We start from the raw sequence: 144,179 nt of genomic DNA on the forward strand, positions 1-144,179 counted from the left end.
CTTTTATTAAGTAAATTAGTTATACTTATCAAAAAGTGTTCAGCCCCAAAATATAGGGGGTTAAAATGGAAGGCTCAGTTAAACCGTAACTCTATTGATGACAATATGCTATTCAGATATTTGGAATTTTCTTCATTTCATGTGAGGTTTGGAATTTTAGAATGATTGAAACCATGAATGCAAATTCCATTGTACTACCACTTTAGTATCACTCCCTACATTAATTTAATTGTTTCTATATTTCTCCTAAAATACTGTTTAGCCTAATTTTTATCAAAAATGATACAATTTTTTTAATAATTTGAGTGAGGAGACATAACTACTTTCTTTGTTACATTGACTTTTGTGCATTTGAAAGTTTTAATTACAGTGATAGAAATGTGTCAAGATATGAATTTCCCCATATAGGGCCTGATTCATCAAGGCAAACAAAACGAACTTGCATTTTTTAAAGACGCATATAAATCGGCACTTGCATGTCTGTATTCAACAAGGAGTTTATGCAAAGAAACATCTGTTGATGAATATGGGTTTAGGACTGCTCTCCCAAGACACTGCAGGACACATCCAGGGCTGCCAAGAGGAATTCAGGGCCCCGGTACAATAAATTCATGGGGCCCCCATCATAGTTGAGTAAGGTAAAAAAAATTGCGCCGTGTGCAAAAAATTTCAGAGGTGTGGTCATGCATTCGGGGGTGTGGCAAAATGCACCATTGGGGCGTGGCTAACACATCAAAATCACTAGGCTCTCAATTCACCCGAGCGTCACATATGTCCAAGGACTCCTGACATAGCACTGCGAGGCGAATGCCAACGCGCGTTTTGCTCACTCGCTTTACCAGGCCTGGCTAAAGCGAGTGAGCGAAACGCGCGTTCGTGGCTTATACATTTGGTGTTGGCAATATTTATGAGATATTTTATCCATTCATATAGTATTTCAGAGCTTGGTATATAGCGACCAAACTGTCACTGCCAGAGATTATGTCCCATTAAACGGAGGTTATTCTATTGTGGAATATGAAGGATCAATTAATTTGAAATATATCCCTATAATATTCATTCCATAACAATAAGGTTATAATACTTTATATATATACTTACCTAACTCCGTTAGTGATAATATATCATCTATTCAAGACCTCTCCCTTCTAGGACCTAGGAAATTCAACGGTCCTTCATATTTATAGATGTACAGACAGCCAACAAATATCTTGTCATTTATTATAGAATATATTGTAGATTTATTGGCTGTCTCATCACACTGCGAGGCTTGGCGGTGTTTTCTGCCATTTTAAATTTATATTTTTGTTTATCCCCTATTTTTTGTTTTTATTTCGCAACTGGTGTCACAGGTACTATATTGGGACTCATTACTATTTTAATAAAATTAATAAAATGCAAGTTTTAAATATTCTATGATCATTGAGTGCTCCTACGTTACATGATTTTCCCCTCTGCTCTTGTTAATCTATGAACTAATAATACATGTGTAGGGTGCACCAACTCAGTTAGTAGATAATCATATTAAATGTGTGAAGACAGACTGAGTGTTTGATCTCCTAGTGCGTTGGGAATTCAATTCTTTCGGATGTTTCTCTAGTTGCGGCTTGTCTGGATCCTGAAATGCTGGGGGCCCTATTTGGAAAAAAAGAGCTACATTTAGATAATTCCAAACAACCCTGGCGTTAAATCAATACCATCCACGATTAATAATTAGGCCTTCCTCCAGCTCCAATATTACAATAATGTGCCCCTTCATCATCGCCATGCCTTATGATCACACTGCCCCCTCCATGCTGCTTTTGCCCCCTTCATCTGGCTCCCCTTCATCACACTATACTATGCTGCTCCCCCCCTTTTTCAATCCCACTGTGCCATGCCTCCCCCCCTTTTTAACCCTACTGTGCCATGCTTTCCACCATTTTTTAACCCCAGTGTGCCATGCTGACCCCTGTTTATTAACCCCACTGTTCCATGCTGCCCCGTTTTTTAACCCCTCTGTGGCCCCCCTCATTTTTTAACCCCTCTGTCATGCTGCCTCCCCGTCTTTAACCCCTCTATGCCCCCCTCATTTTTTAACCCCTCTGTCATGCTGCCCCCCCTTTTTTTAACCCCTCTGACATGCTGCTTCCCCGTTTTTTAACTCCTCTATGCCCCCCTCATTTTTTTAACCCCTCTGTGCCCCCTCCTTTTCCTCCCTTCACTTACCTTTTCTCCTTTCTTGGTCTTCTCTGCTGCTCTGTGCTCCATTGCTCCAGACTGACTGAATGCTGGGCATGACATGATGACATCACACCCGGCATTCAGACAGTCTGAATAGAGCACAGAGCAGCAGAGAGGAGGGATTCCGGCTCCGCGATCAGATGAGAATGTTTTTCCTTGTTTTAAACTAGCCTGCTCCCCCCACCAACGACCGAGCATCCCCCCCCACCACAAAAATAAAAAAAAAAGGAAAGGAAAAAAAACACGTTTTGAAAAAAAAAAAAAAATCAGCATCGCAAGGGCCCGGGCCGGGCCCCCTGATATGCCGATCCCCCTGACATGCCGGGCCCGGGTAATTAGTACCCGCTCCCCCCCCTCTCGGCGGCCCTGGACACATCTAATACATATGTGGAATGTAAAGTCCCTAAACATCGATAGAGAAAAAAATATGTTCAATTGATGTCACATAATAACAATACAGTCAATAATCAGTAATCACCAAACATTTTTTAAAAATATATTTATTAGGATGTTATGAATGTCTACTGTGCGTAAAGAGCATTTTTACAGTTGCTCCTGATTGAAAACACATTTTCTAGCCTGCATATGCGACTGTCATCCCTAGTAATTGGCACTCACACCTGCCCTGTAGCTGGTGCAAGTAATACAACAGAAAAACATGTATCTTTGAGATGCCCAAAACTTGAATTGAACGCTGCTGCATGCGCTTGGGCTTGGCACACCCTTACTGTACACATGCTACGTGCATACACCCAGTCTCCTTCCCATTCTACTCCTGAAATTGTAAGCTGTAGTAAGGGTCCTTTACACACAAAGATGAATTGGATGTTGCTGTGTTCTCTGACATATTGTTTGTTTCTGGGCATGCGCAAAGCTATTTTGCCAAAATACAGCATGTATCGGCATTTACGTTCCTCAATGTGGCCCAGAAAGCGCACCCGGAAGTTGCATAAGGTGTTCCTTTGAAAAGTATAAGTGTGAATTGGGTTTCTTCTTAGTACTTGAAAATAATAAGTACTTTTGTGGGGAGACAAAATATTCTTTGCTGCTCTAAACAGCATAAATCCTCTTAAGAGTTCCTTCTCCATCCCTTGTAGCTCACTTAAATTATCTTGTCTGCAAAAAAAAATATTGTTCTTTCATAAGGTTTCATAACTTAATTAATTCATCAATATAACCTGCAGCCAGCATGGAACCCTGAAATCCACCCAGCCCCCCCATCACAAGAGACATCATCATTTCAATGTGTTAAAATCCATGGGTGTTACACAAAACTAAGTATATTTGAACAACAACAGGATCAGGCATCAATTGCACTGCTGGAACCACATTTTGTACTTTAGAAAATGACCCTTCTGTGTTGGAATCTCCGGCTCTCAAGCATGTTTATCATAGCTGACCAGCAGAGATCCCGACTCACAGCTAATTTTATGTATGAGAAACATGATAAATTGAGCAAATTAAGTGCTCAGAAAAACCCTTTCAAATATAAGCCTATTTAAGGATTTGGAGGAAATTAGTGATTTCTTTCCAGGGTAATCTATGCTTAATTGCTATAAACAATGTATATTACATACATAATATGAGCTGATCAGTGATCTAGAAGCTGCACTGGCTTACTTCAACACTGCTATTAAACTTTCTAGTATAGAAGGTGGTATTTTTTTTAAAGACCTGTAGGGTGAAAAGCCAAAAGTAAATTTAAAAAGTTGCCACCGAGACTATATACCTGTCGTGAACATAGAGAACTTACAGTTATCTATAAGGTTTGACCCATCACATAATTGTAGGGAATAAGGCCTAAATCATAACTGCAGTGTAAATAGGTTATATCAAATGAATCCATTGATAAGTTGAACTACTGCAGTGTAAAATGTGAAGACAGAATGTCTGTTGTATTTGTATTTGAAGGCTCTGCACATTCCATTGTGAGAAGATAGGAGTGCCACCTGTGACAGCTTTGAAGAGCCACTGCTGTGAGATGTATCCTGGCCTGGGATGGAGTTTTGACACCTGAATAGACTTTTAGGAACCGCTGAACATGGTGTCTGGCTCAAAGAACACATGTGCTGACTTGGCTATATGTGATATAGACAAAAATAATTCAGTTTAAAATATGCCACTTAAAATCAATAAAAGTAGTAATCAACCACATATTCCTCAATAGCATGATGAAGGGCAGCTCATATGTCAAATTAAGAATTCTGCCCCACAGAGAAGTTAAGGAAATGAGTGTAAGCTCTACAAATACATTGTATTTAGGCGTGTTTGGTATCAAAAGATGGACAAATTCATAATGGATTTATTAATAATAAAATTGAAGCTGTGTGACGCTCCACAGAAAAGCTAGGTCACATAGTAGAATTAGGTAGTAAATCAGGCAACATGCAAAAGGTGATTGAAAAGTATCACAGACCACAACCCCCAAGAGGTGGGAAGGTGTAAAGGTGTCTTTAAAAAAACTGAGACCAGTTACAACAAATGTTCAGTCTTTTGGGGAAATCAATGCACATTGATAACCTGTCCACCTTCCTAGCCAATTTCCCATAGCACAGATTATGCAACTCAAGTAAGTGATACTCTGAACGTAACCCCTTTTATTTTTAACTGCTTTGCTTGTGTATGTTATGTCAATTTATTACTTTTATTAATATATTTTTTTTACATCTGAATGCCCTGTACTTTTGTATATTAAATCTATAATTTAATATGTGGCGTCCTTGATACTCTAACAAATCCATTAGCCTATTAAGAAGAATATAGCTCGACCAAGGTAAACCTTTGAATGCCGGTGTGTGATTTGCTGATACATTTGATTAACAAACTTAGTGTGTGCTTGTATTTACATTTATGTAACAGTCTGGAGGTGTGAAGAGTTAACTCTTTGTTTGCTGTTGGGGGTCTTGTTAGCCTGTGGTAGCTAAAAGCATTGTGTGCCAGTGGGGGACACGATATTGGGGTCCTATTGCCCGTCTTCAATATGCGGTGGCAAATCTGAAGTGTATAGGGGTGTGAGAGCGCTGTGTGGGGGCAATTTAGTAGGTATATAACCTGTGTGATAGGCAGAGAGACTGTGGGCTGGCATCGTGTGTGACCTTATACAGCAAACACCCCAAAATCACAGAAGCTGGGACCATGTTCGTGACAATACCATTAAATCACCTGCTTTATTTTATTCCCCTTACACAGCCTCCATGATTTTGTAAATCTTTGTATGTCCTTACATGATTTTAAATTATATCAGTTGTTTCTCATAGTTTGCACTTTAATCACAACATTTGAGTTTCCTTATATGTGTCCTGAGTTTTCAAATCACCCTTACATACTGACAACTCAATAAATATCTGAATATGTTCTTTTCTATTATGTGCAGTGCTATGCTACAGGATGTGCATTATAGTGCAAACACATAAGAGAAGCTCCTTCCTGAGCTAGCATTCCATCATGATGTAATTTTATGAAATAGCTAATTAGTACTCATTGGAGCGCTACTGAGTTAGTACAATGGGTGACTGATTGAATAAATGTTTCCCAAGCTCCTGAGATCAGTTCAATCGGAAAGCTCAGCTGGGCGGATATCTTATTAATAACAATTGGGGAACCAAGACCAGCTCACTATTATTGTTTGGACAAAAAAAAACCTTTCTAGAAAATGCCAGTCCAGGCCTTTGTGATATCAGTACTAGGCCAGGACCAGATTTTGAAGCAGCCTAAAGCAGTGACATGCCTATGCCCATATGTGTCTGAGAAGCAATCAGTGCGCAAAATATTGAAGTGTCATTCACCTATGCTGAGCTGCAGGTACTCACCACAGCTGTGAATAATCTGTCCCAGCCTATAGATCGCTACATTAGTAACGAAGATAAATTTGAGGGAGTACATGGCTGTCCGCAGAAGTACCACAGGCTTACCTGGGTACACCTCCAGTGGAGGTAGAGGGACCTGCGGAGGAGACAACTCGAGCTCCAAGCAGGTTTGATGGCAGAGATTCATAATTGTTTTTCTTTTACAAACACTATTAGGTCTGGAAAATTACAATAAAAAAAATGACTGGTAATAGCCTTCATTTAACAAAGTACAAGACCTGCTATGTAATAGTGAAGTTTCTAATTGTCTATGTGATTAATATAAACCACCCAGATCAAGTCCATCTCTAAGTGGTGTAGAGGTAAGTTTATTTAGCAACTCAAGTGTCTATGTTTGGTATACACAATGCAACCTAATGTTAGGAACCCCTCCAGCCGGCACAACACAACCCGGAGTCTACTCTGCCAATCAGGTGTTCACTGGAGCACCTGATGGTGGGGAAAGACTGGGCTGCAGACTGACAGAGGGTCGTGAAGTGTGTACCGGCTGGGGAGAACCCAGGCAAGCGGAGTGAGGTCCACGCAGAGGTCAAGGGCCGGCAGCAGGTAGCAAGTCCAGTTAACAGGCAGGGGTCAAGGGTCACAGGCAAACAGGAGAAACGGTAAACAGGCCAAAGGACAGGGTCACGGGATACACAAGCGAAGTTCAAATCCAGGCCAAGGGTCATACACGAGAGGTCAGCAGAATACAATACACAGGAACAGGAACAAGCATGTCAGCAGACTGTGAGACAGAAGCTATAACCGGCAATGAGGTAGCAGACCTCATTGCCTTAAATACTGGCCCCAACCAATCAGAGCCTAGCTCTGCAAGAATACAGCCCATTGTATTAATTAGCCCACAGGCTATCTAGATGCGCACGTGCCCAACAGTTCCGCTTGCTGGGACGCGGCGCTCTCATATTCAGCGTCCCGACCGATGCCTAGGCAACGGCCGGGCCGAGCCCCTGGAAGTGACGTCCCGGTTGTCATAGCGACGGCCGGGACGGAGGTAAGGGAGTCGCGGCGGCTGGGCACCGCCGCGGCTCGTAACACCTAACAATATATTTTTGCCTCTATGTAAGTGTAAGCCTGTTAATCTAATTTTTCCCAATTTTTTACAGCTCATCCAGTTTTCAGTCCCCCTCACCCACTTTTCAGCCCCCTTAAGCACTTTCCATTCCCACAAACCCAGTTGCCAATCCCCCATAACTACTGTATTTACTGAAAAAAAGTAAAAAAGTATCAAACAAAATGTAAAAAAATGTTGATCTCTTGTTTTTGCTCTTGATATTGTTTTACTTTTTCATGTTTGTTTAAATATAAAAAAAAAACACATTGGTGTGCTTTTTAAAAAAATTTTTTAAATAAAATTGTGTATTAATATACATTTATACAATAATGAAGGGACATTTTGAACATAAACTATTATCTAATACACATTTGGGGGGTTTGTGAGTTGGTAGCAGGGGTTAAGAAAATATGACATCATCCTCTATTACTGTAATGAATGAGGTAATGATTTGCTATCCACACACAGGATCATGGGCTCAAAGTTATTATGTCATTATCATCATATTGGATACAATCACAATATTGCCATGAATCATTACATTTTTACAAAGTTTAAAAAAAAAAGGTGGACCCCCAAAACAGCTTAACCAAATGTAGTGCTGCCAGCCTAGACAGGAACTAGAAAAAAATGGGGAGCCAAACAGCATGGGCTCATCCCGATTCCACTATTACCAGCACTAGGGTTTGTCTGCCTTGGCTGGTGGCACTGTAGCAGGGAATCTCGCTGCATGGGGTCCTCCTGCCATAATTCAACCAAACCCAGAGTAGTCAGCACTGGGCTGCATTCCCTAGTGAGATGTGGCCCATCACCGCCCGTCCCTCCTCAGGGATACCCACCACTGTGCTGAAAACACTATGGCCCTTCCTGGGTGGTGTGTGTCAGGTAATATTAATAGTAGAATGCATGAAAGTATTTTATCCCTTGTGTACTACAGGTCCCAGGGTGGCCAGGCTACTATTAAGTATCTGGACATGCTGGAGCAGGTAGTATTACAAGCACAAACATACTCCATGGCGGCAAGCCCATGCCACAACCTGTAGCTTTCAAAGAGACATGTAAATAAGACAGAGATACAAGTGTAAATATCATTTTTAATTCCATAAATACACACATATTGACCATGTTTATTGGTCAACTACATCAAGGGTCTTTCATCTGTAATACATTGCGGGATTCAAATAAAACCATAACATTTATAACAAGCAGGCATTTCATATGCCTAATGTACTCAAATAAACGTGTGTCGTGTAGTCGGTAATGGGACACTTCTGCAGTCAGACGCAGTGGTATGTCACGCCAGTTTTTGCATTATGCAAATGGTTTTTCTACCAAATTCATCTAGCAGCGTACCTTGAGATCCATACCTTGATGTATTCGGAAGTGCGTCTTTGTGCATATAATACTGAATACGGGTTCAGCTCAGAATGTGTGCCTTGATATACTAGGCCCATAATCACATTGATGGATGAGCTTTATCATTCTATATTCTGATTAAAAAAGACAAATACTTCTGTAGACATCAAAACAATTAACTTTTGCATGTCTAAATTGTGTATGTAACATCCAAAATAAAGTAATTGACATTAGGATATATTTTTATTTTATGGTTGACTATAATATTGCAGTATATAGTCTTAAGTGCCATTGTGGATTAGTTTGCATCTGAAAAAGTAAATGGACAGCAAAAAAAGGATTAAAGTACATGTATTATATGCAATCATTTAAGACAGGCACATGCACTAATACATCGGTTTCTCAACATTTTAGAACTGTACAGTACTCAACAATGTAGCATTATTAATGAAAGTCAGACTCACCAAAAAGGAAATAACAGAAGTAACCTGATGATTAAAAATATTTGATCACTTTAATAAAAATTATTCCACTTTGAATTATTGAAATGGTGGACTTGAAATACTTTCTTTCATTCTGGAACTTATATTCATTTGCATTTGATTTGTATCCTGTATCTAACATGACTTTCTCTTCATATGACTCTGTAATTTATCCTGTTGTTATTATATGCTATAATTACACATGGCACACCCAGCGTCGGACTGGCCCAGCAGGCTACCGAAATCACCGATAGGCCCGGCTACCTTACGGCCTTACCCCTTTTTACCCGTGAGCGGAGCTTACCTGGGGGCCCGTTGTCCTCACGACAGTCCTCTACGGCGTCCCCGCTGCTCAATTGCGATTGCAGCCATTCATCTATCAATTGCGATCGCAGCTGCGATCATGTGACCCGCCCCCTCCCCCTGTCAGCTGATGTTCCCGCACCGCTGAAGAAGGTAGAAGGAGCAGAAAGCCTGCCCTGCAGCAATCAACATATCGGTAAGTATATTCTTTAACCATTTGTTTATACTATATATATATATATATATATATATATATATATATATATATATATATAGTTAGTGTGTGTGTGTGTGTGTGTGAATTGGGGACACTTGCATGGCATAACATTTGGGGTACTACTGGGTGTCATAACATTGGGGCACTATGTGGCATAACATTTGGGGCACTACTGGGTGGCATAACATTGGGGGCACTATGTGGCATAACATTTGGGGCACTACTGGGTGGCATAACATTGGGGGCACTATGTTGCATAACATTTGGGGCACTACTGGGTGGCATAACATTGGGGCACTATGTGGCATAACATTGGGTGCACTACTATGTGGCATAGGGGGGCTGCCTATCTATACTAAACTATAGGGGGATGACTATACTAAACTATAGTGAGGGGGGCTACCTATGCTAAACTATAGTGAGGGGGGGCTGCACAGAGAACACTATAGGGAGGGGGTGATGGGACCTTTAATGCTGAGGTGGTTTGGGTTTATAATTGAATGTGGGGCTGAGTGTGGGAAGGAGGGCTATCTATTAAATGTGAATATTAATTATTTAATGCTAGGAATGTTCGTGGGAAATGGATGTATTAAACGTAAATGCTATTAATTTATTGCTAGGGCTGTTTGGAGAGAGGGTAATAAGTTTATTTATTACATGGGAATACTATTAATTTAATGTTGGGGTTGGTTGGAGGGAAAAGATCTATTTATCAAATGTGAGCACTATTACTTTAATGTTGAGGCTGGAAAGAGGCCTAATTATTAAATGTGGGTGTTGTTGATTTAATGTCAGGGATGGTTGGCGTTTCTAAATGTACCCATTATTTTTCCAAATAGGGTGCTCAACATTCCAGGATCCAGACAAGCCGCAACTAAAGAAACCAGCAGCCACAGGTGGTAAAAGTGACAACAACAGGTAGGACAGTCTGTCAAATGTTCTGAGTCTAGTGCAGGCTTGGCTAACCTGTGGTACTCCAGGTGTTGTGAAGCTACAAGTCCCAGCATACCCTTACAGCAATAAGCTGCTATATATTGGCAAAGCATGCTAGGGCTTGTAGTTTCACAACACCTGGAGTACCACAGGTTAGCCAAGCCTGGTCTAGTGGGACAATCCTGATTTTTGGTGACTGTTCTGTCCAATCTAAGGGGCTGGTCAAGACTGTGTATTCTTTATACACACACTGTATGCTTTATATACTACACTAAGTTGCTAGCTGTCCTTTGTGGACTGACCACCCCCCCTCTAGTGTCAAGTCCCGCCTTTATGATGGCTGACCACACCCCCTCTGGTGGGCCCCTAGTGTTACAGTCCCCCGGTGGGCCCTTCATGCCCCAGTCCGACACTGGGCACACATGGTAAAGAATTTATGATAATTACAATGTTATGTAATACACAGTAAGTGCTTTTCATATTATGCTACAATGTTTTCTGCCAATAATTCAGTGTAATGTTCATTTGAACTCACTAGATTATTGCATTTTTATTTAAACTGACTAAATAGGTCAGTTAGCTCTGTTAGCTACTACATGGGTAGTGTTTTCATAATAATTAGCATTTCTCTGCATCAACAATCACAGTTAATGTATAATTTTAACACATAAGCAAAATATCTTCTTTACTAATCTATGGCTATTTAGCAGTTACATTTATGTGGTCTATTATTAATGAGATGATCAAAACAGTTTGATAAAGTTGTGGATTAGACAGAATTTGACTGGTTTGAGGGTCTCAAATCAATAATACAAAGCTCAGGAAGACTGTTCATAGTTGAATATCTGGCAAAAAAATTGTACTTAGAATTTGCTGGTCAACAATTGAGCAAAAGCACATTATAAACAGTTCTTTTTCACTCAAAAAATATGTTTTTAAAATTACTTCTTTCTGTTAAGAACATAAATACAAGGTACATTTACTGGCTTAAGATAGGTAAAATCAGTAACTCAGCTCTACTGATTAGCAATTAAATTCCAAATATACATTACAATGCATAGTTTATCAAGCAACGTGGTAAGTGCCAATCAATTATGATTTACTGCTTAAATGTAATCTACATACAGTGCTTACAAGTATGTAATGCATATTATTAAATATAGCATTCCCTAGTTTCAATAGTGCTAGATTATATATGGAAAAACAAATAAAAACTGAAAGAATGCTATGATATTGCAAAGCTACTTTGTCAGCACTTGAAGTAAAATGGTAAGTTTCCACATGGCCAAGTATGATGAATGAGCTATCTATCACAATGTTGTCACTGTCAGTCATTTTACATATATCTTCAGTGCAAAAAGTGTATCCATTTAATATTAAACTGTCAAACAAACAAACCAAGGAATGTTTCCCACCTATTTTAGGGCTTGTTCAAGAGAGCAGTTAATAAGTATTTAGCAACAATTTGTTTATGACATGAGCAGACACCTCTGAATATCATTTGATCCTTGATCATACAGTATTCCAGACAGGACAAAACATGACCAAAGTTCTGTGAATAATGTGAACACTGGTCTTTATCCCTGCATGTCTCTGCTGTTCAGACAAACAGTGGGAGAAGCCATGGGCCAGCCCCGAATCCCCCTGTATCATGCATGCTCGATATTATGGGATACATGACATTTATTTAAGGATACCTGATAATTAACACAGTGTATTAAGACATGTAATATGTCTTAATATTAACATAAAATGTTTTTAGAAAAACTTGAATGCACAGAATATTATGCAACTAAACTCCAATGAATAACTAACCGCAAATGTAAATAATAAAATGGTCTATTTTGATGTACAGCTACAAGTCTTGCTTATTAGATTTGTAGACACATCTCTGTAAAATCCACTGACATTTATGATATTATGTATATGCTGAATTTATCAATTTTATTAAGAAATTATGTGTCATTATGTGTCATGTATTGGGCCTGAGTTAGAGACAGACGCAATTTACACTGAAATTGTAAGGGTTATTTGCATTCCGTAATTTACACAGTGTTCCAAGTGGCAAGGATCTGTTGTTTTAATCCTGGACATAGGTCCAGGATTCAAACAACACACCTCTTTATCCATATGGGCTCGCATGCTAATGTATATTAAAACTGTAGAAATAAACAAGGAAGTATCAGGAATGATGGTCTTTGAATGGCAGATACTGATTGTGTGTTCCAATAGCAGGAACATTTTTAGTGAAAATAGGTATAGCAAACCTTTAGGTACAGAGAATGAGTCTGAAGACTGAAGTAATAGTAAATCCAGAGAATAGCCAGGGTCCAGAGCCAGAGAGGGTAGTTACGCAAGAGTCAAGAATCAAGATTCAGAGATAGTCAAAGTGCTGGTGTCACAGTCTAGTGTTTTGCAAGATAGAAAGACCCCAGTGGCTAGAGTCCACTGACACCCGTACTAAGGCTAGGTACACACTGGAGGTTTTTCAGCCAATTATAGGGCAATCAGCCGACATATGACCGTTCTGTCAGATATCATATTAATGTGTATACTTATGAATGACAGTGGTTCCGGATAGGGATGTGCACCGGCGACTTTTGAGGTCTCGTGTTTTGTGTTTTGGATCCGGATTTTCGTTATTTTTGAGGTTCGGATTTGTCTCGCAAAACACTTGACGAAAGGTCTCGGTTCGGATTTAAGGTATTGGATTCGGATTTTTTTTGAAAAAAACATAAAAAGTTTAAAAATCAAGTTTTTGGGCTTATTTTCACTCCTAGGCTATTATTAACCTCAATAACATTCAATAACAAGCATTTCCACTAATTTACAGTGTATTCTGAACACCTCACAATATAGTTATTAGTCCAAAACGTTGCAACAAGGTATCTTTCTGGACTGCGTAGAGGAGTGGGTCACCACAATATATTATAAACCCTGAACTTTTATGATTCGCACCAATAATTGTACCTGGACTGCGTAGAGGAGTGGGTCACCACAATATATATTAAAAACCCTGAACTTTTATGATTCGCACCAATAATTGTACCTGGACTGCGTAGAGGAGTGGGTCACCACAATATCTTAAAAACCCTGAACTTTTATGATTCGCACCAATAATTGTACCTGGACTGCGTAGAGGAGTGGGTCACCACAATATATTAAAAACCCTGAACTTTTATGATTCGCACCAATAATTGTACCTGGACTGCGTAGAGGAGTGGGTCACCACAATATCTTAAAAACCCTGAACTTTTATGATTCGCACCAATAAATGTACCTGGACTGCGTAGAGGAGTGGGTCACCACAATATATATAATAAGAAAACCATCAACTTGTATGATTCGCACCAATAAATGTACCTGGACTGCGTAGAGGAGTGGGTCACCACAATATATATTAAAAACACTGAACTTTTATGAATCACACCAATAAATGTACCTGGACTGCGTAGAGGAGTGGGTCACCACAATATATTAAAAACCCTGAACTTGTATGATTCGCACCAATAATTGTACCTGGACTGCGTAGAGGAGTGGGTCACCACAATATCTTAAAAACCCTGAACTTTTATGATTCGCACCAATAATTGTACCTGGACTGCGTAGAGGAGTGGGTCACCACAATATCTTAAAAACCCTGAACTTTTATGATTCGCACCAATAATTGTACCTGGACTGCGTAGAGGAGTGGGTCACCACAATATCTTAAAAACCCTGAACTTTTATGATTCGCACCAATAATTGTACCTGGACTGCGTAGAGGAGTGGGTCACCACAATATCTTAAAAACCCTGAACTTTTATGATTCGCACCAATAATTGTACCTGGACTGCGTAGAGGAGTGGGTCACCACAATATCTTAAAAACCCTGAACTTTTATGATTCGCACCAATAATTGTACCTGGACTGCGTAGAGGAGTGGGTCACCACAATATCTTAAAAACCCTGAACTTTTATGATTCGCACCAATAATTGTACCTGGACTGCGTAGAGGAGTGGGTCACCACAATATCTTAAAAACCCTGAACTTTTATGATTCGCACCAATAATTGTACCTGGACTGCGTAGAGGAGTGGGCACTGGGCACCACAATAAAATATATAAAAAACCTTCAACAGATCTGCATTACACTACACATACGGCTGCTCCTCCATCCTCTCCATCATATACATGTTGGAGTTTTAGCGTGTGACAACCTCTTGTTTTTGATAATGTCAGTGCATTTTGAATATTTTTCAATTTGCCCCACACCACTGAATGTACTTTATCTATGATACGCAATACGCATCTATCTATCTTGACTGCGTAGTGTGGTGGCCCCGGTACACAATTTGGTACCGAGGCCACAATATAATTAAAAAACCCTCCACGTGTCTGAATTCTACCAAACAAGTATCTGGACTGCATAGTGGGGTGGCCCCGGTACCCAATTTGATACCGGGGCCACAATACCTCCTCCAAACATGGTACAGACAATTCGTCATTGAGAGACCCCAGACAGACAGGGTTGAAGTGTTATTGTTTGACTTTGTAAACCCAAAAAAATGTCCCTGTTGCACATAGTCGTGCAATGAAGACTGACTTTTTCATTTAAAGGCACGATCTTTAAAGTGTAGTGTTTGTAAGTCTAAGTCATATTATACTTTTGGTAAAATTGGTTTATTTTGTTCCTCTTTATGGTAATTAATTAGTAATAGAATTAAAGTAGGAAATAGAATTAAAGTATGAAATAGAATTAAAGTAGGAAATAGAGTGGTATAGAGTTGTAGTGTGGTATAGATAGAGTGGTCCACACAATATAATAATAAAACCCTCAACTGGTCTGAATTCCACCAAACAAGTATCTGGACTGCGTAGTGGGGTGGCCCCGGTACACAATTTGGTACCGAGGCCACAATATAATTAAAAAATTGGGCATCAACTGTCACCGTTGTTTAATATCTGATACACCTAAATATGGACTGCACAGTGGAGTGGCCCCGGTAGTAAATTTGGTGCCGGGGCCACAATACCTCCTCCAACTTCCAAGTGTAGTGTTTATAAAGACACACAGCGTCGAAGTGTTATTATTAGTTGACTTTCTTAACCCTAAAATTGTCCCTGTTGCAAATATTCGTGCAATGGACAGTTACTTTTCTATTGAAAGACTCAAGCTTTCAAGTGTAGTGTTTATAAAATATAAACAACAATACAGTAGTTTTAGAGCACGTCAATACCTCTTGTTTTAAATTATGACACGGCATTTTACTTTTGGTTTAATTTCTTGAATTTTTTTACATTTGGTTTTACTTTTTGAACATGGCAAACGACTGTTGCTTGGTCATATAATGCAAAAAAAAAAGTTCCAAGATGGAATTGTCCTTGGGCCCTCACACCCACCCTTATGTTGTTGAAATAGGACATGCACACTTTAACAAACCAATCATTTCAGCGACAGGGCCTACCAAACAACTTTGGCTGAAATGATTGGTTTGTTTGGGCCCCCACACCAAAAAAGCTATTCATCTCTCCCTGTACAGACTAAACAGGCTCTACTGAGGCAAGATGTCGTCCTCATCCTCAACCTCTGATTCCTCTCCCCCTACAGTGTGTACTTCCTCCTCATCACACATTATCAATTCGTCCCCGCTGGACTCCACAACCACAGGTCCCTCTGTAGTATCTGGAGGGCAGTGCTGTACTTCATTGAGGAATTGATTATTCATTTTTATAAACATCATTTTTTCAACGTTGTGAGGAAGCAACCTCCTTCGCCGCTCACTGACCAGGTTCCCCGCTGCACTAAAAACTCTTTCCGAGTACACACTGGAGGGGGGACAACTCAGGTAAAATAGAGCCAGTTTGTACAGGGGCTTCCAAACTGCCTTTTTTTCCTGCCAGTAACAATATGGACTGTCTGACATGTCTACTTGGATGGTGTCAGCAAAGTAATCATCCACAATTTTTTCTATTGTGACAGCATCCAATGCAGCGAGAGTAGACATGTCTGCAATGGTTGGCAGGTCCTTCAGTCCGGACCAGATGTTATCAGCATCCCCGCCAGTGCCTCTTTTGGGAAAACTGAGCTTTTTCCTCGCAGCCATAGATGTGGAAGAAAATGAGGGTGGAGCTATTGGCATGTCACGGTCCTCTTCAGAGGACAATCTCCTGACCAGCAGGTCTTTGCACCGCTGTAGACTTGTGTCCGCCGGAAACAGAGACACAACATACGCTTTAAACCGAGGATCGAGCACGGTGGCCAGAATGTATTCCTCTGACTTTAAAAGAGTGACCACCCTCGGATCCTGGCAAAGCGTACGAAGGGCTACATCCACAAGAGCTACATGCTTGGTATAATCGCAATGGCTTACCAGCTCCTCCCTCACTTTCTCCAGCTGCTTCTGCAACAGCCTGATCAGGGGAATGACCTGACTCAAGCTGGCAGTGTCGGAACTGACTTCTCGTGTGGCAAGTTCAAATGGCTGCAGAACCTTGCACAACACGGAAATCAGTCTCCACTGCGCTTGACTGAGGCGCATCCCCACTCCTTTGCCTATGTCGTAGGTGGCTGTGTAGGCCTGAATGGCCTTTTGCTGCTCCTCCATCCTCTGCAGCATATAGAGGGTGGAGTTCCAGCGCGTCACAACCTCTTGTTTGAGGTGATGGCAGGGCAGGTTCATGCTTTTTTGATGTGCCTCTAGTCTGCGGTAGGCACTGGCTGAATGCCGAAAGTGTCCAGCAATTTTGCGCGCCACCGCAAGCATCTCCTGCACACCCCTGTCACTCTTGAGGTAATGCTGCACCACCAAATTAATGGTGTGGGCAAAACATGGGACGTGCTGGAAATTGCCCATATTTAATGCCCGCACAATGTTACTGGCATTGTCTGACACCACAAATCCCCATGAGAGTCTAAGTGGGGTAAGCCACTGGGAGATAATTTCCCTCATTTTCTCTAATATGTTGTCAGCGTTGTGCCTCTTATTAAAGCCTGTAATGCACAATGTTGCCTGCCTTTGCATGAGCAGCCATTTTGTAGATGCTGCTACTGATGCAGCTGTTGCTGTTGCTGCGGAAGGGGATGCATCTACCCAGTGGGCTGTCACAGTCATATAGTCCTTCGTTTGCCCAGAACCACTTGTCCACATGTCCGTGGTTAAGTGGACAGTGGGTACAACCGCATTTTTAAGAGCACTGAGGACACTTGATCGTACTTCTCTGTACATTTTTGGTATCGCCTGCCTAGTGAAGTGGAATCTCGAGGGGATTTGGTACCGGGGACACAATACCTCCATCAACCCTCTAAATCCCACTCCACTGATGGCGGACACCGGGCGCACGTCTAACACCAACATTGCAGTTACAGCCGCAGTTATACGCTTTGCAATAGGGTGACTACTATCGTATTTGGTGGTCATGGCAAACGACTGTTGGACGGTCAATTGTTTTGTGAAAGACTTAGCGGTCTTACGACTTCCCCTCTGGGAAGATGACCGACTAACAGCAGCAACAGCAGCAGTGGCAGTAGTAGGCGTACCGCTGCAGGATTCCTCGGATGAATCCCGTATTGAGGAGGACTCAGTCTGGCTGCTGACTTGGGCTGCAGGACTGAATCTGATGGAGATTGTGGAGGAAGTTGACGAGGAGGGTGTTGCTGGTGTGTATCCAACTGGACCACGGGATTTAGGTGTCCCTGTACCGATGAGGGTCCTAGCCCCAGTTCCTGAACTAACCACTGAACTATGAAGGTTATTCAGGTGACGTATAAGGGAGGATGTTCCTAGGTGGGCAAGATCCTTACCCCTGCTTATTTGAGCTTTACATAAGCTACATATTGCCATACATTGGTTGTCTGGATTTGGATAAAAATAACTCCAGACCGAAGAGGTGCATTTTTTGGTCTTCTGACCAGGCATGACGATGGGCTTTTTCATCCCATGGACATCAGCTGTTTCCCCCCCTGGTGCCTCATTTACAATAACCACATCACCATCCTCATCATCAAGTTCCTCCACAGCGCCAGCTACATCATCAATAGCCTCCTCCCGAGCCACCTCTTCCCGTACAGTGATGGGAAGGTCAGGCTTGACAACCACCAACACCCTTGGACTCGCCTTGGGGATTTGTGATAATTTCTCTTCAGAAGGCAGAGTTGTTTGCTGTTTTGTTGCTGACAGCATAACTCTCTTCAATTTTTTGTAGGGGGGGGGAGGAGGAGGAGGGCTAAGATCCGTGGGTGAAGCTGAACCACTAGTCATGAACACGGGCCAGGGCCTAAGCCGTTCCTTGCCACTCCGTGTCGTAAATGGCATATTGGCAACTTTACGTTTCTCCTCAGATGATTTTAAGTTTCTCTTTTTGCTACTTTTTCTTAACTTGGGCTTTTTGGATTTTACATGCCCGGTACTACGAGATTGGGCATCGGGCTTGGAAGACGACGTTGATGGCATTTCATCGTCTATGTCATGACTAGTGGCAGCAGCTTCAGCATTAGGAGGAAGTGGGTCTTGATCTTTCCCTACTTTATCCTCCAAATTTTTGGTCTCCATTATATGTAGCACAAGATACTGCAGAATGTGTGAACTTGGTAATATTGCAGTACCAATGGACTTATACTGCTGGATTGGTTTTGCAAATTTGGTTATAATTATTATATATTTTTTTTTACTTTGTTTTTATTTTTAAAAAACTTGGGAATAGTGGGGAAATAACTATGCCCTTAGAAGCACAGAGCACAGGACACAGCACCACTGGACTGAACAGGACACGGCACAGGACCCAGCAGCACTACGGAACTCAGCAGGACAGAGCACAGGACACAGCACCACTGGACTGATACTGCAGAATGTGTGAACTTGGTAATATTGCAGTACCAATGGACTTATAAATTATAATGCTGGATTGGTTTTGCAAATTTGGTTATAATTATTATATATATTTTTTTTTTAAATTTTTTATTTTTTTTTACTTTTTTTTTATTTTTAAAAAACTTGGGAATAGTGGGGAAATAACTATGCCCTTAGAAGCACAGAGCACAGGACACAGCACCACTGGACTGAACAGGACACGGCACAGGACCCAGCAGTACTACGGAACTCAGCAGGACAGAGCACAGGACACAGCACCACTGGACTGATACTGCAGAATGTGTGAACTTGGTAATATTGCAGTACCAATGGACTTATAATGCTGGATTGGTTTTGCAAATTTGGTTATAATTATTATATATTTTTTTTTTTTTTAAATTTTTTATTTTTTTTTACTTTTTTTTTATTTTTTAAAAACTTGGGAAAAATGGGGAAATAACTATGCCCTTAGAAGCACAGAGCACAGGACACAGCACCACTGGACTGAACAGGACACGGCACAGGACCCAGCAGCACTACGGAACTCAGCAGGACAGAGCACAGGACACAGCACCACTGGACTGATACTGCAGAATGTGTAAACTTTGTAATATTGCAGTACCACTGGACTTTTACTGCTGAATGTGTGAACTTGGTAATATTGCAGTACCAATGGGCTTATACTGCAGGATTGGTTGTGCAAATTTTGTGGTAATTAAAAAATATTAAAGTAGTTTTTGGTATTTTTTTAAAAAACTTTTTTTTATTTTTTTAAACACAGGGGAATATTGGGGAAATAACTATGCCCTTAGAAGCACAGAGCACAGGACACAGCACCACTGGACTGAACAGGACACAGCACAGGACCCAGCAGCACCACTGACCTCAGAAGGACAGAGCACAGCACACAGCACCACTGGACTGATACTGTAGAACACAGCACAGCACAGCACAGCACAGAACTAAACAGCACAGCACGAGATCTACCAGGACAGAGGACCACCTAACACACCCTCCCTCTACCCTGATCAATGCCCGAGTGAAGATGGCGGCGACTAGCGGGGAATTTATAGGATCCGAGTATCGCGAGATCCGACAACGGGATTATGAGTCAGAGCCTCAGTTTCACTTTTGAATTTGGCGCCAATACCCGGATCTGTCTCGGATCCGACTCGGATCCGCAACGTTCGGGTGGGCTCGGATTTCATAAATCCGAGTGCGCTCATCCCTAGTTCCGGATGCCAATCTTCATTTCATTTGTTTGGTCGTACTGTTTAATAATCTCGTTCCAATCACCTTCCAATCATGTATTGTGTATAATTTAATGAACGTTTCCACGACCAACTGCCGATAGTTCCTCAAACTGCGACTCTTTCGGGACATGTGTATGTAAATTTATGATGTCTTCATCTCTCCCACTTGGTGTGGTGTTTGCACGTCAGTCAAATGGCAATTATGTGCTTTAAACGGAAAATTGCTGCAGTACTCCATATATCGTATCAGTGTGTATGAAAGCAAAATCTTATGACAATATGGCTCTCAAAAGTCGCTGGACGGACGGTTGGTCTTCCAAAAATCTTTTAAAATGTGTCTAGTGTGTATGTATGAATCAACTGACCAATCAGACATTCAGTCGAAGATGCAATCGTTGCCAAATTCAGTAGTCATGCACTGCAAAAAATATAAGCAATAAACAAACAACAGACCTAGTTCTGTAAGAGGTCTAAAAATTTAATCAGATCCATAGCCAGGTTGTCTGCAGCACAGGAATCATTGTAGTAGTTGCTGTGTAGCAGTTCAAATGTAGGTAGGCATATAAAATGGGATTAGGATTGCAGAATATGATTAGGTAAAAAGGTAACAACTAGGCAGTGGTCAACAACAAGCCAGGTTTTGGTATATAGGTAATGGATAAGCAGTAGTTAAAATTTAATGAGAGGATCTTGTACACATGTATCAATAAGCAGTGGTGGAAATTCAAAGCCAGGGTCTGGTACACTGGCAGCAATAAGCAGTAGTTAAAGTTCAAAGCGAAGGTCTGGTACACAGGCAGTAGACAAAAGAAGGTCAGAGCTCTCTAGTCAAGGTCTGGTACACAACAGCAAATGCATTTGAGTTATATTTATTAGAAAGTATTTTGTATAAAGTAATCCTCACCATATAAGCGAGGCTATGCTGCTGGACCATAATAGGAGCTGCTAGTGCCATAGTCTGTGACAGCTGGTTCACAGAGACAAGCTCCATAAAATGATAATATGCTGTTGTTAGCATGTGGCTTATATAGTCCTGTGGTAGCAAGGCAATGTCCTTATGTAAGTCTGCATAGATGAAGTGATAATGAAAAGGGTGCACTAAGGTTGATAACTGAGCAGAGCCATTTCATGGATGTAATTTATGACCCATGCATTCTAACAAGGAGGCTTTTGGGGCATATGAGACTCGCACCACAGTGTAAATCAATAACTTTACTAAAACAGGACCTGGCAGGGGATCTTCATTAAAAATCAGAGAAAGAAAGACCAGACCAGATTTTGATTTCACTTTAAGCTTGCACTCTACACTATATGTCTTCCTGTTATCTGTCTTAGGAAGAAAAAAGACCGAAAAAATAGCTTTGTGTTGTCCAGTCACTATGTTTGAGGTGATAAATAGTGTGCGGAGTTCAATCATATTTGACAACCAACAGCCATGAAGTGCAACTTTGGGTACAAAAAGTATGAATCTCTTCTGGGAACTGGAAAAAATACCTCTCCAAACCACTACAAAAAGGACAAAACAACTATGATAAGTTACAGGATTCAAACAAAAATCATCTGTCTGATTAGCTGTTATTAATAAAACATATGCAATGGGGAATTATATGGTAAAATGCTTTTATGAAGTTGATGAGGGATTTAATTGTGTGGAATAAAAAATTAGGGGATTTGTGGGAATTTATATTTATGCAATGTCAAAAATCATTTACATTTTACAACATGAATGGGTTAGATAAAATCTGTATATATAATGTCAAATGATATGGCAGTTAATCAAAGCATTATAAACATCTCTCGCTTTCATTACACTGCTGTTTAACCTAAGCTATACTAGATGTAACCATGTACACTAAATCAATCTGTATTTAAAGTTTGGGTAGGAGTTTCTAAGTTAGATGAGGAAAAAAAACATTTTTCAAAGTTGTATGGTGGTCAATCACAGATGTTAGACAAGGCAAATACAAGGCACAAAATAATCAGCACAACATTACTTTAATTTTGCTGGTTACACCTGTTGCTGCAGTCTCGTCTGTTTCATATGTTTTCTTACACACTCTACAAGACTCTCTTTCCTAATGTACTTATTACCAATAACAGAAGTAATTAATATTTTCAGATTGGGTTGTAAAACGAAATGTAAAATTAAAAGGCTGCTCTGCCTGCTCACACTCCTGAAGTGGTACAGTGATAATATGATTATTAAAACTATAAGCTATAGATATCAATCTGTAGCTAAAATGTTCATAAAACAAAAGAGCAGCAGACAGTTTTCAAATAAAATTCCCACAGGCTCCAAATAAGCCCAGTGTGCAGGTTAAAGCCAAAGTTCAAGTTAAAAGAGCAGCAACAAAGTTTTCTAAACAATACCAAATTTCTGAGAGTAAATGCATATAATAATACATCTAAACCATACATGCCATCTCTCCCGGAATGTCCGGGAGTCTCCAGAATTCCGGGTAGGTCTCCCGGAATCCCAGGAGAGCTGGCAATTCTCCCACATCTGCCGATTAGAACCGGCATGTATGGACGGAGGGGGCGTGGCTTCACTAATCACATTATTTTGACCCCGCCCCAGTAACGTAATACCTGTTTTGAGTCTTTTTACCAAAAGACCACTGTAAAACGACCCAAAACAAGATTTATGTCACTGAAGCTGGGGCCATAATTATGCGGTTCATGAAGTCCCACACCCTCTGTCCATACACCCCTCCTGCCCCTCAGGAACTTTTGGACGTGGCCAATGTAAAGTTGGTAAGTATGATCTAAACCAAGAAAGAATTGTCCTTAGCACAGATCACTGTGCTTCAGATGCCATCACAGCTGACACTGAAAATAAGGGTTGTCACTGTGTTCATCACATGCTAACTAGCATGGCTGAGTGTTCAGTCCTCCTTTTAAGCATGCCTCCCAACATGCAAGTCCCTGTCAGTGGAGCGGACATTCCCTGAGAGGGCTGCCAAGCACTGTAAACCAAACAATTCTCACTATCTCATTAAGCCTCACTAGGAGTGCCTTCTTATCCCCCTCTTGGCCCCTGTCCCTTGTTCCCTCTGCCTTCACTCTGTCCTTGCATCTAGGTTACCTAATAACAGTGGGCTTTGGTATGTTTAAATGCCTATGAATAAGTTTTGATAGCACAGGCTGTATTGTGACTACTGTACATTAGAATATCAATAGTGCATACAGGAAGAAGGAGCTATTAAAACCTGATTAAATGCTGCCTTCTGATTTACTATTTAACTAGAAAAAAGTTAATTTCCAATACATTTTCCTCTACATATTGTTTTGCAGGCAGCACAAAAAAAGTGAACTTTTAGGGATCGTATAGCTCTTCTCTTTTTTGGTTGAATATTCCGGAAGCACTGGATCATGCCTTACTAACCATAAAAATAACCACTCCATAGCTACACTCTAGAAGTATGACACAGTTATCAGAGAACAGATTCACAAATTCATTACTCGATTAGTGCTGAAATCTAAACACAATGTGCAACTGTTGCTATCAGTCTTTGAGTTAAAAAAAAAGTCTATTAAAAACAATACAAACAAGGCTGGCAGTAAAGTGAGTTAAAATGTACTCTGTGAAAAAAACTGCAGTTGTGTTTCATCCAATCTCAGTGTAAGAATTTGCAAAGATTTGTCAGATTACATGATTATACAGTTGTCTCTAGGGTGGTAAGATATTCAACACACAGCGTTTGAATGCTTTTGGTAGGCATCCACCACTACAGTCTTAGATAAGAAATAAGTTAGTAAAGCTGGGTACACACTACACTGTTTTCGTCCAATAATCGGCTCAAACAGCCGACATACGACCGCTCGTTCGAAAGTCGGGTCAGTGTGTGTAGTAACACGATGGTTGAAAGTCTGCCCAAATGGACGATTGTCGCCTCATTTGGTTGGTCGTACCGTTTAATATTTTCGTTCCAATCTCGTTTCCGCTGTGTAGTGTGTATAAACTTCCGACCGATCCACGACAATCCTCCAATACTTCCTCGACCTGGGGGGCGTGTGTATGTAAATTTGTGATGCCTGTACCAGTCCCATGTGGTGCGGAATCCGCACATCACAGGCTTGTGTTTTGTATAGATGTGTATTGCACCTGTCTGGCTGCAGACCGTTACACGCTTATAAAGCATGTGGGTTATTACCCTTTGCATCTATGTTAGCAATCATTTCTCTTAACGTTGATAAAGTTTAAAAACTATGAAAGTTATAAAATCATACTAACATTTATTAAATACTATTTATAAAATACTCAGAATAAACCACACAGTGTTAACGCAACAGTTTTATTGCAGGTAAAAAAAATAACAATATAAAATTTGGCTGGTACAATATGAAACGTGAAAAAAAAATTAATATAACAGTGAAAGGGTGCTACTGGTTTGTGGCACAACAGTTGCAAACAGCATATACATGTCATCAAAAGTATTATCAAGGTTTTTGATTTTTTTCTTAATGTTGGCAATATTTCCTTTCATTTGTTTAAAATAATCGTTGAGCTTGGCAACATTTTTTTCTTCTTCCGAACTTTCATCGGATATGACAATGGTATCTATGAAGTAAGAAAATAAAAATGTTTTACCATTTAGTTTATATATCTCTAATAAAGTTAATACAAGTTTTATTCCAACACCTGAAATGTGCTCACCTTGCACACTGCTCGAGATCAGTTTGTGTTGTGGTCCCTCTGGCACATTTATTGTTTTTTGTTTTATAACAGGTGTTATTACATCAGTGGTATCTACATTGCAATATTTTACTTAAGCTGCAATTGAACCTCACCAACACAAAATGACCTCAGAAACTACCTCATCTCACTACTTTCCCGACTCCAACTTCAAAACAGAGCAAACAACACTTACTAGTTAAACAATAAAGACTAAGGGGTAAATTTACTAAACTGTGGGTTTGAAAAAGTAGAGATGATGCCTATAACAACCAGATTCTAGTTTTCATTTCTTAGTACATTTACAGAATATAAATTGCTAACGGAAAAAATAGAGAGTAAGGAAAAAAAGAGGCAAAACTGATCCTATCGCACCAGTGGATCAGAACATATCCCCATAGCTATTCATATCGTGATATGTCTCATGTATCCATTAAGGATAGAGGGGGTGCACCTATTACTAATAGTATACATAAACAAAAATAAAAGAATGTATAAGGTGCGCAATGCTCTCTCATGCTGTATATATATATATATATATATATATATATATATATATATATATATATATATATATATCTCATGAAAGGAGTGTAGAAACTAATCATAACACTTAACTTTTATTGGTTGATTGCAAAAAGCGAAATATAAAACAATTGACCATTAATCATAAAAACAAATGTGTTTAAAATCTGTTGATGGTATTGTAAGCCTTATATCCAATAATGCTATCTAAGGCTCCATCTAACTTTGGATCTATTGGAGCAGAAATACAAATTCAAATACAGTAGCATAATATTGGTCTTTAGAATTGTATATTTAAATTACAGTTATTACACTCATATACAGCATGAGAGAGCATTGTATACATTCTTTTGTTTTTGTTTACATTTACAGAATGACAGATATAATCTGATAGGTTGCTATAGGCAACATCTCCACTTTTTCAAACCCGCAGTTTAGTAAATATAAACCCAAGCAGATACATACAAATTGTCTAAAATCAAATGGCAGACTACTGACTCACGTGGAATGAGCTAAAATACAAATTCATTTTATTAAATACAAATATAATATGAACTTTGACTGACTAGTATAGTGCTAATGTCAATTAACAGGTTTCTCCTATCTAATTTTAATACAAGTGTATGTTGTTTTCAGTTTAAGGCCATTGACACATACAAATCAAATTGTGGAATTACACGCCCTACAGTAGCATAATAGTCAACAAAAGTAAAATAGATGATTGAAATCCACTTAACAGTCCAAAATCTTGCAGTGTGGGAATAATCCGACAAAATGTAAAAGGTGCAATAGAATCTTACAGATCACTTCCATAATAAATATTAGTTCAGCAGTAATAGTAAATCAACTTTAATGTATCCAAACAGTTATTAGTAGTGAAAGCAGCAATGTTAATTATTATACAAATTTAAGAACATACTTGCCTACTCTCCCAGAAGAGTTGGCAAACTCTGGAGACTTGTGGAGGCGGGGCCTAATGACGCAATTGCATCATTAAGCCATGCTTCCCGCTATTCAATTTTTTGAATTTCAGAAGTTTTACATAGTAGGGAGTGGAGCACAAGGCATCACTAGACACCCCTACACTTGTCATATGACATGTCCTCCATCCTGGTTTAAAAAATTGGAAAGTATGCTTAAAAAGTGTTACCTTACTTCAAAATTGGAGTCAAGATATTTCCTCGTTAAAAATCTAGACATTATACTAAAGTATCAAGACAAAACTTTAAAATGTTAAACCTCAGCGAAACTGCAGGAGGTTCATATCAAGGTGTTACACAGAGCTTATATTTCACAATCACAGAGAAAGCTTTTCATATCGGATTAGAGAGGTTCATGCCCAAAATGTCCACATTTTATCAAAACTTTTGGGAATATAGAAAAATATCTTGCTTCTGGAACAAATTATAAGCCTTCCTAAACTCTGTTTTTAAGCTTACATTGTGTGGAGACCCCATTCCAATATTATTTTGTAATTTTACACCTGGAAAGACAGTTTGCCTTCTGCTAATATTATACCAATTATAACAGTGGTATTGAAAGTGGAAAAAAATCAATTCTACCCAACTGTACTCCCCTGCACCTCCATTCCTAAGAGATGTGCAATTGGAGTTACTAGAACTCCTGTTCTTTGATAGACATGCAGCCTTCCCAGATGTAGAGATGGGCGGGCTGGGTTCCCAGAGATCCGAATCCATCCGAATTTAGCCTATCCGAGTACCGAGCCAAGCCATCCATTCGGAATCGAAATCGAGGCAAAACGTCATCGTGACATATTCGTATTTCTGAGCTCGGTTCTCGCGAGATTTGAAAAGCATAAATACCCGCCTCCACAGTAATCCATCGCCATTTGACAGTGGGAAAGAGCAGGGTTAGGTCACAGGCTATATCAGCGCAGGGACAGAGCAATAATTGGACACATTATTGTTTCTATTCTATACAATTCTAATCTTAATACCAATTGTTACAACAGTAAGAGGAGGATAGAGAAGGGTTTTTTTTTTCAAATTCTGACACTCCAAGTGCTTTTGGGGTGTCTCTTATTCCCCATTCTTATGCAGCAATTTTTCTTGCTTTCAAAAGTCATATTTGTCAGCAGTAGGTACAAAAATATTTGGCACTCCAAGTGCTTTTGGGGTGTCCCTTATTCCCCATTCTTTTGCAATAATTTTTCTGGCTGTCAAAAGTCATATTTGTCAGCAGTATCTAAAACAATTTTTAGCACTACAAGTGCTTTTGGGGTGTCCCATATTCCCCAGTGTTTTACTGTAATTTTTCTGGCTGTCAAAAGTTATATTTGTCAGCAGTATCTAAAACAATTTTTAGCACTACAAGTGCTTTTAGGGTGTCCCATATTCCCCAGTGTTTTAGTGTAATTTTTCTGGCTGTCAAAAGTCATATTTGTCAGCAGTATCTAAAACAATTTTTAACACTACAAGTGCTTTTTGGGTGTCCCATATTCCCCAGTGTTTTACTGTAATTTTTCTGGCTGTCAAAAGTCATATTTGTCAGCAATAGGTACAAAAATATTTGGCACTCCAAGTGATTTTGGGGTGTCCCTTATTCCCCATTCTTTTGCAATAATTTTTCTGTTTTTCAAAAGTCATATATGTCAGCCGTATAAAAAAAAAATCAATATTTAGCACTCCAAGTGCTTTTAGGGTGTCCCATATTCCCTAGTGTTTTACTGTAATTTTTCTGGCTGTCAAAAGTCATATTTGTCAGCAGTGTCTCAAACAATATTTAGCACTACAAGTGCTTTGCCCTCATTATAATGGATTCGAAGCAGTCCACATATGAGCAGAATCAGCAACCAGGTTCTGTCACCAGTCCTGATGGTAGTGTTCCCAGTACGTCATCTGGGAAAGGCGATGTCAAACTACATAGTATTTTGAAATCAGGCAAAAAAACACACACAAAAAACATTTACCGTGTTGAAGCGAAAAAGAAGTGTAACTGAGGAAAAGTTAACCGCCGATAAAAAAAAATTGCCAACATGCCCTTCTACACTCACAGTGGCAAAGAGAGAATGAAGCCTTCGCCTTTCTCTACTAGTGGCAGATCCAAAAATGTTACCGAGCCTTCTTCTTGTACGGTCACTCGTGACCAAGCAAGACCAAGTAATTTGGAGTCTACAAGTGGTGCACAACTACTGTTACGCATCAAAGCCAAGCTGCAAGATAACACTAAGGCATTAGAGGATAATGTATGCTCTGAATCAGAAATGACACCAATCCATGTGGAGTGTCCATCCAACAGTGGTATGTCTAATCATTAACATTCTGTTAGTGTACCCATAAAGAGGGGCACTTTCAGCAGTTCTGCTGCTGTGTGCCTGAAGAGCCCGAGTGTAGCCAGTGATACAGAAATTGAGGATGCCACTTTGGAAATAGAAGAGGATGAGGTGGAGATTTGTGCAGGCGACGAGGGCACTAATGAGGATGTTGATGAGAATGAGGTTGTTTGTGTAAGTCCTGCACCAGTGGCAGCAGTTCTGGCACGTGACAAGAAAAAGGCCATTGTCATTGACACTTCTTATGTGTGGAATTATTTCTACCCCTATCCAGACAACAATTGTATAGCCATTTGTAGTGTATGTCAAGCCACAGTTAGTCGAGGGAGGGACCTTAACCATCTTGGAACCTCGTCGATGTTATGCCATTTGACGAGAGTTCATAGCAAACTGTTGGGAAAAGCTAAAAGTTCTCCCAAAAAAATTACAAGCACTCCATCATCATCTAGGACCCTCCGGTCACCGACATCCCGACGGCTACAAAATACACCCACCACACCATTATCATCAATATCATCAGTAGCGTTCGGAGTTAGCCCTGCATCCCACTTATTAAGGCTGGATGACTCCTGCACTATTATTGATACCTATGAAGAAAGCGTTAGTCCCACTGCTGCTGCTGTTGCTGCTGCTGGGGGTGAATCGTCAGCCCAGTGGAAGGCCAAGAAAAAGAGCAGTCCTTCATTTTAACAATTAACTGTGAAACAATCATTTGCTAGGGGAAGCAAATATAACAGCAGTCACCCAGTCGCCAAGCGAATCACAGACGCCATGGCTGCCATGTTAGTGTTAGATCTGCGTCCAATATCCACAATAAACGCAGCTGGTTTTTCACAGTTAATTGAGGTTATGTGTCCGCGTTACAGAATTCCATTGCGACACTATTTCTCCCGTAAAGCTATTCCACAACTATACCAAGAAGTGTGTACAAATGTAGGGATTGCGCTGAAAAATGCCATTTTGCCATCTGTCCACTTAAACACAGATATGTGGACAAGTAGAAGTGGTCAAACCAAAGACAGCCCACTGGACTGGTCATTCACCTTCACCAGCAGGAACAGCAGCAGCATGTACACCACTACGCAACATTTGTCACAGGCAGGCCACTCTTTGTATCACCGGCTTCACTAACAGGCATACAGCTGACAATTTGTTACGCAAACTGAGAGATGTGATTGATACATGGCTTATACCATTTGGACTCTCCCCAGGATATGTCATTTCTGATAATGCCAACAATATAGTGCGAGCATTACAGCTGGGTGATTTCCAGCACATTCCCTGTTTTGCTCACACCATCAACTTGGTGGTGCAGAGCTTTCTACGAAAAAACCGTGAGGTGCAGGAGATGCTTTCGGTGGCCCGTAAGATTTCAGGCCATTTCAGGCATTCTGCCACAGCATGTAGGAGATTGCAGCAGCTCCAAGAGTAGTTTAACTTGGCCTGCCACCAACTTAAGCAAGATGTGGTAAGTAGGTGGAATTCCACTCTGTACATGCTTCAAAGGATGGAGGAACAAAGCCATCCAAGCGTATTGCACAAGCCATGACATTGGGAAAGGAGGGGGGATGTATTTCACTCTTGCACAGTGGGGAATCCTTTCAGCGCTGTGCGAGGTGCTGAAACCATTTGAAGTTGTGACATGTGAAGTGAGTGCAGATTCTGCTAGTTTGAGCCAAGTCATTCCTTTAATTAGACTATTGGAAAAGTAGCTTGAGAAACTGAAGGAGGAGATGAAAGCAAGCAATTCCGCAAAGTATGTTGGCCTTGTCGATCAAGTACTTAATTTGCTTCACAATGATCCTCGAGTTATTAAGATCTTCAACTCGGATCAGTACGTTTTGGCCACTGTGTTTGATCCAAGGTTCAAGACCTACATTGAGTCTCTGCTTCAAAATGAACGAGATGTGAACTTTTGCAAGGAGCTATTGCTCAGCAAGTTGTCCGCTGAACTGGGCCTTGGCTTGATGACGTGTCCTCCTTCAGTTTCTCAAGCAGCTGCTGCTCGTAAAAAATTGAATTTTCAAAAAAGAAGCAGGGAAGACGCAGAGGGCAGACCAGAACAGTTTAACATCTGGGCTAGTTTGAAGGATTTTTCAAAAAAATGTGTGATCTTGCCCATAACTCCATCCAATATGAATATTAACTTGCAAAGGATGATGGAGGATTATTTTCAAGAGGTAATTGATATGGAAATGTCAGACAGTCCCTTTCCTTACTGGGAAGATAAGCAGGCAATTTGGAAACCCATGTACAAACTTACTTTGCAATACTTAAGCTGCCCACCCTCCAGTGTGTACTCTGAACGAGTGTTCAGCACCGTAGGGAACTTAGTCAGGGATTGCCGTTGAAGGTTACTTCCCAAAAATGTGGAGAAAATGATGTTTATAAAAATGAACTACATCTTCCACGAGGAAGGCCTTCACCATCCAAGACATCCAAGCACTGACTGTTCTCTAATGGCGGATTCAAGAGGCGATGAATTGATAGTCTGTGATGATGACGTACACACTGGTGAGAGTGAGGATGAAGCTGAAGATAATGACGATAACATCTTTTTAAAACTTTCTATTTAAGTGTAGGGTGCAATCTACCCCCAAAGAGGAAAGGGACTTGGGGCATTTCCATATCACGTACCGTCTTGAAAGGCTGCTGTTTAGGCAATTTCTCCTTAAGGGTAGGGTGTCATAGACAGAGTGACCCCAAACTGGCTTTCTCCATTTCAATTAATATTGTACAGTCTATAACGGCTGAATTTTTTGGTATTTTATAAAAGTGGAAAGGGGGCCTATGGAGACAGAAACCAAACTGCCTTTGTCAATTTCTATTAATATTGCACAGTCTATAATGGCTGAATTTTTTGGTATTTTATACAAGTGGAGGGGGGGGCTATAGAGACAGAAACCAAACTGCCTTTGTCCATTTGTTTACATATTTAACTATAAGTGTAGGGTGTAATATACATCCAAAGACGATGGCTGCATTGCCAATATGCATAGATGGAGAGGAAGACAATCTGGTTTGTGTGTAGAATTAATGAAGGCCTACTATCAATTAAACTGTTTTTTTGATAATTTATTAGCTTTGCAACTAAATTACTTATCCAAGAAACAGGTGGAGCACTAAATTTGGTTCTTTTATGACCAAAAACATTGATTTTTGAACAAAATAGCAAAACAAAACCAAAACAACACCAAAACCAAAACACGCAATGGTGGTTTGGCAAAACCAAAACCAAAGCAAAACACAACGGTAATCCAGATCCAAAACCAAAACACGGGGGTCAGTAAGCATCTCTACCCAGATGTTAAGAAGGGGGCACTTACGTTATATTCTAAATGGGGTCCGTAGGTGGAGTTATTGCAAAAATGCCAACAGGTTCATATTCTCAAAATATTTGAAGCTACCAAATGGTCCTTGTATAGATGCTTGGGCTTGGATAATTAATGAATCTTGCTGGCTATTTTCCTGGGCCCCCCATGTTCAACTTGACGTAATGTATAATCTTGGACAACACAAAATATGTGATATTATCTACCCACCCTTTTTCCTTCTCCCCTTTTGCCAATACCTAATACACAGTATAATTATAATTTACAATGTACAAAGTGTTGTATAAATATTGTAGAATAGTCGTATGAAGATTGCCTGATGCATTGATTTTAATTTTGATTCTGGTTATGCTAAGTTATGTTTGATAAGAAGTGGATGTTCCCTTAATGGAAACAACTCCACCACAATTCAAATTTGCATCGCCAATTATCTCCTTTCTGTGTTTACATGATTAACTGATGCATACATTTGTTATTTCTGATTTATATTGCTATTTTAAAATCATATATATATTGAATATCTACTATGTTTTGTGCTTGGAAACTGCAAATCAATAATAGGACATCTCGATGGTTGGTATAGCGTGTTCGAAATTTTAGGGACAATGTCTCACTCCAGAACTACGTTGACAAATAAAACATTTTGAGGGGGCAGAAAATATTCAAATCCTTATCCATTCCAGATGATTAACAATTATTTAGAAGTTAGAAGAATACCGTTGATCAATATTTTGGCTATGCTAAGATGTTTATTATTAAATATAGAAAAAAAAAATTCTAAAAAAAAAACTATGGAGATATTGAGATTGTGAAAAACTTCCTAATGCGATATCAATACTTACATACTCTTAAAGAGATATGTATGGTAATAGTAATTACAGCCACATGAATGCACACTGATAGAGGGAAGAAATTTTAGAGAAACTATGAGTTATCATAATGGAGTTGTAAGAACCTTAAGGAAAGAGAGGAAATGTCAGTATACTCCCACTGGCAGATTTATTAATCCAGGACTCTATCAGAGTACCTAAAGTTTTAGAATCCAGACCCTATATGAAAGTTAGAAATAAACTAAAAAGATAATTCAGAATGAATAGGTTTAGCTAAGAGAGCCTAAGTAAATAAGTTCCATATGAATTATGAAAACAACTACCTACAATAAGAAAGTTCAATCTGAGGCTCAAGAGAGATGTAAAAAATATTATATGTTGGAGAGAGGAGCTAGGCCAACAAATAGCAAAATTAGAACTACTTGAGTTTTTGATAAAGAAAAGCCCAGGATGAAAAGACGAGACTCCCTTTCACCAGAATCCATTTGGGGTCTACATATAGAAAAATCATACACAACCAAGAGGAAAGTGATGAGGAAGAAAATGTACAAAAAAAAGTATGGATACAATATACTCTAAAGGGATTTTCAATGTATCTAATAAGACAATGAGCAACTTCCAATCGAGACTTTTGAATAAAGGACTTAATTTTGCATCTACAGTTGAACCCAACCTTTTTGATCTCTTTATAGAACATAAATGAGGTATCTGGGCCATATACATGAAGTGCTATTTTGCGACTAAAGAAAAATGTAATAGAAGGAGCCCCTATAGTTTTAGATAATGATGATAGGACCTGTATTCTAGAATTAGAGTCATTAAGAAGACAAGTCTTAAGAGGGATTGAATGTTAATAGTATTTCCAATTGTATAAAAACAAAAATATCAAATTTTAGATTGAAATCAGAATTTCCCTTGATTTTCCAAAAGAATGTCTCTATAGAGTAGTTTTTTTTAATTAAGCAAACTCATGAGACTTATAAAACTAGAAATTTTAGATTTTCACTCATTTTTATATTAATTTCTTAGTGACAAATCTCTGTTTTATCAATATATATTGTCCCTAGGGGATTAAAAATATTCCCTTCCATCAAACAAGTGCTATTCTAGATAAAACAGATTTGTCACTAAAAAATTACTATAAAAATGAGTGAAAATCTACAATTTATATGGAAATCGCTATCCTGAGTATTTATTGGAGCACTATAGCTTTTTAAAATATTAAGAAACCAACCATGTATTCTATTGTAGAAAGTAGGGGCATGGATCCATAAACACCGCCTTCTATATAATTAATAGATAAACAACAATAAACTGAATTTTTTAAATCACTTTATTGCACTTTTTCACTTTATATTTTGCTGCTTTTTTAGAATACAATATTGCAGTCAACAATAAAACTTATGTTTTAATCAATTTTGTGGTTCAATGTATAGGGGACATATATTGAATACATAAACCACATAGTGCAACACAGTTAGATCCAGTTCTTTGTTCTCTTTATGATTTATGTATATTTGAGCTGGATGGTAGGTAGCACCTCAGGACTCAAAACATATGAGAAGCAAGGATCCTTAAAGGGAAGCTAGATAATGAATATACAAATGCTATAATGAGTAAATGTGGTCCTTTGAATCAACTAGTGCGACAATAATCCTAGCAAATTGCAGAAATAACATCTAAGAATATGATCATTTCATGTAAGAATCTATTTCACTCTTTACATTCTGTCTGTTTATTCCCACACAGCAAGATTTTGGCGGAGAAACTGCTAAGTGGGTTTCTGGCAATCACCTGTTTAAGCTTCTGTTGAATGTTACGATACTTTATGACATGTGGTTCCACAACTTGTATAGATCACAGGACTTTAAACTGAAACAACATACTATTGTATTACATTTGTACATTGTCAGTGTACTAGTGAGTGGATGTTCATTTTATTGTTTGTATGTTAATAAAATAAATTGATCTTTTAGTATTCCGTCATTTAATTATAGACAATTTTTATGTATATACTTAAGCTTCATTTGCTGTCTAACTAACACTGTCCCGTGGTCTTTTTTCCTTGTTGAAATTCCACTTTAAAGGGTAGGAAAATTAGTCACCTTTTTGTGTGTTTAGCAGCTTATCAATATTTGAACTTGTTACATTTTAGCTAAACTTTATATTGCTTATTTGTTTCATATTTATTTGGTTTGGTGTCATTCGCTGACTCTGCAAGTTAATTTCATGATTAATGCTCCTTTGTGAATATTTAGTTCTTGCTCTCAGTAGTGTTTTAGTGTGTCATTGCAACTGTGTTACACAATGAATGTCTCTCCATTCAGTCGGAGATTCACAATTAAAGAGAAGTGTCATATTCACACTGATAGGAGCTCCTAGAAACAGTCTTAGTGGGAGAATTTTTGCTCGTAGCTCTGTGAGCAAATATCAGCATTACAATTATCGTACCAACGGTAATAGTGTGCAGGCTACGTTATTCTCACGAACAATGCGGTTAATTGAACTCCCCCTTAGTATCAGATTGACTCACACCTCAAGTATAATAACAGGTGATCTACGGCCTCAAGAAGCAGCTTGCTGTAGCTGCATTGTCCCTTAAACCTGAGGAACTGGAAGATGGGGGTAGATGGGGGTTGTTCAATTAAAATGATGTACTTCTATAGAACAAAATCCATCAGTTTGTGTTTTTGGAAGCGATTTGTTCATCAGTGCCGGTTTATTAGTTAAATGTTTTACCTACAATAAGAAGCATAATCGTATTTTCATAATACATAATGAAGTGATGGGTTTAAACTGGAAGTATATAATGGTTTCACTAAACAAGAAGGGATGATATGCTGAGGTTCTTTTACTGTTACAATCTTATCCCAATAGTCTGATATTGGAAGTGTGTCCTATCCGCATGCATAATTATAACTCCAGATACCGTCTTGGTTAAGTAATTTGCTTCATTTATGTCTGAAACTACCTCACCTGCAAGTGCAACTCGTACTGAGACACCATGTTCATTATTACTGTTACATATGCATGTTTAGGGAGTGTAAACTTCTCTATTAGGGGGTTCATGAGTCCTTCTGAAGAACTCTGTATTTGAAATACACTTACCTTGAACTGGAGTCTGCTTTCTTCAGTCTGTTGCTGGTTGAACATCTTGGAAACTGAGACGATTTGAGATAAGCTGTTCTTTAACTTTGTTTATGTATGCACAGGACAAAAAGGAATGTTATGCTTGCATCTATTCTTATTTAGTTTGGTGGTTTACTAAACCTAATTATTCTTTGAGCCCACCATTTGCATTTTTAAATATTAAACTAGAAGGTGCCAACCTAGCAACCTAATACATTGAAAATGGGTTGTGGAATGACTGTTATGCACCAATCTGGAAATTTGTGGAACAGAAGTATTAAGTGTGTTTAAATTTACTACTGATTTATCACAAGGCTAGTCCCAATAATACTGTTTTTACTTTATAAAAGATATAATAAATAATCTCAACGCTATATAATGCCCTACTCCCCACCTCCACGGAGGCCAAGGACCGTTTTTAGACACAGTGAGAGGCAGATTTGGGAACGTCTCTAGATCCAGAAGAATGGTCGGGCATCTATGAGTGGACAGCACGTTGTTCCATAAATGTCCGTATTAAATAAAACGCCAATAAATTGCTGCATAGATGGTACTACGTTTCCTCTAGGCTCCATATTATATACCTTCAAACAAGTCCAACATGTTGGAGAGACTGTGGCCACACTGGTACCTTCATACACACATGGTGGGACTGCCCCAAATTGCGCCAGTTCTGGACAGAAGTTCTCGCATTAGCAATAGCTATTCTCGATACTCCTGGCCTTCCGATCCTAAGCACCTATTATTGCCGCTACCTCTCCCAGACCTTCCAACGCATACCCATAAGCTTCTTCGGCATATAATCAGCGCAGCTACCTGTCAAATAGCTGCCTACTGGAAGAACCCCACACCTCCAACGCTCCAGATGGTCTGTGGTCGGATTTGGCACACCTATCAGATGGAACACATCACCAGCGTGCTTAGGGGCTCCTCCGTGTTCTTCAACAAAGTCTGGTCTCCCTGGGTCGCATATTACAACCAACCCCTACTTCAATTCTAGTTGAGCCCGATTCGTTACTGGAAATACCAGATTGAACTGATATCTTCTGCTAAAAAAAAAAAGTGTGAATTTTCCCCCCCTTCCTCTAACCCTCCCATTCTGTTCTTTCCCCTCCCCCATCTTGCCTTGTACCACACCCTTACCCCCTCTTCTTTATCTTCTCCCCCTTATTTGTATAATTTAAAACAAATTAACATCTTCATGGTACCATGCTGATACGAAGCTGAATTTGTATTGTAAAAGCTCTGTGAGAGAGAATGTCATGCATATTGTTTAATGTATATGTGCACATGTCATCTCACTAATGTACCTTTCAACAATTTTTTCTATTTTGTAATACTGTTCAAGATAAGATGTTACTAATAAAAGGTATTTAAAAAAAAAGATATGATAAATATTGTTATATTAAACATTTTGGACTGCCATAAGAGTGGTCCCAATAAAATATACAAGGATCCCAAACAACCCTACTCATTATATTATAAGAGAAAACATCAAGGATAAAAAACTGGTTGTGCAGAGACCCCTGTGTTTTGGTTTTGGTTCTAATACCATCTTCGTGTTTTGATTTTGTTTGTGGACAAAAATCCTCCTGTTTGGTTTTGTATTTTATTTAAAATTGTGAAAACAAGTAAAATTGTGTGATTTTGAGCTGTTTTTGTTTTTACATTAGTATTTATAGCATTAACATTCATTTAAAATCATTTACAGTCTATTTTCTAAAATATACAATCCCTATGAAACATATTCACACAGCAGTAGCAGACAGGATGGCAAATTAATAAAGTCAAGGACATTGCAGGTAATTTTTTAAAAGCAAAAAGTTAGAGCACCGGCCGATAGGATGGCAATTTTATAAAACAAATATCCCAGGGTAGGCCCTCCCCATAGTTGTTTTTCCCCATTGTTCCCTGTTGCTGCTGCTTAAACTGCTGCTGCTGCTCACTTCATGTTGCCATATGGTGAGGAGAGTCAGATCTTTGATTCATGCTCTAAGAAATCTACATTGTTCCACAGTTATTGCTTGCCTACTTGATTAACCTGTCTAACATTGCAACATAACCCAAGCTATTTGCTACTGCCTCACACCGTAATACACTTCTGGGACTACACTGCGCTCACCTATCCCTAACATACATTTAGTAGTGGTATCTTGAAACCACTTTAAAAATATGTAAATTAAATCAGACTCTTTACTATTATCTTGTTACACAGGTCCTCCACCTGTATCTCTTCAACTTACTATTGTACAAATGTGTAACTCTATTTGCAGCCTTTCTCAGCCTGTGACAAACATCACCCTTTGTCATGTCTGGTTTTCCTAATATATATGTTAGCATCCCAAATGAAAAGCGCTATGGCATATGCTGGCGCTATATAAATACATGCTGGTTTTATATATATATATATATATATATATATATTAATACCAACAATCGGCGCGCACAAGTCCAATGATATGGATAATAGATCTCAACGTGCTTTTTCATGAACAGTCTTTGTTTCACTGTATTTCAAAACACCAGCAGGATAAAATCTGCGCGTCCTTCCCTTCTATCTCCCGATCTCCACGGGGGAATAACCAATACTCCTAAAACATCAAAAAAGAAGGGGCGCTTCCATGGTGTGTTATCCAAGTTAAAAGTTTTTATTCCAAACAATAAAATTGCACGTACCAGATGGTAAATATATTCAGGCATAGATAATACAACAGCTCAATTCTGATTAGAGATGGGCGGGTCCGGTTCTCCGAGAACCGAACCCACCCGAACTTTGGGTATCCGAGTACCGAGCTGAGCAGCTCGGTACTCTCCCGCCCATTCCGAATCCAAATCGAGGCCGAACGTCATTGTGACGTCGTCGGATCTCGGGACTCGGTTCTCGCGATACTTCAACTTTATAAATACACGCCTCCACAGCAATCCATCGCCATTTGACAGAGGGAGAGAGCAGGGTGTAGTCATAGGCTAATTAGAGCAGGGACAGAGAATACCATATTGTTCTTGCAATTGCTCTAACCAAAATCGCTAGTGCAGAGAGGAGGATAGAGGTTTATTATTTTTTCTTCATATTTGGCACTCCCCAGCGCTTTTGGGGTGTCCCCCATAATTGTGCATTAATATTTCTGGCTGTCAAAAGTCATATCTGTCAGCAGTATCTACTAAATAATTTGTAGCACACCTCAGTGTTTTTGGGGTGTCCTCCCTAATTGTGCATTAATATTTCTGGCTGTCAAAAGTCATATCTGTCAGCAGTATCTACTCAATAATTTTTAGCACTCCTCAGTGTTTTTGGGGTGTCCTCCCTAATTGTGCATTAATATTTCTGGCTGTCAAAAGTCATATCTGTCAGCAGTATCTACTCAATAATTTTTAGCACTCCTCAGTGTTTTTGGGGTGTCCTCCCTAATTGTGCATTAATATTTCTGGCTGTCAAAAGTCATATCTGTCAGCAGTATCTACTCAATAATTTTTAGCACTCCTCAGTGTTTTTGGGGTGTCCTCCCTAATTGTGCATTAATATTTCTGGCTGTCAAAAGTCATATCTGTCAGCAGTATCTACTCAATAATTTTTAGCACTCCTCAGTGTTTTTGGGGTGTCCTCCCTAATTGTGCATTAATATTTCTGGCTGTCAAAAGTCATATCTGTCAGCAGTATCTACTCAATAATTTTTAGCACTCCTCAGTGTTTTTGGGGTGTCCTCCCTAATTGTGCATTAATATTTCTGGCTGTCAAAAGTCATATCTGTCAGCAGTATCTACTCAATAATTTTTAGCACTCCTCAGTGTTTTTGGGGTGTCCTCCCTAATTGTGCATTAATATTTCTGGCTGTCAAAAGTCATATCTGTCAGCAGTATCTACTCAATAATTTTTAGCACTCCTCAGTGTTTTTGGGGTGTCCTCCCTAATTGTGCATTAATATTTCTGGCTGTCAAAAGTCATATCTGTCAGCAGTATCTACTCAATAATTTTTAGCACTCCTCAGTGTTTTTGGGGTGTCCTCCCTAATTGTTCATTAATATTTCTGGCTGTCAAAAGTCATATCTGTCAGCAGTATCTACTCAATAATTTTTAGCACTCCTCAGTGTTTTTGGGGTGTCCTCCCTAATTGTGCATTAATATTTCTGGCTGTCAAAAGTCATATCTGTCAGCAGTATCTACTAAATAATTTTTAGCACTCCTCAGTGCTTTTGGGGTGTCCTCCCTAATTGTGCATTAATATTTCTGGCTGTCAAAAGTCATATCTGTCAGCAGTATCTACTCAATAATTTTTAGCACTCCTCAGTGTTTTTGGGGTGTCCTCCCTAATTGTGCATTAATATTTCTGGCTGTCAAAAGTCATATCTGTCAGCAGTATCTACTAAATAATTTTTAGCACTCCTCAGTGCTTTTGGGGTGTCCTCCCTAATTGTGCATTAATATTTCTGGCTGTCAAAAGTCATATCTGTCAGCAGTATCTACTCAATAATTTTTAGCACTCCTCAGTGTTTTTGGGGTGTCCTCCCTAATTGTGCATTAATATTTCTGGCTGTCAAAAGTCATATCTGTCAGCAGTATCTACTAAATAATTTTTAGCACTCCTCAGTGCTTTTGGGGTGTCCTCCCTAATTGTGCATTAATATTTCTGGCTGTCAAAAGTCATATCTGTCAGCAGTATCTACTCAATAATTTTTAGCACTCCTCAGTGTTTTTGGGGTGTCCTCCCTAATTGTGCATTAATATTTCTGGCTGTCAAAAGTCATATCTGTCAGCAGTATCTACTAAATAATTTTTAGCACTCCTCAGTGCTTTTGGGGTGTCCTCCCTAATTGTGCATTAATATTTCTGGCTGTCAAAAGTCATATCTGTCAGCAGTATCTACTCAATAATTTTTAGCACTCCTCAGTGTTTTTGGGGTGTCCTCCCTAATTGTGCATTAATATTTCTGGCTGTCAAAAGTCATATCTGTCAGCAGTATCTACTCAATAATTTTTAGCACTCCTCAGTGTTTTTGGGGTGTCCTCCCTAATTGTGCATTAATATTTCTGGCTGTCAAAAGTCATATCTGTCAGCAGTATCTACTCAATAATTTTTAGCACTCCTCAGTGTTTTTGGGGTGTCCTCCCTAATTGTGCATTAATATTTCTGGCTGTCAAAAGTCATATCTGTCAGCAGTATCTACTAAATAATTTTTAGCACTCCTCAGTGCTTTTGGGGTGTCCTCCCTAATTGTGCATTAATATTTCTGGCTGTCAAAAGTCATATCTGTCAGCAGTATCTACTCAATAATTTTTAGCACTCCTCAGTGTTTTTGGGGTGTCCTCCCTAATTGTGCATTAATATTTCTGGCTGTCAAAAGTCATATCTGTCAGCAGTATCTACTAAATAATTTTTAGCACTCCTCAGTGCTTTTGGGGTGTCCTCCCTAATTGTGCATTAATATTTCTGGCTGTCAAAAGTCATATCTGTCAGCAGTATCTACTAAATAATTTTTAGCACTCCCCAGTGGTTTGCGCTCAGAATGGATTCAAAGCAGTCCACATATGATCTGAATGAGCAACCAGGTTCTGTCACCAGTCCTGATGTTAGTGTTCCCAGTACGTCATCTGGCCAAGGCGATGTCAAACAACAGAGTGTTTCCAAATTAGTGCAAAAAACAAAAACCAAAAAAAAATTTACTGTATTGAAGCGAAAAAGAAGTGTAACTGAGCAAAAGTTAAGTGACGATAAAAAAAAAATTGCAAGCATGCCATTCTACACACGCAGTGGCAAAGAGAGAATGAGGCCTTCACCTTTGGGTATTAGTGGCAGATCCCAAAAAGTTACCCAGCCTACAATTGGTGCACAACTACTGTTACGCGTCAAAGCCGAGCTGCAAGATAACAGTGAGGCATTACAGGAGAATATTTGCTCTGATTCACAAATGACAACAATCCCTGTGGAGAGTCCATCCAACAGTGGGATGTCTAATCGTGAGCATTCTGCTGATGTGTGCCTTAATAGCCCGAGTGTAGCCGGTGATACCCAAATTGAGGATGCCACTTTGGAATTAGAAGAGGATGAGGGGGAGATTTGTGTAGGCGACGAGGGCGCTAATGATGATGTTGATGATTATGATGCAGACAGATACCAAATTGCCTTTCTCAATTTCTATTTATATTCTAGATTATATAACGGCTGAATAGTTTTCTATTTTACTCCTAGTGGAGAGAGGATCTGATGCAGACAGATACCAAACTGCCTTTGTCCATTTCAATTTATATTGTACAGTATATAACGGCTGAATTTATTAGTATTTTATACAAGTGGAGGGTGGCCTAGAGAGACAAAAACCAAACTGGCTTTCTCCATGTCAATTAATATTGTACAGTCTATAACGGCTGGATTTTTTGGTATTTTATACAAGTGGAGGGGGGCCTAGAGAGACAGAAACCAAACTGGCTTTCTCCATGTCAATTAATATTGTACAGTCTATAATGGCTGAATTTTTTGTTTTTTTAAAAAAGTGGAGGGGGGCCTATAGAGACAGAAAGCAAACTGTCTTTTTCCATTTCTTTACATATTTAACTATAAGTGTAGGGTGTAATATACATTCAAAGACGATGGCTGCATTGCCAATATGCATAGATGGAGAGGAAGACAATCTGTTTTGTGTGTAGAATAAATGAAGGCCTACCAACGAAGAATTAAACAGTTTTTTTGGATGATTTATTACCTCAACAATTAGATTACTTATCTCTAAAACAGTTGGAGCACTAAATTGGGTTATTTTAGGCACAAAAACATGTATTTTCCAACAAAATAGCAAAACAAAACCAAACAAAACCAAAACCAAAACCAAAACACGCAATGGCGGTTTTGCAAAACCAAAACCAAAACCAAAACACGACAGTAATCCAGATCCAAAACCGAATCCAAAACCAAAACACGGGGGTCAGTGACCATCTCTAATTCTGATATCCACATACGAACGGCTCTATCTGAAGCAGCTCGAAATCAGAGAGTCTCCACAGTCACCTCTACGCGTTTCATCACTCAGGATGAAGTCCTTTTTTGATGTTTTAGGTATATATATATATATATATATATATATATATATATATATATAACAATAAGTTCCAATTAGCACAGCCTTTTTTCCTGTTGATTTGTGGTTTGTATATGACCTCTCTCTGATAAGTGAAATCAGATCTTGTAAATCATGTCTAGATTGTTTGAGATTCAAAAATGATGATGTAATGACTAATATAAAGCTGGCTAGTGCTACAACTGTCACTGTGTAACTGTATCTCTAAGAATGTGTAGAAGCCAAAAAATTCTAAATCCTTTATGGATCAAGGTAATAATGGCAGAATGAGAGGCTGCTTGTTAGGTGACTCAATGACAGAAAGAGGCGGAAGAGAAGTTCAAGCAACAATGAGTTTAATTAAATATAACATAAGCATTGACAGAAACCAATGATCATATACAGTGAAAACACAGCTTGCTACTGAATTGTAAACACAGAACAAAGAGAACAAAGTAATGGCAGTCTCTGATAGCTGTACTGAATAAATGATCGCCAGAGACACTGGCAGTCTGTAATTAAATCACAGACTTGTAGAAGTAGACGCAGTACTCACAATATGCACTCCTAATAATGGAGAATATCCAATTTTCCAAGTGAGACGAGCACAGAGTCCCTTCCTGCTGTAATCAGCAGGTAAATTAATATGCAAAGATTTCCTTCCTAGCTAGCTGAACAATGTGTAGTAGGTTGTTTAATGTTCAAAATGCTGGACTCAGAGAGACAGTTCCCAGTAAGCAGGATAGCAGAATGCTGAGTTGGAGTTATAATGCTGTTTGCTAAGGTACAAAGTCTGAAGTTTTTTTATACGTTTAGCCATGGTAAGAGACAAAGTTGAAGCTAATCAGAAAACTGAGGAAACTGTACATTAGTCCAGTGTGAAACTCTAAGACTTACAAACTTCAAGATCCAATCAAGTCAGGAGAGAAGCACATCTTAATTTAATGAGACGTGTATACAATGACTTATGCTTAAGGATGAGCGGGCTCGGATTCCGCTAATCCGAGCCCACCCGAACAGTGCGGATCTGACAGGATCCGAGCACTGTTCGGGAACTTCCGGGCGCCAAACTAATCCAAACCGAGGCTATGACATCCAAGTCTTGCGTTGGATCTCGCGAGACTCGGATGTCATAAATACTCACCTTGCGGCCGCCATCTTCATTTCGCCTGACATCAGGGAAGAGGGAGGGTGTGTAGGGTAGTGGTGCTCTGTCCTTGTGTCTAGTGCTCTGTCCTTGCTGAGTCCAGTGGTGCATCAGTCCAGTGCTCTGTCCTTGCTGAGTCCAGTGGTGCATCAGTCCAGTGCTCTGTCCTTGCTGAGTCCAGTGGTGCATCAGTCCAGTGCTCTGTCCTTGCTGAGTTCAGTGGTGCATCAGTCCAGTGCTCTGTCCTTGCTGAGTCCAGTGGTGCATCAGTCCAGTGCTCTGTCCTTGCTGAGTCCAGTGGTGCTTTTGTCCTGTGCTGCTGAGTACAGTGGTGCTTTTGGTTTGTGCTTTGTTCTGCTAAGTGCATAGTTAATTTAAAAGTATTAAAAAATGTTAAAAAAAAAAAAAGAATTATACAAAAATCATTTTAAAAAAATATATATATTTTTTTTAAAAAGTATAAAAAAAATTCTTGCAGTCCAGAAACATTAATACTGCAATCCATAAAAAATTGTTCACTGTTCTTGCAGTCCAGAAACATTAATACTGCAATCTATTAAAAATTGTTCACTGTTCCAGCAGTATTTCAAAAATAGTACTGTAATACAACGTGTGCTGCATATAATGGAGTATCAAAATTTGGAGGATAAAGTAGGGAAAGATCAAGACCCACTTCCTGCTAATGCTGAACCTGCTGCCACTATTCATAACATAGACGATGAAATGCCATCAACGTTGTCTGGCAAGGCCGATGCCCAATCTCCTAGTAGAGGGCATGTAAAATCCACAGTTGACAAAAATTACCAAAAAAGGAAATTAAAAACATCTGAGGAGAAACGAAAACTTGTCAATATGCCATTTACGACACGGCCCGTGTTCAGGACTAGTGGTTCAGCTTCAGCCACAATGCCACCCACAGTCCGTCCGGCCTGTCAGTGGCATTGTGGCTGCACAAGGAACGTGTTCTCAGTATCCATAGGTTTTTAGCTGCATACAGATTTCCAGGAGGAATAGGGAAGATGAACCCCAGGAATTTGGTGAGCAATAAAGTGGGAATGGAGATATGTGGGTGAGTTTCTATTTTCAAAAAAGTATTTCTTTCATGGTGTCTTTTTGTTTATTTTAAGTATTTTTTTGCAGGTTCACTACAGTTCCCATGCTGCAGGTTTCACTGTTATAGTGTGACCAGCTTAGTCTGTCAAAGCCTGGTACTGGTAGCAGATTTTTCCTGGGTAATTTGCTATAAGCGCTGATGCTGGGAACACTTTCAAGAGGGAATGCCATTTTAAATAAACTGTGCATATATATTTATTTATTTATTTTATATTAAAACACCAGTCATTATCATCAAGATCATGATAATGATGACTGGCATCTCAACAGCATGCTGATCCAAATATTAGCATATCATCAAGCTTTAATAATTCACATGCTATTACGCGTATGTGCTTATTTGCATGGAGCTAAAGATCCATGCAATACATATGTGTATTTGTGTGCTTTTGTGTCAACGCATTTTGAGTCTGATTTTTCTTTTACACAAATGTGTCTAACTGGGCATCAGGCCCTAATTGACTGCTGTAAACTAGCCATCAGATTGGAGATCTGCATTATCAAAATATGTGGCTAGATTGAAATTCACCAGTCGCAATATTGTAGTTTGTTATGTACCCAAGCCATAAGGAAGGGCTCTAGATAGTGCAATTGTCACCAAAGACTTTGCTTTGCATACTCTTCACCAGAATGGACTATACTTTGTATAATAACAAACAGATTTGGCTTTATTTTGAACAGTTACAAAAATACTTATCTATGCTTTGTAAAATCTCTAGTTAGAGAGGACTCTGTATTGCAGATACTTGCAGGTGGGGTAGATGAGGGCCCTGTTTATCAGGTTTTAGTGGGTCCCAAAATTTATAATGGTACAAGGATGCTGCTGTCTTCACTATATACACGCACTACAGTATAAAACCTCAAGATATATTTGAAAGATAAATAAGCAACCAAGATTACTGTTTAGAGTGCAGATATTTTAGACACACACTGTACAATCAATTGTATGTAGGAAAGAAATAATCAGTTAAATGATTCTTGTTATGTTCATATATATATTCAATGTGGTCTATTACAGTATCTTGATAAGCTTTCCGCTAAGAAATATTTCATTACTTTCCTGACTGCATTTCCCGAATTACTTTTCCATCTTTTTCAACAAAGATTACAAATAGCAAATGTTGATATATATAGATAGATACAGTACATTCTATTCTTGTTTCATGCAGCTCTCTAGAATGTTTATAAAAGCTCAGGTCTGATTTATAGGTCCTGTGACAGTACTTCTACTAACATGTTCACTAAGAAATGACACTGATTATTATTAATTTGGCAGAAAGCAAAGTAGCTGTTAGCTTTTTAGTATCTTGTTAATATCTGCAATTATTTTTAAGGTTAAACAAATCAGAAGGTCAGATTGTGTGTGTTTCTTTTATGAAACACTAGACCTACGTGATATAGTTAGTCACCATAGCAACAGGACTTGGTGTTCAAAAACAAGATTGCTGTGCACATTTCCTAAAAGCTTTTTCTTCTAATATAGTTAAATTACCAATTTAAATGACTGTTTCCTTCAGAATGAGAAAGTGTGGTCAGCAGTTATTCCTAGGGTATAATCAAATCCGAAGAATAAAGTAATTACTTAAACAAAAAACATACAGTTTTGCATGATTGTTAAACACTGGTTTGGCGTATATATACAGAAGCTATAGCATTTCTATAAATTTGATATAATGCTTAAGTTTTCTGTTTTAGACATAAATATTGGAGGTTCAGTGATTTCAGAAATGTTTGAAAATCTGCAGAAATATATTTTATGTGTCACTCTATATAAATCATGTACAGTGGATATGGCACAATAGTGAGATTACATAAAGGTAGCAACAATGAAACATTACCTTTCAACATGGTTATAGTTTAATCTTAGTTCCTTCTATTTGCTTTGGCATTTCATCTGTTAGAAATACTTTAGCACCATCTGTATTTCAAAATAACTTGTGTTGAAGGGTAAAAAAAAGTTTAATCTTGAATTGATTATATAACCAAGAAATTATTCTGCTGAGCACAAACCTTATAGCTTTCACGCAGAGGAAGAAAAAAAAATCTCAAATGAACGAAAGAGCTGATGTAGTGAATGATCTCAGAGACATTTTTTTCCCAAGTCCTTGAATGTCATTAGTTTAGTGAAAATGATATACACATTCAATTTGAAATATTGTAAAGGCTTACAAAATGTGTATAGTTCATGCTATCTCAGCTCAGTTAAATACACTAGGAAAGGTTTAGAAACTTTGCTAACTTAGCAAATATTTTTATCTATACAGCTAGAATTAGTACTTCAACAAAAAATTCCTTTAATATTGTTATGTTATATTATGCTGTAGAATTTTTTTCCTTCTGTCATGTTCCTGGCTTATATCCAATTTTACTGCAATAATTTGGGTCTTGGAATCTAATTAACGCCTAATGTATTTTTCCTTAATGCAGAACATAAAATTGTACTGAATTTCACATGTTTAAAAGAAGATGTTTACCTTCATTAGATTATTTGTTTTTTATGTTATTGAGTGCTAAGGGTGTTTATAGTAGTAAAATAAAGGGGGAATATTATGTAACTGATGATTAGATGAAACTACTGAGCGTGATATCCTTCCAGGAAGCTATAATTTTCTCTACTCTCTTTACTGAACTCCATCTATGGTCTTGTCATATTATATGGTTATGGGGCTCCATGATGACTTCTAATATCCTTATTTACCCTAAAGTAGTTGTCTGTAATCACATAGAAATTTTCTGGATTCAACAGCCAATCCGATTTCCCACTACCTGCAACATAGTCACGGTGTCTAACAAGGAGTATTCACCAGAGATCTCCACATGGGTTTGGCCGCAAACCTCCAATTAAGTATTGGACGTGACTGGCAAGTGATAGGAAACAAAGGAGAATAATGTGGAATACAGAAGATAGTGAATAGTCTGGAAATAAGTTGTGTGGATGGAATAACCAGAATACTCTGGCATGGATGGAAATACCAGGACACACTGACCTAGGTGGAATAACCAAGACACACTGGCATAAATTGAATAACCAGGACACAAATAGCTACAGTGATGTAATATTCAGGGAACACAGGAAGGAAAAGGGATCAAACTGTCATGAGCAAGTCTTAATCTTCTGGAACCCTCTTATAGTCAAAGGGACCATATATGTAATGAAAGTAATAAGGAGGTGTGCAATGCAGAGACCAATGATGCGGGGCTGGTTTTAATAAATAGAACTGGCATGTGCATCACAGAACATGCACAAAGAATCAAAATGGTGCCTGCCATCTAACAAGGAAGTAGTGGCACGAGAGAAGAAGGAGCTCTGTGGCACCAGCTGAATATTGGGGAGTAGTGCACCGGAACCTGGAGTGTAAGATGGAGGGTCTGGTGTATGACAGCAGAGATGGGCAACAAGGAGACTTAAGGTCTTATGCGGCCCTCCGAACCTTCATTTGCAGCCTACCAGCTCCTTCCTTCTTTTTTGTCAGATTTGTTTATTTTAGCTTGCAACACTTATTTAAAATACCTGCTGTTATCTTATTACATATAGGTGTCTCTGTCTTTGATTAATGCATTGTTTTAACTTATTACTAAGATTACAGATAATGGGCAGCCCTTTTGAAGGTTATAGGGCTGCACCACGTGGCCCCAAATCAGATTGCCTATCACTGACCTATAAGTATGTTATCCCATATGTTTTACTGCTGACCAACTTCTAAAAGTCTAATATAAGAAACATGGGTTCACTGACTGATTTATCTCTAAATGCTATTTCTTCATAGTAATATGTTCTACTAATGCCCCCTTCACACTGCCTCAAAAACCTGGGTTTCTGCCGGGGAGAGCCCCGACGACCCGGATCGAGGCTGAGTGTGAACGAGTCCCCTGCATCTACCTGGATTGGGTGAAGCAGAAATCGTACACGGGACTTTTGCAGGGTTATTCACGGGTCCGACCTGGGTAGCCTTCAGTCTGAATGCTAAGATCCAGGTTTATCAACCCAGGTTTTACCAAAACCTATTGAAAAGCAAAATAAATAAATCAACATCACAAGAGGAGCCAATCCAATCTCCTATTGTGATGTTGACAGGTAGACACCAGCAGACCCGAGTTCAATGGGAACCCGGTCGACCTGGGAATTTGTCGAGATGGGAGGCTCAGTCACCTGGCAATATCCCGGGTTTATATATCCGGGATATTGTCGGGGCTGCAATTTGAAAGTGGAAAGAAATGCACTTGACCATTGTCATTTTTTTCCCTCTGAAAAGATTTCCAAAATGAAGATTTTCATATTGCAGTTATGTATGATCTTTTAATGTATGGCTTTTATTTCTTAGTTTGGGAACTTTACTGGAACTTCTTTGTAACATTGTAGGTTATGTAAAACTAGCAACCATGGCACTGTCTGGTATTGTGTTATGGGTTTAATTTAACCTCCACAGTATCATGTCTTGAGGATTCAGCATGGGGAGAGTTGCATTTTTTGATGCACCTAGTTGGACAAACTTTTTGGGCCTAAGTCATTAAGGAGAGCAACGCATAAAAAGAAGTAACTTTGCACCTGGGCAAAACCATGTTGCATTGGAGAGGAGGTAAGTTTAAAATGTGGGGACAGATCTATAGTTGGGGTAGGGCATCCTAGATCAACTTTAAATTTCAGTGGAAAAATAAAGCTAAAGGCCCTGTGCTGTGAGGCAGAAGTGCTAACCACTAAGCTATCGTGCTGCCCCAGTTTTCAATTTCCTGCTAGGTGGTACATTTTCATCCTCACCTGGTCACCATTGAGAATGAGAAGGAATGCTCATCCTTGTCATCCCTTCAAGCTTGACTATTATGATGCTCTTCCTCCAGCTGATGTGGATAGCCACTGACACTTAATTGTAATTTCTGGTACTTTTTTCCAACCGCTGTTAGAACTTATTGTCCTCAAAGTCTACAAAGTTGTGACTAAATAAAGAAAGCTCGTTGTCAAAATGTAATAAAATGAATTATAAAAATCACAATTCATTATTAGCAGAACTGCAAGCATGGACACAATAATTGATAATTTCATGTATTTGGCTCATATGTACAAACCCACCTAATTGGATTAAATGAAGACTTTAACTTTTTAGGATACTTTATTTTTCTTTACACAAGTTGGCATTCGCTTTAAAGTAACTGACAGACACTATCAGTGTCGGACTGGGGCATGAAGGGCCTACTTCGGGAAACCAATGACTGGGGCTAACCTAATACCATGTAGCGCTGCAAAGGGGGTTTTTGGGTGCCTGGTGCACTTAAGACAGGGGGTTATCATTTTAGAAAAATTCTAGACAAATACACAGGCAAAACTGTGTGCACTACTGTTAGGTACAAGCAGCTCTGCCTTCATGAGCTGTACTGTGTGAAGTTGGATATACCTCACAACTGTCCTTGCAGTAGGACCAAATTCTGACTCAGAAAGACAGTAACCCAAATTCAGGACTGCCCTACCAGATTCAGGACAGTTGGCAGACTGTCCTGCTCTCTCCTACCTGTCTTGTCACTTTCAGCAACTGAGGCTGCTGGTTTCTTTAGATCAGCTGCTACTTAACTGGAGCCTTGGAGGCCCCATTGGGAAAAAAAAATGGGTACAAGAAATTTAGAAATCTCCAACCATCCCCAGCATTAAATCAACAGCACCCACATTTAATAATTAGGCCTCTCTCCAGCCCCAACATCAAAGTAATAGTACTCACATTTGATAAATAGATCTATTTCTCTCCAACCAACCCCAAAATTAAAATAATAGTATTCCCATTTAATAAATAAACCTAATACCCTTCCTATAACCAGAAACAGCCCAAGCAATAAATTAATAGCATTTACATTTAATATAACCATTTCCCACTACCATCCGCCCCAAACTCAGCCCCACATACAAATATAGACCCAAACCACCCCAGCATTAAACTAAAGGTCCCGTCACCCCATCTTAAATCAATCGGCCCCTCCAATAAATTAAATTGCCCCACCAACAAATTAAATTTCCCCACTATCACCCCACAAATAAAACAGCATCTTTTAAATAATTAGCCCCATATAAACTCCACCATTAAATTAATAGCCTTCCTTCCACCCATGTACTATTAAGACAGCCCTCCCATTCCCTCACACAGTATGCCTCCCCCCCATAGATTTCTCTGTGCTGCCCCCTAAACCCCCTCTCTATAGTTAAGTATAGGCAGCCCCCTTCCATCCCTATAGCTTAATATAGGCAGGCCCCCTCTCTTCATACTTGTAGTTTAGTATAGGTAGCCCCCCTCTATCTCTATAGCTTAATATAGGCAGCCCCCTCCATCCCTATAACTTAGTATAAGCAGGCCTCCCCCTCCCTCTACCCTGTAGTTAATTATAGGCAGCCCTCCCTCCCTCCATCCCTATAGCTTAGCATAGACAGCCCTCCCTTCATCCCTATAGCTTAGTATAGGCAGGCCTCCCCCACCCTCCATCTGTATAATTAAGTATAGGCAGACCTCCCTCCCTCCATCCCTATAGTTAAGTATAGGCAGCCCTCCTTCCCTCCATCCCTATAGTTTAGTATAGGAAGACCCCCCTCTCCCTCCATTCCTATAGTTTAGTATAGGCAACCCCCCCTCACTTACCTTTAGCTATTCTGGTTGGCGTCGCTCCACATATCAGGCAGACAAGAAGTGAAGTGAGACTTCCTGTCTGCTGCACAGCACTGTGGAACATTACAGCAAAAGGCAGCCTAGCGACTGGCTGACTACCAATGCTTTTGAGCACACCCCCCCCCCACTGCAATAACCCCCTTCCGCTCCAGCAGCCACGTAACAAAAACAAAAAAAAGGAGCTGCTCCCCAAGCATCAGCGCCCACCGGGGAATACCTGGCGGGCCAATCTGATACTGGACACTATAATAAACTTGAGGCTTAATGTCACTAACAAAAACAATAAGCACTTCAGTTAGAGGGGAGGGATAGAATGTCTAGTGATTATGATTATGTGCCACCTTTGTAGTTATATGCTTGAATAAGCAATTACATTAATTAAGAGTGCAAAAAGAAAAAAAATGCAGGAAAAAATAGGATTTATGGACTGTTCACTGTGCTTTAAAAAAAATAAACCATTTAGATGTCAATGTTTTGCCTTTGAAATTGTAAACTAAGATATATAATTGCACTAACAGCAGCATAAAGAGTGGATATTTTTTTTATTTGCACTAGTCATATTGTAAACCTTACACCAGTTGAAATAGGAAGTGATGCATTGCCTAGGTATTTAAACACATATATCGGTAATTACAAGTATAGAAACAATAGTTTTTATGTGTATTACATAAGGATGAGCGCACTCGGCATCCTGGAATCCGAGCCCCCCCGAACATTGCGGATCCGAGTCAGATCCTAGCACTGTCCGGGTATTCCCGCCAATTCCGAAACTTAAAACGAGGCTCTGAGTCATAATCCCGCTGTCGGATCTCGCGATACTCGGAACCTTTAAATTCCCCGCTTGCCGCCGCCATCTTCACTCGGGCATTGATCAGGGAAGAGGGCAGGGCCATCTTAACAACATTATGGGCCCCCGGGCAAAGCAGTGCACCGGGGCCCTTAGATATAGATATATAGATGTAAACAGATACAGATATAGATATATAGAGATAGAGATAGAGATAGATAGATGTACTTGCTCAGTGACCCTTGTAGGTTTTTTTTTGCAGGTTTTTTCTTTTGCAGGTTTATTTATTCTCTTTAAGAGCCGTGCCTATGGGGCCCCCTTGCCCGTGGGGCCCCCGGGCAGCTGCCCATTGTGCCCAATGGAAAAGATGGCCCTGGAAGAGGGAGGGTGTGTTAGGGTGTGTTAGGTGGTCCTCTGTCCTGCTATTTCTCGTGCTGTGCTGTGCTGTGCTGTGCTCTGTCCTGCTGAATCCAGTGGTGCTTTTGGCAGTGCTCAGTCCTGCTGAGTCCAGTGGTGCATCAGTCCAGTGCTCTGTCCTTGCTGAGTCCAGCGGTGCATTTTGTCCTGTGCTTTGTTCTGCAAAGTGCATATTTCTTTCAAAAGTATTAAAAATTCTTCCATAAAAAAGAAAAAAAAAAAAAAATACTACCAAAATCCTTTTAAATTAATATGAAAAAAAAATAATCCAAAAAGTCCTTGCTGAGTCCAGTAGTGCATCAGTCCAGTGCTGTGTCCTTGCTGAGTCCAGTGGTGCATCAGTCCAGTGCTCTGTCCTTGCTGAGTCCAGTGGTGCATCAGTCCAGTGCTGTGTCCTTGCTGAGTCCAGTGGTGCATCAGTCCAGTGCTGTGTCCTTGCTGAGTCCAGTGGGGCATCAGTCCAGTGCTGTGTCCTTGCTGAGTCCAGTGGTGCATCAGTCCAGTGCTCTGTCCTTGCTGAGTCCAGTGGTGCATCAGTCCAATGCTGTGTCCTTGCTGAGTCCAGTGGTGCATCAGTCCAGTGCTCTGTCCTTGCTGAGTCCAGTGGTGCATCAGTCCAGTGCTGTGTCCTTGCTGAGTCCAGTGGTGCATCAGTCCAGTGCTGTGTCCTTGCTGAGTCCAGTGGGGCATCAGTCCAGTGCTGTGTCCTTGCTGAGTCCAGTGGTGCATCAGTCCAGTTTCTGTCCTTGCTGAGTCCAGCGGTGCATTTTGTCCTGTGCTTTGTTCTGCAAAGTGCATATTTCTTTCAAAAGTATTAAAAATTCTTCCATAAAAAGAAAAAAAAAGAAAATTCTACCAAAATCCTTTTAAATTAATATAAATTAAAATAAAAAATGTCCTTGCTGAGTCCAGTGGTGCATCAGTCCAGTTCTGTGTCCTTGCTGAGTCCAGTGGTGCATCAGTCCAGTGCTCTGTCCTTGCTGAGTCCAGTGGTGCATCAGTCCAGTGCTCTGTCCTTGCTGAGTCCAGCGGTGCATTTTGTCCTGTGCTTTGTTCTGCAAAGTGCATATTTCTTTCAAAAGTATTAAAAATTCTTCCATAAAAAGAAAAAAAAAGAAAAATTCTACCAAAATCCTTTTCAATTAATATAAAAAAAAATCAAAAAAGTCCTTGCTGAGTCCAGTGGTGCATCAGTCCAGTGCTGTGTCCTTGCTGAGTCCAGTGGTGCATCAGTCCAGTGCTGTGTCCTTGCTGAGTCCAGTGGTGCATCAGTCCAGTGCTGTGTCCTTGCTGAGTCCAGTGGTGCATCAGTCCAGTGCTCTGTCCTTGCTGAGTCCAGCGTGCTTTTGTCCTGTGCTTTGTTTTGCTAAGTGCATCTTTATTTTAAAAGTATTAAAAAAATCTTCCAAAAAAATTATAATTCGACAAAAATCCTTTTAAAAAAAATATAAAAAAATATTCTAAAAAGTCTAAAAAAAATTATTGCAGTCCATTAACATTAATACTGCAATCTATTAAAAATTGTTCACTGTTCTTGCAGTATTTAAAAAATAGAACTGTAATACAACGTGTGCTGCATATAATGGAGTACCAAAATTTGGGGGATAAAGTAGGGAAAGACCAAGACCCACTTCCTCCTAATGCTGAAGCTGCTGCCACTAGTCATGACATAGACGATGAAATGCCATCAACGTCATCTGCCAAGGCCGATGCTCAATCTCCTTGTAGAGGGCATGTAAAATGCAAAAGTTCACTACAATTAGTAAAAAAAGAAAATTGGGAACATCTGAGGAGAAAGTCCAGATAGCTGTGCAGTGGAATTGAGACCAGTTTATTTATTTTTTATTGTGGCCCCGGTACCAAATTGGGTACCGTGGTCACTACACTACGCAGTCCAGATAGCTGTGCAGTGGAATTGAGAACAGTTTATGTTTTTTTATTGTGCCTCGGTACCAAATTGGGTACCGGGGCCACTACACTACGCAGTCCAGAAAGCTATCTCGGTCCAACGATTTGGACTAAAAACAATATTGTGAAGTGTGAGGTGTTCCAAATACACTGGAAATTAGTGGAAATGATTGTTATTGAATGGTATTGAGGTTAATAATAGCTTAGGAGTGAAAAACCAACAAAAAACTAGATTTTAGCACTTTTTATGCTTTTTTAATAATAAATCAGAACCGAAAACCATAAATCAGAACCAAAACCTTTCGTCAGGTGTTTTGGCAAAACAAATCAGAACCCAAAACCTCAAGCTAATCAGAACCCAAAACACTAAAAGTGCCCGGTTCACACCCTTAGTATTACAGCACTAGATTAAATAAAAAGGGGGAGACAGTAAAGATATGGGAAATCTGAACAATGGAAAAAATGAATCCTAATTAAGCAGGAGCAGTGTGCAAAGAATGGAGGTGATGATGAAGATTATAATAACCAGAGGCCAGGCCACTGATAAGTCACAGCTTACTTCACACTTCACAATCACAAATAGCAGCAGACACGTATGCTTCCCCTAGATCAATCCCAGATGAATGAGTGTCAAAGGGGTTGTAATCTTCTTGTAAAATACTAAATATATGTGATATTTGTTTAACCATGCTGATTCGCTTCTTTACTTTCTATGCATTGTGATTGGCCTTGTTCTCCAAGGGTGAGTAAATTAACAACACATTTAATCTAGGTTGCTTTGTATATTATTACATGGATCTTTACAAATCAGCCAAATTTCATTATTACCTAAACTGATTTACCCATCTCTAGTAGAAGGGCCATTAAAAAAAATAATTTTCATTAAAACCCCATACATTTACAACAATCTCCAGTTGTGCAACCTTTTCTACCTGTTATCTGTCTAATCCTAATTAATTATATAATGGGGCTTCACACAAAGGGCCTGGGTCATTAAGGAAAGTTAAGCAAAAAAAAGAGTAAGTTTATACCTTGGCAAAACCATGTTGTATTGGAGGAGGAGGTACATTTAAAATGTGGGGACAGATTTATAACTGGGGTAGGGCATGCCCTAGATAAACTTTACATTTCAGTGTAAAATCATTTTCTACCTGTGAATTACAAACCAAGCTGTGATTTTCTATGTTTAACTATAACAGAGGGAAATCCCTGCAAGCTGTCATAACCACAGCTCTTCCCACTGCACCCAAAGTTATCCTACCTACTTAAACAACTGTCTTCATACTTACCATGCCCTAGGGACGTTTTATGAAGTTAGTGGGTCTCTGTGCAAGAGTACAGATTAGGACTCCCCACCCCCCTGTAAATAGTAGCCAAGAAATTAATATAGCTATATACTACTAGTAGGTTAATTGCATGCTATTAAATGGACCTTAGTCTCTCTTGGTCTGTGTGTATGTTAGGAAATTTAGACTGTAAGCTCCAATGGGTCAGGGACTAATGTGAGTGAGTTCTCTGTACAATCGCTGCAGAATTAAAAACTGTAAAAACTATATATAAATAGTTGATGATGAGGATGATAATGATTACAGCCACCTCTGTTTATTTGTTAAACTAATATAATACCATTAATAAATAAAAAAGCAGTAGAACAGTTAATGTATAGAACTAAAGACTTGCTGCCCTCCAAGTAAGGCATATATTCAGGCCAACCACAGAGTATACACCATACCAGGAAAACACACGACCAAGTGCAGCAAAAAGAGCACACATTCACACAGCAGCATACACTACATAGTATGTTCATGTTCAAGCGAATTGTGCTCTAACTCACCCCATCTTACAGGTTGCTTAGCTGCTCCCCAGTAAAAGCAATGAAAAAGAATGAGACCACAACACCAGCGAATGAGACAATAAAAGTTTTCCTTTGCTTTGGGTACAAAATCAGCAAATAATAACAGATGCCAGCAGTATGAAAGTCAGAAAGTGTCACGCGATCCAGGCACATACACACATTACTAATGGTGAGGTAAGAAAGCCAGTGCTTAGCCTATGCACTTAATGAGAATAAATAAAATTTAAAATTTACACATAAATTCCATAAAATATATATGTAATTTTTATTTATTATTTGCACAACAATATACAAATTATTTGGTTTATAATAAAATGTTGGTGTTTATTTCAATGAGCTCGTGAAATGGTGTATTGAATTAGAGTTTACATTATATACTAATTATAATGGAATATATATGACCAATGGGTTAATTAAATACCTGTTGGCTAATTAAGGAGGCGTTCTATAAAAGATCCAGCATTGTGGGAATGGAATCAATTGACGCCTGTGGGGAAATAGCTTTGAGACGATGAAACGCGTCAGAAATAATATCTCATTAGTTATTCACTTTTATACCTGCTTCGGCTCCCTATTGACTTAGTTTTATACTTCGTTATCTTAAAATCTGGATGCTGGCACACATCGTTTGATCTACGCTGTTATTTAGGAAGGCGCTCTCAGCGTGCACACTGAGATCATCAGACCCATCCGGACGGAAACTTTTTCATGTGCAGAATTTGAAATACCCGTAGTGTTACCTGGAGACCGGAGGAAGGAGAGAACACGGGCTTATCTATTAATCCTAAGGTGACCCTATGTGCAGAACTTGAGATATCGGCAGTGTCATTTGGAGACTAGCGGGAGGAGGGAATGTGGGCTTGTTAATCAGCCCTAAGGTAACCCATACCTTTTGACTCCTGTTTATTTCATCTTCTCCTCATTGAGATTTATTCACTCTTTTTTCATCTGATACACTGTTTGAGGGAATAATATGCACATGTGACTTGAGAAACGGAGTTCCATCAATTACATGTGGCAATATGTTTTATAATGGTTCTTTTATCATGAACGGTCATATGTTATAACAAGTTGGTCACATATTTATGTGCCTGATTTGAGTTGTTTACATGAAAGTGGAGCGAATTTCATTTAAGGATATAGTCATAGTAATTGGACTTAATGATGTCACCTTTTTAAGATGACCTATGTCTCCAATAAAATAGGTTTTTTGAGAGACACATAGAACCTCCTTTTGCATTTAGTTTGAAAGGAGACATTTAAATGAGGCCTTGCTGAACCCTTCATGATCCATCAGTCCTTAGGTGAAAGACGGCAATATGATAAAATAGAATTTATTATACATGTAAATTTTAAATAAAGGCGGAGGTTCGTGATACTGAGCTATACAGGATCCCAGGAATTTCATTGGACTATATGATTTTTATATATGTGGTACCACATTTTTTTTTGAGATGTGTTGTTCTGTGACCTGATTCTATTTTTTGTCCTTTACCAGGGTTTTGCATTCATATATATTGCATTAGACCTTGTAATATTGTTTTTTAACATTTATTTATTTATTTACCCATCAGACATGATATTATCATTGAAGTTGCTTGGTATAGGATGTGTGCAGTTCTAGAAGCTGCTTATCTTAGAATAGAATGTGTGCATTTCTAAACACGCAGACGCACACATACAACATGGATCACAGTTATCTCTTTCCCTCCTGTCATGGCCTCATTCCCATCCAAACAAGTACAGCTTTCAATCACTGTTTAAATAATTATGGGTGGTGTTTGTTGTTTGTATAATTTAATATGTATTTAATAATCTGTTTAAATATTGCTCTGAACCTTAAATGTAATATTATATGACAAACAGAAGTTCTATTTCCATCTTGTTTACTATACAGGGAGATTGACATGGCTTTGCTAGCCCAACAATTTAACAGTATTACATTAAGCAACCCTGTAGCAAGCCCGGTTTAAGTTTTTCAAAAATGGGCCATTCGGTTTTCCTGATCTTTTCCAATTTGCTTCTAGCTGACTATCGACAAATGTGAGAAAGGATAATATGTTATTTATTGTTGCCAACCAGTCAGAAAAGTTTAACTGGAGAGGGGCAAAAGTTATGGGACTTTTCTATTGCATCAGAACTGGCTAGCATACATGTACTATTAAATTAAACATTTTTTTTTTTTTTTTTTTTAAGTCAGGCTTTGGACTTGCAATATCCCAGTGAAGTTTCATTGGGACATTGCATCACAGTTTAATATATGGAAGGTTTTAGTTTCATCATGTTGCATTATTACTGCATTGCAATGCTTTTTTCATAGTGAGAGACGCCTTTTGAACCTTAGAAAAAAACACTACAGGAGTTAGTCTTAAGACATTAAGAGAAATATTAGATTACTGCATAAACCATTAGGAAAGTTTGCTTTCAGCCTTGCTTTTCAACTCAGTGTATTAAGAATATTGCAATTATGAAGAATGCATTCAAATTTTAGTTGCACAATGCTAGTTACAAAACTGATCCTAAAGATGCGTAATTAAATTTCTTCTCATCTTCCTATTAATCACATAACTGTTATGATTTATCTTTATATGTCTTCTCAGTCTCCTAAACTGTTCATTTTCAAAGCAGCAGGATTCTTTTGAGGTAGAGAATATTGATTAAAAGTCAAGCTGCATTATTTACTTATGACATTCAGTCTCAAACACTGATAATATCAAGGTAACTGAAAACCTATGTTCATGCAGTAGAATATAATCACAACTAAGGTCAGTGATTTTTCTGAACTTTAAAGCAACACTCTCATCAAAATCATATGCAATTGATATGTATTAAATAGCAAAAAACGTTTAATCAATTTTAAGGTTATATTAAAAGAAAAAAATGACTTGTCATTGATAAATTTACCCGGTTTTCCACTTAATGTTTTTCCCTTTGGATTTCCCTTGTTAACTGTAGAATATATTAATAAATGTTACTGCCAATACTTACCTTATAACTGTGGTCAAGTGATAACTGCTATTGCTGATCAATCTGTGCGGCTCCAAAAATCTGTCTAAAAGCCTTTGATGGAGTTCCTGTGGTACAGCTTCCTCACTCCATTTGCTACCTATATATAGTGATAATAGGCTATGCAATATTGTGTTATTATTTTATAGGGAATAATAAATGGCAACCCCTTTATAATTGCACACTTACCACCACAGACTTTCTGATGACTAACCATGGAAATTTGGACCTATGTTAGTAAAACAATTCCAACGTAAACATTAGTGACTGTCTAAGAGCATTCTATTTGAGGTATTGTATCGTATTAGAAGGGGGGTTTACTGCCAAATCAGCGCATTATCTTTGGCAAGGATGTGATCCAAGAGTATAATGGTTCTTTTAATTTTTTCAGATTTTCTGTATGTTTAAATACTTTGTACATATATCAGACGATCTTGATAAACACCTCCATGAAATATGGACAAATTATAAAAACTGCTAAATATAGCACTATTTGAATCACAAAGAAATTTGTAATTAATTTACTAATGGTTAGCTAGAAAAAGTATCTAAGTCAGCCATCTGAGCAAATGTTGTAACAAATTCTATTAAACTTATTCACCAAAAATTTAAAGTTGACAAAATCAGATGGGGTAAAATGTATGCTATTACAAGTAGTGACCGCAATTTAGAAGTGGCGGTATGGAAAATGCAAGTGAGTGGTATTTGATAATACTACAAAAAAGCAGTAAGAGAAGTGGCAGTTTGGCACTTAGACTGTAAGCCCCAATGGGGCAGGGACTGATGTGAGTTCTCTGTACAGCGCTGCGGAATTAGTGGCGCTATATAAATAAATAGTAATAATAATAATAATAGCAATACCACGGTATACACCCTTACTTCGACCCCTGATTATAAGTCAATTTGCACATATTTATGAGATGTCTTCCTCATAAATCTTGGAATATTTAGCATAAATAATGATATTGGAAGGGTGTTTACATAGAAATGGTGGTGGTATCCAAATACCTATAATAGTTATGGTATGAAAGTAAATAAATACAAAAAATCTATAGATAAAACAATAATTCTCTAGTGTTCTGATTCATTCATCTCCATCCACGTCTGATCTCTTCACTTAGAGAGGTACTAATTCATGCTTTCTTGCAAAAGTTTTTCTCAGATAGTCTTGTTCAACCTGGAATGCATTTTTCTGTAAGCATTACTCTAAGGTGCACTAAACAAATATTGGGATAGAGAAATCTAGAATATAAAGCACAATGCACTTAAGGTCACAGTTAAAAGATACAAAAATTTGTGGGGTAAAATGTATTTTTGTTTACACAAATGCACCTCGTTTTCCATTTTACAAATGTCAAATAACATGGAAATAGTAGTAATAAATATGAAAGTCAAAAGTTGTATAATCCTATTCCTACATAATATAATGTAATGGAGTGTCATATATAGTAAACAACAGAGTGTGTCACAGAGTGTTGTCACAAAACCAGGTCGACCTTCAGCTCTTTTTAATGTGCACACTCCTATGAAGTACCCCAGGCCTTTGGATAGTGCCTCCAATGCTGTTACAGCATTTGTTTGGGATATGTATATGAAATGTTCCTTTACCCTGATAGTGTAATGAGGTACGAATCTCCATGTAGACAGATATCTATAAAATCAGTTTGGGTTTTGGAGTGCTTTTTAATTCTCTTTTTGGTATGCACATATAAGGTGGATAATTATAATATAACTCATTACTTGTTATGGCAATACTACACTGTTGTTTGGTTATTTGTCTTTCCCTTGGGTATACCTGACTGGAGATAACACCAAAAGACCCAGCTGACAAACAAACAAAGTCTTGATGAGCGTTAGTGAGTTTAAGTTCTAGTACGCTTTTTATCCACATCTATTGGTTTGGGGATTTTTTTTCAAAAAATACTACACTATTTGGTGCCCTGAAGTCCTTCTGTTTCTGTTCTTAGATTTGTTGATGGTGCGGCCTGATCACCCGGAATTTGAAGGAAGTGCTTTGAAGTTTATGAGCTAATTATATATATATATATATATATATATATATATATATATATATATATATATATTCAAACAACAAAAATACAAACAATGGCGCTTGTAGCAAATCACCAATAGTCCAAGAAAAGTCTATATTTTCTTCTTAATACACACTCCCCATGTGCAAGTGGCTGCCAATCCTCTTTGCTAAGTGGTGTAGCATGGACAAAACCTATAAAAGAGAAATGGAGGAGGAGGCGCACAATAGTGTAGTATAATAATATGATATTTGAATCACACAGGAATCCACCATAGGACCAAACACAGTGTAGAGGAAACCAATGTAGAGGACACCACAATATATGTAGTATACCCAATAATGAGGGTATGGGTGTGCCAGATATATATTGGCAGTTTATTAGCTTATAGTAACAGGATTTAGAATATTTCCATGTTCTATAAGTGACACCCACATAAACCAGGACACACTTGTGCAGATATATGCGTACCAGAAATCAGTATTTTTCAACTTGTCTGTGTAGAGATCTTACAGCTGATCAGGAAGAGATCACAAAACTGGATGCACAGCTGACAGCCTCAGGAAAACAGGACACACAAGGGACCATAGATGTATTATCCATTAGTACATTTTAATAATAAAAAAGTAGCAACTTACAAGTTGAACAGCAAATACAGGAAACTTCTCCCAATGGTAATGGGATCTCAGTAATAACTTCTCAGCAAATTCTTAACGCGTTTTGTCTATATGTCAGACTTCATCAGGAGAAAAAAACAGAATAACAATATCAAGGATCTGAATCCCTTAATATAGTGAATCGCGCCATTTGACGCGTGCGCACTGATAACCGGAAACAGGAATTGGTCACAATGCATATATGTTCCTATGGCAACTTTCCAGTTCAATTTCTATGAACGCCACTTTCCGGGGCACTATAATACATTATAAACCTAAGCCTAACTACACCAGTATCGTGCAATATATATACAGCCAGGAACTAAGTCCCTTATAGAGTTGCGCCCATTTGGACACATAGATTAATAACCGGGTGCCGGAAATGAAAACGTTTCCACGGCAACCCGATAGTACAGCAATACACGCATCTGGCTAAATTGCGCATGCGTGAATATAACACTGAAACTAGAGCAATGAAAGATTACAAATAATGAAAGAGGTCGCCTGACAAAAACACTCCCATTCAATCAAAGATCCATCATTATGGTAAATCGCACCATTTCACACGTGCGCATGGGTAGCCGAAAACCGGAAGTGGTCATGATCCACACACGTTCCTATGGCAACCTGCCATTTCAATTTGTATGGACGCCACTCTCCAAGACGAAGTAATTCATTATGTACCTAGACCTAACTACATCAAATGGATGCAGTTCAAATACATCCAGGAATGCGGTTCTTAACAAAATGCGCCCATTAAATATACAGAATGGTGACTGGGTGCCGAAGATGAAAACGTTTCCACGGCAACCCAATAATGCACTGCTACATTCGTCTATCCAAACTGCGCATGCGTGAGTATATCACTTAAATTTTTTAGCAATAAATAGTTGCAAATAATAAAGGAGTCTCCGGACATACATATTACCACTCTAACATACAGCACTACATGTTTATATATGCAGACATACTACCAGCTACATGCTGAAAGATATATACATAATACAATCTTAAGCGCATCTCCATTATAACACAATATTGGCGCTTACACTAGATACCAAAAACATATCTCTATAGCCCTCCTGCACATAAGTGATGATACTAGAATAGTATATAGACATCGAAAATATATTAGACATATATAATAGTCAAATATTTCCATTATTTCTAACATGGCAATATAACCGAGCAGAAGATCACTGTTTCTACTTATAAATAAATATATAAAATATATAAGATCTATAAAAAATAACACTATATAAAATAAATATAACAATACATATAATCTTCAAGTGTATATTAATAACACTCATACTCGAATACAGATTTAACTAAAAACTCATCATAAGGGACATCATAAGAAAGGGGCCACCTCAAAGCCCTCATTTAAACCATACGGTGACAATGTATTCAACGTATAAATCCAGTACATTTCTCGCTGTGCAAGTTTCTTAGCCAGATCTCCTCCCCTATAACCTAGGGTTACATGCTCTATGGCTAAAAATTGTAAATGATTAGGGTCTGATTGATGTACATCCAGAAAATGTTTAGGTACAGAATGGTTAGTTACTTTATTTTTAATACTCCTCACGTGCTCCTGAATGCGTAGTTTGAGCATTCTTTTTGTTTTTCCTACATATCTCAAACCGCAGGAGCATTCTAACAAATAGATCACCGACATAGTTGTACAGTTCATGAGGCTATTGATAGTATAACTCTTATCAACACTAGGATTTAAAAAAGTTTTATTACTCTTATTCATATACCTACATATATTACAATGATTGCACTTTTTACGCTCCCTTTCGAGCTCAGAAAAGTAGTAGTGGTGGAAGGGGTACTTGTATTCTCTTTCAACATGCTAGGAGCTAGCATGTCTTTGAGATTACGGCTCTTCCTAAAAATGATATCAGGTTTATCAGATAGGATATCACTAAGGACAGGGTCTCTTTTAAGAATGTTCCAATGTTTTGAGAACACTGATTTAATTTTACTTTCTCCATTGCTATAGTTAGTAATAAAGGAGACTCCATCTTTGTTCTTTCTCTGTTCTTTCTTAGTGTAATTTAACAACAGTGATCGATCTACATTATCAACTTTGTTAAGGGCTCCTGCGAGTAAACTTTTTGGATACCCTCTTTCCAAAAATCTATCTTGATATATCTCCAATTGTTCATTGCATACTGAAGAATCACTACAATTTCTCTTAATTCAACTGTATTGTGAAAACGGTATATTAGTCTTCCATTTGCGTAGATGGCAGCTTTTGAAATGCAAATAACTGTTTGCGTCCACTTCCTTAAAAAAGTTTTTTGTAGTGACCCTACCATTATCTTGCATTAAAATGAGGTCCAAAAACTCCACTTGTAAAGCATCATATTTTGCTGTAAATCTTAAATTGAGGTCATTATTATCAAGATCCCTTAAAAATTCTTCCAAAGATTCAGTACTTCCTTCCCATACCATAACTATATCATCAATATATCTTTTGTAAAATTTTATATTGCTCTTGAACTTCTCAGATTGATATATAGATCTTTCCTCCCATTGTCCCAAAAATAAATTAGCAAAGCTAGGGGCAAATATAGTCCCCATAGCTGTGCCACAGATCTGTAAATAAAATTGGTCTAGGAATTTAAAATAATTATGAGTCAGGATAAAATCCATTAAAATGCAAATGAAGTCCTTATGGGCTTCTGTTAAGTCATTATCCCCATTCAAAAAAAAACTGGAGGCCTCAATACCTTTCTGATGACCTATTGATGTGTAAAGGGCCTGAACGTCAATAGTCACCCATAAGTAATCAGAATGCCATAAAAAATCTTTAAATAATTGGAGGACACTAGTAGTATCCTTCAAATGGGAACGTAATTGTATAACATATTTTTGTAAAAACAGATCCACATACTGTGAAGCCCGAGAAGTAATAGAATCTATACCGGCCACTATCGGCCGACCCGGTGGGTTCACCATACATTTGTGAATCTTGGGCAAGAAATAAAATATAGGCACTACTGGATAAGAGCTCTACGTCTTTTGAATGATACATCCTCTTACCGAAAATTGAGTAAAGACCCCACTGATGGCTTTGTTTCGGAGCTAAGGGATACACTCACTGTAGCACTGCACAATGGTCTTATTGTCAGAGATGAATATCAATATCTGATAATGAATTATCCAGTAGTGCCTATATTTTATTTCTTGCCCAAGATTCACAAATGTATGGTGAACCCACCGGGTCGGCCGATAGTGGCCGGTATAGATTCTATTACTTCTCGGGCTTCACAGTATGTGGATCTGTTTTTACAAAAATATGTTATACAATTACGTTCCCATTTGAGGGATACTACTAGTGTCCTCCAATTATTTAAAGATTTTTTATGGCATTCTGATTACTTATGGGTGACTATTGACGTTCAGGCCCTTTACACATCAATAGGTCATCAGAAAGGTATTGAGGCCTCCAGATATTTTTTGAATGGGGATAATGACTTAACAGAAGCCCATAAGGACTTCATTTGCATTTTAATGGATTTTATCCTGACTCATAATTATTTTAAATTCCTAGACCAATTTTATTTACAGATCTGTGGCACAGCTATGGGGACTATATTTGCCCCTAGCTTTGCTAATTTATTTTTGGGACAATGGGAGGAAAGATCTATATATCAATCTGAGAAGTTCAAGAGCAATATAAAATTTTACAAAAGATATATTGATGATATAGTTATGGTATGGGAAGGAAGTACTGAATCTTTGGAAGAATTTTTAAGGGATCTTGATAATAATGACCTCAATTTAAGATTTACAGCAAAATATGATCCTTTACAAGTGGAGTTTTTGGACCTCATTTTAATGCAAGATAATGGTAGGGTCACTACAAAAAACTTTTTTAAGGAAGTGGACGCAAACAGTTATTTGCATTTCAAAAGCTGCCATCTACGCAAATGGAAGACTAATATACCGTTTTCACAATACAGTCGAATTAAGAGAAATTGTAGTGATTCTTCAGTATGCAATGAACAATTGGCGATATATCAAGATAGATTTTTGGAAAGAGGGTATCCAAAAAGTTTACTCACAGGAGCCCTTAACAAAGTTGATAATGTAGATCGATCACTGTTGTTAAATTACACTAAGAAAGAACAGAGAAAGAACAAAGATGGAGTCTCCTTTATTACTAACTATAGCAATGGAGAAAGTAAAATTAAATCAGTGTTCTCAAAACATTGGAACATTCTTAAAAGATACCCTGTCCTTAGTGATATCCTATCTGATAAACCTGATATCATTTTTAGGAAGAGCCGTAATCTCAAAGACATGCTAGCTCCTAGCATGTTGAAAGAGAATACAAGTACCCCTTCCACCACTACTACTTTTCTGAGCTCGAAAGGGAGCGTAAAAAGTGCAATCATTGTAATATATGTAGGTATATGAATAAGAGTAATAAAACTTTTTTAAATCCTAGTGTTGATAAGAGTTATACTATCAATAGCCTCATGAACTGTACAACTATGTCGGTGATCTATTTGTTAGAATGCTCCTGCGGTTTGAGATATGTAGGAAAAACAAAAAGAATGCTCAAACTACGCATTCAGGAGCACGTGAGGAGTATTAAAAATAAAGTAACTAACCATTCTGTACCTAAACATTTTCTGGATGTACATCAATCAGACCCTAATCATTTAAAATTTTTAGCCATAGAGCATGTAACCCTAGGTTATAGGGGAGGAGATCTGGCTAAGAAACTTGCACAGCGAGAAATGTACTGGATTTATACGTTGAATACATTGTCACCGTATGGTTTAAATGAGGGCTTTGAGGTGGCCCCTTTCTTATGATGTCCCTTATGATGAGTTTTTAGTTAAATCTGTATTCGAGTATGAGTGTTATTAATATACACTTGAAGATTATATGTATTGTTATATTTATTTTATATAGTGTTATTTTTTATAGATCTTATATATTTTATATATTTATTTATAAGTAGAAACAGTGATCTTCTGCTCGGTTATATTGCCATGTTAGAAATAATGGAAATATTTGACTATTATATATGTCTAATATATTTTCGATGTCTATATACTATTCTAGTATCATCACTTATGTGCAGGAGGGCTATAGAGATATGTTTTTGGTATCTAGTGTAAGCGCCAATATTGTGTTATAATGGAGATGCGCTTAAGATTGTATTATGTATATATCTTTCAGCATGTAGCTGGTAGTATGCCTGCATATATAAACATGTAGTGCTGTATGTTAGAGTGGTAATATGTATGTCCGGAGACTCCTTTATTATTTGCAACTATTTATTGCTAAAAAATTTAAGTGATATACTCACGCATGCGCAGTTTGGATAGACGAATGTAGCAGTGCATTATTGGGTTGCCGTGGAAACGTTTTCATCTCCGGCACCCAGTCACCATTCTGTATATTTAATGGGCGCATTTTGTTAAGAACCGCATTCCTGGATGTATTTGAACTGCATCCATTTGATGTAGTTAGGTCTAGGTACATAATGAATTACTTCGTCTTGGAGAGTGGCGTCCATACAAATTGAAATGGCAGGTTGCCATAGGAACGTGTGTGGATCATGACCACTTCCGGTTTTCGGCTACCCATGCGCACGTGTGAAATGGTGCGATTTACCATAATGATGGATCTTTGATTGAATGGGAGTGTTTTTGTCAGGCGGCCTCTTTCATTATTTGTAATCTTTCATTGCTCTAGTTTCAGTGTTATATTCACGCATGCGCAATTTAGCCAGATGCGTGTATTGCTGTACTATCGGGTTGCCGTGGAAACGTTTTCATTTCCGGCACCCGGTTATTAATCTATGTGTCCAAATGGGCGCAACTCTATAAGGGACTTAGTTCCTGGCTGTATATATATTGCACGATACTGGTGTAGTTAGGCTTAGGTTTATAATGTATTATAGTGCCCCGGAAAGTGGCGTTCATAGAAATTGAACTGGAAAGTTGCCATAGGAACATATATGCATTGTGACCACTTCCTGTTTCCGGTTATCAGTGCGCATGCGTCAAATGGCGCGATTTACTATATTAAGGGATTCAGATCCTTGATATTGTTATTCTGTTTTTTTCTCCTGATGAAGTCTGACATATAGACAAAACGCGTTGAGAATTTGCTGAGAAGTTATTACTGAGATCCCATTACCATTGGGAGATGTTTCCTGTATTTGCTGTTCAACTTGTAAGTTGCTACTTTTTTATTATTAAAATGTACTAATGGATAATACATCTATGGTCCCTTGTGTGTCCTGTTTTCCTGAGGCTGTCAGCTGTGCATCCAGTTTTGTGATCTCTTCCTGATCAGCTGTGAGATCTCTACACAGACAAGTTGAAAAATACTGATTTCTGGTACGCATATATCTGCACAAGTGTGTCCTGGTTTATGTGGGTGTCACTTATAGAACATGGAGATATTCTAAGTCCTGTTACTATAAGCTAATAAACCGCCAATATATATCTGGCACACCCATACCCTCATTATTGGGTATACTACATATATTGTGGTGTCCTCTACATTGGTTTCCTCTACACTGGTGTTTGGTCCTATGGTGGATTCCTGTGTGATTCAAATATCATATTATTGTACTACACTATTGTGCGCCTCCTCCTCCATTTCTCTTTTATATATATATATATATATATATATATGTATATATATATATATATATATATATATATATATATAATTTATATTGTATTTTTTTTTTTTAAATAAATTTTTATTCAATGTTTTCCAAAAAGAAACGGTATACATAAGCTATGATAATACAACTCATAACAGTGTTAACATCGAGAGTTTGTAATACAGGTAAGGTATAGAACTCAGAAACACTACAGATGGAATGGTCACCAAGAGTAACATATGGGTATACATGAATCAAAAGTATAATAGTTTTGAGATATCCGGAGTACCATAAAGGGAAAGCAGAGAGGAGGTGGGGAAGAGGAAATATCAGAAGTTTGAAAAAAGAGAGGAGGGGGATAGTGGGGGGAGGAGGGTTTGTTAGTTAAGGGAAAAACAGAGAAGAAGGAAGGGAAAACAGGACCCAGCGAGACTCAGCTAAAAAAAAATTCCTGAAATATCTATAATTTTCATTTTTTAAGAAAAGGAGTGTGTAACGGTATAGTAATCCTGCCACCTATGCCATGTGGAGAGAAATTTGTTAGGGCGGTCATTAACTACACTAGTCATGTGCTCTAGGTTATATATATACCAACAGGGCCGCCATCAGAAATCATGGGGCCCAGTACAAATGAAGCAGGCAGGGCCCCCCAATGACCCCCCCGCCTCCCCCAATGAACCAGGTCCATCTTTCCAACTGCTCACAATGGGCAGGTGCCCGGGGCCCAGGGAAAAAAGGGGGTCCATGGCAATGAAAAAAAAATCACTGAACCTAATCAATTAAAGTTCAGGTAAGTTAAGGGGGCCCCTAATAAATATATATATATATATATATATATATATATATATATATATACACACACACACACCAAATATTGGCATTGTCCTCACTTTCCCCACCTTTGGCTGCAGGTGTCTTTAGTTGCGGCTTGTCTGGATCCTGGAATGTTGGGGGCCCTATTTGGGAGAAAAAAAATGGGTACATTTAGAAAATTACAGCCAGCCCCAGCATTAAATCAATAGCACCAACAATTAATAATTAGGCCTTCCTCCAACCCCAACATTAAAATAACAGTATTCACATTTAATAAATAAACCTATTTCCCTCCCTACAAACAGCCGCAGCAATAAATTAATAGCATTTACATTTCAGAAATATACCTATCACTGAAATTAACTAATTCATAGTCACATTTAATAAAGTGACCTCACATTCAGTAGCCCCCAAACCACCCTATCTTAAAGTAATAGTCTGCACTATAAAATTGCCCAGCCATTACCCCACAAACAAACTTGTACCCATTTATTAGCCACCACCTACCTCACATTACATTGCCACAAGCCCCCTGTACCATCACACACACATTACTCTGCCCCTTCATCACCATGTTTTGCCCCCTTATGATCACACTGCGCCCTCCATGCTGCTTTTCCTCCTTCACCTGGTCCCCCATTATCACACTGTGCCATCCTGCCCCCCCCTCTCCATCGCTGTGCCTTCCTGCCCCCCTCTCCATCACTCGGTGACTTTCTGCTGCACCCCCCCCTTTTTCCTCATACTGTGCCTCTCTCCCCCCCTTTTTCCTCATAGTGTCTTTGCCTCTCCCTCCATTTTTCTTCATACTGTCTGTGCCTCTCACCCCCTTTTTCCTCATACTGTCTGTGCCTCTCAACCCCATTTTTCCTCATACTGTCTGTGCCTCTCACCCCCTTTTTCCTCATACTGTCTGTGTCTCTCAACCCCATTTTTCCTCATACTGTCTGTGCCTCTCACCCCCTTTTTCCTCACACTGTGTGTGCCTCTCACCCCCTTTTTCCTCACACTGTGTGTGCCTCTCACCCCCTTTTTCCTCATACTGTCTGTGGCTCTCTCCCCTACATTTTTTTCATGGTGTGTCTTTCTGCCTTTATTTACTTACCCTTGTATTAGCTTTTTCCCCTCTCTTCTCTTCTCTTTTCTTCTGTCTTCTTTCTTCTGTCTTGCCCGCTACCCTGCTCTCCCCACCAATGAACTACCAAACACCAGCGCCAGCACCAGCGAGCCCCCCCACGCGCAAAAAAAAAAGAAAAAATAAGGAAAAGAAAAATGAAAAAAAAAGTTGTACCCCCCTCATGGCGGCCCTGACTACAGTCTATATCTAGTGTATGATACATGTGGTACATTTACAGCATAACACTTTCAGCAGCTACTTTGCAAGCAAACAAAAAAATTGTGCTTTTTTTGTTAGTGTGAATTTGTCTTGAAAAGATGTTGACCTGCTTTTAAACCCTTCATTAAAATTGGGGGGTGAGGGGGTGACATATAATTCAGTCTTAAAAATGGACATTTAAATATCTCACACACAAAATGTAATATTTAAATATATTTATAAGATAAATAAAGACATCCAGGACAGAATATGTACGGTATTATTAGGGTGGAGTCCTGAATTACATTTATTTATTTATTTGCATTGTGTGTGACATAATCTGAATCACATCCATAGTACAGCCCAAGTTCAATATCAAAACCCCTAATTCTGATGAGCGGAGAAGCTCACATATGTGAGTACAGAAAGCTATGTTTTTATTTTTATTGCATTCTTGACCATATAACCTGGTCTGTGAAACAGCAGTCCTCATCTTATAGTTTCTTGGCTGCAAGCTATAATGATAGATAATCCTGTATAGCAGTGATCTGAATGAATATTTCATGATTTCTACTTGTCTTGTGCTGTCATTTCTCCCTGCACCCAGTGGAATATGATTTTTGCACATGGTAATATTCTGACAGGCCCTGTCTACATACCAGAGAAGAACATATACCGCGGAACCGAGCTCTGTGTGTTCCAGCCATGCCTGGATGCCGTCAGTCAGTGTTTCCAATTACCCCCCCACCCCCCCTCGCGCGAAAAAAAAAAAAAAAGAAAAGATAAACGAAAAAAAAAAGTTTAAAAAAAAAAAAAAGAAATGTGAGGGCCCGGGCCAGACAGGGGTCCCTGCCGCCGGGCCCCCTGGTGAGCCCGGGCCCGGTACAAGAGTACCCCCTGTACCCCCCTGATGGCGGCCCTGTATACCAAATACTCTGAATTAGTTCAGAGATAGCGGGGCTCTCTGGTTGTTTCCATTTCCTGGCTATTAAGCATCTGGCTGCGGTCAGAATATGGCCCGGGAGTATCCACATTATTTTGTGGATGTCAAGAGGTAGTCGCGAGAGAAGAAGTAAATATTGTATTTTTATAAATACAACTTCAAAACTACAATACTTTTAAATTAAAAGTATAATAATAATAATAATAATAATATAATCTTCCCCTGCATTAACTATGGGTCCTTAAGCCAATTTGTCCTAACCTTATCATGACTCTTTCTCTGTACCTGATGTTTTTACTAGTATGTATTTAATCCTTGATTGACACTCCCTTTCTTGTCACTATTAAATCTGTAGCCGACCCTTTCAATTTCCCTTTTCTTTATTTTACTACTTATTAAAAATTGTCTTACATTTATCTATACATATATCACTAACAGATCAGTTAGAACCACTAATAAGAGTTTACCCAATGCAGACATTTATTTTCTCTTCAATCAGTTTCTTAATTTGTTCATTCCTTCGATTAGTGAGATATGCACAATATATTATCCCAAATCTAATCTCTAGACTAATGAATTACTTCTAAATGTATGGATTGAACAAAGAAATATGCTGTACTTCACTTGTTACTTTTTTAAAACCTTCACAGCATTTTCAGTATCACTTTTCAAAAACCCCCTTCTGTAGTTAAAAATAGATGATGCTGGAACTCCTAGAAATCAATAAGGAGGAAAACAAACATGTGGTGGCCACCTAGTACGGCTCATTCTTCTTTGCCGATTCACCTTCCCTGCACCAATCATCTTTCACTTCCTGGAGCACACTCTCAAGCTGTGGAAATATTTCTCCCTCTTCTGTTTGGTCTCTTGATGGCTTGGTGTTCCTATTAGAAATGGTAACGTGGGTCCATGTGTTTCTTTTCAAAACCTTTAGTAATGTAGCAGTGGTCATTGCTTTATACAAAACCAGAACACAATACATTTCTACTTGCAACAGTCAGTGTTTCACAAGTCTGGTGAGAGGAACTTCAAACCCTTCTATTTTGTCCTTTCAGTTGCTTGACTCATGCTAATCCAATATTTGACAGTCTTGTCATTGTTACAGTTCAAATGTCATTACATGTAGCTCATTGCCCCAAAAAAGTTTTGAAAAAAGAAAAGTAATATAGAGGTCTGAAAGTGATTCTGATGTTGTACAAAACCTAAAATATAACCCTCTGCCCACACCAAGTTTGGCTCAGCCATTACTTTGTTCAATTCGAACAGCAGTATATATATATATATATATATATATATATATATATATATATGTATGTATGTATGTATGTATGTATGTATGTATGTATGTATGTATATTTATATATACTTTATTGCACTTTAGATTTGGCAGCTGGTGTTTATTATGTTTAGATCTAATATTGAGACAAAGAGAGCAGAGTTCTGTCAAAACATTTTCAGTGAGAATCAAAAATCTGATGTTGATTCCAATACATCTCATTCTATTGATACATTTTTTTGGGATACGGAAAAATTGTTATCTAAAAAAATGAGGACATGGTGGAATATTGCAGAATTAGAGGCGTATTGGAGAGTGCAGAGTATCCCTGTTTTTCTGTCTATACAATGTGGGCAACCCCCTCTTGCACATGGTGAGTGCAGAGGATCTATGTCTGTTTTAGTTTATACAATGTAAGTCCCATCTCTCTTGCACCCCATTCTTTACATTAATTAATTCCAACTTGTGTCAGGTGAGTACCAGGTCTCCCATGGCTGCTACTGCTAGGGAAAGACTTGCCTTTAAAAGCTGTGTGCAGGTAAGCCTTAAGCCCAGATAAAATAGCATAGCATTTGATCATGTTAGGACTGATCAGATTGGGAAGACTTTAGCATGAGTTGGTCAGCTAAACATATATTGCAATATGTGGAACTAACATTCCCTGTTTTTAATATAGAACAGTATTTAGTACAGCATTAATAATGTGTTTGGAGAGTGCAGAGTATCCCTGTTTATCTGTCTATACAATGAGGGCAACCCCCTCTTGCACCCCAGTTTGTACATGGTGAGTGCAGAGGATCTATATCTGTTTTTGTTTTTATATATATATATATATATATATATATATATATATAGTAAGATTTATATGGTGAAGGGCGGCGCCTTCAGGTGTATACAATGTATATAAACATATAAGCACAGATGTACACAAAGTAGTCCAGAGGAGTTAGAACAGGACGGTGTCTGATTAAATGCACCACAGGTGACTCATAAATACTGTAGTGCAGGATAGAGATGATCTGTAATTGATCGTGCAGAATAATAAAAGTGGTGTGCGTACCAGATATATAAAATCAAACCGCTTATCTGTATAGTAGCTCCTTAGAAATCCCGGAGTATGATCTGCAACCAATTCTCCTTAACGATGGATAAAATGTATGTTCTAAAACAACCGCGACACCAAACTTATCCGCTCATCATAAAAGGAAATATATAAGAAGCCATATGGTGTAGTATTTTATATAAACATTTTATTCAAGTATAGCATTTAGAGTGCAAACTCACAATATATATGCTTTAAATAGGCTTATCTGTAAGTGACTGGTCTGCAGTCTCATCCCCTTAGGTAGTAGAAGTCTCTCAGCAGGCTCCACACAGAAGCTCAGTGCAGGATATTCTAATGGTATGTGTCTCAGGGTGTAGCAGTATAGCCAGTAATCTTCCAGATATGGTATAGGGGCTCAACGCGTTTCGTTCAGTCAATGAACTTCATCAGGAGAGGAAGTAAGTGAAATAATTCTAGTGGCAGAAGAGACAGTAGGATTAACAATGGGAATGTTGAAATCGTCTAACACATATATATATATATATATATATATATATATATATTCTTTATTTTCAATTATTTTTTTTTTAATGAGTCCTTTTTTTTTTAACACAAGTACCCATATGATTTGTTCGCATAATAGTTCTATCAACACAGCTCATAATTATATTTTTCTGTATCTGTCATATCACAAATATATCTGCATAATTTGCTATTCCTTAAATCTTTGTGCTCAAGATCAACAAAATGATCAATGAGAAATCAAATATCTACTAATTGCTAGCAAATGTACTTATATCAGAGGTTATTTAAATTTGAAATATAAATATAAATTCTTTGGGTACAGACAGATTCAAAGGTCCAAATTCAGTATAAATATACTTTTATCAATTAAGCTCTAGTAACATTCAACACAGCATTTAAAGTAACCACAGTCCTTAAACCCTGTGGGTGTATCCTAAATGAAGTGGGAGGAAATAGAAAAAAATAATAAAATATAATCAGTATATTATAACAATTTAAACCATATGCTTTAAAGTAATATATATTTTCTTGTTTAAGGAATTGTATTGTTAGCTAGTCTGCAGTAGAAAAAGTGAAACATTTGGCATTGTGTCCCATCCTGTTTTGCTGTCTTGGGAACAAAGAATGAATAGGTTAATGTTAATTGAGTTAGCAAACAAAAACAAAAAAGGTACCATGAAACTAATCTATATGCAGCCTTTTGTAATATCCACAAACATATGTTAAATACTTTGGGAGTAGAAAATACTTTTCCCATAATAAATTGCACTTAATTAACATTGAAATAGTAACTTTTAGTAATATCTTAATAATAATAAAATAAGTTTTAAGTAAAACAGTTTAAAATCTTGGAAAATGTTTCTATCAGCTATGTTAGTAAAACCTTGTTAATTTAAGACTAAACATGACTTCACTAATATTTATCTATGACCAATCGACCAGGAATAACTAGTTTTGGGTGAACAATAGAAATGTTTTAATTGCCAATGTACACTGAAAAAAAAATATTAGCTGAGCTACCCTCCAAAGACAATAAATAAATCTATTTTATAGTTATAAAAAACAACTTTTTTCTCTTTTTTTTCAAGATTCTACACAGGCTTTCTCTGCAAAGTTCTCTTGTAAGCCTGATAACTATGAGACCACAGAATAACCTATTAGTATGAATCTATAGGCAACTGCCCAACAATTATTAGTCTTCTTTGAAACTACACAAAAAATACAACTTTATAGCAGTTTTAAATCACTTAAAGTAGGGATGTGCACCGGCCACTTTTGGTGTTTTGGGTTTTGAGTTCTGATTACCTTAAGGTTTTGGGTTCTAATGGGTTTTGCCAAAACACCCCCCTCAAGGTTTTGGGTTCTGATTATTTTTTTAAAAAGCATAAAAACTACTAAAATCCTGTTTTTTTGTTTGTTTTCACTCCTACGCTATTATTAACCTCAATAACATTCATTTTCACTCATTTCCAGTCTATTCTGAACACCTCACACCTCACAATATTGTTAGGAGGAAGTGGTTCTTGATCTTTCCCTACTTTATCCTCCAAATTTTGGTTCTCCATTATATGCAGCACAAGAGAGTGTACCCCTAAACCACACACACTCGGCAAAGCCTTTAAAAATTATATGCGGCACAGGAGAGTACCACTGGACTGGAGTTATACAGCAGTACCAATGGACTTATACTGTGAAAGTAGGGCCTGATTCATTAAGGAACTTAAATTAAGAAATTTCTTATTTAAGTCTCCTGGACAAAACCATGTTACAATGAAAGGGGTGAAAATTAGTTTTCTGTTTTGCACATAAGTTAAATACTGACTGTTTTTTCATGTAGCACACAAATACTTGATAGCATATTTGTACACTGAAATTTAAAGTTGATATTTGTGTGCTACATGAAAAACAGACATTATTTAACTTATGTGCAAAATAGAAAACTAATTTGCACCCCTTGCATTGTAAAATGGTTTTGTCCAGGAGACTGAAATAAGAAACTTCTTAATTTAAGTTCCTTAATGAATCAGGCCCGTAGTTATTATATTGCAGTACCAATGGACTTATAGTCTTATACTGCAGGAAAAGTGAACGTAGTTATTATATTGCAGTACAAATGGACTTATAGTCTTATACTGCACGATAAGTGAACGTAGTTATTATATTGCAGTACCAATGGACTTATAGTCTTATACTGCAGGATCAGTGAACGTAGTTATTATATTGCAGTACCAATGGACTTATACTGCAGGATCAGTGAACGTAGTTATTATATTGTAGTACCAATGGACTTATACTGCAGGATCAGTAAACGTAGTTATTATATTGCAGTACCAATGAACTTATACTGCAGGATCAGTGAACGTAGTTATTATATTGCGGTACCAATGGATTTATACTGCAGGATCAGTGAACTTCTATAGCAGTACCACTGTACTGGACACAGGACAGCACCACAGGAATAATGGCAGGACCACCGCTGGACTGAGCAGGACAGAGCACAGGACAGCACCAATGGACTGAGCAGGACAAAGCACAGGACACCACCACTGGACTGAGCAGGACAAAGTACAGGACAGCACCACTGGACTGAGCAGGACAGAGCACAGGACACCACCACTGGACTGACCAGGACAGAACCACCGGAATGACCAGGACAGAGGACACCTAACCTAACACACCCTCCCTCTTCACTGATCAATGCCCGAGTGAAGATGGCGGCGGCAACCGGGGAATATAAAGAATCCGAATCTCGCGTAATTATGAGAAAACGCCTCGTTTTGAGTTTGGGGTCCGCCGGGAATACCCGAACAGTGCTCGGATCGGGCTCGGATCCGCACTGTTCGGGGCTGTTCGTATTTAGCAAATCCGAGCCCGTTCATCCTTAACTTAAAGTTTCTTAATCTATTAAAAATTTTCCTAGTCAATCATCATTTTGAATGTTTCCATGATGTCACAACTCTACCTCTCAATTCCTATAAAATACTTTACAATATATCTTTATCATATGCTAATTAAAGAATATGTTTTTCTTATAATGTACCATATATCATTGCATCTCCACCTTGCCATAAAAAATGCTGATCCATGTGGCTCCTTACACAGCAGCCATTTTGACATTTCTAAGAAATCTATATATAACCTTATAATCCTAAACTGCTAAATAAAAATACAGAGCTGTTTTAAACTGCAGTGCATTAGTATGATGCAACAAAATACTTTACACAGGCCTAAAAATCTACATTTCAATACAGTTTTTCCTGCTAGGCATACTTAAATCTTTCTTCGATTTGCATATTTATATAAGTAACTTAATACTAGATTTGTGAGCATGAAAAAAATTACATATGAAACTACAGTTAAACTTATATTTTTACAGCAAAATCCCCAATTGAAATACATTTTTGTGATCAAGATTTTACCTTAAATGTCCCAGGATCTTTCAACAACTTCCAACAATGGCCAGTTTTCGGCCTTCCAACAAATAAATGCAAACATAATTTTGATCTCACTCTCTGTCTGGTAGGCCAAAAACTGTAAATCCATTTGCAGAAAGTTGAGAAAATCCCAGTCAAGCCCCCATATGTTGAATTTGTTTTCAGAATAAATCAATATTGTCCATTCAAGTGTAGATTTTGCAATAAAAAGTGATTTATTTAATGTTAGATTTTAAGTTACAGAGTTACAATAGAGATAGCTCAGTTCATATACTATCTGTTCATTTATGGTCCTGGCAGGCTGAGAACGTCATGAATGGATTTACAGGCTAATTTATAAATGTTTGACAATGGTGAATGTGTTTACAAAATGATGTCATCATAAAGGTCACATGGATAGTTTACAATGAATCAGCATACACTTCACAGAAACACTTTCTTAAAACAGATATTCGCACAAGATATGGATCCTAGTCTATATATATAGCAAATGGGGTTGCAATAAATAGTATTACAGTATAGCATAAATTGTATTATTATTATTATAAATACTGCTTCAACAACAGTTATAGAGTTTAATACATTTGTAACATCATAGAGACTTCAGCATATTTTGACATTTCTTTCCATTCTCATCAGATATCATTATCTGTGAGCACTACACCATCTCAGCATCAGTGTGGCTTTGCTTATAATTCTTATTTTTTCAAGCCAAATTAATAGAATTTCCAGAAGAACCGCAAGGAGCTTCTGTAACCTCAAGGAGCCTTTGCAACAAACATCTGTGTTTGTTGCAAACAAAGACTTACACGTGTCTTAAAACTAGGTTTCATATGTTGATTAGAAAATGTGATTACGGGGTTCTCTTGGGTTTTGATGAACGTATGACTTTAATGTATTTCTAGAAAACATATTTCTTTATATGCAAATTATATGATATATATAAGAAGACCCTTCCTCCATACCGCTATACTTGTGTTTATTGATGCCTGGATGAAGTGGAGTATCCTCAAAACACATTGCTTACGTGACATAAAGTTTCCTACTGAACGGTTGTCAGCTGTGATGTGAAACTATTTTAGAAACCACTGACATCATGTATATACTTGTTTGTTATCTTGCTAAATGACAGTTACTTTATTTATGCAAAAAAATATTTGAGGAACTAAGATATTTTCCTACAATATGGAAAACCAGAAACATTTCTTCATATTCCCTATCTGGCTCTGCCACTGTCGTACAATACTATTCTGAGAATGTTAGTTTGCAATCACCAGTTCATATAAATTAAGCAATATCATTTTGATATTTAAACTAATTATAATAATTTGCTGTGTCTTAGCCCCTATCTCCCCCTTTCTCACATGTTCTTAAGTATCCATATTATAATCAACCTCATTTATTTTGTAGTATTGTCTTATTAGTCATTAAAGTTTTTGGCTGTTTGTTTACTCTTCTGTCTTTTTCTCACGTGTTTTGTCTCATCAATTAAACTATTCAATCAATAGTGTTCAAGTTGCCTGATTTATTTTTTTGTTACCCCCCATATTTGCATTTGTGCTCCTCCTATGTTCTCATATTTCCACCCACCCACTCTGAAAAAAACTCAAAATGATGGCCATCATGATGGAGTGGTATATATAAACAGGCAGCCTCCAAAGTTGGTGAGTCACACATCATATGAAAATAACAGTTTGTCTCACTTTCAGATCTGAGAAGTTTGGGGAATCCTGAGTCGATCTGAGGTTCAACTTGGACATGTAAAATTCAGATGTGTCAGATTAACCAAAATCCAAACCTCTGATCTCTACATAAAAAAACAATTTGGTTGGTTTGGTATGAACAAACCTTTTTGAAACCATGCTGACTCTGTTATCAAATTATTTACAACAATCAATTTTTAAAAACTTTATTTGTAAAAAAAAAAACATGACACATTGTAGACAAACAGAAAAAAAATTGTATATTGTCTTTGGCTGTGTACCAGCCAAAGCCAATATACAGAGGTACATAAAAAAGAAAGCAAGCAGACATCTTTCATCATTACTTCAAATATTTTAACCATGACTAATGTTAACAGAGCTATAATTATCTGGTTTAGATTTTGCACCATTTCTCAATAGTTGTACCACATCTGCTTTCTACCAATCTTGTGGCAATAAGAAATCTATTGCTGAACTTATTTACTAACTGTGCACATGAGAATGGATGCACCTTACTCTTGTTTAGACTAAACTTCATCTTCTCCTGTATAAAATCAATGTTTAATGATTTGTATAGGTTACTGCCACATAACATATTTCCTTACATGCTTTCATTCTCTATGAATACAGATAATAAAACACGGAAAATCCGCTTTCACTTCCTCTTCTAAAACAGTTTTTTCCAGTTGATCTTTTCATGCACCAATATAATTAGCAACAATTATATTGCTGTTTATATACTTGAAAAGCATTTTGAGATTATTCTTCTATTATTCTACTATGTTTAGCAACACATTTTGCCAGCGTTATTATTTGCTAACCTGAATTACTTTTCACATATTTTGTTAGTCATTATATTCACATAATTACTTATTAGTTCCTTCAACTTTTAATAATTCAAATTCGTTTTTTCTCATTATCACCTCAAAATCTTGGCACACTAGTTTAGAGTTCGAAGAGAGCTCAAGCAAATTCATCAGTTGCAAATAAACATGAATATCAATAGCCTTTGGAGAGCTAGATATTTCTGGGCCCCATTACAAAATGTTAACTCATACAGTGCTGGGCTGAGGCATAAAGGGCTCACTGGGGAAACCAATAGGAGGGGCAAGTAAGGGTAACCACCTGGACAGAAGATGGCCAGCCCATGCAAGGTGAGAACAGTGCTGAAAAAACAGCTGCAAAATGAAAAATATACAAATACAAAAATATACACATTTTCAGTGAAATATGCAACTTTTTGTAAAAAAAAAAGTCTCACCATTAGAATAGCATGCATTATGTAAATGTAAAATACCTATGTATAGCCTATTACAATATAATCATGCCATCCTATGAGCAAAACTATAAAAATGCTGTGCAACCTTATTATTAAATTATTAGCATGCTAGCCAAAAATGAAAATATTACATTATAAAACATTGCTATGACAAATCGAGAAATTTAGTATTAATCCTACCTGTAACTGACAAATATCTGTGATCTCCTGATTCTTACATTTTCATACTAATTGATTAAGGCCAGTGTACACCAGGCCCCTCTGATGGTGCTTTTCTGTGGTTTGCCTGCTTGGTCCTGTTGGTGCTTGGGTAGGGACTGTCTGCTCCAGTTCAGGCCCCCTGATGTAGCTTAATGGTATACCTATATAGTCTACAAATGGTTTGCAAACATTTTCTACGGTCTCCCTACATTATTAAAGTCCTTATCCTTAAAACTATCATATTTCACACAATTTATTCTACTTAATATAATCCCCATGCTCTCTGATTTGACAGTGATGTGTATTATTATTACCCGTGATAAGCCCATGTTTAGAACAGGCAATTTGTGACTCTACAACTTTTATGAAACTACAAGTGACAGCATGCCCTACCACAGCATACTGGGTCCTGTAGTTTCACAAAAACAAAAGAGCCACAAGATGGCTGAAAGTATATATAACTGTACAACATCCCACTATTATTTAATGTTTTATTATCTCAATGAAATATGTTTCTTTACAATGCAGCACCGCTTGAAATTTAATCGCGGAAGAGGCTGAACACGCGGGTGTTGAAGAACCCGCATATTGATACATTTACCCCCTAGTTTTATTATACTATATCTTCCAGTCCAATGCATCGAGCCTGCTCCTCTAGAGATGGCCAAACAAATATTCAGGCCCCTGCACCTAGAGATGCCTGGCCTAATGCACAGTAGCACTGGATCTACCCTGGTACCACTGGCCGGGTACCATGGTTAAAATGTTTAAATATAGTGCCTGCTCTTTTGGCACTGCAGGTGTCGGAATGCAAATGGGTTGCAGTGCATACTATAACATTGTAGTGCCACACTTATACACGACAAGTGTTGACCCTTGTATTAGAATTATTAGAATCTCTATGAGTGGCTCTTGCTAATGGTATAGATTACAACTAACTGGGTACTGGGTCTTTATGATTGTATTTTTTTTCTGTTCTTTTTTAGTCATATATGACTAGTATTTGTTTGTTGTTCCTTTTTTAAAATAATTTTACCTTGCTTGCAAATTATGCAATTTTTAGTGCAAAGCATACACTTGCCTTGAAGAACACCTTAAAAAAAAGGTTTACTGCAAAAATTGTACTTTAAAACAAAGTTTGAAAACTATTTCAAAATGTGGTTGGTCACATACAGCAGCAAGAGAGGGATATGATGACTTTCAAAGTAAATAAAAAATAATATATATATATATATATATATATATATATATATATATATATATATATATATATATATTTATTTTGTAAGCAACAAAATGCAACCTGTCTCATATAGTTTCTGTAATGATGATGCTGGTGTGTTAGCTGAAATCCAGTGACCAATAGAGCTAATTGCAATTACAGTCAGTGTACTGAGCAACTTGAGAGTGTGCTGAATAAAGGTTGGTAGCAGATGTGGGTGTGACATCCTCGCATGGACTTGGGATCATGCTACTGCCAGCCTAAAGCAAACGGCTCAACCTCCATCCCACAGATCACAACCACCTGACTACCAGCCTTGCACTCGCCCTACCTTTTGGAGCTTCATCGTCCGGTCTGGACAAAGAAAAAAATCCCATGAGCGTCATTGGCGTTATATTCATCCATTGGTTCTTATTCAGAAGATACGCAACTGCAACTAGTCTGCTTCATTTTGAGGAAATGCCCTTCCAGCAGGAGGGTTATTAGTGAACTTAAGTCAAACTGGGCTGTGCCTATCATTACGTGGGGAAAAGGACTTCCTAAAATGGCCACTTGTTTCACCATCGGGTGATTTCTGTGTTCACACTTCAAGAGGACATTGGTCATAAAGATTGTATTTTTACAGCATATCAGCACTCTACATCAGTGTATATATTTTCCTACTCACTACAGTGTGAAAGTCATGCATTTGTGTGTTTTCACTTCTACACAAGCACGGGTTGGCTTTTCATAACATTAAGTTACTAAGAGAGGATTAACAACTGTCCAATCCATTATCAACTTGCCTGCAGACTTATCTGGGCTGTATTAGCCAATAGGATGTGTTTCTCTCTGTTACTCTAGAAAAAAAAGATTGACTGTTCTCTACTTGATTCACTGGAGATTGCATGTGTGCCGGCCACCTGCTGTTATCTTCTAGTGTAAATCAACAGATACTATCTAATATTTATTGATATTTATTTATTTAGGATTGTTAAGATAGATTTTTATCTAGGATATATACAGTCTATGTTGTTTGTTTGTACACATAGATTACATCATTGCATTTGATTTTATATTTGTGCTAAATAAGAGAAAACCATTACATATCTTGTCATACTTTCAATTGCACTTACATTGTCTTTTTTGTTCATTTTTTAAATGCAAAATGTTTTAATAAATTTATGTTTTTATGTGGAACTCAGGTGATCTTGAGTATAATTCTGCCATATTCTAAGTTAGTCTTGTATTATCTATATTTAAATTTAACACCAATTGTTGCTTACTATTGTTTTGTTTTCTATTAGGGTAGGTGACATATCCTCCTTATTGGGGAGCGACAAAAAAAATAAATAAGATCTGAGTTTAGCGCCTAGGAGGTTTAGTGTGTTTTTTAGTAATTCTCATTTAGTATGCCTGGCCTGGGAACATGCATCTTGCCCCTCTATTACTCTCTCTGTTCCTGTTGCCCACAATGTTATGCCATATATACTAGTATACTATATTATGTATACTATACTATATTTTTATCAGGGGTGCATCTATTGCTAGGCTTAGCTTCGCCTTGGACCCTCGGGTCACACATCTTAAGTGCCAATGCTTCACCCCCAGTGTTTTCGAACAAGCTATTGTCAATAGTAAACCCCACTCACTCTTTTCCCTCCCTGATCCTGCCTCTGTTTTGGGTCCCTCTGTCCCCACCTCCCACTCTCACTTGTGCCTAAAATTCTGGTAACTCAAGTCACACATAATGCCGGTGGAAAATGTGACCCTCAAAGTTAAATGGTTGGACACACCTCAAAACAATCGATTTTGTTTCATACCCTGCACAAATTACAAGCCAATGGTGTGCTCAATCAGGAGACACACTTTCACCATTCTGCACATCTGTCACTCACATCTCATCATTTCCCTGCAGTCTTCTACTCCTCAAGTAAGACCAAACACAATGGGGTTCAAATTTTACTTTGCAGCTCACTCCCTTCCAAGCTTGTCATCTGCACCACTGATTCTGATGGAAGGTATCTTATTCTCATCGGACAATTGGACCCTGTTGAAATTGCGATCGCAAATATATATGCACCCATTACAAGGCAATATATTTTCCTAAATGCCTTCTTTGTAAACTTCAGAAAGAGGGTGGGGGTATGCTCCTGGCAAGCGCAGACTTCAACACAGTTCTCGATCATCGCCTAGACAGGTCCCGTTCATGCACATGAAAGAAGCTGGACTTTTTGACTGCTGGCATGCCCACAACCTTCATGCAAGACTATACCTTTTATTCCTGACCGCAATGATACACAATGATAGATAAGGCAATGGCTTGTAATCTCCTATCTCGTCACCTATTACATTACGCAATAATAGCAAACACCTGGTCTAACCACTCTGTGATAATGTCCTTTCTTAGTACGCTGAAGGACCTGTGGGTTGCCTCTTCTGGCAGCTCAATGAAACTCTTCTGCAGATTCCCCAATTTCAAGCCAAGGTTGCGTAAACTATTGCCAATATAATCAAACAATCTTCAGAAAGACTCTTGCTCTCCATTGGTGTGGGAAGCACATAAAGCAGATATACGAGGCTATATCATTAATTATACCTCCCATTTCAATAAGGAACTGAAACAGCTCAAAGAACAGTTCACTGTCAATTTACAACATATGGAAGACATTCATAAACAGCGCTCCTATAATATGAATTGACAGTTAGAAGCGAGTTTAACAGCTTATTGGCTGAAAAAAATGGATAAGGACTTGTATTGGTTCAACCAACATGTCTGCAAAATGAGTAATAAGCTGTCACCCTACTGGCCAACAAACTCAAAGCTTGGCAATTCTCCCAAGACATTCCCTTCATAAAGAATTTGGATAGTGATCCAAATACAGTCCAGCTGCAATTAATGATAACTTTAAAGCTTACTATGAGACTCTTTACAAACTCCAAATGGCTGACTCTCAAGGGGAGGACCCTCAAACTGCTGTACGCAGCCGTCTATCGTCGAGTAGCCTTTCAAAGCTCTTTCCTTCATCTGTGGCACAACTGATATCTCTGATATCACTGATGAGGAATTTAAGGCTGCCAAGAAGTCCCAAAAGTCTTCTAAGGCAGCGGGACCCGACAGATACTCAATGTCATGCTCCAAACACTTTGCACGCAGCTTAATCTCACACCTTCGCTCCTTGTTTTACCAAATTCTACTGGTCGAGCACTTATATTCAGGCACCACTAGAGGCACCATAATAGTTCTTCCCATACTGGACAAAGACCCCACCATTTGATCAAACTACCACTCAATATCTCTATGGAACACAGACTTAAAAATTTTAGCTAAAATTCTTGGTCATAGATTAAATCCTATTCTTCCCAGTTTAATACACCTGGACCTGGTGGACTTTGTCCCAACCAGACAGACACTTTATGCTCTCTGTGAATAGGAATATCGGTAGAACAAAAGATAACAGCGCTAAATGACACTCTGGAATAAACGATGTAGATAGTAAAAATAATCTCAAAAACCAGGGCAGAATAAATAAGTACTTCAAACATTTAATAATGCACATACATGTATTGAAATCCAGCAATATAATAAAATAAGGAGATAATACTCCTAAGGTGTGTGTAAAAAAACGCAATCAACTTGTCAATTGAACACATAAATGGTTATTGGGCCACAATGATGTGCAAACCAAGGCCACAATCACATATATATATATATATAGATAAAAATAGAGAGCATGGTAGAACGATGAAAATGGGTACTAAAATCAATACCGGAGTATAGAGTTCAATTCAAGTGTCCAGCAATAGATAGGGATAGCGAAAACCAGCGGTACTCACGATCCTCTAATCTCAGCTCAGTTCACAGCTCTCCGGATTGAATGTTGTTACAGCTTTGGGCTGTTAAATGTCCACAGTATCCTGAGAAACTATGTCTCCTTAAAGGTATGTAGCAGCTCTCTACAGCGTACAGCTGTCAGCACATAGTAATGTGTGCTGAAAAAATCTGCCCGGGCAGAAACAGGGAACCAAATTTTTCAGGTCCCTCTCAGATTGGGTCTGTGAATCGGATATGTGTTCAAAACTCCAAGTGATAAGCGGTGATATGCTCCACAGCAATAGGCGACGCGTTTCGTCCCTGAATGAGACTTTCTCAAGCCAAAGGTTTAGAGGATCGTGAGTACCGCTGGTTTTCGCTATCCCTATCTATTGCTGGACACTTGAATTGAACTCTATACTCCGGTATTGATTTTAGTACCCATTTTCATCGTTCTACCATGCTCTCTATTTTTATCCATATATATATATATATGTGATTGGGGCCTTGGTTTGCACATCATTGTGGCCCAATAACCATTTATGTGTTCAATTGACAAGTTGATTGCGTTTTTTTACACACACCTTAGGAGTATTATCTCCTTATTTTATTATATTGCTGGATTTCAATACATGTATGTGCATTATTAAATGTTTGAAGTACTTATTTATTCTGCCCTGGTTTTTGAGATTATTTTTACTATCTACATCGTTTATTCCAGAGTGTCATTTAGCGCTGTTATCTTTTGTTCTACCGATATTTCTAGTTGGGGATTAGCAATTTCCCCTTTGTTTACAGCTGCTTTATTTCACCTGGATTACAATATATAATACTTTTTTAGCCCAGCGCGGAACCCCCTTGCTTTCTCTGTGAATAGGAGTCTCACCTGTCAGACCATCCCTCTCCACTCATGCCAATATATGGGATCAACCATTCTTTTCCCCTGGGCGGGAGATTGGTATGGCTTTGGAGTGGATGGTCGCAGGGATCATGCATTTCCATCATATTGTAGGAGACTTGGCCAACTACCAGTTTCTGACATACACGAAATATATCACATTTATAACTCAAAATACTACCAATTACTACAAATTTGCCATTTCGTACAGACCTCCCTTAAACCTATCTGCATCTTTCCAAATTTTAGCACATATGTATATAAAATGCTGATTACAAGTGGGCCATCTCCCTTCTCTATCATACTGTCCTTGCTTTGCAGAACCCTTCACAGGCTACTTATGTAGCGGACTGGGAAGGGGACCTGGGTGCTCCCCTAGGGGAAAAAGTATGGTAAACCATTCATGGTAGAGTCCCCAAAGTGCCATCAGTGTTGTCATTAAGGAGAATGCCTACAAGGTACTCATCAGTTGGTACCTGGTCCCCACCCACCTCCACACAATTTTCCGAAACACCTCCGGTATGTGCTGGAGAGAATGTAGTTTGTGGGGAGACTTCAAACAAATCTGTTGGCCCTGTCCAGCAATCACTTCCTTTTAGACTGATAGCCGATCTCTCATAATGTACATAACTGGACTTATGATCCGATTAGCAATCACTAACCTCCTCCCATGCACTCCCATCTCCCATCATAATAAATCCATCAATAAAATTATTTTATGCATCTCCCGTCCAGTCACATTTCAGTTAAAACAAAACTGGCAAAATTATAATCCCTGTAAACCATATTTGGTTTGTCTCTAAAATGGAATATGTAACGACCCTCCAGAATATTAAAGTGGCTTCCTCTCACAAAATTTGGGATCCCTGCTACACATACCATAAGGCCTGACTGCCCAGCATCTGCTTAGTATATCTTATCCCTATTGACTCTCGCTTCAGGAAAGAGGAAACAGGATCCAAAATGGATTTCTCTGAGGCAGTACTGACTATCTTGTAGAAGGGCAGATTAAATAACAATAGTGAACTCTGGTAGCTGGAAGTGAAATTTTGCTAATGTAGCCCTTGACTAATGTAGATTGAGTGCTCAGTATATGTTTGAAACAACCTTTATGTATGCTTATTTTTATATCTAGAAATCAGCAAAACTTATATAACTATTTCCAAATTAGAAAAGCATTTATTTTTTCATTTGTATAAATTTCCCTTTTAAGCTTGAATTTTATATGCACTTTTATATCCACTGATTGGTTAATGTTATTTTTATTTACAAAGCAAATCACATAGTAAAAAACTCATTAATTCAATGCCTCTGTTTGTGTGATACATTCTTGGCTTTGTGATCATATGACACAACGTTACGCACTTCCTGGTAAATATTGCCATTATTTTTACAGGTTTCATTGAGCAAAATAAGTCTAACAAAATAAAGTTACATATTAAGATGTGAAAAACATTTCCTTTGCAAAATGTTTACACATTAAAACATATGCACTGTATGGTTAAATATAGCAAAATTAATAAATAAAATAGATTTGGCAGGCACTTAATAATCCATGTTTAGCTAAATATTGTAAAATGTTTAAGTAAATAGTGAAAAACCCAGATAACCTCTTACTGTGTTATAAGATATTTAAACCTGAGGTAGTATGCTTTCATTTTTTATTCTACTAAACTAAATACTGACTTAGACATATAGGAGCTGATGCAGAGTTGGCCGCAATTGCATCTCAAATTGCAGCTGCAATTGTGGGCATACACAAAGCCTCAATTTACGTACATGTCTGCACCAGTAGCATATGTGCCCAATATAAGCCAGGCATACATCTTACACTTCCATATTTATAACCATTTGTTTTGTTTGAAAAATACATACTCACTATTAGACATCAATGAAATGGCAAATACCTATTTAATGCAGAGAAACAACTCTCTGTTTCATGTACATGAAAAAAAAAAAATGTTTAAACATTATTAAAAAAACATGTTATATGCATGTGCAACAAACAAAGCACCAGCATCAACAAGGCATTTCCAAAAAGTCAACCACATGGCTTTTATTATTGCTGTCAACCATAATAATCATCATCAACTATTTCCAACTTCCTTTGACCACCAGAATATAATATGTCTTGGACATGCATTCATGCATCTGTGTCTTGGTCTGGATCTGTTCACAATTGCTCTACAATATGCTCTTACTGTACTCGAACTACGTTAGAATGCCCCTTCACTTCCATTTCCCACCTATCCAGTTGCAAGGGGGTGTAAGTGTCAAAATCCTGGATCCTGGAATGTTGGGGCTATAATTAGAAAAGGGATAGGTACTATTCACTCCCTGGAAACCTGAACAATGAGTGAAAGCTCTATGTCTACTGTGTCAAAAGTAGCAGATGAAAATCAATAGGATTCTTAATATGTCCACTTATATATGAAACATCAGTAATGGTAAAATTTTACTCACCAGACACAAATCCGTTTGTGTAACAATCCGTGTTGCTCTCAGATAGCTGCAGCTCTCACCCGCAGCTCTCTGAGCCTTCACTGTTTCACATTGGATCTCTCAAAGTACCCGCATATCTGTGAGCATTAGCTCAGCTGACAGATCGCAGCAAATTTCACACGCAGCTCTCTAGGGTTAGAACTTCTTATTCACTTGTCGGTATATGGGATTTCTTCCGTGGTCACAATATTGCAAATCAGCCACTCTCAATTAGTGACAGCCCACATACATGGAACATTATTTTCTTCACCCAGAGTCTGGATTAGCGCTTACATCATTGAAGGACATATCCAAATGAACAAACTCTTAAGCTTTTCTCCACTACTTCAAGTGTGGTTTCATCAGAGAATACGACTGTGTCAAGATTTTTCTTTCTTAGAAGGACCATTGATCCAATCAGGTCATTGCAGTAATTAAGAAACAGGTGGACCATTAACGGAGGAAATGTTGATTAAATTACAAACGGTTGGTGGTAAAAAAATGTGGTCTTATTTTTTCGGAAATGCAATTAGCTCTTTTATAAAAATGGTTTTCAACGTAAACCCTCTCCTGAAAACTACTCTTGGGGGTTTATTTACTAAATTGCAGGTTTGAAAAAGTGGCGATGTTGCCTATAGCAACCAATCAGATTTTAGTTATCATTTATTTAGTACATTCTACAAAATGATAGCAGGAATCTGATTGTTTGCTATAGGCAACATCTCCACTTTTTCAAACCCCTTGGTTTTTCTCCTATAGTCGTCTTAAGGATTACGCCATGTTGTAAAAGGGATAATTTTTTATGTACAATCTGTTTTATCTCTCCTGACCAAGAATTGTACTGGCTCACAAATATTGGAGTCTTTTTACACTCATTCACCTGATCTTTCTCAAAACGGCTATTTTTTCCTTTGTGCTTCTTTGCAGAAGTAATTCTCTATCTATTTATAACACTTCTTGAAAGGCCTGATTCAATAAAGGCCTGTCTCAATAATCCTTCAGGATAACATTGTCCTCTAAAAGCTGTTAGAAGGTCTGCAGCTTGTTCATGAAAAGTCTATATTTTAGTGAAATTCCTATGTAGCCACAAAGCTGCTCCTTAGTGATATTGTTCTTCCAAGCCCTAAGGTGATGGGTTGGGTACGGATTTTCGATAGTGAAAATTCCGACCCTGAGGAGACCTACAAATAAAAAACGAATTTAGGAAAAAGCGGTTTGAATATAAATAGACTTACCTGAAAACCGACGCTGCACATCTCCAATGGCACCAGCATGCTGACCACAACTTATTCTGAATGAAGAGATGTCCGGCACTACACTTTGACGTTGTTGCGACTTTGAATAATGTTAATTTAAAGCTGGTGCCATCAGAGATGTGTAACGTCGGTTTTCAGGTAAGTCTATTTATATTCAAATTGCTTTTTCCTACATTTGGTTTTTATTGGTAGGTGTCGGAATTGTGGTTTTAACGATTACCACCGAAGTTGGCAGCTATTTTAATTTAGGAAGTTGCTACTGTCTCCCTCCTCTTGATAAGTTTTAGAGAGGATACAATACAATTATTTACAATAAAGTTGGCAATGTCCAGGAAGCTGATTTGATCCATATGAGATGGGGTGGTAGTCATTGCACCGACTACCACTAGCCCGATACCACTTACCAGACAAGGATTACCCGAGCGCTGACTGTGTTATTTCTGCTCTTAAATGGATAATTTAAGGAGGGTCCGGGTCCACAATTAGTAGGGTTTTAAATTATAGAGGCAGTGCCTCCTTAAATTATCCCTGTAAGAGCAGAAATAATACTGTTGGGTTTAAAAGTGACGTCATTTACAGCTGCTGCCCTGTTTTTCATCAGAATTCTTGCAAATCACTTTAATAAATGTTTGGCTTTATAAGTGTATAGGAAAAGAGATGGTCGGGTAATCCTTGTTGGGTAAGTAGTATTGGGTTTCTGCTAGTCAGTATAACATACCTTACCCGTGAGATGTGCTTGTGAACTTTTAAATTTTACTTATCCGGTTGTTAAATGGATTAGGACACACTAATCCTTAAAAGGATAAGAGGTCTTTTAACCTTTCCTTTTGGTGTTATTTTTCCTGTAAAGATGCCCAAATTAACCTTTGGTAATATAGGTACATTGAAAACTTAATTTAGAAACAATAGCATTGCTCCTTCTTTGTGTGCTATCTATCCTTTTAGTGCCCAAATAGTTCCCCCTGATAAAGGCTGGGGATTTCTTTTTTATTTCATCAGATGTCATCCATAGCGTATCTAAATTCTACCTTGATTCAAGTAATCCAACAGGAAGAAAACTAAAAATAAATTGTTTCATCTACTTTTTTTATCTGCCATTCAAAACCCTCCCAAAAATCTTCCAACCTATCTCATGTACCAGGACAGTTTGGATTGAAGAGTTGTATATTTATAAGGTCTGATTCATCAGGGGACATATCTGCCAATTTTTTGCCAATAATCTGCAAACTGGATCTACAATTAAACGCAGCAAATTCAATTCATCAACAAGGGATGTTCTCTCGTAGTCGATGTACAGTAAGGAATGTTAAACTCAAGCACACAAGTCAAGGTTTGGGTATCTCAAAAGTACTTGTTTTTCTGACTCTCTCCAGCTAGAGGGCTAGTCTAAGTCCTGAGTACTAGTGATGACTGTCACATATGCATGCAATAACATGTGTTTGCAATCAGTAGCAAATATGAAAAAGTATTTTATGTCCAGTAGACATTAAGAACATCCTAATATATATATATATATATATATATATATATATATATATATATATATATATATATATAATTGTTTTTTCATTATTGCCTTATCTTATTATCAGGTGACATTAATTGAATAATATCTTTTTCTGTGTGTTCTATTGCAAAGTCATAATCCACATAGGTATTGGTCATAACCTGTGGTGTCTTGTGTAGTAGAGCTGAACAGACATCCCCCCCAAATTCATCTGCACACGTGTCTTCAGATCTGCTCTTTGCTAAATTTGGTTGTGGGTATGCCCTAATTCTGTGTATTTTACAGCAAATGCATGTTGTGTACAGCATGCGCGCCTTGATGAATCAGGCCCATAAAGTCTCATCTGGTATGCAGTCTGAATCAAATTTGTCAGTTTGTCCCAAATAAAACTGCACCTGTTGTACCACCTTAACTATAATGAAGTTGGGGCCATTTGAACAGTTGTCAAAATAACAGTTTTGGAGACAGCAAAATATTTCAATCCTCATCTGATAACGCTGACAAAGCTAGTATTAGTGCATGTATACAGTATATTCACATTTTACTGCATCTTTATGTCTAGCTTTCCTTGTTTTAAACAAGAAAAAAGACCACATTAAACAGAAAAAAGGATTTACCATACATAGATAATTATTTTATCACTTTTTAATAGATATTCACATCACAAATCTCACATACTGTAAAATTCATATTATGAAATATATAACTAGAACCTTTCACAGTATTAAGTATATAAATAAAACTGTCACAAGTAATCCAACTTGTTCTATTTGATGATTAATGTGCTTATCAGTATTTTAAAATCAATATATTTCGTTTGATATATCAAGGTATTTTAAAATCTTTAAAAGTGTATTTTAAAAGTGAAGTGGAAAAAATGTAACATCACTATAAATAATCTGGATAGATAAATGGAAAGTATTTTGTTGCTTTAGTGTCTCAGATAGAACACACGACAATTGTAATTGAGTGACGTACGTATATGTGTTCATGTTTATACTGTATGCTGCATCACTTACTGTCTGAATATAGCTATAATTGTACATGAGACATGAGTCACAATCTATTAATAGAGTAACAAGCAACATAAGAGTTGAATGACTAACATATATTTGATGATTTCTTCAGTTGCTGTTTTTTTCTCTTTCAAGAACTGACTTATATTTTTTGTAGCTATATACATTTTGTGAAAAGCAGAAAGGGTACTCCTTAGGGTGTTACAGTGCTAAAATAACTTGGTGACATTTGAAACTCCTCCTGGCTCACATAAACTATACATTCTTCCCAATATTTAAAATTGAAAGAGGGGTAATACAATACTGTAGTAGTGCATCATGTACTGAATTGTGCATATCATACTTGAATATCCCAGAAGATAAGCAGTTTCTGAGATACTCATACCACCCCGCCTGGCACCAACAATCATCTCACGGTTAAAGTCTCTTAGATCATATTTCTAAAGCGCTGTTGAATTAGTGGTGCTATATAACTAAATGGTGCTGATGATGATGATCGTACTTGCTGAGCAGTAAAGCAAATTCTAAAAAATTGCTGTGATCGACAGAAATGTCCTCTAAAATGGTGGTGATGATGAGGATGATGATGATGATCTCTTATCCTCGAGAAACCCTACATTTCCCTCTTTTCCTTTGCTTCTACTTGAGATAATTGTGTAAAACAGCTTATTGCCTATTTTCTCACTATTGACTCCCTCCCATTTAACCTCTGCAATAGCATGTCCACCCTATACACGCAAAAGAGACTATCCTCACTAATATGTTCTACTCATAGCTAAGTCGAAGGGGTACTTCTTCCTACTACTCATATTTCCTACTTATTGTTCTTAAACTCTGTGCCACTTTGATATCATTGATAACCCTTTCTTCAGCACATTATTCACTCCCTTAACCATTATGTCTCCCCTTGTTCACTTCCAACCTTTCTACTACCTCTATTTTTTGGGATCCTTTAAGTCTCTGTTCTCAGCCCTCTCATATTTTCTCTTTTTACATATTCCCACAGTGAAAAAAATGTTCACTTGAACTCCTTTACCATCTCAATAGAGACAACACCCACATCTACCTCTCCTTCCAGGATTCTCTTGTACATTATATGTCCAGATGTCTCTCTGTCATATCCACTTGGATTTACAAATGTTACCATAAAGCTCAACATTTTCAAAACTGAGATTATTAATTTCCTTCCTATCAGAGTCACTACCCATAATGAAGTTTCACTCACTGTTCACAACTCACACTCATCCCAGGCCGCCCCCATGCCCACTATCTTGGTATTATACTTCACTAGCACTCAGCTTTACTTCACACATCATTATCCTCATCTATTTATGTAGCACCACTAATTCTGCATCACTGAACAGATGACTCACATCAGTCCTTGCCCCATTGAAGCTCACAGTCTAAATTCCCTAACATACACACAGAGAGAAACTAAAGTGAATTTAATAGCAGTCAATTAAGCTAATAGTATGTTTTTGGAGTGTGGAAAGAAACCGGTGCACCTGGAACAAACCCACACAAACATGGGGAGAGCATACAAACTCCACACAGATAACGCCATAGTTGGGAATCAAACTCATGACCCCAGTGCTGTGAAGCAGAAGTGCTATCCACTTAGCAACCATGCAGTCCTTTGTGATGTTGTGTTGCCTCCCCTTACAAAATATTACCAGAATATGCCTATTTTCACTCATAGTAATATACTAACATAGTTGATAAGGTTGAAAAAAAGACACCAGTCCATCAAGTTCAACCTATTTTGGATCTCCTGCGATCCCTAACTTATATTTTAAATTGATCCATAGTAAGCAATCGCCAATCTGCTTCAAATGTGAAAATCCCTACAGACCCAATATTGCAGTCCTATTTTTACCCTATATCCACTACTATCCTTTATTTTAATTAACGGTCGTATCTCTGGATACACTTTTCCGCAAAAAATTTGTCTAACCCTTTGTTAAACATATCTATTGAATCTGCCATCACAACCTTCCCTGGCAGTGAACTCCATATCTTGACTGCCCTTACTGTAAAGAATCCCTTCCTTTTCTGGTTGTGAAATTTCCTCTTCTCTAACCTTAGGGGGTGATCGTGTGTCCTGTGTATAGTCCTTGGGGTAAAAAGTTCCCATGATAGTTCTCTGTATTGACCCTTAATGTATTTGTACATAGTAATCATATATCCTCTTATGTGCCTCTCTTCTAAAGTAAACATGCCTAAACTGACTAACTTTTCCTCATAACTTAATGACTCCATACCCTTTATCAATTTTGTCACCCTTCTCTGAACCCTTTCTAGTTCCAAATTATCTTTTTTAATAGAGTGGTGCCCAAAACTGTATTGCTTATTCTAGATGAGGTCTTACCAACGATTTATACATTTGCAAAATTACACTTTCTTCCCTTGCATCTATACCCCTTTTTATGCATACCAATACTTTATTTTCCCTTGCAGCTGCTGCTTGACATTGAGCACTATTGCTAAGTCTACTGTCTACGAGCAATCCCAAATCCTTTTCCATTATAGATTCTCCTAAATTAATTCCATTTAATTTATAGATTGCGTTCTTGTTTTTGATCCCTAAATGCATAAACTTACATTTATCTATAACAGAATGAGGGAGTCAAAAATCACACGGTGTGACTCTGTGTGACTTCTTTATAGATAAGCTTGAAAGCTTTTATATCTGGTATGCTTATATCTACACCAGCATATCTGGGTGATATTGTGCTCTCTGGTTCACTATACTTTGGTGATAAGGTTCCTCTCCTGGATTCCTGTATGGTCCTTTTGTATTACTGTACTACACTATTGTGCGCCTCCTCCCTCATTCTGTTTTATGTTTTTCCATGCTACACCGCTTGGTACATGGAGGATTGGCAGCTGTCCGCACAGAGGAAAGTGTGTTTGTAGAAGGAACCGGTTCAAGACTTTTTATGTTGGACTTTTTATTTTCCTCATACTGGTATTTTGTTGCTAAGCGCCATTTTGTATCTTATTTTGTGTGATTACATTTATCTATGTAAAACATCATATTCCATTTGGCCGCCCAATCCTCCAGTTTATTTAAGTCCCTCTGTAGAGAAGCTACAGATCTATAATTCCCTGGTTGTGATCTCATCCCCTTTTTAAACAATGGCACCACATCTGCTATTCGCCAATCTCTTGGTACTGAGCCTGATGAGATTGAATCTATGAAAATTAAGAATAGCGGTCTAGGTATTTCTGAGTTTAGCTCCATAAGAACCCCTGAGTGTATGCCATCTGGACCTGGAGCTTTATTTATCTTAACATTCTTCAGTCACCTTTGGACTTCTTCCTCTGTCAATCAAGTATTGATTAATGGTATGGTTTATTTTCCATATTTATGTATTATTCCTACCATTTGTTCTTCTCTAGTAAATACTGAAAAAAGAAAGTGTTTAAAACCTCTGCTTTTTCCTTAATATCATTTATCATTTCACCCATCTCACTTCTTAGGGGTCCTGTATTATCTTTTTAATCCTTTTGCCATTTATATACTTAAAATTTTTTTGGGGGCATTTGTCTTACTTTCTTTTGCAACTTGCTTTTCATTTTCTAATTTAGCAAATCTAATTTCCTTTCTGCATGTTTTACTATATTCCGTGTACCTACGGAAGGACTCCTCTGACCCTTCAGACTTAAACAATTTAAATTGCTCGCTTCTTCCTTTGCATTTCTTCCCTTACCTTTTTATTTAGCCACATTGGTTTAGACTTAATTCTTATACATTTATTTCCCATAGGAATGAACTTATACGTGTATGTTTCCAACAACATTTTAAAAACAGCCCACTTTTCTTCCATATTTTTTCCTTGAAAAACTTTGTTCCAGTCTATGCACTTTATAGACTCCTTTAGCATATTAAATTTTGCCTTTCTAAAGTTTAAAGTCCTAGTTGATCCCTTATACTGTTGCTTCTGGAAACTAATTTTCAAATGAGACCATATTATGATCACTGTTTCCCTAGTGCTCCCTTACTTGAATATTTGATATTACGTCTACATTATTTGTTATTACTAGGTCCAGTATAGCGAGGTTCCTAGTTTGTTCCTCTACTAATTGGGACATGTAATGGTCTTTTAATGTGCTCAGAAACCTATTTCCCCTAGCTGTACCGCAGAGCCCAGTACTCTTATCAGTGTCCGGATAATTAAAATCCCCCATAATTAAAATTTGACCTAGTTGTGTAGTCTTTTCAATTTGCTGTAGAAGTTGGTCTTCCTCACTCATACTAATATCTGGCGGTTTATAGCATTTCCCTATCAGCAACTTCTCTGAACTTTTTTCTCTGCTGGATATTTCCACCCACAATGCCTCTATATTATCACTATTATTCTCATAAATAACTTCCTGAATACTTGGCTTTAACTCTGGCTTAATATAAATACATACTCATTCTCCCCTTTTATTTGCCCTGTCATACTGCTCATTCATTGCTACTAGTTCTAACTCCCCCATTTTACCTGTCAGGCTTCTTGCATTTGCAAGCATACACTTAAGTCTATTGCCTCCCTTAGGTATTTCTTTTTGCTTTAAAAAGGGCCTCTCCTTATTGGCTATGCTTCCCTTTCTCCCCTCTCCACCCCCCTTGACTCTTGTTAAATTCCTCCTTACTACTCTCAATGTCTATCCCATAAATACTTGCTTACCCCTCCCCCCCACAGCCTAATTTAAAATATCCTCCAACCTTCGAACCATCTTTTCCCCTAGCACAACAATACTGATGTTCTTAGCGTTATCTTTTGCTTTTATGTCTGAATATGAACTATGCATATTTTAAGCTATATTGTCACTGCTTTAAAAGTGTCAAGTTATTATAAATACATTGTGATTCAACTGTACTTCAGGGCTAGTTGCAGTCTTGTTCTATGTTATTGAAGGAGTATCAGAGATGATTTTCTATTCAACTTAAAGACTGAATTTTTATTATCAGCTATAATGTCTCTGCATTGTGCTTTGTGTGCCAGATTTAGGGGCTATCTGCAATGAAGGTCTATTCCTGATTAAGTTTAAAATAATTTCTGACACAAAGACAGAATTTAATATTCTTAAAACTTTACTCTGTGCTCAATTTGAGAATAGTAAGCCAAGGTCTGTGGTCTAACCCCGGAAAAGAATCCTTCACAATGGCTTCTGATCTGGAATATATTCAAACCTAATGAGGGATATAAATAAAGATAGCTTCACATTGCTTCCAGCCCTTGGCATCTTTTCTAGGAATGCCAAAAGTAAATAGTTTTTGTGTGGTGTTTTAATGGTTTTGCAATCCCCTTGGGTTGCTTTATATTGGCTGTGTCTGAAGAACATGGATAAATGGACCCAGCATTATGTGCTGACCAGACTTTCCTTGGCCAAAGATTGTATAGCAAGGTCGCAGATGGCTAAAGAGTGACAATGTTTGTTTTATAATTGGTTAGGGCTTATAAACATGTATAAATCACTAGAGAATGTGAATCTAAATATGATCTGATTTGACCTTGGTAGTTAACTCTAATTACAAGAATGGGGTTGGTGTTGATGACTCTTGCTGAAAATTCTAGGCACTAAGAGCTTAAGACGTTTGTGGTGTTTACCTACGTTTGTAGTTAATAATATAAACAGGTTTATCTATCGTAATTGCATTTCAATTGATTTGTTTATTATTCTATATATTGCATTATTTACTGTTTGCATAATTTCCTCATTGTGTCTTTGGAAAAATAACGCAGTATTCATTATTTATATATACACTTGACACTGCTCAAGGTTAAATATAATTACTTTGAATTTAAATGGTATGAGACCCTATTAAAGCATTTCTTTTTATGTATGGTTGCATTGTTGAAGAATTGCATGCTATTATAGAGAGGCTTGAATTATATTGTTTTGTAATTTTGCAAGTTTGCAAATGCTGAGACCTGTTCCACACTTCTGTACACAAAACCTGAGATGTATATAGTGCTATAAATGTGCAAGAAGTTGTTTGATTGCTTGTGCAAATAACAGGGGTGTGAAGATTATGTAGTATATCTAATGACTGATTGTTATTTTCTGTTGAATTCATGTATGGCAATGTATATTGTATGTAACCTTGTAATGTAATCTCAATGTGTGTTTTGCTAGATGCCTTGAGTCTGAACTGCAAGTGTCAATAATCTGTTGATATTAGCCATACCAGGGAGAGATAGGCATCTTTGAGGAGGTTAAAGCCCCAAAGTTGTAAACGAGCAGAAGTGAGAACTATAGGTCTTGTGAACATTTCCAATCTCAAGACATCCTAGCTCACTTCGAAAGCCCTGTGAAATTTGGGATATCAATCTGTCCTTATTGACAGCTAAACTCCAAAGGTAGGGTGTGAGAGCTATGTGGAAAAAGGTTTAAAATCTTCTGCTTTAGACAGTAATGTGTGCATTTTCATGAGGAGTTCTATCAAGACTGAAATGTCTTAAATTTCTCAATTGTGTTCCCTCACACACCAAGTTGTAACTAGTAAGCAGTGACTCTGGTTTTATTTCCTATTTTATTTCTGAAACTTACTTGTGCAACATATTATGGGGGGTATTCAATTGTTAGGAAATCCCGACGCGCAAAAACTACTATGGTAGTAGTTAGCTGAAATCCAGCAAGAAAATTACCGTAGTAACTTTTTTTTCCGCGCACTATTACCGTAATACCGGAAATAGTGTGCGGACCGCAGGATTTTTGGCGTTTCCGATGACAATTGAATACCCCCCTATATGTAACTTTTTTGTAACTAAGCCTTGGAAACGTTTATTGGATTAAAATACATTTAATTTAACATTTTCTCTGTCATTCTTTCTGAACTTATGAAGCCCAGGGAGGCTCATGCTACAGGTTTATGTGATGTAAGTGTGAAACATTAATAAGTGGTTTTGGTGAACGTAAGGACACCATAATAAATCCTTTGGTGGCAGAAATGGTGTATTCATTACTAAGTGACTAAGGTGACGCCAGTCATGGCCAGCTGTTCAGATTGCTGTATCTGAGACAGGCGTTCATGACAAACTGGTTGGCAGCTTGGTGTAATTGATAATATTTTTCTTTTTATCTTAAGTTAATTAGTGGTGTGTGATTTTAGAGATAGTCAGCATCCTAATTTACCGGAGATTACAAACTTTTAAAGGACATACTGCACAAATAGTTTCTGTTCCCCCTTTCTTGTTTTCTTTTCTATTTCTTATTTGGTGGAAATGTGAGGTCCAGCATGGTCAATGACTATAAGCAGATGAAAAAGGATGAGTTTTTGGCTTTGTGAGTCGAAAGAGGAATTGTTGCTGTCCTCGGCAGGAACTAAGAACAACTGATTCAAGCGCTTTTGGAGGTTGATCAGAAACCAAGAGTCAGAGGAGGCAGTAAAGAAAATCTCTCTGCTTCAAGAAAGCAGTCAGCTCTGGACATTACCACAAATACCTTTGTTCAATCAAGTGAGGAGTCTACCCTGGACAGTTACCTTCATACTTATCTCAAACAGCTGAAGGATGCTGATCCTGCAACCTCGCTGCAGCTGATTCAGCAACTTCAAGATGCTGCTGAATGCCATGCAGACAGGGAGGCTGCCGAATGCCGTGCTGCTGCAGTCAGGGAGGCTGCAGACCGTCAAGCCGAACGTGAACAGCAGCTGGAACTAGCTACCACGCATCACACCAGTTTTGTTCCTTGTGGTTCATTGTGGTTATTGGTTTCCCTTGGTTACCACTATCTGCATTCAGCCTGGTGCTCCTTTCTCATCGGGTGCCATGTTGCCTAGTGGTCTGCGCATGCTATACCCCGGGAACCTTCAAACCTCTGCTCAGCTTTGATTGGATCTTCTGCAGCTAGTTCCCTTTATAAGGGCCCTCCCCCATTTTTGGGTGTTGTACTAGATAATCTGCCTGCCACGGTACTGTTGGGGACTGTTATGGGAAGGATGCATGCTGCTTATATAAATGAATGTGATGTCATTTCTGATGCACTGGTGCAAACTAATCCTATTCTTTCACAGATTTACTCTGCTGATCAGCATAAAATAAGTGCAAAAATATGTAATGAAATTTTATGTGCTGCTGAGAATACTCATGCAGATTTGCAGGTACCTATGATGCAGAGGGAGGGTTTATGTGTCAATGCGTTTGATGATAATGCTTTTGTTGGAGAGACTAACACTTTAAATCCCCTGGGTTGTGAATGTGATCAGGGTAAAATGTGTGAAATTGTGCCTAAATGTGATACCATGTCTGCTAAGGTTTTAGGCAGTCATATCGATTTACATGTGCCCAGTTCTGAAGGTGACGCAAAGTGGGAAAATGTATACAATGTCTTAGCAGTAGAGAAGCACAGAGGAGCTGTGCATTAACCCCTGAAAGTGTGGAGGGAAGTTCACAAGAATCTAATCCCCCTCCACCCCCCTCCCTCACTGTAGAAGGTGCAGATTTAGGCAGTGATTTGAATAAACGACCTCATGCTGTGTACAGCACTAAGCTCAGAAATGACCCTTTCAAAGCAGAACAAAACACTGATCCCAGTCTATCAGCAGTGAGGAGTCTTGTCTTGAAAGTGAGGTAGAAAAATGTCACATGTATGCATCCATATATAATTGCTGACAGGAAACTAGTTGTACCTCAAACCTATAGGGGAAAGTAGCCCATGAGTTAACCCTAGCAGGACATTTGGGTGTTGGCAGAACTAACGTTCGGGGTAAATCAGACACTCTTGCCTAGTTTCACTGTAAATATAAAAGAAAGGATATGTATAAAATAAACTATGGAAGAATATGGTATTGATTGGTTTTATCATATAATAATTAATCACCTAATTTTGTCTGCAGTTGAATGACCGAATGTGAAAGCAGACCAACTAAGGCAAAGGCAGTTATTATATTAATATCTGCATTTATTATAAAAATAAGTCTATCATTTTTAACCCAAATATATTGTCTCTACTAGGATTGGTAATTACCAAAATTGAAGTCAAAGCGAGACACATATCCAAGTGATTCTATGCCCAATTTAGAATGCATTTAATATAACTTGGATGTGAGATTAAAGCCAGGGCAAAAATATAGCTGCACTTTTTAAAGTACAGAATCATTTTGTAATTCAGATGATTAGTTGGCAATATGTAAAGCATAAGGTACATTTAGTATACAAGTGAAGAAAATGTGTTAAAGTTGTAACTTTGCATTTATTAGAAAATAAAGAATATAATGATCATGCAAGGTCCCACTCTGTCTGTAGTTATGTCCAATAATCAGGATTCGCAGCAGAGGATAAGTTTACAATGAAAAACTGCTAGTCCTATTTAAAAGTCTGCAGGTCTAAAAGAAAAATATCAGGAAATAAATCCTTTCCAGTCAGGCTCTAGCAGAAAATAATTTCCTGTATGACAACTGGAGAGTTAATCTCTTCCACCTTACAATAAACTCAGTCTACAGTCTTTCCTAACTCTCTTACAACAATAAACTTCCTTGAGTCCACAACTTTAGAAATCAACTTAACTCACAGACTTTCTTAAATGCCTGCCCACAGATACAATTTTATTTAGAAGACATCAAGATTGAAAATATGGCCCAGATGTAAACTGACTATGAATCCAAATGTATCTATGGCAGATATATTATGAAAAAGTACCCCTCTTCCATAAGTTGTCCAGCATGTTTGGCAAAACACATTTTCATATGCAATCTATTTACGAGTCATATAAAACTACAAACATGTGTTTGTGAATTAATTCATAGTATTAACTTGATGTGGCTCAGATGAACTCTTTGTCCAGCCAGGGGCTAAAACCTGAAAGGGGGATACTAAATTAATGTATCTCTTTAATTGACTTAAACTCTTCTGCTCTTCCCATAAGTTATTTATGGATAGAGAGTTCCATACTTGTAGTTAGACATGTGTGCCCAAAACTTATTTATGGCACAGGCCATACAAATTAAAGGTCTTAAAATCTCTCTTTAAGGTTACATTAATAACATCAGGGATATCCAATAAATAGACCCCTCACATTCTTGGTGATCTGTGATATCGCAGGACATCTTAACTAGGTGACAGCAGCTGGGAAACATTTTAATCAAGGAGAATAAGGACACAGGAAAATGTCATATGTTCTCTAATACATTAAATGAATAGCCCTCAGATTACATAAATTGTCCCTCTAAAGGTCACATTACATTAATATTTCCCCATTACATTTATATACAACTTTAACAGAATCTGCTACATAATCTATTTTATTATGGAGTAACCCTAATCCAATTATTATACCGGAGTGTTTCTGCTCTGTTATGTTGTATTAAATTACTAGGTGGGGAAAAAAGCACTACTCCATGATAAAGTAAATTTATTTATTCTAAGAAGTTATCAATATGATTAGTAAATACTAACATAACACATGATAATAAATGCAGCTTTTCCTCAATTAACTATTAAGAGAGAGATTGAAAACCATACAATATTATATCACATAGCGAGATATTGTTGATGTTTTTCCCCACGTTAATTGGTCTTTTGTTTCTGATATTTTTTTCTCTGTTTTTAAATATGTTATTACAAGCTATCAGATTTATATGGAACTATATTTTTAAATAATAACAATAAAATTCGAATTTTAGTTAATTATCTATTACTTCACAGTGTGCCCCATAAAGAACATTTTGCCACCAGTAATAATCAAAATACCAGAGCCTTAGCCACCATGACAGCACAACTGATGGTGAATAGTAGGCCCATATGTAAAGGGGCTTGCACTTCCTGCACCCATGTTGGATATGACATTGTCTAGAGGGAAATGGTACCATTGTTCCAGCTTCAACTTTGAGTTTCATCAGGACCACTGTCCTTATCATATTTTATAGTCATTTTAGACCATATATCTAGGAAGTACCCTGAGATCATTTTGATATTTAGATACCATGGTAGTGCCTTGCCTGCAGCATTTCTACAATTCAGATGCATTTTATTAACTTTCCCAGTTCTAGTAGCTTTAGTTGAATGATCTCTCATAGATTTGTCACTATTGTGTGTCCAGTCTATGGAGTCTTAGAAAAGAGATCTCCTCAACATCAACAGACACTTTAGTAAGAGGGTATCAATGTTTTTGTATTATATCATTCCTGTTTGAGTACACACACCCATTGGTGTGGATTGAAGATACAGATGTAAAAATACATAAAAATCAGTCAAACAACAAGTACAACTATTTCTTTGAATTTTTTTAATTGTATACAGAGCTTTGACAATTGTTTAGTTCGGAAGAATTCTATGGATTTTGTAACCATCTGTGGGCCAGAAATAACACATGCAACAAACATGTATTCAAGTTTTCTAGAGCACAAATATATTTTTAATTAAAAATATTAGTAATTATGAATGCAGGCATCATACAATTGCATACAGTGACATAAGAGTGACTATTTTTGCTATAATTCAAATGTCACTATTTGTGATTACCATTCTTTTGTACTACACAGTCTGTTTTCTGCAAGTATCTTAGTAAGTGCAGTGTTACATTTTTCAGTGTGAACATTTATTGCCACAACCACCTGCAAGTGAAAAATGTTGCTACAGTGGAGAAAACACATTGCTACTGAGAAATAGAAGTATGCCCTTAACTATTTAAATCACATTCAGCAGCTAAGTATGATTTTTCCTTTGTACATTTCATATTTACAAAATTATCACAATTTTGCATTATCATATAATAGATTTGCTATTTTTATTTCTTACTGCTCTTTATATTTTTTTTTCTGCAAGAATCCTACTAAGGACATGTTTACAATTTCAATGTGTTTTTTCCCACAGTTACCTGCATATGAATGCATGTAGCAACACAAAAGACAAAACACATTCACATGAGGAAATGGAAACTTGCTGTTATTAGGTTTTTAAGCTGGATGTAAATTCACTTGCCCATTTTCATAATATTTTGTGATGGCTGCCTATATTCACATAAACTAGATAAAATATCCATGTATACATTTTAACAGATATGTAGTAACGCCTATGTCAAGTCAGGCAATTAGATTTGATCAACCATTGTATATATTATGTAAATTGTATATGAGTGAATTTGCTTCTTGTAATACACATTTCATAATAAAGTTGTGACAAATATATATTTAAAAAGCTAAATGTGATATGTTTCCAATTGGAAGATTTGTTCTCAGCTTACTGAATGCAAGCCATTGTATGCAGATGTTGCAATTACCTCAAAGGTGTTATGCAATTCAACTGTGTATAATTTGTCTTTAAAAATACATTTCCTCAAAAATAAAATTAATTAAACCTTTTCTTGTGAATGCATAAATGTTTATAATTTTCAAGAGAGGGCCTGAGGTTTCTTTGTGTGTATTTCCACAGCTGAGCACATTAAAAATTCATGCTAGATTGTCTCTTGTGCATATGTTTTGGTCAAAATGAAGTTACTAGCACCTGGGTAACATTTCATGTACAGAGTGAATTAAACAGAGCATATTTGTATTTCATGGTTATTTCTAGACAGCTATAAAGATTTGTCTGCAGTGCACTAATATATTCCTTTGTTACAAATTTTACAGATTAAAAGGCAAAATTAACACATTATTTTGACCATAGTGGAAAGCAGAATCAAGAGCCTTTTGTGTCTTTTTCAGCACAGAATTAACAAACAAATAAAAAATACTTATACTATTTTATACATGTAGCAGTTTGAGCAAATTCAATATCAAACAGTATATATAATCAACAGATGCATAGCATATATTTTGTTAGGATTCTTCTTAAAACTGTAGATTTTGACACCAACATCTTCACGACACCCAAATCCTCCCATCTGCCTGTGCTAGTTAAATCCACTCCACAAATGTGTTGATCTTCCTCTGTAGAAGGTGAAGGAGCAACCACTCACTCCTGTATAACCCTGCAAAACTAGAGAATCCTGGAGGATTTCTCTTGTGGCTGATATCGCATGAGGGCTTGGTCATCCACAAGAGAAACCCTCCAGGATTTTCTAGTGTAGCAGATGAACCATGCAAATGACAATTTGACCCAAGTGCTGGACCATACCATATGCACAGCTCCTTTGTGTGTGTTAATACATACATAATAAAGAGACCTTAACAGGGTTAATGATCTCCTCCCACCTGGCCATCATACATGCGATCATGTTTGGGTGTTTACATCATCACACACACATTAACACAAAGGATGCTGGAAGGGCAGGTGGTGGCTTTATAAGCCCAAACTTAACTCTACACTCCACATGACTCTTCTTCTCAGCCAAACCCATGAAAAAGCAAGTATTTTCATAACATAAAGAACCACGCACGTTCTTGGGACCCTAATGCTAACTCAAACAGAGACAAACTCCCTAGACACAGATGACACTCCCACCTTGTCTTTATAGAGGAATTCTCATCAGGTGGTCTTGCTTGATTAGCCTCACTGCAGAAATACGCTGCAAGCTGCTGTTAGCTGTGGTACTTCAAAATATGTAAGTTAAATCACATGCTATACTATTTTTTTGTCAAACATATGTCCTCCTCCTGTGTACCTGTAAACTAGGTAGACTGCCATACATATGTGTAACTCTGTGTGCAGCCTTACCATGCAGACTGTCAGCTAAATACCTAACTCCTCTCTTGGAGGCCTGTGGCAAACCACTTAATTTGTTACTATATATATATATATATAAAATTTATTGTAACAAGATCACTCTTGTCACATTGGCACCCTTCAGACACCAGTACACTGACAACTTCTTGTTGTAATTAAAACGTACATTTATTGTTTGCATCACTTTAAATAGCAACACTTCTTGTCAGGATGACACCAGCAAGCAATACCTCTCACTTTCGTTGGGACTTCAGCAACAATTGACAGCAGTTCTGAGCATGTGCAGAACATTCTAGTTAATTCCGTTCATTCTGAATGTTTGCTGCTGAGATTATCAAGAAGCACCTATAGTCACTATAAAAGGGACATTCTGGCATACAGCCTTTGCTAGGTGATTGTGTTGACAGCCAGCCTAAATACCTGACCCTAAACTCTTGCTTTGGACCATGCTTTAGACAAATTGGACCTGCCTCTTGCCTTAACCTTTTGGTATCCTGTTTCCTGACATGCAATACCGTGTATTGACCTGACTTTTGATTCTGGAATCGCTCTTGTTTATTTCTTTGGCACCCTGATTCCTAATTTGGCTATTATTGTGTATTTGCTTTTGTTTCATCCACTGGAACTTGCTTACTGACATTTACTAACCATTTACTGATGTGATTCACATACTGGTCACGCTTCAGTCTGTTTTCTGGGAATCTCCTGACTTGACCTCCGCTGCATATAGCTGTACACATATATTGCATTGTGTAGCCCTGGAATACAGTCTCCGGATATTAACCCCTTCAGGCTGTACTTTCTCCAAGTCTCCTCAGTATTGACCAAACTGGCTGGGACTCCGGACACTGACTTTATTATCATGACATTTAAGCCTTCTTTACGTCTGTTTTTGAGTCTGGATACTACCTCCCTGGAATCATCACCTATACAGCCTCACAGATCACTTTCAGTTAAGCTTCATCAGGAATTCCTTTCTGACCAGCTAACTTCCAGCCTTGGGGATTCGATCAACAGAATAAGGTAGCAGACATTAATATTTATACTGTTATCGTGTTATCTTTGCTTACACCTCCTGGTGACGCTAATGCTAACTAAACATAATTCAGCTCTCTCATAACTGGCCAACTAGTTCAGCATCGGTCACACTTAACAAGTGTACAATTTAGAATTGCAAGCACAAAGTCTCCTCCCTTTGGTCTAATTACCTCATTATGTTACCTGTGTGTGTGCAGGCTAGGAGTCTGACTCTGCAAGGATTTAACCCTGTATGCAGCTTTTCTCTGAAGAGTCCACGGGATCTCACCTGTCCCTATGCAAGAAAGGAGAGGAGTGGCAAATAGGCCTCTTTGCTACTGCATGTATATATATATATATATATATATATATATATATATATATATATATTTTATGTTTCAAGCTCCAATTTCAAATCTCAAAATGTCATTTTCTGGAAAATATTGATGCAAAATGTGCTTGTTTTCTCATCTGCCATTTTAGAACAAGCAGTGTGTAGGTAGGATTGTTAGCTGCAGTGCTCTGCTCTGAAAATAGCATTCAGGGTGAAAGAGGGACAGAGAAAACAATAGAATAATTGTGGTTATTGTAAAGCAGTTATGTAGAGATCAATCAGCTAGAATGGTTTTGGAGGACTGGGTATTATATTGTTGATAGGAGATCTTCCCTATTAGGGAAGATATCCTACAAAGCAAAGAGAAATGTTATGATAAACAGGGAGAAGAAAAGAATGTCTGGTTATTACAAAATATAGTACCCAGTCTAACAAAATCAGGGGTATAATATACTGGCCCATCCTGAAAAAATGACGAGAAATTAAAGGGAAATATTTCTGCTAAACCAAAAATCACATTTAGGAAATCATTCAATTTAAAGAATAGTCTAGTACAAAGTGCCTTACCACTTGAAACCCATAACCCCAGTAACACGTGACTCAACAACAACCTAGGGGGGGGGGAATGTTCTATTCTGATAAGTGCTCCACCTGCTGCAAAACCAGAATCCACACCACCAAGCCTATCATAGAACTTATATCCAGTCACAATGGTAGAACTTGGAAAATCAGAGGAAAAAATCAAATGTGAGACTACAGGAGCGGTGTATCTTTTACAATGTCCCTGTAAAATATAATATATAGGGAGAACAACAAGGAGCCTACAAAACAGATTGACTGAACACTTCAGGAATAAGTTTTAAAACTAGTCTTTCAGCCCATTACGCAAGACATCACAGTAGTGACCCAACATCACCCAAATTTATAGGGATTAAAAAATTCAAACAGGACTCCAGGGGGTAAATGTAACAAGCTGCGAGTTTCCAGAAGGTCTGAAAAAGTTGAGATGTCTATAAGAGCATATCAGATTCTACCTATCATGTTGTAGAATATACTAAATAAATGATAACTAGAATCTGGTTGCTATAGGAAACATCTCCACTTTTCAAACCCACCAGAAACTCGCAGGTTGATACATCTACCTCCTGGGGTAGGAATTACACCACCAAAATCTCCAGGGAAGAGGCGAGGTGGATTTTTGATCTGGGAATTCTAACCCCTCTAAGGCCTTAGTTTTTGATCTGGGGAGTTTCCTTGAAAGTCAAACATTAAAAAAATTAAAATTCAATTGAATCATTGCCATTTTGGGTTCTGTTCTGGTTTGGCTATCTCTGTATGTGCCCAATGATGTAACCCAAACTTTATAATCATCAAAGATAATTTCAGAGGAATGCAGAACATTAACTAACTTGAGAATTGTTTAAAGCAAAGATACCAACAAATTAGCCTGTGTCACTACAGGCATTTATTTATTTATTCAATTTAATGGATATCTGACAATACTAGCAAGTTTATTTCAAATGAATTCACACATTGTTTTGTGCCTTTTCCAGATTGTATCCTATTCCAGACTAGTATGTTTGCAAACAGTACTTCAAAGCAAGCACTTTAAGTGGACACACTAATTAGAGCAACCAAATACGTAGAATGCAGCTCTCTGATGAAAAATGCTGCTTCAGTTAAGCCATAAGACACTTATATACTTTTTTCTTTGAACTTAAAAACTACGTAATTTAACAAATTTTTGGACGGCACCACCCACCTCCAAGTAGGAACCAATCAGAGAGTATGGGGCAGGGTATTTAATCCTGTATGCCGGACAGAGCCAGGGCCAGATTAAGGGAATGGAGGCCCCTGGGCTAAGGGGGCCTCCATTCCCCCATGAGGGCCCCCCCGTGATCTGAGCCGCCCCTCTCCCTGTGAGCTGAGCCGCCCCCAAGGCACTTACCTCCTTCTCCTGGCATTGCAGCCCTTCCCCGGCGCGCTGTACGCTCCTTGCTGAGGAGGTCTCGTGAGAGTGAGACTCACGGGATCTCCTCAGTAAGGAGACTACAGCGCGCTGGTGAAGGACCGCAGTGAAAGTGCTCAGCAGCATTGATCGTGCCGGGGGCGCCCTCGTCTGATCAATACTGCTGCTGAGCACTTTCAAGGGCCCCCTGAATGCCCGAGGCCCCTGGGCTGTAGCCCAGTTAGCCCTAGGGTTAATCCGGCTCTGGACAGAGCTCATCATAAAATTTTTCCCTGAGGAAGCCTCACGAGTGGAGGTGAAACATGCTGGTTATCATATACTTTACAAATCATAGGGGACCTTTTGACATCTGTTTACAAAAGCCTGACAAGTGAGTGTGGAATATATAACAAGACAATATTTGGCAACCAGTCGATAACGCACAGCCGTGGATACAGACTTTACTCATACTGCGCATACACAAGCATCCAGAGAGCACCGAGCTGTTCTGAAACTCCCGGATACCAGCATTCGGCACCCCCGCGATAGAAGGGAAGGTAGAAGGTACGATCCAGGATGGGAATTTATACAGACAACTCTCCAGTGCGAGGCAGCATCAATTATGTAAGTTATACTTTAATTGTTTTTATCGATCCTCTACATGGGCAATGTAGAAACAATAAGGGCCAATTTCTGAGACTTAATACCAGGGGACATCTTATACCCATTACCAATATAGACAAGCCAATCAAGAAGGTCCTTTATGTGTAAACCCATAACACACATTGAACCTTGGACTTATTTCAAAACAAAAAGAGGAAAATCAATGGTAATCCTCATCATTGTCAATATACTATTGATTTAGATTATGAATTTATGCATGTTTATTATTATTATTATCATTTATTTGTTAGGTGCCACAAGGTTTCCACAGCGCCGCACATAGTACAAACAGTAGACTATACAGGGTATAACAGTACAGAACAATAAACAAAAAGTACCAATACTTCAGAAACTCCAGGCAGGCAGATGCAATAGACACGGAGCAGAAGAACGGGTAAGGAGACAGGAGGGAAGAGGGCCCTGCTCATTTGAGCTTACATCCTAAGGGAGGGTTGACAGACCAGGCACAAGAGGAGCCGGTTGAGGCAATGGGAGAGAGGGGAGAATGAGCGGAGGAGATAGGGGTTAAGTGGATGGGTGGTAGGCTTTGAGAAAGAGGTGAATTTTGAGTGCATGTTTGAAGGAGCATAGATTGGGAGAGAGGCGGATGGAGCGAGGGAGGTCATTCCAGTGAAGGGGGGCTGCACGGGAAAAGTCCTGGATTCTGGAATGGGAAGAGGTGAGCAGAGTGGAGGAGAGGCGTGTATAAAGCCAGAACCAATGAAAACTAATTGTGACTCAAATTAATATAATTTTGTAGAAATTTTGATGGCTTTTTTATGAGTATTTAATGATCAAGGGTATAGCGAATATTAGTGAAGCACCCAGGGGCACTACACGCAATTTCGGAGAGTTTAGCTGGAGTAGTGGCTACAGATTCTTATTAATGTGTAAGTATAACAGTAATAATATATAGACTGAGTTAGATATCATTCTGAACTAATTGGATGTTCCCCTGGTGTGGTGGCAGGTAGCTACAAGTAGCTCCAACCTGTTCAAGTAGCATTACTCCTCTTGTGTAGGGCAGTGACATCTGAATTAAGTTTGAAAAAAAACTGGGTTTTTGCTTGTGAGTGACACTGCATTAGAACCCTGCCAAACACTCTATATTGTTAACTTTTTTCTATTATTTAACTGCCAATTTGTAAAAGGTCATTCAATGACACCTCTTTAAAGAAAAGTGTGTTTGTGATTGAATGTCAACACAGCTGTACATCACTAAAAAAATGCTATATATTCTAATCTTATCTATTTTTCAATACTTGTCAATTTTTAAAGGGTCAGTCAGTGACATTTCTATTAAAAGGGTATTTTCGTGTTGGGGTCAAAAACCCCCAAAAGAAAACAGGGTGCTCTTCTCTTTAAGACTCAAAGCAGAACAACCCCCCAAAAAATTATAAAAGTTGTTTGTTAACAAATAAGATAAAAAACTTTCCAAATTAGAAGTATATTGAGAAACAGTAAGATAACATTCCCTCCTTTCCCTATCTCATTGGGCGTTTCCCTGGTATGGTGGCAGACAATTACAAGTAGCTCCAACCTGTTCAAGTAGCATTACTCCTTTTGACAACAATGGATCACCCAACAGATCAGGAACATCCAAGTACCAGTACTGGCAGAAGTAATATTTTTACTGTTACAACCTCTACTAGTAAAAAGGGTAATGCAGGAAGAAAGTTGATGAAAGTGTCCTCATATCCAAACACTTTTTGTCAAATTCTATCTCAAAAATATATCAGTTCTTGATGTAAGAAACAGGAGTAATAGACACGTTTCTGATGAATGTGATGATTTGTTCCAAAAAAGGAAAATAGCTAATATTCCATACACCACCGGCAGTGGCTCAAACTATGCCCAGTTTGTACTAGTAGGGATCCTGCTACTGCTGTATGTGCTAGAATGGCCATTCCAAAACAGAGTGCCCAACAGGGTCATGCATCTTCTTTAACTTACCATGCACCACCATGTCGCTCAGTGTAGATGTTTCACTATACAGAAGAGGAGCAAGAATAATATTTTTACACAATTGTCTGTGAAGCAAAAGTTTGCAAGAGGAAATAAGTATGACAGTCAGCATCCTGTTCCACAGCAGAACACTAAAGCGCTGACAGTTATATTATATTGGATGTGTGTCAAATTTCTGCCATCAAATATCAGGTTTTAGATGATTAGTTGAGGTCAAATTCCATCTCAAATCCATTTCTCCAGTACTTCAATTCCTCAGCTGTAGTGTGAAGTTAAGCAAAAAATCATTCAGTCCCTAAAAATGGCATTGTACCGACAGTTCATTTAACTACGAATATCTGGACAAGTGGTCCTGGTTAAAACATATTCTATATGACCATGGCAGTCCACCTGGTAGGTGTATCATCATCATCATCATCAGCAGCAGTGCTGGTAGCTTCACCTTCCTCCTCCTCATCCTTTCTGCATAGTAGAGCAAGGACTCAATGCCAGGTCCTTCACAGGCAAGCTACACTTTCTATTGCTGGTTTCACAAAAAAACATACTGGTGTCAATCTTTTGGAAAAAATCAGGAATGTCATAGCAAAATGGTTCACTCTGCTAAGACTCACCTCAGAAATCCTCATTACCAATAACAGAGCCAACATTGTGTGTGCATTATGACTTGGTGAATTTCAACACGTACCATGCTTTGCACACACATGATAAACTTTTTGGTGCAGAATTTCTTAAAAAAGGAGAGGTCAATGTAGGACATACTGTTTGTGGCCCGTTTAATTTCTCACATTTAAGACATTCAGCAACCGCATGTAGCACATTGCAGCGGCTGCAAAAAAAATATGTCATCTACCATGCCACCAACTGAAGCACGAGGTAGTACAAAGATGGAATTCCACACTTTATATGCTTTAGTTGCTAGAGGAACAGCAACAAGCCATCAAGGCCTACACATCAAACCACGAGATTGCTTACTCCAGCACATTGGAGAATCTTCACTGTTTTATGCAAACCTTTTGAAATTGTAACAAATGTAGTGAGTACTGACACTGACAGCCCGAGTCAAGTCATACCCCTAATCAAACTACTGGAAAAGCAGCTGGAGAAGCTGAATGAGGAGTTTAAACTTAGAGATTCAGCAAAGTATGTCAGCCTTGTGGATCAAGCTCTTTATTCCTGTCACCAGGACCCAAGGGTTTGCATTATCTTGAAATTGGATCACTACATTTTGGCAACCATGGTCGATCCATGGTTTAAGCCATATGTAATCTTTCAAAATGACCTACAAATTGTATGAGGAATCCAATTCTTGCTTCCAATTACCAATAGAATGTGTAGATTCCATCAGTGATGAGGATGATGATGAGGGGGGTAACACTGTCAACATAGAGGGAGATGACCACTGTTAGCCAAATGCCCAGTAGTAATTTGTTTAAAAAAAACAATAAAATCAATGTTTATTCTGTCCAGTTCATCAACCAACAACTAAAATGTAATCTTTTGTTTGGGCCCAAACAAATCAAGAACTTCAGACAAAAAAGTGGCAGCCTCTGTCGCTGATGTGACTAGTTTGTTAAAATATGCTTAACAATAGCATCTTGCATGATTTATCATTTACCATAATATCTACTGATGCCGACGCTGTCCATTTAATAAGCTCTGAGACTGCCACTGCTGTCCCTCTCCAATATTTTTGCTGCCGATACTCTGCAATTAATTGTTGCCTACCCTCTCCAATGTATTTGCTACTGACACTCTCCAATGTATTGCTGCTGACCCAGAATGCTAAGATAGAATGATAGAAGCTCTCAGTTAGCAATATTACAGTCCCAGTTAGAGGTATAATACAGTTAGATCATTTAAAGCAAAATAAACCTTAAATGTACCTGTCTTCATATGAGTCCTGCTGACATCTCATGGGATGTGACAAGCTAGGTCTTTTCCAATTTTTCAAAGATGTGGGCTGGCTTTTACATCTGGCTTTTACAGACTTTTGCTGCAAGTATCTCTCTAGCAATAGTTTAGCAACAGCTCTCAATGGCTCTTTGTGTAAAAATCCTCCAATATCCAAGCCAGCAGTCAAGCAGCACAACTCCCAGCCAGCTACTATTCACAAGACTCTAGCCATCCATTTTTTGGCTCCTCCATTTTTCCCCAATAATCTTCTGAAGCATTCGTTTTAGTACATTATGGCACCAAAATGCCAATTTTTGCGGGGCTTTATTTAACTCATTGCTATGTCTAATTGTTTTCTGCATGTTCCAATTGCAGTCTGGGGCTGTACTTTGCAGTTTCTATACCCCAAAATGACTGATGGAATTTGCAATGAACTTTCCATAAGTAGTTTTTCTAAATGAATGCATGAAGTAATGTATCTGTGATTTGCAGGGTACAAACACTGGTATCCATATTTGAGGGTTTGTGTCCACTTTCTTCTTAATGAAGGATTTTTTTTAACTCTGTCATAGTTGCATTTGCTTTCTCCGATTCAATAAAAATTATTTGTGGTCAACACTCAATTTATTGCCATTCATAATAGAATGATTTTGTGGTAACTTTGTGGTGCTGATTTCGAATATGACATCAGTTTGGTTAGATTGGCTATTATTTATTTTGAGATAATTTGTACCCCATTGCAAAAATGTAATAAATGCCAAAATTTTAATGGCTAGGCAGAGCCAACTTTCAAATCTGATTGAAGTTGTTTCAAATTATACAAAAGTATAAACATGAGGTACATAATGGCATTTTATTTGGCCAATTATAACAGATAAACATAGTAAGCTGAATTGGAAAATTACAATGAATGCATAGTAAAACGCTGTTGGTGAGATTTTATTTATGTGGGTTATCACAAGGACAATCACATTGGAGGCTTCATCTATAGTCTGCTATCGTGTCTTTGACTGTGCCATATGCCTTGATATGTTTCCTGAGAGTTTCCTCTAACACTTTTATATCTTGTTCCTCACTAAAATCACTAAGATTATACAGACATCTCTGTAAGTGGCTATGGAGAAAGTGTACCTTTATGCTTATATTAGATCATGCTATGACAGGCTGAGGTCCTACATCAGATCATTGAATTCTTCATGGGAGAACTGCTGAGAAGTTGAATTGTTTTCTTCATATTCGCTTGAACCGCTACCACCTAAGCCCTGAAATTCTTCTACATCTGACGGTAAAAGGTCAGGAAGTGTGATAAACAGTGGTATGGCATGCTGTGTGGCACAAGTCGCCTTGATGATTCCAAATATGGGTATTCCCACTGGAGTTTCTTGTATCGATTTAAACCGGACAAAAATAACAATCGTCATGGTGGTTTTTCCATTTTTTGTCTCTCGCCAAACCACACAGAAGTTTAAACTTTTCCTTTCTCGTTGTTTCCACGGTCGTAAGCATTCTACACAGGTTTTCCAAACCTTTTGAGGAGCCCAAGACTTGACAAGACAAGTGCCATGCAAAAATAAGCAAGATAAGCTTGCTTTACAAAGTCTGTGAGTTTTTTTTTCTTTGTTTTGAAGAGAGCATTCACCACAAATGTAACAGAATGCATTAGGATTGTTTCATAAAGAACTCTTATTTGTCAGAAAAAAAGAAATACAAATACAAATAGTTTATTTATTATATTGTCACATGGGTGTTATATTGTTTTATCATTAATTGACTTTATTCTTATTTGAAACACTGTGTATATATACAAATTGTTACTGCAACCACTTTATACAACTTGACATATTTACTCTACTTGCATGACATGTATACAAATATTAAACAGACGAGAAACAAGAAAATTACAATAAACAACGCAAACCACTGAACTGCCAACTGACTGCTGGTTGGGTGACCAATGTGCCAAATTCTGTTTCTTAATTTCTCAGAATGTGGACTTTTAAAATTTAATTGCATTGTCTTGTCAAGACAGATGTTTGGCAACCAAATCTGCATCAATGTGAGTTATATACATACTTGTTTGGGAAGGCCAACTATTGTCCAATCTGAACTGCCTGGTTTACATATTTTTGTACTTTACTAATATAACATATATGTATTATTTATACATTCAATATTTATATACATTCCATATTGATATACATGACATATTTATACTCTGCATGTTTCTGTATCCTAAGTGTACATGATGGATGATCTATTACGATCCAAATTTATTGTGTGCCTAGATTTTGAAGTTTTTTTATTATAGGTGTACTCCACCTTCCTCTATCATCATCCAAATTTATTTGTATAGTGCCATCAAATTATGTAACACTTTGCAATTGGGTATCTATCTTCTTTTCTAAATATCTACTTATGCCGCTGTCTATCTAATGAACTCCGCTTCTACACTCCAGGATGCATGTTGTCTAAGGTTCAATATATAGTATGTGTAGTCTCTTAATTTTTTATTATGGGTGTAGGCCACCTTCATCTATTTAGATTTATAAATGTCTAACTGTATTAATTCTACCACTGTCCATCCAATGAACAATGCCTGATTCTGCAGAATAAACTTTTATGATGGACGCTCTATTACATTCAAAATTTATTTTGTGCCTAGTGTTTCAACACTTTTATCTCTTGCACATTACACTCCATACACTGCAGTTTTTTGTTGTTTAACATATCTATTTAAATAAATTTATTATCATTACACACTATAGACACTGCACTCCACCCTACATAAACCACATACTACACTGCACAACACACCACCATTACATTTTCAGGTCACCTCCGGGCCATGTCTCTGGGAAGCACAGGCACCTCCTGCTACAAACACCACAGGCCTTCCAGTATCAGACCAGGGAGATCTGCCCATTCAGGATGTCCCCTAACAACCATACTAGGTCAGATATTACACTTGAGCTTAACCAAACGGGCGACTCAAGATTGACATTTCAATTTCAAACTGGAAATTTGTATGTAGATATACATTGTAACTGGCAAACATATACATATACAAGGGCAGAATTACAGCACATATTACTATTAGGCGAGCTCTACCTTACTTATAGCAGAAAAAAATCAAGGTTTTTGCAAGCACAGCTCTTGGCTCCCGATGAATGCTCTGCCCAACATAGTACTAGTCTAGAATATTATGTTATGGTGCAGGCTACTTTCATCTATTTAATGTTATAAATGTCTAGCTATGCATTCTACCACTAGCATCAGTTTATGATGGATGGGCTATTACTTTACAAGTTTTAAAATGCATTGCTGCTGACCCTCTACAATGGGTTGCTGCTGAGCCTCTCCAATGTATTGTTGCTGTCCCTCTCAAATGTGTGGGTGCTGACCCTCTCCAATGTGTCAAACATGCTGGCTAATGGTTTCCTGTATCTTTTGTTAAATGAAAATATAATTGATGTAATAATTTGATGAGGATGATGATGAGGGGGCTCATAACATTGTCATTTATCACCTTTGAGGAAGATGGCCACTGTTGTCCAAAGCTGTGTCTAGTTTTGTGCAACAGTGCAAAATAGGATTTCAGATTACAAAACTCTTGAAATTAGATAAATGGGTTTTTGCACCAGATCAGACATGACAGAGATTGTGTCTTAAATCATATATTTTTAGGACTCATTTTGCACCCTCCAACTGTACTTCAGTAGAGATATTTGGTGAAAAGTGATTTTAATATCATGTATTTGTGCCACTGCTCTGTTACTAATTTTAGTCAACCAGATCACTGCAGACTTTCGTTAAAATTAGTGAAAATTTGGAATTTTGTGAAGGAATCATTAGAAAATAGACTGTAAATGACTGTAAATGAATGTTAATGCTATAAATAGTAGAAGTGTAGCAAAAACAGCTCACATAATTGTATCTATTTTTCACAATTTTTGATTAAATCCAAGACCAAAGCCATTGTTTTGGTCAAAATCTGTCACAAAACCAAATCACGAAGGCGTTTTAGAACCAAAACCACATCCAAAACCAAAACATGGGGGCAGCGCACATATATCTCTCTCTCTAGCTCTCTCTCACTTTCTCTTTATATAGCGACATAAGTGCTGGGAAAATCATTAAAGGCAGGGATATATCTCACAGACAGGCTTTTGTCTTGTTCAGTCATGGCCAAAAGTTTTGAGAATGACACAAGTATTGCTTTTCACGAAGTTTGCTGCTTCAGTGTTTTTAGACCTTTTTGTCAGATATTGCTATGGTATACTGAAGTAAAATTACAAGCATTTCATAAGTTTCAAAGGCTTTTATTGACATTTACATTAATTTTATGCAAAGAGTCAATATTTGCACTGCTGACCCTTTCTTTTGAAGACCTCTGCAATTTGCCCTGGCATGCTGTCAATCAACTTCTGGGCCATATACTGAGTGATTGATACCTATTTTTGCCTAATCAATGCTTGGAGTTTGTCAGAATGTGTGTTTTTTTGTTTGTTCATCTGCCTTTTAAGGATTGGCCACAAATTCTCAATGGGATTAAGGTCTGGGCCATGGACTCAAAATTTTGATGTTTTGATCCCCGAGCCACTTAGTTATCCCTTTTGTCTTATGGCAATGTGCTCCATCATGCTGGAAAAAGGCATTGTTCATTACCAGACTGTTCTTGGAAGGTTAGAAGAAGTTGCTCTTGGAGGATGTTTTGGAACCATTCTTTATTCATGGCTGTGTTTTTAGGCAAAATTGTGAGTGAGCCCACTACCTTGGCTGAGAAGCAACCCCACACATGAATGGTCTCAGGATGCTTTATTGTTGGCATGACACAGGACTGATGGTAGCGCTCAACTTTTCTTCTCTGGACAAGCATTTTTCCAGATTCCCCAAACAATCTGAAAGGAGATTCATCAGAGAAATGAATTTAACCCAGTCCTCAGCAGTCCAATCCATGTACCATTTGCAGAATATCAGTCTGTACCTGATGTTTTTCCTGGAAAGAGGTGGCTTCTTTTCTGGCCTTCTTCACACCAGGCTATCCTCCAAAGTCTGCACCTTACTGTGTGTGCAGATGCACTCACATCTGCTTGCTGCCATTCTTGAGCAAGCTCTGCACTAGTGGTGTCCTGATCCCGCAGCTGAATCAACTTTAGGAGATGGTCCTGGCACTTGCTGTAGATTCTTGGGTGCCCTGAAGCCATCTTCACAGCTATTAAAGCTCTCTCCATGAAGTTCTTGATGTTCCGATAAATGGTTGATATAGGTGTAATCTTACTAGCAGCAATATCCTTGCCTGTAAAGCCCTTTTTGTGCAAAGCAATGATGACTGTACGTGTTTCCTAGCAGATAACCATGGCTAACAGAGGAGGAACAATGATTTCAAGCAACACCCTCCTTTTAAAGATTCTAGTCTGTTATTCTAACTCAATCAACATGACAGAGTGATTTCCAGCCTTGTCCTTGTCAACACTCTCACCTTTGTTAACGAGAGAATCACTGACCTGATGTCAACTGGTCCTTTCGTGGCTGAGCTGAAATGCAATGGAAATGTTGTTATTTGGATAAAATTCATTGTCATGGCAAAGAGGGACTTTGAAATTAATTGCAGTTCATCTGATCACTTTTCATGACATTCTGGAGTTTATGCAAATTGCCATCATAAAAACTGAGGCAGCAGACTTTGTGAACCATAATATTTGTGTCATTCTCTAATATTGTTGTGTTTGGGAAAATGTTCTCAAAGTTTGCTATCATCTTTAGGAAAAGCTGGTATAAGTGTCCATGGGATAAGAATGGAGAGAGATGGGTGGCTCCAGTCATAAGGCCCATTCTGGGTCTTGCAAATTACCTGCATCAGTGTTGGGTAATCAGGATTTGCTCCTGCAAGACAGCTCAATCAGTCTATCAATACCTGGGGAGGAGGTCAGATGACTCCTGAGAGATATTGCAATTTGTGATCTGTAAGTTCTGTTGTTTTGTATAGGTGTGAGACACTAGGTCCCCCACTTTACAGAGGGAGCTCCTCTGTATTAGTTAGAAGTCAGAAAGGTATGGATTTTGTTTATGTTTTTGTTTTTTTCATGCTAATGAATATAACGTGCTGTGGCTATTTAAACCAAAGCACTGGACTGGTGTGACATATTTGGCTGATTGCGTGTAAAGTGAAACGTCTTCCCCAGAAGACGGTACCCCTAACCCGATCTTATGACATATGGTGGAGAATGTGAGCATTGCACTTTAATTGCAACCAAAAAAAGACTGTGTAAACATTTAATGGGACAGGTACCGAATTTTGGGAAAATACTGTATATTGCAAAATCTTATGAACCCTAACATGAAACATTTTTTGCTTATTAATGAGGCTACATTCTGTGATTTCCCTGCAACAGGAGGCAGCATGGAGGATATAATCAAGGCATTCTTAGGGGAGTATTCAATTGTTCGTCCGGACCTCAGAAAAACTCGCGCTCTAAAACTATTACCGTTAATACGGTAATATTGCGCATAAATACCGTTCATACGGTAATTTACTCCATGAATTTCAGCTCGCAGCTCAGGGAGCTGCGAGCTGAAATTCAGCGAGTAATTACTGTATTAACGGTAATAGTTTTAGAGCGCAAGTTTTTCTGAGGTCCGGACGAACAATTGAATACCCCCCTTATAGGCAGCTAAAGCTCAGTAGGGGCTACCAGGGTACAGCAATTAGCCATTAAGGAGTCTTAGAGGCAAAAGCACCAGGACCACAAAACTTTTTAAAGAGGTGGTGCAGTCTGTCTCCGCTTTGAACTGCGGTCAGAGAATTTGGCCTAAAAGTCAGTGGGCAGGCCTATTGGCTTACTTTCTGTCTGGGGAATTGCAAAAGGCAGATTTTGACCTAAACCTGACTGATGCCAAGGACTATGAAAGTAAGTAAAAGTCGAAATCCTGACTCTTTTGGGAGTCACAAAGTTGGTCCAAGCACTAAATGTTCATCGCTGGGGATACCAGGTAGCTAAATCTCCCCGATCACAGATGCATGACCTAATCCATCTCACAAAGAAGCTGGTCCATCTTGAAATTTTGGCAGGGACACAAATTGTGGAAAGGTTCATCATAGATCAATATCCACTGTCCCTGCCTGCTGTCCTGCACAAGTGGGTGAACCAAGAGAACCCTAAAATGGCAGACCAGCTTGTGGAGGTGATGGAGAGGTATCTGGCAGCTGTGAAACTGATGAATGTGCTCCACTAGTCCCTAATTCTACAAAGGTTATGCCAAAAAGGTTCCAGCCTTGTATAAGACTTGATAAAAATGTGATCAGATGTTTTGAATGTAGTTCCTTAGGTCATAATGCTTCTAATTGTTCATTTACCTCTGAACTTATGCAATGTAAAACTGCTTTTGTTCAGTGCAGAATATATTTCTTTGCCCAGCTGGTCTACACTACAGTCCGACAGCCTGAGCCAGACAAACAAATGTGTGTAATTACCATAGAAGTCAAGCAGGTAAATACTGTAATAGAATCTGGTAGTATGGTTACACTTGTTAATATCGAGATGGTGATCCCTTTAAAACATCATGGGAAAACTGTTGGGGTAACCAATATACACGGTTATACTCGGTATTATGTTACTGCTGAAGTGAACATAGAAACATTGTGGGATTAGTTCCTTGTTTGGGGTTTGATGTTGTATTGGAAAAGATTTTTCCCATTTCTAAAAGCTGTGGGAAACCCAGTTGGTTAGACAAGTAAATAACTCAGACCTGTTTGATACTGTAACGGAAGCAGGGGATATGGGAATGTTCCTCGAGTCTGAAGTGCTTCTTTTATAAAATATGATTGGGGAGTCAGAAAATGATGATTGCAGCCATGGAGCGCAGAATAATGTACCTCCTACTGAAGTAGGAATGTTGTTGAACCAGTTGACTATATGCTTGATTTTGCAGTGGGAAAAGATATTTTTGCCTCAGAACAGTTAAAAGACCTCACTCTGGTAAAGGCTAAAGAAAATGTAAAAGTGATTGATGGCAACCCCATGGAGCCAGAGAGTACGTTGTCATACCCTCACATGGCAATGAGTCAGGGGTTGTTCTATGACATATCCAAAATCGGGGAGGATATTGTAGAACAGCTAATAGTTCCTAAGGCATACAGAAGAATGGTGTCAGATCTGGTTCATGATCACATATCTGCAAGACATCTAGTGGTAGAAAAATAGATTAGAAAGAATTTTGCAGTGTTTTTTCTGGCCAGGGGCCCATAAAGATTTGTCTGACTACAGTGTATCCTGCCCTGAGTGTCAATGCCATGCTCCTAGGCCTGATTATAAAAGTATGCTTGCCTCGTTATCTGTTTTTGATGTTCCGTTCAAAAGGATAGCTATGGATTTGGAGAATTTTGTGCACAATATAGCTATATTGGGTAAGCTCACCTGCCATCGTCAAGACATCTCCTGAAGGTGAGTGACTGTACCCACCTACAGGAGATGCCTTGATGTTGGCAGGTGAGCTTACCCAATATAGCTACCTTTTTTTTTTTCAATCACCATTTGCATGTTGCCTGATTTACTAACCAATTCTACTATGTGATCTAACTTTTTGGTGGAGCGTCATATCGATCCAATTTCATCATTAATAAATCCCCTATGACTCTGTCCATCTTTTGATACAAAACATAATGAAATTTTGACAATGTGACATACCTTTTTCAAAGATATGTGATTTTAGCTGTTCCCGGATTCCACCCATACCTATCATTTACAACCTTGGTGTGATTTCTGCTCCTCAGTATGGAGGACACCCGGATTTCCCAAAATATGAACTATGAAGACAATTACCATTGAAGCTCATAATTCTATATACCTGTATAGGCCTTCAAAATGCTGCCTTGGGCTGCAAGGATGTCCAGCTGTGACAGGCCCCACAAAGTTGATTCAGGAGTCCAAAACTAACTTGTGTCAGGATATATCTCACAGCAAGAGCCCTTTGAAGCTGCTATAGGTGACACTCCTATCTTCTCACACTGGAATGTCAACGCCCTCCAAAACATTTACATCAGACTTTCTGTCCTCACGTTTACACTGTAGCTGAACTTATCAATGGATTCATTTGATATAACATATTTAAACTGCAGTCATGATTTAACCCTTATAAATAACTGTAAGTTCTCTATGTTCACGACAGCTATATTGTGCACATAATTCTTCTTTATGTATATGCTAACACATAGTGATATATATATTGTTTGTTTTGGAACACTGGACAACATTTTTCTTTTGTTTGCACATACACATTGGTCTCATTTATCCTTGGCTGCCAGCTTAAATTATTTTATTTACTTGTACACATTTCATTAATTTAAAGAAGCGCACCTTCTTCTCTATCTTCTCTTTTTGATGTACCTGGTAAAACAACAGTAATTAAATATGACATAGTCACTGAACTGGGGGTTAAGGTTACTATAAAACCTTATAGAATACCAGAAGCCCAATTGGAGTCGGTGTCAAAAGAGATTAAAAAATATTGGTGTTAGACGTAGCTGAAGAGTCACATAGTGAGTGGTCAAGTCTCATAGTACTCATTCCGAAATCCGCCAGGAGCTTACGCTTCTGTAAAGACTTCCGTTAAATTAAATGAGGTTTCTAAGTTTTATGCCATTCCAATGCCTCATATTGATGTCCTAATTGAAAGGCTGCGAACTAAATGGCACTTGACTACTTTAGACTTAACAAAAAGGTATTGACATGGAGGAGGTGAAGTTAAAGACATATCTTAGCCACAAGAAGTAATAGAAGTTGACATTAAAGTCTTAAAAGGAACATATTAATCTGATATATTGTTATACAGGGGAAGTATAGCACATAACAAATCAATATCAACAAGAAAAGTAATGGATTTATAGGAAGCCTAATATTGTGATTAGGATGTAGTAGGTAGGGTATGTAATAGTTGTAAAGATCATGCAGGGGGGGAAGATACAAGGATGCACAAGGTGGGAGCAGAAAAGAAGACTACAGGCCTGTTCATGAGAGCTTGCAATCTAATGGAGAGGGGCAAGGCTGATACAAGCGGGAATGTCACATACTGAGAATGTGGGTGTAGGGAGACTCAGCCATTTGGGTGGATATAGGAGGAAAACTGGTAGACTTTTAATGAACAAGTGAGTTTTTAAAGAGTGTTTAATTGGACATGGGAGTGTATTACATAGGTGTAGAGCAGCATGGGAGAAATCTTGGAGGTTGTAGTGTAATGTGGTTATCAGTGGGGAGTTGAAGTGCTAAATATAGGCAGAATGGAGAGGGCATGAGGGAGTGAGATGGCATCAATGATGCAGGGGTATAGGAGGTGCCAAATGCTTTGAAAGTGCGGGCGAAGAGTTTGAATTGGAATTAAAAGGGAATTGCAAACCAGTATATGGATTGGAAGAGCTTGGAGGCAGAAGATGATGAGAGAAAAATCAGTCTTGCCACAGCATTGATGATGGATTGAAGTGGGGAGAAGCAGATGAGAGGGAGATAAGACAGGAGCAGGTTGCAGTAGTTGAGGTGTAAGATAATGAGAGAGTAGATAGGAGTTTTGGTAGTACCATAGGTGAGGAAGGGTCTAATCCTGGGGAAGTTTTGAAGGTGTTAGCAATAGGGCTGAGAGAGGGACTGGCTGTGGGGAGTAAAGGAAAGGGATGATATGTGGATAACACACAAGCAGCAGATACGGGGAACAGGGGAGAGCATTGTGTTGTCCACAGAAAGGGCGAGGTAGGGAACTTTGGAGACCCTAGAGCAGGGTTTCCCAAACCCAGTCCTCAGGGCTCCCCAACAGTGCAGGTTTTCCATATCTCCTTGCTGGAGCACAGGTGTATTTATTACTGACTGACACACTGTAACAGATCCACAGGTGGTCCTAATTATGTCACATGTGATCTGGAAAACCTGCACTGCTGGGGAGCCCTGAGGACTGGGTTTGGGAAACCCTGCCCTAGAGGGAGGGAAGATAATGAACCAATAGACCATAACAGTGGTCTCTTTCCAGTCCACTGGGAGAGGCCAGATCAAGATGGGAGGGAGTTAAGCAGATGGCCGCAAAACAAAGATATAGTGTATGGAAGAGACAATGGATTGTCCCTCAGAGAATAAGAAGAAAAAAGGTTTAATGAACTATGATGTGCAGATGGCAGAGAGTACCTTGTTGTTCTCCAGGTCTGGGAGTGTATTAGAAGGAGAGACCAACATAAGAGAGAGCTGCAGGAGAAGTGGTGTGGATGAGGAGGTTTCAGTGATGGCAAGGAGGTTAAGGGAGTTGGAGATGAAGATTGTGAATGGAGATCTTTTTATTGCAGACAGATCTGGAATTCCAGAGAGCACAGGAGAAGAGGGGAAAGGGAAGTGGGGAAATGTAGATAAGGTTGGCAAGTGACTTAATGTGGTAAGAGACGATTAGGGTGAGGAAGGTGGCTAAATGGGAAAGAATGCATTGTGGGGAATGAGATAGGGTGGGCAATAAATATTATGAGGCATAGTAACATGTATGGAGGGAAGGAGATGGCAGTAAGAGCAGTAATTAGGAGATGAGGAAAACAGCTTGTTAGAGCAAAGAAATGCAGAATGCCATACAGTGACAGTGAAAGGCACCACAATGTAATAGGACTGAAAAGGAGTAAGAGGTGGGAGGATGAAAACATGGAGGAAGCACATGATACTTAAGGGAGTGGTATATTGAGGCCAACATAGATATGTATGGGGTACAAGCTTCATATACTGCAGTATTTGGAAATGCTGAATCAATGCTGCCAACATTGGAATTGTATTGTTTGTATTGGAACCTGTGATAGGCTTTCCACAATATGTTTGAGTGTTTCTGTGGGAATTTGTGCCCTTTCATTCTGTAGAGCATTTATGAGGTCAGGCACTGATTTTGGACGAGAAGGCTTGGCACGCAATCTCCATTCCAGTTCATCCTAAAGGTGTTCAATGGGGTTGAGGTCAGGGCTCTGTGCAGGCCAGTCAAGTTCTTCCACACTGAACACATAAAACCATGTATTTTTATATACAAAAACACACACGCACACACACAGATGCACATGGGCACGTACGTAAACACAACTCTATGCCTACTTTTTAGATTCTAGTACTGGCTAGAGCCCCCCTTTGCCCCCTGAGTAGCCTGAATTTTTTGAGGCATGGGTTCAACAAGGTATTGGAAACATTCTTTATAGAGACTGGTCCAGGTTGACATGAAAGCATCATAGTTGCTGCAGATTTATTTGTTGGCTGCATATCCATGCGGAGAATCTCCCATGTCACAACATCCCAAAACTACTCTATTGGTTTGAGATCTGGTGACTATGGAGGTCATTGGAGTACTCAAAAGTCATTGTCATGCTCATAAAACTAGCTTGTAAGGATGTGTGCTTTGTGACAAGGCATGTTATGCTGCTGGAATAAGTCATTAGAAGTTTGGTAGACTTTGACATAAAGGGATGCACATGGTTAGCAAAAATACTCAAGAAGGCAGTGGCTTTTAAACAGTGCTCAGTTGATATTAAGGAGCCTAATGTGTGCCAGGTAAATATTCACCACAACATTACACTACACCAGCCGCATCATTCACACAAAGCAGGATAAACCCATGGATTCAGGTTGTTTATGACAAATTCTGACACTACCATCTGCAAGTCTCTGCAATTATTGATATTTGTCAGACCAGGCTATGTTTCTCTAATCTTCAACCTCATTGTGATGAGCTTGTGCCCACTGCAGCCTCAGTTTTCTGTTCTTGAATGACAGATTTGGACACTAGTCTCTGCTGCTGTCGGCCAACCACTTCAAAGTCGATGTGTTGTGCATTCAGAGATGCTCTTCTGCATACTGCTGTTGTAACACATTGTTAATAGAGTCACTGTCACCTTCATGTCAACTTGAATGAGTTTGAACCTTTTCCTCTGACGCTTCTCATTAACAAGGTATTGTCACGGGCACTAGGAGTCTTTACCCAGGGATCACCAGGTGATAGGCTTACCAGAGCAGTATAGGTGGTAATATGGTACTCTGGTAGCAGGGTGATCACGGAACAGGAAATAGCAGATGATGAGATGCTCAGGAAAGTCTATGACTAGCAGCACTGGCAATATGGAGGTAATAATACACGAGGAACTGTATGGACAAAGGACACGTGAAGGTAGTCAGTGGTCTGCGGTAGCAAGTTGTACCACTGCTATAGTGAGGAGGAATGTCCAACAGAAATGAGGAGGTGATGAGAGTCAGCGGTCTGCGGATAGCAAGTTGTACCGCTGTCTGAGTGAAGGAATGGAATCCAAGTGGAGGTATCCGGGGAGTCAGTGGTCTGCGTTTAGCAAGTTGTACCACTGCTATGTGAGAGGATACTGGAACAGGTGATACTGGAAACAGGGATCAGTGGTCTGCCACTAGCAAGTTGTACCACTGAATATATATGTGAGGAGGTGCACGGGGAGAGACTGCAACACAAGATAGACACGGGCACCTTAAACTTGATCCACAGTAATATGCACAATATATATATATATATGACTGAACAGCACTGCCATAATAGAAAGTCTCTTGAAGTAATCCGGCACGAGATAACACAGTCAATGATGGCAATAGACTCAGCGGATAGCAAACTCCAGAGGAGAACCAACACAGTCCAGCAAGATATGCAATACACCAGCACAGTCAATGAGAAGTATGCATACCGTGGTTCAGAAGCAGGCAGTCAGACAGGAGTGCAGAGATACCTGAACGGCAGGAGGCCGGCAGGATGCAAAGTCCCTGGATGGGTGAAGCGGTGGTCTAGTAGGTGCAGCGCACAGGTAGGTAGACCAGCAGGGAAACAAACATACAGGAATCAGTAGAGCGTGGAACTGGACTCCTGGAGGACCCTGGAGAATGGCGATGGTCTAGCAGAGGGGTAAGTAGAGAGACACGAATCCAATGCTGACAGGCGGGTAGAGACCAGCGGGAACACAGGAAAGCGTGGAGAGCGGATCAGCAGTAGATGGATGAGTAGAGCTGAGGAGTAGCAGCAGCAGGTCTCTGCGGACACACGGAGGTAGCCAATAGCAACCAGCAGGTGCAGTAACGATGGCACACGGGAGAGCAGAGTTGAACTGGAACTGTTGATCACGGAGAGTAGCGGATAGCAATAGTGGCAGCAGTCTCGAGGAAACACGGGAGAGTTGAGATGAACTGAAGACTGAAGCGCACAGAGGCAGCGGATAGGAATCAGCCAAACAGTCACGATGAAACACAGACAAGTTGCAGGTTGAAGACTGTAGTGCACGGAGGCAGCGGATAGGAATCAGCTAACAGTCACGATGAAACACAGACGAGTTGCAGGTTGAAGACTGTAGTGCACGGAGACAGCGGATAGGAATCAGCTAACAGTCACGATGAAACACAGACGAGTTGCAGGTTGAAGACTGTAGTGCACGGAGGCAGCGGATAGGAATCAGCTAACAGTCACGATGATGAACAGGTGAGTGGATGTGGATAGAAGACTGTAGTGCACGGAGGCAGCGGATAGGAATCAGCTAACAGTCACAATAATATATGGTAGAGTTGAAGTGGTTAGAAGACTGTAGTGCACGGAGGCAGCGGATAGGAATCAGCTAACAGTCACGATGATATATGGTAGAGTTGAAGTGGTTAGAAGACTGTAGTGCACGGAGGCAGTGGATAGGAATCAGCTAACAGTCACGATGATACACAGAAGGGTAGAAGTGGTATGGGAACCACAGTAGTAGAAGTGGTTTGGAAACCACAGAGGTAGAAGTGGTTTGGAAACCACAGGAATCAGCAGCGCTGAATAACGAGGAAACACAGGAACCCTTCAGAGACTCATGGGGAATGAGACTCCAAGATCAGGCAACGTGGTGATGACCACAGGTGCTTAATATAGGGAGTGTTGCCTGATCTGCCAATTAAGTTAAAGGAACATACACTGAAGGATTAGAAAGGGCTGCGCATGCGCAGTCCCTCAGGATGGAGGACGGCCACGGTTCCTAAATGTCCGGGAAGAAGCACTCACAGTCCGGTGAGTGACAGTACCCCCCCTTTTAAAGGTGGGCACAGAACGCCTGGAACCGGGCTTGTCCGGATTTTTGGAATAAAACTTCTTCAGAAGGGCAGGAGCATTAAGATCTTCAGCTTTGATCCATGAGCGCTCTTCAGGACCAAAGCCCTTCCAATGAACGAGGAAACGGAGAACTCCTCGCGAAATTTTTGCATCCAATACCTCAGTAATCTCGAAATCCTCCTCCTGATGAACTTGAACTGGCTGCGGTGCTGAGGGAGGAGTCGAGAAACGGTTGATGATGAGAGGTTTGAGCAAGGACACATGGAAGGCATTGGAAATCCGAAGATTCTTAGGAAGAAGAAGTTTAACACATACTGGATTGATAACTTGAATGATCCTATATGGACCAATAAAACGAGGGGCGAATTTCATAGATGGAACCTTCAAACGAATATTTTTGGTAGATAACCAGACACGATCTCCAATTTTTAGTGGTGGAATAGCCCGCCTCTTCTTATCTGCGAAAGACTTATATTTGTTAGATGTCTTCTTTAAACAGGTTTTGACCTGAGACCAGATATTTTTGAAGGTCTGACAAGCAGTCTCCACAGCAGGAACTTGGGTGGGCGGGAGGGCAGGAAATTCCGGAAAAGACGGATGGTGACCGTAGACCACAAAGAATGGAGTTTTGGATGATGACTCATGGCACATGTTGTTATGGGCGAATTCAGCCCAAGGAAGCAATTCTACCCAGTTGTCTTGATTGGCTGAAGAGAACATCCTTATAAAAGTCTCAAGATCTTGATTGACTCGTTCCGTTTGTCCGTTAGATTGCGGATGGTAAGAAGATGAGAGTGCTAATCGTATGCCCAAGGTTTTACAAAGGGCCCGCCAGAATCTGGAAACGAATTGTTCTCCTCTATCTGACACAATCTCAGACGGACATCCATGGATGCGGAAGATTTCTTTAATGAAATGTTCAGCCAGAGTAGACGAGGAAGGTAAACCAGACAAAGGGACGAAATGAGCCATCTTCGAAAATCTGTCTACCACTACCCAAATAGTATTGTGATTCTTACTTGGTGGCAAATCAGTAACGAAATCCATACTAATATGGGTCCAAGGCTTGGACGGAATGGGTGGTGGTCGCAGCAACCCTGCTGGAGTTGTGCGGGAGGATTTGAACTGAGAACATAACTCACAGGAAGCAATAAACTCTTTGACGTCTCTCCTCATTGAAGGCCACCAGTAACTTCGAGAGAGAATCTCAAAGGTCTTGTGTTCACCGGCGTGTCCAGAAAAACGAGAGGCATGGAACCACGAAAGGATTTTCCTCCTCAGAGTAGGAGGCACGAGAGTCTTCCCAAATGGTAGCATTTTGGTGGATGAAGCAGCCAGTGAAATACATTTGGGGTCTAGAATAGCATGGTTGGGAACCTCTTCTACATCAGAGGACGTCACAAAAGCTCGAGATAGAGCGTCAGCTTTCTTGTTCTTAGCGGCTGGTTTGAAGGTTATAATTAATTCAAAACGGGAAAAGAAAAGAGACCATCTTGCTTGACGAGGGTTCAAGCATTGGGCAGATTGCAGATATGACAAGTTCTTATGATCCGTGAAGATCGTCACCGGATGGCGAGCTCCTTCCAACAAGTATCTCCATTCCTCTAATGCAGCTTTGATGGCCAGCAACTCCTTGTCCCCGATTGTATAATTTTTCTCTGCGGGCAGAAGACCCCGAGAGTAGAAGGCACAAGGATGTAATTTTTGTTGCTCCGAGCGTTGGGAGAGAATGGCTCCAAAGCCCACATTAGAGGCATCTACTTCTAGGAAGAAGGGGAGTGTCACATCAGGCTGTCGAAGAATGGGAGCAGACGAGAAGGACTCTTTGAGAATTTGAAAGGCTTGGAGAGCCTCAGATGACCATTGCTTAGTATTAGCCCCTTTCCGAGTCAGGGCCACAATAGGAGAGGCAATGGATGAAAAGTCTTGAATGAAGCGTCTATAGTAATTGGCAAAACCTAAAAAACGCTGGATGGCACGAAGAGTAGTTGGCTGGGGCCAATGTAATACAGCATTTACTTTGTCTGGATCCATCTTCAGGCCAACTCCGGAAACTATATACCCCAAGAATGGAATCTGGGGCAACTCGAATGAACATTTCTCCAATTTACAGAACAATGAATTTTTCCGTAGTCTGGAGAGGACCTCTGCCACATGTTGGTGATGAGAAGGCAGGTCCTGTGAAAAGATCAATATGTCGTCCAGGTAGACAACGACACATACATATAATAAGTCCCGAAAGATTTCATTGATGAAGCCTTGGAAAACAGCGGGGGCATTACACAGCCCGAAAGGCATTACTAGATATTCGTAATGCCCATCTCTGGTGTTGAACGCTGTCTTCCATTCATCACCGGAACGGATTCTAATTAAATTGTAGGCACCACGAAGATCCAACTTAGTAAATATCCGAGCTCCCTTGATGCGATCGAATAGCTCAGTGATCAACGAATGGGATACCGATTCTTGATAGTAATGGCGTTGAGTCCACGAAAATCTATGCAAGGGCGTAGTGATCCATCCTTCTTTTTGACGAAGAAGAACCCAGCTCCAGCAGGGAGAGGTGGAAGGTCGAATAAACCCACGCTGGAGATTCTCCTGTATGTACTCAGATGTGGCTTGAGTTTCAGGTAACGAGAGTGGATAGACCCGACCCCTGGGAGGAGTCTTGCCAGGTAGAAGGTCGATCGGACAATCCCAAGAACGATGAGGAGGAAGACGTTCAGACTGAGCTTTATCAAACACATCGGCAAATGAAGCATACTGAGGAGGGAGTCCCGGGGAGGAAGATGAGATGGAAGATTGCTGTACTTTAAGAGGAATAACTTGGGAAAGGCAACGATGGTGACATTCAGACCCCCAAGACGTAACTTGAGGGGTGCGCCAGTCAATCTGGGGAGAGTGACACTGAAGCCATGGAAGGCCTAAGACAATCGGACTTGTCGTAACTGGAAGAATTAAAAACGAAATTTCTTCATGGTGTAGTACACCAATCTGAAGTGTTACTGGAGACGTACTCTGGGTGATGAGACCATTGATGAGACGTGATCCATCTATAGCCATCACAGTAATGGGTGTTTTTAAAGTAATCACTGGTAGAGACCATTGATTCACTAGTGATTTAGAAATGAAATTTCCTGCTGCTCCGGAATCAATCAATGCCTGTGACTCAAAGGATTTGGTAGCAAAGGAAATCGTAACATCAAAAGCGCAGACTTTAGATTTCATAGACAAAGGAGAGGACTCCAGGGACCCTAACTTCACCTCTCCAGAACTAGTTAGGGCCTGGCATTTCCCGATCTCTTAGGGCAAGAGCTGAGCATATGCGTGGAATCAGCACAATAGATACAGAGTCTATTCTTTACTCTTCGTTTTCTCTCCTCTGAAGATAATTTGGAACGTCCTAACTCCATGGGAATCACAGAGGGTGAAGCTGGACGAAATTGAGGGGTTGAACGAAGAGGTGCTTTAACAGCAGTAGTTTTCTCAGACTCTCTTTCACGAAATCTCATATCTACACGATGGCAAAGAGAGATCAAATCTTCTAGTGACGAAGGAAGCTCTTGGGTAGTCAGTGCATCTTTAATTTTATCGGAGAGCCCCTGCCAGAAGGCGGCAACTAATGCTTCAGTGTTCCACTGAAGTTCAGAGGCTAAGATCCTAAATTGAATGACATACTGGCCTACTGTATGGGAGCCTTGTCGCAAACGAAGAATGCTGGAAGCAGCGGAGGTCACACGACCTGGTTCATCGAACACACTTCGGAACGTGGAAATGAATTTGGCACTATCTTGTAGTATTGGATCGTTTCTTTCCCACAGAGGGGAGGCCCAAGCCAGGGCTTGTCCAGATAACAATGAGATAAGATAGGCCACTCTGGAACGATGGGTAGAAAAATTTTGAGGTTGGAGCTCAAAATGGACTGAACATTGGTTAAGGAAACCCCTACATGTTTTGGGGTCCCCGTCGTATTTTGACGGAGTAGGCAGGTGAAGCGTGGGAGCTGTAGACACCTGGGATGGCACTGGGGAAACGGAGGAAAGCACAGGAGCTTCAATATTAGCTGTAACAGTCTGTCCAGATGTTCCTTGGGAGGTTAACGATTGGTAACATTGAAGTAACAGCTGTTGGCGAGCATCCTGTTGCTCCACACGGCTGACCAGATGCTGCAGCATCTCTTTAGCGGTAGGTTCCGTATCTGGGTCTGTCATGGCCTGATCTTACTGTCACGGGCACTAGGAGTCTTTACCCAGGGATCACCAGGTGATAGGCTTACCAGAGCAGTATAGGTGGTAATATGGTACTCTGGTAGCAGGGTGATCACGGAACAGGAAATAGCAGATGATGAGATGCTCAGGAAAGTCTATGACTAGCAGCACTGGCAATATGGAGGTAATAATACACGAGGAACTGTATGGACAAAGGACACGTGAAGGTAGTCAGTGGTCTGCGGTAGCAAGTTGTACCACTGCTATAGTGAGGAGGAATGTCCAACAGAAACGAGGAGGTGATGAGAGTCAGCGGTCTGCGGATAGCAAGTTGTACCGCTGTCTGAGTGAAGGAATGGAATCCAAGTGGAGGTATCCGGGGAGTCAGTGGTCTGCGTTTAGCAAGTTGTACCACTGCTATGTGAGAGGATACTGGAACAGGTGATACTGGAAACAGGGATCAGTGGTCTGCCACTAGCAAGTTGTACCACTGAATATATATGTGAGGAGGTGCACGGGGAGAGACTGCAACACAAGATAGACACGGGCACCTTAAACTTGATCCACAGTAATATGCACAATATATATATATATATGACTGAACAGCACTGCCATAATAGAAAGTCTCTTGAAGTAATCCGGCACGAGATAACACAGTCAATGATGGCAATAGACTCAGCGGATAGCAAACTCCAGAGGAGAACCAACACAGTCCAGCAAGATATGCAATACACCAGCACAGTCAATGAGAAGTATGCATACCGTGGTTCAGAAGCAGGCAGTCAGACAGGAGTGCAGAGATACCTGAACGGCAGGAGGCCGGCAGGATGCAAAGTCCCTGGATGGGTGAAGCGGTGGTCTAGTAGGTGCAGCGCACAGGTAGGTAGACCAGCAGGGAAACAAACATACAGGAATCAGTAGAGCGTGGAACTGGACTCCTGGAGGACCCTGGAGAATGGCGATGGTCTAGCAGAGGGGTAAGTAGAGAGACACGAATCCAATGCTGACAGGCGGGTAGAGACCAGCGGGAACACAGGAAAGCGTGGAGAGCGGATCAGCAGTAGATGGATGAGTAGAGCTGAGGAGTAGCAGCAGCAGGTCTCTGCGGACACACGGAGGTAGCCAATAGCAACCAGCAGGTGCAGTAACGATGGCACACGGGAGAGCAGAGTTGAACTGGAACTGTTGATCACGGAGAGTAGCGGATAGCAATAGTGGCAGCAGTCTCGAGGAAACACGGGAGAGTTGAGATGAACTGAAGACTGAAGCGCACAGAGGCAGCGGATAGGAATCAGCCAAACAGTCACGATGAAACACAGACAAGTTGCAGGTTGAAGACTGTAGTGCACGGAGGCAGCGGATAGGAATCAGCTAACAGTCACGAAGAAACACAGACGAGTTGCAGGTTGAAGACTGTAGTGCACGGAGACAGCGGATAGGAATCAGCTAACAGTCACGAAGAAACACAGACGAGTTGCAGGTTGAAGACTGTAGTGCACGGAGGCAGCGGATAGGAATCAGCTAACAGTCACGATGATGAACAGGTGAGTGGATGTGGATAGAAGACTGTAGTGCACGGAGGCAGCGGATAGGAATCAGCTAACAGTCACAATAATATATGGTAGAGTTGAAGTGGTTAGAAGACTGTAGTGCACGGAGGCAGCGGATAGGAATCAGCTAACAGTCACGATGATATATGGTAGAGTTGAAGTGGTTAGAAGACTGTAGTGCACGGAGGCAGTGGATAGGAATCAGCTAACAGTCACGATGATACACAGAAGGGTAGAAGTGGTATGGGAACCACAGTAGTAGAAGTGGTTTGGAAACCACAGAGGTAGAAGTGGTTTGGAAACCACAGGAATCAGCAGCGCTGAATAACGAGGAAACACAGGAACCCTTCAGAGACTCATGGGGAATGAGACTCCAAGATCAGGCAACGTGGTGATGACCACAGGTGCTTAATATAGGGAGTGTTGCCTGATCTGCCAATTAAGTTAAAGGAACATACACTGAAGGATTAGAAAGGGCTGCGCATGCGCAGTCCCTCAGGATGGAGGACGGCCACAGTTCCTAAATGTCCGGGAAGAAGCACTCACAGTCCAGTGAGTGACAGGTATTTTCACCCACAGAAACGCTGTGAACTAGCTGTTGTGCGTTAAATTTCCAGAAGATCAGCAGTTTCTGAGATACACAAATAATCCCATCTGGCACAAACAAGTATTCCACAGTCCAATTAATTTGGATCACAATCTTTCCCCATTCTGGTGTTTGGTCTGAATAACCATGAACCCTTTGACAATGAATGTATATTTTTATATATTGAGTTGCTGCCATATGATTAGCTGATTAGATGTTTGCATTAATGAGCAGGTGTATCTAGTAAAGTGGCCACCAAGTGTATATTTTAGTACAAAAGAGTAGCACTGCAAGTGCTCATCTGATAATCAGTGAAAAAGATGTGTACAATTAATATGTTGTTCATCTCCATCTTTTATAAAATTTCAAGCAGTTCCTCGTTTGGAGTAAAGGAAATATAGTCTAGTGTGGAATGTACAAAAAATGTTTTTTTAAAAAATAAAGTGACTAACGCACTCAACTGGAATTGGTGAGAATTGGCCATTGAAAGAATACATAACTAGATTTGTCTTTCATATTCTGCATGTGATTGTTCCTCAGAAGTGTGTGTAAAAAAAACACATGGCGCATTACCATTAAACTATTTGTGGTTGATAAAATAAAAATTAATAAATGTACTCACATTTTGGCATCTTTAGAAAAAGTCAATAAGTCCTTAATGGTCTCAGATTCATAAAATAATTTTATTCTTTCTACAATTTAAATGCTTAAAATAATATAAAACTATCATTGTTTATGAAGTAGTAAAATGTGAATGCACTCACATTGCTAGTGTGTAATAAATATCAGTCCAATTTGTTCTCCAAATCCACGAAGCGTGCAATGTTATACACTATCCTAAACAAATTTCCTAGCAATGTGTGCTTTTAACAAAGTTGTGTCCCACTCAAAAATAAGTTTTTACACATAGCATGAAAGCGAATATTTGACTTTTGTGTCTGTTACAAGGTGGGCAATTCAGTGTTAGGTGTCAAGGTCTTCACATTGGTATCAGCTTGATATATTCAAATGAATATACTATATTCATCACTCTAGTGAGATATTAGCTATTTGACGTAAACTCAATACTTTGGTTATCATCTCCGTCGCTCAGATCAGTCTGTACTGAAAAAATTAATGTTAGATTAATGGCTCCTGTCACAAAAATGAACAGTGTATAACAAACTTATTAGCTGACAAAGAAGATTAAAGCATTCTGACATGCGTGAAGATGGACCATATCTAAACACTGTTTCACCCCCCCCCCCCCCCAAACAACACACACACACATGCAAATTTCCATCTTGACATACAGAAATATACATTTCAATATAAATGGGTGTATTTGCTGAAATCATTTGGCAAATCATCACAAAACATATGCACTGTCAAAGTATTCACAAGGCACCATAACAATATGTAATGTAGAGAAGTGCTCATGTTTGGGATTTGGTTCTAAAACCATCTTCGTGTTTTGGTTTTGGTTCTGGTTTTGCCAAAAATCCTTGTGTGTTTTTGCAGGAGCTTTGGTTTTGAATCTACATTTATTTAAGAGTTTATAAAAATAGCTAATATGTGATTGTGAGCTGTTTTTTTCCCTACAATTACTTTTTACAGTATTAGCTTTCATTTACAGTCATTTACAGTCTTTTTTTCTAATGATCTCTTCACAACTGTCAAAATTTTCACAAAATTTTGTCCAAAGACCGCAGCGAGCTGGCTGGCTAACATTAGTGACAGAGCAGCAGCTCAAGTACATGGAAGTTTAATAAAATATACAATCCCTATGAAACATTGTGGCACAGCAGTGTGCATAAAATAAATATATGCATTTGCTGAATGCCAGATTTACACCAGTATGTTTTTTAGTGAAAGCAGAGATAGAAAGTGTTACTTGCCTGTGAATGACCTAGCATTGTGTCCTAGCACTACTATGCTGAGAGGATGAGGAGGAGGATGAAGAACCCAGTTTTGTGTACAAAGCATGCTACAATCCCTATGAACTATAATGGCACAGCACAGTCTGATAGGATGATCATTTTAGACAGGCAGACAAATGAAAGTGGGCTGCACCCAGAAGAAAAATGAAGAAAGACCACGCACACTGTACTTTGAATTTAATGCCTCATGGAAAATGAAGAGTTGACAAGAAAAAGAGGTCATTTTATGAACAGCAGCATCAGTAAACATTTCGACAAAGGTGGGCTACACCCAGAAGAAAAATTAAGAATGACTACGCACACTAGATTTAGAATGTTAGACAGCATGCATCATTGTCAGTAAAACTTCAGTAAGAAAAAAAGGTCATTAGATGGACAGCAGTATCAGTAGACATTTTGACTAGTAGATAACTGAAGATGGGCTGCACACACAAGAAAAATGAAGAAAAACGACGAAAAATGAAAGAAGGCCATGCACAATATATTTTGAACGTTAAATGGTATGCATCACTGACAGTCAAGCTACAATAAGAATCAGAGGACATTAGACGAACAGTGGCAGCAGAAGACGTAACAAGTGATGATAGACCAAGGCCGTAATGTTAAATGGTGCAAGATGGTATTGGCACTGGGTCCACCCACCAACCCATGTGTTAAAATGGACATGCAGATAGCTTAACAAACCAAGCACTTCAGCGACAGGGACTGCCATTTTTGTGGCTGAAATACTTATTTTGGCCCCCTGGCTGTTGAATTGAAGAGTAGATATATGTTGACATTTAGAGAAGTAGCTAGACAAAATGGGCTACACCCAGAATAAAAATAGTGAAAGATCACGCACACTATATTTTGAATGTTAGACTATGAATTTTATATAGCATACATCATTGAAAATTCTATTCAGATTGCTTTGCTGCAACCTAAACCTCACTAAAGCCAATTATTGCCACCAATGCAAAACCCATATCCCGAGTACCCAGGATCTTCTAAACCTTGGCACTATTCATTATACTTACGGTATCAAAAATGGCATTAATACTAGAGTAATGTCTAAGGGATATAAGGGAGTGTCTTACAGTACACACAGAGCAATCCTTACATCTAGTCATCTGCATTTCCTGTACTCCACTACAAATCAGCTGCATACCACCTTCACCAATCAGATTCAGACACAGATGTATCCACCATCTGGTCCTTTTGGAGCCACTGTGCAGTGACCATCCTTCAATACAGAATCCTGTGCAAAGTTGATACAATTACAATTCAACAGCAAGTTTACAGATGCTGCTGCTAATGATGTCGATACACCTACCCAGTGGACTGTAACGATCATGTAGCCTTTTGTTTGACCAGTATTACTTGCCCACATATCCATAGTTAAGTGTGCAGTTGGTACAGTGGCATTTTCTAGGGACTGAATTACTTTTATCTTCTTGGTACAGCTGAGGACTTGCTGTTCATGGGAAATGGAATCAAGATGGAATTTGGTAGTAGTGACACATGGCTTCAATGAATTGGCTAAAACCTGATGCATTGATGGCAGAAATTGGACGTACATCAATGCTAACTTAGCTGAAAAGGCTTTAGTGTTCTGCAGTGCAACAGGATACTGACTGTCATACTTGGTTCCTCTTGCAATCACTTGCTTCAGAGACAATTGTGCAAAATGAGAGCTGCTTACTTTTCTTGGGCTCCTTCTGCATAGATGTATCACCCGCAGCAGCAGCAGCTGTAGCGTTCAAGGATGTTTTGGGAACCAGATATTGCATTAAGGGAGTGAATTGGAATTGGAAAATTTAAAGCTGGACTGCGCACTAATTTTGAGGAGGTTGATGATGAAGGTGTTGACGACAGTGAGGATTGCATGAGATGTCTAATCATTCGGTTGCTACTTGATGCTGGGATGATTGCTACTATATACAATTTTGAAAAACTAATTGAATCAGCTGGCTGAAAATCAGGTTACAGGGAAGAGGATTCTAGATGATCAACATTCCTACCTCTACTTATTTTGAAACCACAAAGGCTACAAATGCCATGACAAATCTTGTCTGGGTTTGAATAAAAATATTTCCAAGCAAAAGAGGTGCCATTTTGGTCTAATGCCCTTTCATGACAATTAGCCTGCCAGCTAACTTACTCCCCACATGCTGTCTGTTCTAAAATGGCAGCAAAGAATAGGAAGGTGGGCTATATATAAAAGATATTGATCCAAAACTTGCAAGATCTGGCATTTTTCCGGAAATGACAATTTGTCTCATTTTCATATACGATTTTGGCACGAGAAACTGAGTCATGTTTTGGTTCTACTCGGAAACCCAAAACTTGGATCTGCCAGATTTCTCCTAATCAGAATCATTCATCTCTAATATAATATAGTACTGGACAAAATGCATAAATGTTCCAATTCAATTATTCAGGTAATGAATTATAAAAATGCAAAACTACTCCCAGCTTCTAAAGTAAGGTTACTGATACCCTTAAATATGCAGTCAAAAGAAAAATAAAGACGTGCTGAGTATGTATCAAAACCTAGAAAGATTCAAAATGATATACCTGTATCACAAACCCATCTAAAAGCATCAATATAAAATATATATTTAAAATGAATGACAAACACAATACTTTGATTCATTAAGGAATGCAAACCCTGATACATGCCGTATTTTGCGTGAAATTGCCCTGAGAACCAAACTATGTGCTAGGTAAACGGAAGTGTGTGCAATTCATCTCCGAACACAAAAGACACTTACTACCACCTGCGAGTTTAAGGAATGGGCAGTTGAATGTAGTCAAAGTACAGTAAAGGCATTCCCAGGCAGATGCTGGCGGTTCAAGCTTGGGAGTACACAGTTCTGCGCTCCAGGTTAATTGTAAATGATGGATGACAGTGATGACTAACCTCGACATTCACTCTCACAAGTCTAATGGTATGATTGTCAATTCACCTACACACCTGACACAATTCATCTCATAAAATAACATTATAACATCATGGCAGGTGAGCGCTTCTCAGTAGTAACAAACTATTTTCTTTCAAAAGTATGGCATATGTTAGCATGTGAGACTGCTTTAAGTAGTCTTACTGACCCTTTTTTAAAATGTAGTTTGATGTGAGACTTATGCATTATTTCAAATGTTTATACATAGTTGCATACATTGGGCATTGGTTTTCGTTTAAAAACGTTAGGACTGTTGACTACATCATGCAGTTTATACATGGTTGCATACAGTATCATTTAATATATTTTTGCATGTTTCAAAAATGATATTTCATGCTTTCGTTTCACTTTTTTTTACACACAAAATGAAAGGCTTATATTTTTTTGAACCAAGCTTAATTATTTGAAATATGTTTTGTATGTAATGTGTAGACTCCAAAGGGGAGCCCAAAATCGACACTATATAAGGGATTTTTTTTCACAATATTGGCATCCATGTGTGCAAGAGGCAGAGGTTGCATGCCAGGAGGAAGATAAGATCCTAGTCCTCCAGATTCACAAGATTATTCAGACTTCAAGGCATATGTGATTTTATCTTATATTACATGTAAGTACCCTTTGGGGTGGCTTAAAATGCAATGCTTTAAATAAATGGTAAAATAACAACAGAAACAATATCCCCCCCAAATGAGTATTGAGTGAAACAAACAGGCAAAAATAGTAAAATAGAGACACACAAAAACACATTTGAAAATAAACAAAATCATTAGGACTTGCGCCCTTATTTACCCCCTGGCCCAATATTCCCTGTGCTGCACAGGTGCAGGAGGAGCATCTAATGTTACTGGGGCAGGAGGAGCAGCAGATGCCGCAGGGACAGAAGGAACAGCTGATGTTAATGGGGCAGGAGGAGCAGCAGATGCCACAGAGGCAGGAGAAGCAGTAAATTCCACAGGGGCAGGATGGACAGCAAATGTAACAGGGGCAGGAGGGGCAGCAGATGACACTGGGACAGGAGGGGGCACCAGATATCACTGGGATGGGAGGGTAAACATGACAGATTGTATGGATTATAAACAGGTGACAGATGGGAAGGAGGGTAAACAGGTGGAAGATTTGAAGGAGGAACAGCATGTTGCATATGGGAGGGAGTGGCAGCATGTGGCATATGGGAGGGAAGGACAGCATGTGACATATGCAAAGTAGTTTAAAAATGTGACTAATGATAAGTAGAATAAACAGGTGGATAGAGGCAGAAAGGCAGCAGGTGGCATATGATAAGGAGAGTAAAAATGTTACAGATTGTAAGGAAAAACCAAGGCAGCACATGATTAGAGGGGGGGGGGGCGACGCACAGTGGAAGGAGTGGAAATATGTGGCACATGGGTAGCATGGGCAAAAGGTGGCACAGGGAAGGAGGAGCAATAGGTGGAACAGGGGAAGGAAGAAACAATTGTGTTATTCAATCGGTCTCATGTTGAATAGATCATGTTAGGTTATTATGTATTTCATTCATTTTGTTTTCTGAATTAGTATTGCTCTGATACATTTTGTCAAAAAATCATCCAACTTTAAACAATGGCCACTACCCTTAGTTTCTTCTTCCTTAGGCTGCTGTTCATCCACCCAATCATGGGTGTTCTGCATGTGGCCTCTTGTTCCACCTCACTCAGCTCCTCTGCATCTCCAACTAAAAAAATAACATGTGAAATAGTAATTTCACATGTGATATATATATATATATATATATATATATAGAGTAAAACAAAAAGACAAGGCACACAATAGTGTAATATTTTGATAACACAGTTAATTGCTGTGTGATTCAGATATTTGTGCGATGTGTAGATAAACACCACTCCAAAGAACCAGAGATGACAGCCACACCAAAAATGTGAGGTGAATCGCGGATATCCTGCGCATGCGCACATAGGACTCTGTCCTCTTCCATAGTGCGCATGTCAAGGGGCGCTCACAGCGTCATCCTATCACATGGAAACAACTTTATTGTCCACAAAATAGGAGGAACAAAACATCAGAGAAATCCACAATACATAAAGCAAAAGTATTTCTTTCTATGACAATCACGATATATAAGCTACCTAATTAAATTGATACGACAATCTCATCATGAAATTATGACTCCATCAATATTAAAAATTACAATAAAACCAAATTGTTACAATATTATTAATAAAATGCAATGGCCATTCATATGCATACT

Source organism: Mixophyes fleayi, chromosome 3, assembly GCF_038048845.1.
Source record: "Mixophyes fleayi isolate aMixFle1 chromosome 3, aMixFle1.hap1, whole genome shotgun sequence".
Taxonomy (NCBI): domain Eukaryota; kingdom Metazoa; phylum Chordata; class Amphibia; order Anura; family Limnodynastidae; genus Mixophyes; species Mixophyes fleayi.